Source organism: Seriola dumerili, unplaced genomic scaffold (assembly GCF_002260705.1).
Source record: "Seriola dumerili isolate Sdu_G_001 unplaced genomic scaffold, Sdu_1.0 BDQW01000052.1, whole genome shotgun sequence".
In the NCBI taxonomy this organism is placed as follows: Eukaryota; Metazoa; Chordata; class Actinopteri; order Carangiformes; family Carangidae; genus Seriola; species Seriola dumerili.
In genome coordinates this window covers 16,710,808-16,854,149 of record NW_019174307.1, presented here as the reverse complement: position 1 = coordinate 16,854,149, position 143,342 = coordinate 16,710,808, and the positions used below count along the sequence as shown (strand labels likewise).

The window sequence follows — 143,342 nt, the reverse complement described above, 5'->3', positions numbered from 1 at the left end:
GCTGATGGAGCTCATACCACTTTACATGGCGCAGGCTTTATCGTGGAGCTGGAGGAGCATGACTGAGAGAGCCAGAGATGATGGAGAGAGAGAGAGAGAGAGAGAGAGAGAGAGAGGGAAAAAGGACTATTTACAATAGTAGTGTAAGGCTGATCCAACTGCTACCCACTTAATATTCATTCTGTTTCACGCCAGATAGTACTGTATGTCTTCTGTTTGCAATGAATGGAGGATGAAATGGTTGGGTGGAGACGAGAGGATGGAACAAAAGAGATGGAGGGAATGAAAGACCAGATTAATGGTTAGGTTGTATATGCTGGATGGAGAGGTGAAGGTGGGCGATTGTATACGGGAGAATTGAGAAGTATTTTCTGGCTGTGTAGATAGGTGGGGCTCTAAGTGTCCAATGGGAAGAGGGCTTGGTTGCATGAATGGATGAATGGATGGATGCGGGGAGATGAGGGATGATATGGCCATGATCGTAATTGTAATGGTGCATAATTACAAAATGTGTGTCTAATCAGCTGGTTAAATGTTCTTGTAAAGGTGTTTTTTTCAAGCATTTTGATAACATGTTTTATGACAGGTAATGATTTTAGACATAATTCTCTAAAGATTATATGTTTGAATACATTTAAAGAACTATATAACAGCTGATACCAGGATAACTTAGCTTTTCACATCAGCTTCACCCTTATTTTTACTGAGTAGTGATGAAATACGTCTGTGTTACGCAATTTCTACCATCAGGAAAAATCTAGAAAGGCTGTTTTGGGGTTTTCGGTCCACGAGATCAACTACAATACCCATAAGCACAACCACCTGAACAATGGCATGACAACAACAGTTCTTAGGGTTGAAAAACACAAACATAACTGAACTTGAACAGAACTGAAGTGCTGTTGAACTTTCAGCTAAATGCTCGCTGCTTTTTGTTTTTTGTATAGTTGGAGTACTGGAATGGTCAGTAGTCAAAAGCTTTCATAACAAGACAACACTTGAAATCAGACCAGGTGAAAGTGAACATGCTATAAAAAATAAAGATAAACTATAAATACGAGGCCAAAAAACATGCACATACATAAAATACTCAATAATGTAACATATTACTGACTAACAGAAGGGGTCATGCAACTGAGGCTGTGTGAGAATATCAAGTCTGTGGCATTTGAAAACATTGCAGCATGATTTGGTCGCAAAACATTATCAGACTTCCTCCACTGTCAATCTCCTCTCAGCATCATTTGACATATCTGTGATCCCATTGCCTGGTTGTTTTAAAATCTCCACGATGATGTACAATTGGATAAAAATCACAGACACTTCATCTATGGTTATTCATCATTTGGTCTCGAGTGTAAAACATGAGAATGGTCAATTATAGATTAATGTGATATTACCAATCTGACAAGAAAAATTCTGATTTACGTAATGAGTGGGCTGGCTGGTTAATAGGCGCTTTGAAGGCTCTATGTGTGATGGAACACTAATGTAACATCAGCCGTGAGGCCTGGTGATGATCCTTGTAATGACGTCCTGAGGAGCTCTTTCAAATGAAATCCTCACTGTGTAACTGGTGCCCGAGGAGTCCTGGCATGCGTTGAAGGAAGGCAGGCAGAGAGGAGCGCAAACAAGCTCTTTCAGGGAGGTGGAAGAGGGAGGAGTGTGGATGGAAAAGAGGGGTGGGTTGCGGGGTGGTGGGGGGATACGGAGATCTGCCGGGGAGAGTTTGAAGAGGAGGAAGAATGAGAGAGGATGATGGGAGATGGTCCGAGGGACATGGGGGAGGGGTCACAGCAGGGATGGCTCGGGCGTGTGAAGGGAGGTATCTGAAGGCGGTCGGGTGCTCGAGTCAGGGTTCCCAGCTTCATCCCGTTGCCCCCAGTAGGGCTTATTAAACACCTGAGACACAAACACCTCTCCTAAGGCTACGCCAGCTCCAGACAGGTTGCTAATGCATCACCCTGGGGTGGGAGCAGTTCAAAGACGGCGTGGGTGTCTGGGGGGATCATTTGTGGTGCGGCATAATAAGCTGTAAGACATCAAGAAGAGCATTATCATTACACTCTTCTCCCTTGCATCATCTGACCCAATCTCATCAAATTATTGTAACACCATTCATCATTTAGTCACACACTACAAAATGTCTATGCTGAGGGGGCGAAGCGTTCTTACTGTGCTAAAGGAGCCTGTATTTGACTTAGCAAAAATGAAAAACGTGTGTGTGGGCGCGTGCGCGCGCTCGCGCATGCGTGTGTGTTGTGAAATGCTAGGAGTGAAAGATGTGATGCTCCCCTCCTGTTGTCTCTGGCTGAACTTTAGACTCTGGACTGAAAGAACAGACATGCCAGACGAGGAAGTAGGGAGCAGAGAAGCTAAACACAACCTGTTACTGCACAGTCAGGAGGGAGGGAGGGGGTGAAAACAGCGGAAGAGAAAAACACTCAAGAAATGGAGAATGTTTTGTTGTTGTTGGTTGAGTTAGAGTTACTATCCGTATCTAATAATAGGACACATGTTACACCTTTCCTTTCCCATTAATTCATGTGGCAGATGATTTTATCCAAAGCAACTTACAAGTGAAGCAACTTGGGCTCCAGTGTCTCACCCAAAGATACTTCAGAACGTGGAGAGGAGGAGCTGGGAGTTGAACCACCAACACTGCAATCAGCAGACAACCTGCTTTACCACCTGAGCTGCAGCCACCAAACATACTTTCCTTTTTAGGGAAGGGACACAATGTGGACAATAACTTATGGCTCACTTTCAAATATTTCATAGACTTTAAATGTAATAATAATAAAAGAGTGATAAAAGTGACAGGATATGAATAAAAATAATAAAATATAAAGACCAAAGTGGCTGTAAGAAACCTAAGAGTGAAGAATATACTTGAAACCTTGAAAATATGATGGACAAGAATATATACATTCATCCTGTCAGACAGCCCTGGTTTGTAGGCAATAAAGTGCTCACCTCTGGAGCTTCTCTTTATCCCCTGCAGTCGCTCTCTATTCTCACTGTGAATGCCCAACACAATAGGGCTACGTACATGAAATGAGAAACGCTTGCGCTCAACTTCACAAGTCAAGGTTTTCTGTCCTCCAAAATGAAATATGGAGAAGTACAATGGATGGATTGGCCCCATTTGCCTGAACTGTCATGTACAAACTCTTTGACAATTTCAACAAAACTTTGGTCAGTGATGCATGTTGTGACTGCACTGAAGATTACACTGCTTTTTTTCTCCTGCTGTAGTTTACGCAGTATTTCTGATGGCAGTTGCACTGACAACATTTGGACAGCATACTTTCTTAATTTTGCTGGAATCTGTATCTCATTTTTTACTAAACTTTGAGAAAACCAGAGTAAATGTGGCAACTCACAACTGTATACAATCCTAGTCACAGTTCTTCTATAATTACATAACAAAAAAAACACGGTTTCATGTTTGTTGCTGCCTTGCTCAAACAGGAAGTAACATGTTTACTGTCACATTTTTTCTCACAGCCCATTACAGAAACATTAAAAACATACGACAGGGATATTCAGCAGCCTATATTATCGTTATGCAAGTTTTTTTTCATGTCATTATTGTTTAAAGATTAAGAAAATAGTGTTTGAAAAAAATGTTTGAAATCATTATTTCCACAAAAAATGTTCAATTAACTACTTTAGAAAATTTAATCTATGAATATGCAAGTATTTTTCATAGGAGGTTTATAGTTTTAGATTTAAAGTGAGAACAGAAAACCTTCCTCCTTCAGAGAGCGAATGTGAAAATTGAATTCTTCAAACTCTGCACATACATCATTCTGCACGGTGAAGGTCATATCTGAGTGAAGTCACAACAAGCAAAACACATTTTTGAGCAGAGTGGGACTTTAAAAGACTTTTTGACACAAGGGAAAAAAATGATCAGGGAGTGTCTGTTTTTTGCTTCAGATAATGTCTTAATCTTGCAATTATTTTATATGATTATATTTGTTATTAGTTTGTAGCATAATAATTCTTCATATGTCTGTAAATAGTCCAGATTGTTACCTTCTATACTTAACGTACCTTCATTTCCCTTGCCTTCTTATTAATTCATAACTTCATAACTGCTGTCTAGTTAACAAGAGACACACAGTGTATACGGTACACTATTAGGGAGAATGATGGCCTGTCCTTTCCTTACTGAAAAAGCCATACAAGCTAAATATGTTTTTTTTATTAAATTCAATAAAGGATTTACTTGGTCCTCTTATAGTTTTTGATATACAGTATGTTGTGTTTTGTTCTGTGCTGCAGCTGATTCAGACCACTTCTTACATGACGCAATACCATAGTGACTTTGAAGTAATTCAATGCAATTTGGATGACTTGTTTCAGCAGATTGCTGAATTTCCACAATAAATGATGCCAGCTGAGGGTTTGGACAAGGAGGTGGTTGCAGTGTATATAAATCAACAGTATGCACTCCACCACGTCAGTATGTAGCCGATCTTAGGCTTATCTTAGGTTTATACCTCCACTGGGACCTCCACGACAGATGTATCCGAGCTCCCACATGAATTTGCCTCTCTTAAGTCATACAATATTCTGCTACACGGATGTTATAATAATGATCACTGGTGAAGAGAGCTATATGGATTAAATTATTGATTCATACATGCATTTATACATCTATTTCTTTCTGTTTAGTTAATGACAGATGCACCTTGGACACTGGCTGGTTCATTAAACTGATAGACAGAAATATTTGAAATGATCTTGTGCTTAAAAATAAATAGACACCAGAAAGTAACACTTAAAGGTACTACACCGGTGGCCATTAAATGAACCGCAGTCACAATTCTGTTGCCTGCGTGCATGCTGACACACCAATGGTAGGCACAAGTGAGCATCCATTGACCAAGACGGTGACATCATATATATAAGTCTGAACGTGATCGACTGGTATCATGTTGATAGAGGAGGTATCTAAAGTTACGCTGTTGTTATCAGCAAGTCCTTCAATCCATACTAGCATGTCGGTCGTTTGTTCCTACCCTCATTCACGACCCAGAGGGGTGTTTCCTAATATAGCGCCCCTATGGCGACATGCGTACCGGACCTCGGTTGTCATGGTTACCATAATAAACACGTGACTACCAAAGAGCAGTGTACCAAATGTTGCCGTGGTTACTATAATAATGGTAATGGCTTGGTTAGATTTAGAGACACAAACTACTTGGTTAGGGTTCGGAAAAGATCATGATTTAGGTTAAAATAAGTACTTCCTCAACATCATACGATCTTTGTTGTCATGGTTGCAATAGAAACAAAACACGGTCATGGATCATAGAAACAATATAAGATTCACATAGGAGTCGAACACCAATCTCCTGTGTCATATTCCTATGTTTTGTTGACCCATCCGTCCACCCCCAACCTCCTCCTTATGCAGACTTTGTCACTCTTTATACTATGTCACTGCACTTTCCCTTTGCTCCTGTCATAATAACTACGACCACTACATGTGGCCTAACAACAAAACATAACTATGGGTTTTTCACAGGAGGACAGTCTCTCTGTTATAGTTTGATGATAAACTATATTTTAGACTATAGACTTGGTTTGGCTCAAGTGGCAACCTCCGTGGCTGAAAAATGAAGCCAATATGGAGGAGCCAAAAGCTGAAGTTCTTTGAATGGCCACTTGAGGCTGGCACTAAAAGCGAGTCAATCCCTATAGACTCCCATGTTAAAATGCATAGCATGAATAAACATGTTTACAGCCTGATTACAGTTTTGGTCTCTATAGCTCAGTTCCCCCTTCATGAAAACTGAAGGGGAGGTGAACTTTTATATAACTCACCCATTTGGCACTGCCAAGATGGTGATGGCGAAGCAGCCCTCTCCAAACTTCAAAACCACTCTTCAGAAACCTGTGGGTGACATCATGGAGGCTTCGTCATCACACTATGCTATGTTGACATTAGCAGACTCAATTTCTAAGCTAAAGTCACTGTGAGGGAGCAGAAAAGAGGCATTGAGGCAAGGCACTCAGGAGCGAGCATAAAATTATAAACTCATCATAGCATAAAATTCATCCCTCGTCCTTTACATAGAAATCAGTCCACAAGCTGTTATAAGCAACCGAGAAAGTTGTGGAAGGTCTCAGCTTTTATTACAGGTTACAATCCATTCACACATTGGCAATAAAAAAGCAATTCATACATGTGAATTGCTTCATATTCTTATATATAGCACCTTTAACTAGTAGGTTTTAGCCATGTTTCTTATCATTTCCACCCAGCGCTATTTCACTAAGTGAGGAAGCGTCTACAAGTACAACGCATGCCAGGAATACAGTGAGATCAAATCAAATAATAAAAAGGAGATAGAAGAGAAAATGATAAGCACATCAAATAAAAAGGACAATAAAATAGAAAGAAAAAAAAAATAACCAAGAGGAACCCAGAAGAAAAGGTAACACAGAAAAATTGAGCATTAGGACATCTGCTTGCTCAGGGGGCCTCCCCTGGTCTAGTGGCTATGCATGCAAGCGTGTATGTGTGTGCATGTGTTTGTCCAGGCGTCAGTACACCTGCACAGACTGAGTGGGTTGGCTCAGTGGGCTGGCGTGGAGCTCCGTGGATCCCCCTCCAGGCCAGCTCTCTGTCAGGCCCTGCCAAGGTCAGCCTCCTGCCATGGGGGTGGGGTTGGGCAAGAGGGGGGGTGGGTGGGGGGGGTGGACACTTCAGCACGACCACCAGGGCCTCAGCCTGCTGTGTCTAATAGCAACCGCAAAACTCTTGCACACATATACACTCCTAGAATGAACTTTAACACCAATACAGACACTCACACACACACACACACACACACACACACACAGAGTCACAAACCAGCAAGCTGTGATAGACGTAGGGACACATTCAAGGAAGGGGGTGAGTGTAGCAAGCCTTTTGCATTTTTTACTCTGTAAATAAGATAAGACAGAGGAAGGTACAAAGTGACAGGAATAGTTTGGATTAGTTGACAATGTAACTACAGCTCCTGAGCTTAAGAGGATGAAGGAGCAGCTAGAAAAGTAACAAGGAGACTTGTGTGTTTTAAAACTGCTAGCTCTGTATTGTGTCCATTCCACAGCTATCTGTTACCTAGATCATCTTACTGGGTGGCTAGACCCAGGGTGGAGCCTGCGATACTACAGCCATCCTGAAATACCTTACTCACTTATGCACACACGGGAAGTGCTGCAAGGAATACCATGAAAAGATTGTAATTGAAATATCAGGCAACTGCGTAGCTACCAAGTGAAAATGCAACACCTTGACACTAGTGTGTGGAAGGTTTCCCATGGTGGCCTCAGTGGCAGCGACTTGAATCAGACCTGTTAAGGTGTGACGATGAGATCATGAATCTTATGGCGTGCTCTACAATGCCCAGAGTTTTAACCAGAAGATACAGTGAGCGGTGGCTGTGAGATTAGCCGTCTCATTTGGGCAATGGAGACACCTGAATCTAATGGCAGCACTGAAGCAATTACCCACTGCCACTCCTCCACATCCCCCCACTGCTGTCAAGCCTGTCATCAACACTGGTGTGTGTGTGTGTGTGTGTGTGTGTGTGTGAGGAGCAGGGGCTGATCAGCCACCAGAGCCCTCAGTGTTGCTCTTTTGTTGCTCTTTTCCCAGCCAGCAGCCCTTTGGTTTTGTGGGGAGAGACCTCGTGTTGTTCCCCTTTGGCAGCTCGACCCCTCCCAGACTCTCCCTCCTCACCTCCTTCCTCCACTCACCTCCTTCTCCCTCACCTCCTTCCCTCCCTCTCTCTCTCCCTCCCTCCCTCCCCTCTCCTCCCTCCCAGGCGTTGGGTAGAGAGGGAACAGCCAGTGCTCTCCAAACACAAGGACAGAAGCTGCCAGCGCGTAGCCATGGCAACAGCTTCTCTCTCACCCGCCACTTCCCCGCTCGGTAAAAGGGAGTGTGGAGAATTGCAGGGCCCCTCTCTCCTCTCTACGCTCTCACACAGCCCAAATTAGACGGGTCACAGTGTTTTTCTGGCACCCATTTAAATAATCATAGAGATGGATGTGCGTAGAGAGAGAAGGAGGAAGAAAGAGAGGTGAGGCGGGGGCACGCCAAGGAAGTAGAATGGGGGTGTTAATCAAAAAGACGCAGATTGCTGCACAACAAATGATTTTTTTTTCAGACATAAGACTGTGGTGGGTGGAGACAAGGATGCTTGAGATATTTGTGAGCCATGGTGCAGAACTTATCTCGCTAATGCAAGTGCAGGAGGGAAGACTCAAGTCGCAATAATTTCAATTGCAGCGTCTCTGTGAGAGGATGTGAATGTCTGGGAGACAAATCAATTCCTTGTTCCAAGCTCACTGTTAATGTGATTTTGAAGGTTCATTTCCAAAATCCATCTCCGCAACTTGTAGTTTAGTGTCTGAAACATCGGCACAAAGTACATGAACAAGTGCTTACCCAGACCTCTTCAACTCTCATTTGCTCTTACATTGCCCCTGGCAGATATACTGTACAGCAGGGGTCTTGCACACTTTTTTTGTGGCGCACATGTTTCCCTACACTTCTGCAGTAGGCTGATGTAAAGCGCTTGGCGTCCGTCTGAAAGTTTATATATCTACCAAGAGGTGCTGATATTAAGAACAAGAAATTGTATGATGGAAAACCCAGAAATGTTTTCTTTTCATGAGCTGCAGCCACGGGCCTGCTCTGGCTTAATAGTGTGCTGGCTTTTGAAAATAATTCAGCCCGGCTTATTTTCTACTTGATTTACTCTGTGCAAGCCTTCCCTCATCAGGCCAGGGTTTTGATATTGAGCCAAAATAAATCAGTTTCCCTTTTTATGCGATATGTTGAGCCTGCACCAACAGCAAAAAGAAAACTTTAGGATACAGCCACGGGATTACATCACAGCTAAACAATGTCTATTTTTACCCCGGCGAAAGTTTTTCTTACTTCCAGGAATTTCCAAAACAGGAGAAATCTGAAGGATTGAGCACAGTGCAACAAAAATTGAATTAAACTGCAAGTCATAAAAGCAGGGTCAACACAGGGATTAAACATCGTCCAGTATTAGATCTATGGGGGTTAGAAGTCCTTGTAAAAGTAACTAGTTCAAGGTTTCTATCTCAGAACTTTTTCTCTGATATACACTAACAAACATATCTATCTGAAATATAACTGCATTGATATTGAGTAGGCTTGAGTCACAGTTTACTTTGGTTCTTTATATTATCAAAAACTGCAAGAACCCTTTCAACGAATGCCTTCTCTTTATCACACAAAGTTTTGTTTTATGGAAATGCTTTATGAATGAGTCAAGAAAAGATGAAAAGGATGTTTTCATCCAGTGAACATGATGTTTGCATGTGTCAAACAACAGACGGCTGCACTCTTAATGTATCTGTCCAAGCTGAATGGTGCTAAAGATGAAAGACTGCCATACTACTGGGAGGTGAGTGTTGCATATAAGAGAGTCTGAATGAAAGGTCACTGACATGATGTTCAGGTGCTGCCCTGAATTGCTTGGAGATCAAACAAAGTCATGTCTGATGTGAGTGTGTGTGGGTGTGAATGTGAATGTGTGCACAAGCTTTGCTTGACTTCCCCACATTGATACCAGATGGCCCTTCCCATCATGGCCAATGGAGGAATTCAGCTGGCAGGACCCCTTCTTGCTCATGGTCAGTGTTTGTGTGTGTGAGTGTGAGTATGTGTGTGTGTGTGTGTGTGTGTGTGTGTGTGTGTGTGCGTGAGCGTGTGTGTGTCCCTCTCCGTGCCCCTCCTTTCCCACCACACACTGACCTATTTGTATTCTGGGCAGAGCAGATGAGGCTCCAGGCCCGCTGCCCTGCTCCCCTCTAGCCTGTCCCCCCGGGAGGGCATCTGTGGGTCTGCACTGGGCAGATAGGGCAGACCCATCATGGCAGCACTTTAAAGACCACCTCACTGGTCCGCAGAGAGGGGATGTGTTTGGATTTGGGTGTGTGGGCCTCTGTGTTGGCCTGCTGAGCTGAGATGTCTCTCCTTCCGTATCCTTGTCTCAAGCAGTATTGTTTAATTTTCTGACCATAGTTCTGGTGACAAAAGAAATCACTTGACTCCAGTATGAATCTGAAAAACCCACGGTCAAATGTTAAAGGGGGGGCTCTACCAATTTTACACAAGTCTGTTGACAGTTCTTTAGGCGTACTGCTGCATTCACACACCATCGACAGAGTGGGAGGAACGGGAAAAACATCCTTTATTCCAACATGGGAGTGATTTTTCCAAGGTGGCTAACCCAGCACAGATCTTGTAATCAAACCAGCTCAACAGCCTCAATTAACCACTTTGTATTTGTGTGAAACCGGATACAAACAGACTATGGCTCCTATAATATTAGCTTTTGTTATCAATTGTGTTAGTGTCGATATAGTATTTTATTTTGATGTAACTGCCAGCATTGGTGCATTTGCAGCCATTCTGCCAACTGTCTGTAGCTGTTTTTATTGTCGGCGGTCAAATACATTAATAGGAAACATGATATGGCCACAACACATATTTAATGAAAATATATTATGATATTTATAATATAAACATATTTTTCTAGAAGACAGAGTTGATATTATGGTCCAAGGCTAAATCAGTGGAGTACTCAGTGGCTCACTATTGTTGGTGAAGTGTGATGATGGTTCACTGAATGGTATCTACTGCAACCAAGATCCTTTCTACAACGAAGGAAGATTAAAAAGCCAGTGGAGAATCTCCATCTCACACTCATTAGTCACTCAGAGGGGGCACGTCTCCATCCTCTCTCAGTCGATGCGTGGTCAGCCCATATGTGTTCATGTTCGTGTGAGTGTGTGTATGTGTGTGTGTGTGTATGTGTGTGTGTGTGTGTGTGTGTGTGAGTATCTCAACTCAAACTTAGTTGGGTTCAGTTAGAATGTCCCAGGCATCTCTGATAGACCCCTATTTTTAACCCCCCACCTCCACTCCACATCCATTCACAGTACAAACATTATTTGTTGATTTGCAGTCACACACATACACTCAGAAGCGTGCACACAAAAGTGTGTATGTGTGGAAGTATACACACATACACACACACACACACACACACACACACACAAACAAGCATGCTCGCACACAGACAGAGGGTGCCGAGCCATAAAGGAATGCAGAGCGGTATAATCACAGCATCATCAGCTCCGTCCTCTGAGAGAGCGGGCCAATAATGCCCCTCTAATTGAATAACTTATCCACAGCTATTTCCCAGGGGGCCGAGCTGCAAGGCACAGTCGCTAAGAGAGGGGGGCAGATGGCGCTGAACAGAGCATATCAGCATCCTCCAAGTCCCACAATGAAAGGTGGAGTTAGACAAACACACATAATCACTCAGTGTGGTAAAGCCTCAAAGGCAGCAACTTTTCTGTCCTTTTATTTTAATATTTCCAAACAAATAAAGCGACATTAATAATTATACATGCACTTCAAATCAGAACTCCTGTTTCTATATGATGGATAACAAGCACTGAAACTCCTCTTTCCATTAAAGCACATAGCTCAGTCTTTGTTTCCTTTATTCTTTCTGCATTGTTGAATCCCACTGTGTATGTCGATGAGAGCACGGCTCCTCTTATGTGAGGCTGAAAAGCCCGCTATATCCCCAAGCCTGAGGGTGAGGATAATTCCCCTTAAGACCTCCCAAATTCTGGCTTGTTCTGTCACCCTTGGGCTCACTACAGGGGGTAACTATACATTCTGTTTCCTTTTCTGCCATCAGACATCATACCGCCCTGGGAGAGGACACACACGCTGTACATAATGCACTCTAAGTAAGCATTGCTGCATTTTCGATCACTACCTCCCTCTGATACTCAGCTGCTGTGGGAAGAATATGCATCTCCAGACTGATGGGAAAGTGCACCGGCTGATCGTACAGTACTATAAGCACATACGGTAAAGCAGAGCTCAGTAGGAACCATGCCACATGCCGACGCTTCATGGCACCGGTTTGATTGAACAGCGAATTCGAGTCCTGATGATTCAGTATGTTTTTTTTCCTGGCTAACTAGCTGAACTCCTCTTCTGGTGAGCCGTGCCTCATCAGCACGCATGACATCTACCCAGGTCAATACCTTTATGCCCACAAGCATAGTTGAAGTCAATGGAATTTTTATTAGGAAATAATAATGGTAGGGTGAGTACGAGGTGGAGAAAGAGAGAAAGCGAGGTGTAGGGAGAGGTAGTACATTGATTTACCCTTCATAGTTCGTTGCACTACATTTACCCAGCAGAGTGCTCAAATTAGTGCCCTCCAGCTCTCTCCCAATTAGTTTCCACAGAGACGAGGTGTAAAGCCAGTCACTGGCCTCATTACCTCTACTCTGCCCCCCCACCCACCTCCGAGTCAACCACCCTCCAACTCTCTCTCTGTTTTTTAGTTTTCCCCTCTCCCTCCACTTCAGCCTCTCATCTCCTCCACTTTTTTCCATTTCAGTCCTCCCCAGCTTTTATTTGTGCTCTCTGCGTCTGTCTCTCCATCTCACCATTTGTGTACCCACCCCACCCCCACTCCCCCCCACCCCCAGTTCAAAGTGCCAAGCAGACTGAGGAGAGTGCATGAATCTCCAGGAACATGAAGTGGGGTGGGCTGCCACAGACTGAGCTACCTGATGAAGAATATTATTTTTCACACATATAGTACAATAACAGTGGCACTTAATACTGCACAATGAGTTAGACATAAAATCATAAAATCTGATTATTTCTCGGTATTACAAAATGAAATACCATGTCAACACAGTAAATCAGCACCTAATAGTCTTCATGGAAGGATGCTCACTCTCAAAATAAAACGGTTGCCAGATCTTATAATACTTCTGGGCGGAGCCTGGGTCAGTGTTTTAAAGCTGTCTGAGTTTAAGATGGGACGGAGTTTCAGACATCTAGCATGTAACGTGGAGAACGCTGTAGCCTCAGCATGTTAAGTTGTTATTGGTGTCTCCTGCAGGACTACACCAACACCACACTCGGTTGGTTAGGGATCAATAACCACATTCCACACATATATGAAAAGGTGTTAAATATACCTGTTCAATATGGGGTCAGTTTGGGACTTAACCATGACATTTGACTGAGGCTGGCTGGATGGATGCAGAATCTTAAACTGCAACAAACCATGCATAATACATGTTGATGATGAGTGTACCAATGTGATTCCAGCCCTCCAACTGGGTCCATGTTCAAACAGTCATCTATGCAGGAACTCTGTGGGAGTGTTAGAGAGAAGCGTGTTAGTGTGACATTACTACATTGGCCCTACCTGCAAATATCTAAAGAAATATGACTGTGGGATACTGAAGTCATTCTTTAATTGTTCAAAAGACATAAAGAGTCCTTTGAAGAGGACCTTCACACTTGATCCATCTACTATGCCTTAATTGAAAATATGGGTCAGGGGAAGTGATAAGAGCTTGTTTATGTTTGAGCTGGATTCGAAACTGGGGCCATATCTTTAGAGAACCATGAATTATTGGGTTATTCATCCAATAGCGTTTACTTAAGGTTGTGGGGTGCAAATTAAAGAGCAAAATGACACTGGATCTCTCGAATGCTGCTCCATAAGAGTCCACACTGGAGATTCCATCTCTTTTTGTCTTTCCAAGTATTCTTTCCTTGTTTGAGGTACATTTCTATTCCAAATAAACGTAGATGAAACTGAAATTGTTTGAATTACCTGATAAAGAATATATGATGTTTCTCTTGTTTCGCTCTGGCTTTGTTTAGCGCTATAGTTCAGCACAGTCAAGGATACTGTGTGAATCTTCCTGCTAATACGATCGAGCATTCCTCCCAGTATTTCTTTTAACACACATTCATTCATTTACTGAAAGTACTAAACCATATATTAACTGTTTATGATTTGTGGTCAACAACAAAGCTTCTACATGGTTTCATTAAGTTTATAGATTTGTTGTTGGTGTTGTTCACAGCCTCTTTATCTCTCTGGCTTTCACAGTTTTACAGTTTCTTTTTTGTTCTGTGTTCCCAACTACAGAATAGTTTTTAACACTGACAGTGTTTTACCTACGACATGTGTACTACCGTGATGTCTTTATCCTTGTTGCTTTTCAGGTGGAGTTTAAAAGTAAGCAGGTAACTGCCCTCAGGGCAAAATCCTCCCGGTTCCATGTCTGATAATTACGTTGTAGTAAATTTATTTGGGAGCGTTTACCACTTAAGCACAACATTTGTAACCTATTTTAACCTGAACCTAAAATCTAGTTTTAATGAATTTATTTTTCAGTTTATATTGTGCTCATACGCAGCATATTCCTACTGACTCATTCACTTCTCTCTATATAATATATACTCCAGATTTTACCCTCAGCAGTAAATTGAGATGTTGGACACCTCTTTATTTCCATTGTGGGGATTGTTTGGGACTTTTCCTCTCGTGCCATCAACATGTCAGTTTGTGACTAAACATTTGAATATGGTAAATATCATACATGCTAAACATCAGCATGTCAGCATTGTTGTTGTTGAGTACTGTCTGTTAGTGTGCCGACGTAGTTTTTAGATGTTGTGACAACAGACGATCATTTGTCTTAATTGGAAGTATTTGTGAAATATGGTCTTAAAAATACAAGCTGGGTTGTGGCATTTGCAGTTTGACCTCTCATTATGCAGTCCAGTGTGATGGGTATCAGTTAGACAACTTGACATCTGATTCCTCATACCTAAACATACTTTACATTTTGAAAAAATCTTTGATGTATCTCCAAGCCCACATACACACCGTTGGTTAGAGGGTGAATCATCATTTCATTATATCCGTTGAAAATAGAGAAGCAAAATATTTTTATATGAAAATAAAGCAGGTTATTATTTTTTTAAATCTAAAAATAGATGAATTTTCTCACAAATACAATGGTATGAGTACTCTTGATAATATATCCTTGGCCTTGGAACAGACAAATTTTGCCTGCAGAAAAGCAAACAGCCCCCTCCGATTGCACCCCCAGAAATTTCTCCTCACCTCCCTCCCTCCCTCCCTCCCTCCCCCTGTGTAGAAACCCAGGGAGAATCTGGGTGAGGTGTCAGGCCAATGTACTGCCTGCAAACAAAAGCCGCCCTGTCCACCCCAGACCCAGATGTTCCTTATTGATCCCCCTGTGGATTTGGCTGAATGTAACCGCTTCAAAATCTCTCTCTCTCTCTCTCTCTCTCTCTCTCTCTCTCTCTCTCTCTCTCTGACACGCTCACACTGCTGCGTGCATATATGTGTGTGTTACTCTGTGATTAGGCGTATGGTCATGCATGTCCAGTCATGCATGTCAAGTGAAAACTGGAAGTGCCGTTTCCCCTCTGAAGTTTATACTGCAGCAACCAGCAGTTCGGCCTCGTACACCCCCGCCTCCCCAACCTCCACCCTCCACTCCCCGCACTTCTCTTTCTCACTCTCTCCTTCCTGTCCACGGTCAGCGCCTCTTGGCTTTTTCTGGTTAATAATGTAGCATGCCTCCCTGTCTGATGTTGCATTGGGTTGCTGTGGCATCACAGAGAGGCTGTCTACCTTTCTGGGAGACGCTGCAACTGGTTGCCAAGGAGTTGGTTTCAGGGAGGAGGCGAGGGAGGAGGGGCAGTGTAAAGTAGAGGTCTGGCAGAGACAAGAGCAAGAGAAAACAGTAACGACAAAGAGAGTGAGAGGAAGCAGACTGGGAGTGAGAGGGAGAGAGAAAAAGAGTGAAAGAAAAAAAGCATACAAGCTGGGAAAAAAAAAAGAAAAAAAAAAAGGCAGGCTTTGTAAGACAAGCCACTCAGCCCTATCTCATACGCTGTTCATCACGCTGCACAGATCTTGTTCATAATGATTAAAATAAATAAATAAAAACAGACAAAAGCAGGTGGAATACCTCTGAGAGAAGATTTGGCATAACAGGTACAGAACAGGAATGTTGGTGGTGTCTGTCAAATGTCCTTTGGTGTAATGTGGGTGGTACTGTGAAGTTGTAGCTTCATTGTGTGGATTACACAGATGATACAACGAACGTGACTGAAACCCAGGTAGGGTAAAATGCCCCTTTGAATGTTTGATTTCCATTTCAACTTTCTTTGTACACGGTTGCGTTTTCAGATGAGAGAAGAAACACCATTAAGTATTAAGATGTGAAGTCTCTAGACTGCATCGTGGGTGGAACATGTCATTCACGGGCTCCACAGTGCATATTTATGTCATTACAAGCATAGACATGGTTCCTGAAGGAATTGATGGATTGAGCTGCTTGTCAGGGTTTCGGTTAAAGGTATTTCCCTAGAACCACCAGGTTTATGGCCATGCACACACACATATTCACATACACAGATACACCATAGCTGCCTGATATGTATGTAAAAGCTGACTCTACGCCTTCAAGCCTCAGCACAGTATTTTTGCGGTAGTTAATCTGATTCTGTAGCAAGGGTAACGCAAGCAGGGTTGTGTCAGAGATGTCTCTTTTTACCAGTGAGCTGCTCCTACATCAATGAGATTGTCTTTATCTGCTTGCTTGCAGCTTGGGCTCAGATTCTGCCCTCTATATACGGGCGCTGGGTCGTGGGAGGCATGTGGGCGAAGGTGCGTGGCATCCGGCCTAATGCACAGCCTGAAGAGAAATACTAACACTTCATATTCACTGTGACTTCAACACCGCCACAGTTGAGGCTCTCACATTTGGATAGAGATTTTCAGTGAATGAGTCACAGGTTTGAAAGATATTCCATGGGACATGGTCTTCTAATTTAGTTGTGGTGTGAAATGAAAATAGTCAAATGAAAGCCGATTGCAGGCATCCATGTTTCCTTGTCAGCCGCACAAGAGAATGGAGCGCTGGGTGTCATCTATCTTAATAAAAAAAAAAAAAAGATGCAGTTTATAAAAGTCTTGCCACAAAGTGCTCCTCCTCAGACCCCAGGGCTGCCTTGTGTTTGACTCAGGATATTCCCCGCTGTACCACATTCCACTGTTGCTCCGTTATTCTGGACTGGGTCCCTGCCTCTTCCTGCCAAAACGCTCCCATAAACACACATCCAACCCTGAAGTCCTCGCTCTGCGGGGGGCATTCCAGAAGTGTTAGTTTTTCGAGCCTTCCTCCACATTCGGAGACACACACGCACACATACAGTACATGTAGCCACACTGTGCTGTTACCCTTGCCCTAAAAATATGAGAAAAAAAAAAAAACTCAGTTGTGCTTTTAAGACTAGGATGGACACACAACAGGAATTACCCTCATTTTCATTCATTTTCTACACTTTTCTGCAGCATGATATCAGCAATACCTGATGCTCTATAGCTACATGTTTTTTTCGCTTGGTGATACTCACTTCCAGTGCGCTCACATCTTTTTTGTATCACATAGTATTGAAGAAACTGACCAACAAAGGATTCTATAACATCACTTCTGCCAACAGCTTTTACTTCATCACTTATTTCACTTCATAAATGAAACATGTTTCCTTGACTCGGTTTAGCTACAGTGTGCAGAACCTTTATTGAGAACATTTGTGCGGTGGCTTTTGACTTTTTTCTATCACAATATCATGATGGGGAACTATCGCCTTGTAACTGCCTCATGTTTCTTGGCTGTTTTACCCTGTCAACTCCCATTACCCATGAGGTAATGGGAGGTGCCCCAGCACTTGTTGCTTGGCCCTATCAGTATAGTACACACTTGGTTTCTCTTATCAGTCCAGACAGCGAGAATGATTTACCCCCTTATGATGCTGTTTACATCAATTTATATTGTCATCTGATGCCTGTGCCCATTTGATATTTAGTGTCATTTTGTAATGACTAAATCTCTGTATTTCAGTTTTTATATAAGGTAAGTAATGCTACAGTAATTCTGTCAAATTCCTGCTGTGCAAAAGTTTTAACCCAAACCGCGTCTTAGCATTCTCTCCTTCAAATCTGTACAGGAGCAAGTGCACAAATGGTGGTCAGTGTGTGGTTCAGACAAACTCCTGAGGTGTTCCCGAGTGAACTCCACACATCAATTATTCAGTTCGATCACCGAGCCTCCTTGCTGTCTCTGTCTTCATTCTTGGTGTAGAAAGACCTGCTCTGCCGTACAGGCAGGCACAATCAGGAGGAGGAGGGGTGGGGGGGTGGGGGCGTGGGGGGGGGCAGTCCTGTATATAGCCTGACTGGAGCCAGAAGAGGGCTGGAACAGGAGTATTCATTAAAGTCGCCCCAAGAGCACAGGCACAGGAGAGGATAACAAGACCCCAGGGTGGCTGGTGTGGGTCCTCACTCCTCAAAAACCATAAATGTATTCCCCTTCATCCAGACAAATCCACAGTCTACTGTGTCAGCAAAAATATACAGACACACACACACACACACACACACGCACGCACACACACACACACACACACACACACACACACACACACACACACACACACACACACCTACCTTTGCTGGAACATGGACTCCTCACTTTTTTGTTTTACCTTACACTCTGTCCACAACTTGAAATATAGGATAAGGAAAAGTTCACCACAGGGGGGCCATGTTTTTTAGTTCTGGCTACCAGTCTGATACAGAAACATGTTACTCTATAACTTGACTGATGAGATAAGCCCAAGAAAAAGAGGATCATGTTGATGAATATTGTTATGGACAGAGCCAAGTTTGCTCTTCCACATTTCCAGTCTTTACTGTAGGCTAAGCTAAATGGTTGCTACATACAGTATTTATTGTACAGACCTGAGAATGGCAATAAGGGGAAGAAAGCAAATAAACTTTTTTCTAACTTTGAGTTACTTTCTAAATTTACTTTCTAAAGTGAAAACAACAGTAGACCTTATCTTGCAAAGATACTTCCTGGTTCTTCTTTGACCCCTGTGTACTTTCAAGTAGCCCAACCACAATGTTACACAATGCAGCTGAAGACACATGACAAATATTTTCTGTACATTTCATTTTCACTTCAAATAAGTCTGTCTGTTAACTGGGGTTTTGCTTAATACCTGTCTGGTTTTCTGAACACTCAGAGGCATTGCCACGTCCTGTGTGTCCGTGCAATACAATCTGGTGCATAAAATTTCATTGTAAATGATGGGAATGATAGCAATGGCTGTGAAAACAGACCCAGGTCTCATTTTCTTCCTTATAAGTCCTTTGCCTGAGCAAATTTGAGCTGCAATACCTGAGCAAGGGAACCAAGAAGTGTCCTGTAAAAAAACAAACAGTGGGCGATATGCTCACCTCACTCGAAAGATGCTGATTCCTTAATAGGGTTTTTATCCAGCCATTGACTATTGGCTATCCAATAACGCTCACCTCCATGTATTGAGGAGAGGTTCAGAGAAGCATTTAAAAGAGTCATAACTAACTCAACGACTCCCGGGGGAGGCTGCTCTGACTGACGTATGTGTCTCCGGGGTCTCTCTGAGATCTAAGTGCACAAGGCTGTTGTTCTCCCTTGTCTGCCTGCCTGGCCTGTCGGGCCCCATACCACGGCTTTCCAGAAAGACCCCCAAGCGATGCTGCATTGAGCCAGGCTGAGCAGTAAGCTGAAATTAAAGCTGTTTCACTGCGGTTAGTTAAATAGTTGGACAGTGAGAGCATGGGGTGGCCCCGAGTCAAGGCTAAGGCTGTCTGGGCTAGTGAGTGGAAATCTCAAAAAAAAAAAAAAAAAAAAAGGTTGGGGGGGGGGGGGGGGAACATGCAAAATAAAGGATTAGGGGAAACTCTTAAAGTGACCTGGTTAGAAGGTTTCTGGGGTTTTAGTGAGGGAAAGCAAGGAAAATGGGCGTGGGTGTATTCTGTACTACTGTACTCTATCAAAGCTCCTTTGCATGCTGGTATAGCAGCACGGTGGAGAGGAATGCATTACATAAGATGATAAGATATTCACCCAACAGGACATACACAGAGGCACTGTTGGCATTCCCAGTGGTCATCTGAAAGTGAGGAGACTGAAATAGCTAGATAGGTCACCTAGGAAATATAACTTAAGTCCAATGTCCTTCAGCTCCCATACAAAAACACATCAGCATCCATCATTCAAAATATGTAATAGTTGCTTATTCTTTTCCAGCAGCTCTACAATTAGTTGGTTGTAATACAAATAAAAATGCTGATCTGGTTGTCTGAGTGTTAGACGGCCTGAGGCTGGACTTCAGTTACAGAGTTGGAAATTTTTATTGAATTATATAACTGTTTGGTCTAAATCTTGGCTAAGGAGCAAGGGGTGGATCTACAAGGTCCTTCTACCCCCCATGACTTGCTGGGTTTAACCACAAGTGGAGGCCACATTCTTCAGCCCCTGCTCTTTGCGTTTTGAGGAGATCTGGGCGCTTTTCACGAGCTGTGCTCTAAAGCGGGCTCAGCGCAGAAATGAATCAAACCACACTGAATTTGTCAGCAGCCAGTTCCCTGACAGATGATTTCATCGCTGGGCCCCTGGTCTCTCATCCAGAGCACACACTGAAAGTATCAGGCGTGATCACAATCACAATATTGCTCTTGCTTTTATTTTCTATTTTTATGCATGTTGGGCCCCGTACAAGAGAAACATTTTTCCTTATGTTTCCAGATTGCTGTGAATTGGCCATACATAATGACTGGAATGGTGGAGAGTAAATTCCTAAGCCAAGTTCCTTTAAATCCACAGGGGTTCAGCATATGGATCAGTCTTCCAAGAGGAACAGGAGCCAAGACATCTGTGTGACTAGCAGGGACTGATCCCTTCTACCAGAACACTGGGAATAGGAAAACTAGGATTATCTGGTCACATTGCATATCATGGGCGTATATTCTCTGCATGATATTACATGCCATGCCCTCATTGCTATCAATAAAGTGCTCTGGATCAAATTCATTATGCAGTGTGAATAATACAATGCAATTAGCACGTACTGTTAGATGTGCACACGTATTTGTGAGGTGGTACTCTTTTGTGGACAAGCATTTATAATCATATCTGACATTGTGTAGTAAGGAAAACACTCACTGACAAAGGATCTTTCCCTCCACTAATCTATTCCGTGTGGAGGTTTTCGTTATCCGCTATCCACTGTGTTCCTGTTCAGTGGGGTCTCTGTGCCCAGTTAAGAGTCCCACTAGCCTGAGGGTAAAAGGATGGTGACGGGGATGACGGGAGAGCAGGGCTTAACTATTTCACTGCATTATGTTTTACACTTGCAATAATGCTGTAAAAGTGGAAGATTATTTCATCACCCCGTGATTGTGATATCCACCTTGCTTGTAATTTGACTTTGTACGGTGAGTGAATCAAAGATTTTTTTCGATGGTGGATGGAAACTATGACATCAAGCAGCGCTGTGCTATTGATTTAGGGTTTCACAGAGATTTGTCAGCGGATAAATTCAAAGGTTTCATATATCTATATGAGCAGTATGTACAGTATAGTGTCAATATGACAAGAGTCTGTGTTTGTACATGCAGGGCCATACAGGAATGGAAGCTTGTGTTCTCACATATGTGACCTCCTGTGTCCTAGAATGTTGCCTCCACCCAACCACACCCCCCTGGTACACACTCACACACACACATACACACACCACACACACACACAAACACACACGTATTCCACCCTAGACAGGCCAGGTTGCCAGAGCTACACAAACTCCCACCCATTAGCGGCAGGATTCCAGGATAACCATGGCAACCAGTCTCTCACCCCCGGGGAGACGAGCAGTAGAACTGAAAGGCTCCATTCAATTTCCACATCCCAGTACAGCACACACAAAAGGACACACATGCACACTTTTCACACACTAACACACACTAACTGTCAAGCACACACTTGCACGGATTCACACACATACACACACACACACACACAGACATGGACACGTCCAACGCAACCCACTTGCTCTAACAGCCTCGCAGTCACTCCAGCCTTCCCTGCCTGCCTCCACTGGGGTGAGTGGGAGCTTGTTAGAGAGACCGCACACTACATCCTCTCACCCACGGTCCTCGACTGCACATACACAGCGCACCAGTGAAACATTAATTACACCTCACTCATTGTGATTAGACACACTTTTAGAGGAAGTCGACAGACTCTTTATTTTATGCACAAAGATTATCTCTCTCTTTCTGTCTCCCTCTTTCCCCGGAGGCATGAAGCATCTTATCAACAACGAAGCGCTGTACTGGGTCAGATCGTCTTACTGCATCCACAGTGGCATTATGGCATGTGCATTCTTGTCTACCACTGGTGTTATGTCACATGGCAGGTACAGGGCGGTGAGACTTGTATCATATAGAGTAATTTCTTTGACAACTCTACAGTATCTCCTCTGTGCACAGACCTAAAAATAAAGGTTTGAGAGAAATTGTGTAACATAGAGCAAGGCATGAGGAAATATTGGTATATGATAAAAGAGAGACACGCTGTTTCAGTATCACTTCAGTGGCCAATAAGCATGTAGTTACGATCTCTGGTGAAACCTCCACCCCACTTGTGTGAGCGCAGCGTGCTCCCCAAGTCTCAAACAGCAGAATGTACTCGCTGGGGTTAACCAAGAGGAGAGAGAGCAGGTTAATGACGCACAGTGGGAAATCAACCCTCTAAGTATCACAAATAGTACCAGATGAAATGCATAGGGAGGCACAGGGGTGGGAGAGAATGAGTAGAAAAAATTGTTCATGTTTGGAGTTTCAGTCTGCTCTTGAACCCTTTCATTCATTCAGTCCAGGTGTTTGTGTGCAGATCTTCTGATTCTGCTGTCAATCAAGACCCCCCCCCACCACTCATACCTGCCTATCTTCCCCACCAGTAGAATCACCTGACCTGCTCTTCCTCCACTCTCACCTGGTCCCTCATTAGCTCCCCAGCATATATACTGTTCCATTTCCACTTCCTCTCTGCCAGATTGTCTTAGTGCCATATGCCTTTGCTTTCCAGTGCTCTGTTCTTTGCCTGCCTGTTTTGATCCTCGTCGTGTTTTGGACCTTGCCTGTACTTTTTTTTTTTTTTTTTTTTTTCGGATTTTGCCTCAGCCCGACCCTTTGTACTTTGTTTTCCTGCTTGGATTCTTTTGTATCGTTGTTTATTTTTTCTAAGTAAAGACAAGAAATAGGCTATGTGAGGGGAGCAGATGATAAGATTATGAGGGGGGTGAAAAAATGAAGGGAAGCAGTGAGAAGTATAAGGGAAGACAGAGACAGTCATAGAAATATAAATGACTGACAAACAGAGCTCAGAAATGCAGGGTGTTGATTACCTCCCGCTCACATTAGAGCCCACACAGACCATTAGACGTGAGCCCAGCTTGAATCAATTTGGAAATTATCTATTCAAGAAAATCTTGAGTGGCAAGCCCACAGTACTCATCCTTTTACCAACACAATACTGGTTGTTTTTTTCTTGTCTTGGTGGCAGACAGTGGGGAGGTGAAGATGTGCAAGGATGCAGCATCTTGCTTAAATGGATGGACAGGTGGGTGACGATTGGCAGAAATTAGGCCAGCAAATATTATAAAAGGGTGCGGTGCTGTTTTGGAAACAATGCAGGAGGGAGAGAGGGAGCAAGAGAGATCTGGAACGAGGGGAGGGATGGAGGAAGAGTGGAGCGAGGCTGGCACTAATGACGGGAGCGCCAAGGGCCACACAAGTACAGCTGTCTCCCCTCCCAACTTCAGCAATGTCAGATCAGCATAATAAAACCCAGTGTGTTGGTCTGTGCTCGCAGGAACAGCTGGGTGGCTTGGTGGAAAAAAAGAAAGTGAAGAAGCAAGAGGAGAATTGTGCATCACCAGATCCTATCGTCTCTGCTTTGAGTTTGTAGAGTTTCTTGAACAAATCCCAGCGACACTCAGGGAGACTGTAGTTTAGAAAAGAGCAAGAGCAAGCGGTGGTGGACACTTGAACTTCTGGCAGCTTGGACAAATCACTTTGCTTTCATCGAGTTTCCAGTGGCTGACGTCAGGATGTGTCCAGGGCGCACTGAGTCACACATATGCAGGCTCTGCCCACCACCTTGTCTTTGTGTTTGTGCCCTTAGTGGCCTAGTGAAAGGGACGTACGCACGCACATTGCATGATGTCATAAGAACTTGTCCAACCTCACCTCACATCCAGTGTCCCTGATCGCTGATATCATACACCCTCCAGGGGCTTAACTCTGAACACACAAACAGATAAAGTCAGCTCAAATACTTTCTATACTGTACTTGATCTTTACATATTATTTGCACTTTTATTGGACGGACCTACATGTAGGAGGATATCTGCCTGTCTGACTCACTCCTTGTCTGTCTGACCACCCCCTCCTTCTAGCCTGCCAGCACTCTCTTTGTGTCTCTCGCTGTCTCTTTCTCCTCCTCTCTCGCCTGTGTTTGTCTTAATCATTGCTGAGGTGATGTGGGCCAGGCAGAACCAGTGGATAATGTGATTAGAAGGGGCTCAGGCACAAAGTCTCAACTGATCGCTCCCATCATCTGGGTCTCACATTTGTTGGGGATCTCTGGGTGAAAAGTGGCCTTGATGACATCTTCAGACTTGTTAATTAAGGTGTGTCTTTTTAGCCTTGTTTTTTTTAATGTGTGTGTGTGTGTGTGTGTGTGTGTGTGTGTGTGTGTGTGTGTGTGTGTGTGTGTGTGTGCACCTGCTCTGCGAGCACAGCCACAGAGCACAGAGGCCAAAAAATAGGGGGTTGGGTTTGGGCAGCATGTCTATGGCAGTTTAAAGTGCATGTGTGTGTACATACCTACATATATGTGTGTGTGTGTGTGTGTGTGTGTGTGTGTGTGTGTGCGTGTGACTAAGGATACTGCGTGTGTTTTTCAGGCCTCCAGGGGTTCCACAGATGAATGAAGCACTGGATCAGGTAAGCCGGGCGACAGTCCCCAGCATGTGCTGCAGCTGGCCCCAGGAGATTTTGGGTAGTGTGTCTGCCAGACCGCTGGGGGGGAAGGTTAGGAGAGGAAGAGTGGCTCTCGTCAGGAAAAAGATGAAGAGGGCTTTGACAAGACAAGCGTGTCATTAATCACAAGATTCTCCAGGCAGTGTTCGCAGCTCTTGCTGCTCTTGATGGAGAGAACCAAAGAAATGGACTGGACTAGTCATGGGAATAGGAAGTGAGTGTGTATGTGTGTTTAGTTCTGTGTTTCTTCTGTGGCTTCATTATTGCCCTATTCCCTATTCCTTCTGTCGTCCCTGGCTCTGGCCGTGTACCATCATCCCCTCTGGCAGCTACATCCATGACAGGTACAGAGAGAGAGAGAAAAGCACTCTGCAGGAAGCAAATCTGTCACTGTGCTAACTAAAACATGTCAGTGTGGTAGTGTCTAGGTGCACACGTGTGCGTGCCTGTGCTATCCACACTAGCTGATTGGAATCCAAGGCAGCTAGAGTGAAGAGTTTATTTCACAGCTTTAGACAATGAAGAAACAAGGACAGAGTTCAGCCAGTTTATCTTTAAAGTAGGGGGTCAGGGGGGAAAGATGGGGTTGGTAATCAAGGCATAACTAAACTGTGAGATGCTGTGAAATGTGTGTGTTTGTGTGTTTTCCTGGCCTCAGGGGAGCCAACTCCTCTCTCTGGACTAGGCTGAGCCCACCTGAGTCTCTCTCCCACCCCTCCAGCTGTTTCCCTCGCCACCTCCAAACCTTCCCCCATCGCCCTTACCCCCATCCTCCAAATTCACTCACTCCCAGTCTCTGTCTATGACTACAAGCCTGGTGCCACTCAGATGAGCTCATTAACAGTGCTCATGTATCTCTGCAGTTGTGTAATGTTTGTGTTTTTGCCTCCAAACCACTTTATCGATTTGAATTGCAGATAATCGTGCTGCAAAGTAAAAGTTGAGTTGCTGCAAAGACACTCCATGACCTGTAATACTTTGCACTGACAGCTGTAGCCCAGTGTTTTCTACTGAATCGACTCCAGCTTTTAGACTGCGCCACAAGCGGAGCAGTATGAATTCCCATATAAGGCAGGAGGACCCTTTCTAACCTCCTCCTCCCTCCTCCTCCTCCACTCTCTCTTTTCAACCCCCTCACTCCTTCACTGCAACCAGCTAACACTGTCAGCTCGCTCTTCCCTTTCTGCTGAGACCGTGGTCTAATGCCCTTAAGACACACACACACACACACACACACACACACACACACACACACGGGCAGATATCTAACTGAGGGTTGCCTGAGAACAACAGTCCTGTGTCAAACACTGGTGGTTCTTTCAGTTTGAATGCTGATACTTGTCATTTTCTGTTTTCAGTCCGTCATTCACTGAAATACCTGTCTGGACATCTTCATTGCTGCATCACCGTAGGCTCCACAACACAGTAAATATTATACCAAAACTTCAGACCAAGCCTCACAAACCCAGTGGGAGGGATGAGAAGAGCGGGAAGCGGAGTGGGAGTAAAGATGGATTGAAGGGTGAAGATACTGGAAACAGAGAGAGGGGAGAGAGAGAAAAAAAAAAAAAAAACAGAGCTGATAAGGCCCTCGGCAAAGGAAGTGTCATTCCCAGCCAATCCCCAGTGGACTCCCAGTATCCCACTCTTCCCCTGCTGCAGGATGTGTCCCCGTGTGGGAATACGCAAGGAATGTGGCCCCTTTTGTTTAGTGTGCGATAGGCTCCTGGTTGGCGGTCATTTGTGTGTCTTATGTGTGACAAGCTCCAGGCTTGGCAGAGGCTGATCAGAGCAACATTCAGCAGTCCTTTCTGGGTAAGATCCTCCTAGGGAAACAATGACTGGTCCTATGGCTGCTATCTTTCAAAGCCCCTCCTTGGCTGATGGAGCACTTGCTGGGCTCCCATAGTCTACAGATTAAACAAAGAGCTAAGAAGGCATCTGCATCATCAGTTCCCTACTTTTTTTTGTCAGTAGTAGCCCTAAAGCCCTGTCAGATTAGTGCTCATTTGAACTGAATCTTTTCTAACACCATCATTTATATCAAAGTGGATAATATTGTCAACTTCTTTACAACTGAACTATTCATGTTTAGATGATTTGGTGATGTTTCACACATAAGAATGACAACTGGGTTCAACCTCTGTCTGTACTTTTAATGCAGGATATACTGTATATAACGATTTATCCATTATTTTTGACTTTTCATCTTAGCTAACTATGTCATGTTTATCCATTAGTTTTTGCTATTTCAACCATTAAGAATTTTAGCTTTTTTAAAAAAATCATTTAGCTAATGCTTTTAACAAACAGAAGCCGGTTTCAACCTTTGACACATGGTGACTTTTAGTTCACTATATATAACAATTTATCCATTATTTTTAGTTTCCTCACGATTTACTATGAATTTATGCCATACTTTTTCAACCGTGTAGTCTTTAGCATTCATCCAGCCTTAGCTTTTTCACCATTTAGCTAATGCATTTAATGTTAGCTAGTTCAACTGTGTATCCATTACCTTTAGCTAATTTTTTAAAGAATTCATCCACCGCTAATACCTACATCCATTACTTTTACATAACAAATTTTAGGATTTATCCATTACTTTTAACTCTAAGTCAACCATTTATCCATTTCTTTTAGCTAACTGGTAGACTTGCTAACTTGCATGATAACTAATTTTCATGAACACACTGAATTACAGTAGTCAGGAACCCTTGGTTGGCTATCATTGATCTACATTCAAGTGATTTTATCGAACCAGTGATTTCTTCATTTCATTCAATGGACCAAAACTTTTTTCATCAGACGTCAAGCATTTGGTGACTATTCATTTCATTCACTGTGGCTAAATCAGAAACACTACTAGGTTGAATGTTTCAGATACACTGCAAAGACTACAACTTCACGGTGGATTTTTTTTTTTTCCCCTCTAGAGACCTACTGTTCTCTTTGCCCAAGGCGTGAACAAAAGTACAACTCTTTAAAAGGCCTTTAAATAGACTGTAAAACTGACAAAGCCTACCTTGGCCTTTTACGCAATAATACGTCTACACAGAGAGACCATTTCTGCTTGAGGCAACGTCCTACACTTGGAGTGCTACCTTGTAGAGCAGTAAGGGAACATGATTTCTTTATGAGCGCTTACTGGGCAGGTAAGACATTCGGACATGAGTAGACAGAAAACAAGGCATGGTGAGGTTTATTGAAGAATTCATGACAGTTCCTTTGTGTAGCCCTCATGTTGACAGTTTCTTAAAACACAGTGATACAAGCTCTATTTAGTAGTCAGGACTCAAAGCACCTGATGTAAAATGAAGACCCTTCACTGACTACGACGAAATGCTTTACATTAGATATCGACAAAACGGTCTATCTCCGATTAATGGAGAATAAAGGCCATCATAATGTTTGGCACTACTTAATAAGCTGAGAAGAAATAAACAGTGTGTAATGATGAGTAAACAAGTCGCCAATGGTCTTTTTCTTTAGTGTCAAGTTTTTACCGCCAATATTTGGTATCTTTTCAAGCTTTTATCTTAGTACAAACCTTAAGAATGCTGAGCAGGTGTAGTGACAAAAAGGTTATCACATTTAACAAACATCACAGCATTTTGGGTGAATTCATTCATTTTTGAGAAAAACAACCACATCTTTGGTTCCACGGTCAATTTCTATGCTGCACAAATACACTAAATAAGCAAAATACAGGCAAAAAGAGGCAGGGAAGCTGTCAGCAGCACTGTATCCCACATATCCTTCAACAGATTTCAAGATGAGTTATTTGATATGTTTCACTTGCTGAACTGTCGAGAGAATCCCTGCTGTTCAGAGGCGACCATTTCTCTATTATTTATGAGGAGTTTGGTGCAAACTTTTTCAACGTCACCTCAATTACCACAAGAACATTTCACCCTGACAGGGAACGTCAGGACGGATATATCAACCTATCAAACTTTGTGTGAATTAGCTCCTGTAACTGTAGCAAAAGTAGGCGAGTGCTCTGGGTATATGCAAACATGCAGGACTGCTAAACATAAACATATCGTACTGCATGCCAAAGGACTTAGGTCTGAGAATAAAAGCTTTACACTGAAATAGACATGAATGTGTCACCACAACTTGTCACCAAGGACAGGAAGACCGACAGACACTGTGAGTAAGTGATTTCTGTCTTGACAGACATCACCTTGGTTTAAATGTTGAAGTGTTTTATGAAAGCCCAGGACTGTTTTGCTTTCAATCAGAACTGGCAATGGTGAGTCAGACACGGAGGTGGGATAAAACAAAAACGAGGAGAGAGCCAGGGACACTCTTTGAATTCATGTGAACTGTCTGCCTATGCACTCAGCCAGTTCACTGCACAGCTTGTGTGTATGTGTGTGTGTGTACATACACTGAGTAGCTCAAAAGGAAAATGGAAATGTCTTTACATTCTCATTTCCTTTGCAGTCTCTCTACTCACCTAAACCCTTGATTTTCACTGCAAACTGTACAGAATTGCACATGTCACGAACAACAATACAACTGCTGATATGTGTTGTCTTGAAACCTCGAGCCATGCAACACTGCTGTAGGAGACGCTCCTACTTCTGTCATAACCTTGGGCTGACAAAAAAACAAAGAGTCATACTGACTTTGTCAAACAGAGGCATGTGTGGTACATTCACATCGCTCCTCCACCTTCCTCTGTGAACTCTACCTCAAGTGTCTGAACGTGGTGCTAAAAACAGGGGCGACACCGCGGTCAGTCACACAGGAAACTGAGAAGGCAGACAACCTCACATCCTGCCTGAGCTTTGGAAGAAACACTTCCTCCTTAAAAGCAGCAAGTGCAAGCGCTACAGATCTCTCACGTGAAAGGCAGCGGTGTTGTGCCGAGTGATGAGCAACAAGATAGATAGTATACATCCCCTGATAATCAAAGCCTAATACGGCAGACGTGCACCCACGTGCCTCTTTGGTGAAAAACAGAATATTATCTCGATGATCTTTGGAGGGAAATTACATTCACAAACATTTCAAGTGAATAAAAGGAAATAACAAAGCAATGTGATTAGCCTGAGGCAGCATTTCCATCACAGACACGAGTTCAAAAGCAACAAAAACAATGGGGTCTCAACTCCGGGATTATGCACACTGGTAATGGCTATATGTTGAACCTGAGGTCCAAAGGATTGTTTGCCAGCAGGCACCTTCTGTTCACTGCTTTTTGTGGAGCTACTGAGACTGGTAGTAAATACATCAAGGCAGTGCTCAAAAACATTTGCACAGGCAGACACGTTTCTCACTTGTGTCAATCTAGAAAATATCCCTGTGATTGCTAAGATTTCTGAACAGGGAAGGATGCTGTGCGTCTTGATCTCACCTTCAAACTGGCAGTGACACAGATGAGACAGAACAGCAGCTCTGATCCAGGGATGGAGCAGTCTGTTTGCTAATGTAACTGAAACCATCCTCCCACCACTCTGTTATCTGCTGACAAATACCACGTAGATACTTCCCATACAGTCTGCACATCTCAAGTCCAGACATCACACATTTACAAAGCGCTGCTGCTCTTGTGCAGCAGTACAACAACAATAGCTGTGGAGCTCAGCAGCCTTCCACTAAAGCAGTCTCCATTTGTTCACTTCAGTCTCTGTCTGTGCGTCCGCCCTGAGCAGCCAGCCCCCCCCCCCCCCCCCCCCCCGGTTGCCATCAGGGCTTCTTGGCTGCAGTTTTGGCTTTCCCGTTGGGTCCTGTTTTGATCTGGGTCATCTCCACATCTGTCAGGGTGTCAGGGGGAAGGCACGAGCGCATGCGTTCAATGGTCTTCTGGTAAGCTGCCCTCTCCTGCTCCAGAGAGCGAATCATGTGCTTCATTTTGCTCTCCCGAGAAAGGAAGTTCTCCACGCTCGTCTCCAGCGTCTGAATCTTCTGCCGTGCAGCCTGGAGGACACAGACATTGTACCTCACAAAACACAGGGTATAACACAAAGAAAGAAATTTGGACAGAGGGGAGATTTTTTTTTTTTTTTTTTTTTTTTAAAAAGCTCAGGAGATACAAATACTAAAAAGTCAACTAGAAGTTAACACTAGTGTGACTTTGTTCTGGGATCCCATTTAAAAAGCTCAACAATGAAGTGGAATCAAACATAAATGTAGTTAATACAGAGCCAGTGGCTTGTTTAAATCACTTATTTAAATACTGTAGTAACAGTTATCCAACACCATGATACTGACAGTCCACTGAATGTTCTCGGTCGCATCAGAGATCACAGCAGCTCAAAACTTTCATTAATGTGAGGACCATGAGGTGTGACTTCACCAGATTTGCATACTGTTGATCAGTATACAGTATTTTGACATGTATACAGCTTTCAATTCCTTTGTCTTTTCTATCATTTCCACAGTGTTTTTAATCTTATATTTTAGCGCCATCTATGGGTAGTCTGAGATACTACCATCAGAAACTACCGTGGATGTGTAAACAACACGACAGAGTCCCTCACCACCAGTCCATCCATCCAAAGAGGGAAGTATAAACTGATAACTTAATAACTTCCTAATGTAACTGTTTCCCAAAATCATTTAGACTAATGTTTATCAAAGGTGATGGATGAGGAGATGGTTTCACCATGGAAGTCGGATCCTTCTCTTCCTTACCTGAAGTTTTTCCAGCAGGTCCATGTTCTGTTTCTTCAACTGCACGTTTGTCTTCTCTAGTCTGTCGAGCCGGTCCGAGTCGTCAGGCAACGGTCCGGCATCCAACATCTCATCCTGAAGGACGTGGTACTCCACCTCATAGGCATGCAGCTGCTTGGAGATGTCCATCTCCATTACCTGGCAAACAAAAAAGGTCACACATCAAGACAGTTGCCCTGCAGTAATAAGTTCACTATTTACTCCTGTTAGCATAGTGTCCAGCTGTTTTGGTTAATTATTTAGCCCTTTTCTTATATTAAGGATATATATTTTGTGACCAATTTTAAAAGATTTACATCTTCACTGGGAACAAATGGGTTGGAGGCTGAGAAGCAGGAAACTAACCCCTTGTTGGTTTGGGTTTTTCCATGGGATTTGTTGACAAAAGAAAAATATCTAAACTTACCCTTTAATGTTAATATGCTAGATAATATTTACACAATTAACTGACAATCAAATCTGAAAAACTGACATCTAAAATTGAGTTTTAAAAGTAGACTATTGTAATAAAACTAAATTGGACTTTTGACGACTGTGGATGAATTTGGTATTATCTTAAAGACTGCACAGAGGGAAAGCAATTCTTCCTCTATATGCTGTAAATACGCATTAAATCAAAATGCCATTGATAAAGTTTTATTTGCAATAACTTTGAAAATAAAAATACCACTTTATATATATATATATATATATGTATTTATTGTTTTGATCTGCTCTCCACTCCATATGAGGCCAGGGTGGAGTAAATGAACTGACAGAGCCTACCACAAGAATGATTACAAGAATAATGTTGGTCTTACAATATGCTAAATAAGTAATGTTGAACCTTTTACAGACCTTTAACACATTTTCCACCATCACAAGCACTGAGGAGCTTTTAACCAGTGACCAACCATGCAATATGTATTACGTTTCCATGGCTCACTGGGCTTAATTATTTGGAAACCTGAGACCGTATTTCATTGAACTTCACACTTTGTACCTTGGCAATGGTCTGCTCCATTTGTGTCTGAGTGAGAGTGGGAAGTGTAGTTTTCAGATAGTCCACAATGCTCTCAAAGCTGTCACACTCCACTATCTCCCCCTCATGGCTGCTCAGCAGACAGAGGGCCACTTTAAAGATCACTTCCGTCCCCTGGGCAAATACAAAATCTGAAAAAAAAGAAAGAAGAAAAATAAATAAATAAATAAATAAATTCAAACCACACACACAAGCAAAACACTAATACTTTACACACTTTTACCTTTAAGCTTTAAGCTATTTAAATGCCAGCCTCTTTAGAAAATAGCATTGTGCTGATAAGCATTTGTGTGTGAGCAAACGCAGGGGGCCATTATTCTAAAAATATACCAAAGATGCGAGACACGAAGCCGAGAGGGAACTGCGAAGCGAAGAGGGTGAGGAACCACGGCGCTGCGTAGAGGCTCGGGCAGATCTCGTGCTCCTCGAAGTGATTGTACAACTCGCGGTGGTAGTCGTGTAACAGTCTGGAGAGCTGGTACATCTGAACCTGGGATAACACAGACACACAGCGTGCACAGGCATAAACACTCTCGTATTAAAAACACATATATATATGCACATACAGGTCGAAACAAGCTGTGCCAGAACAAATTGGCGTATCTGGATCTGCAAGGGAGAGAGTATCACAGCGCTAAAAACAATTACCAGCTGTCAAATGAACCTTTACCCAAGCTCCTCTAGTATTGCCAGTGTTGTCTTAGAGACTTGCTCAGACACGCACACGGAGGGCCAAGCATTTGACGAGCAATACTAACTCTCTTGCAACACATTACAATGACCCTGACAAGTGCGCCAGTGGAATGCACGGCAGACAGAAAAGAGAAGCAGAAGTCAGGTCAAACTAAGATTAGCCTGTTATCAGTCTTTAAGTTTCCTGACAGTTACATAAAAACACAAACGGTACCTTTATGTCCTCGCACTAAACCCGCTGCACAGAGGAAGAAACAAACAAACAAAAACGGCACAAATCCCTCTTTTGAAAAACTTTGGGTCGGTCTTGCGGCGTGAGGGAGAACCAGCTCTCGGATAAATGGTTACCTGACACGGATTAAACATTACCACGCCTGCTGACGCTTTCGCCCAGGTGAGGTCAGCTGATGTTTAACTGCAGCTAACAGAGCAGGCACATACAGGCGTGGTTTGAATAAGAGGTGGAGACACTTGACTGCTGTTTGCTCTTGCTGACTAATAAGCCACATAGGTGAGAGGCGAGCTGGGCTTCTTTTACAGCAGGCCATACTGTTCTTAATGGGTTAGACACTTGTACAACAGCATTTAAATTTAAAATGCCACAATGTGTAATGATAGCTCTTTTATTCTTCTGAGCTCAAATGCTCAAATTATTCAGAGCACATGTTTTTGAGAATGAAAAACGGGACGATCCTGTGGTGCAGTACTATGTGTTGCTGTTTAATCCCTGCGCCCTTTGGTCATATCTATGCGTTGCTGTCTATCACGGTGTCTTCTTTGATACTAACAGCGGGTGTGCTTGTTATGTCTGTTGTCGATCCCTAAATGATCTTGCAGGGATGAAATGTAGAGGGTTCTGCTGCTGTGTTGAACTGGTCCTCGCACTCATTCCACTACTCACCTGCAAAGACACCATGTCAGGTCTGTACTGCCGCCTGATGCCGAGGTCATACATCAGGAACTTCAGCATGTCAAAGGCCTGTTCCTCGCTCATGTGCAGGAGCAGCACTCCAGCCACGAAGCTGATACCCTGGCAGTAGCCAACCTGTGTGGCACAAAAATATAAGAGCGCACGCCACGTACAACCAGTTTCATGACATTCGCCACCACGTTGACACGCCAGTGAAGTGATTTACTGCGGGGAAACAGGATTATGGTTCTGTACCTCTGTATCCAGCAGAGAGTAGGCTTTGAGGAGGTTGTAAAGGGAAAGCTGCCCTGCACCCAGCTGGGCTGAGAAGTACTGGTGGGTGGGGAAGGTCCGGCCTGAGGGGGAGGGAGACAGATGATATTTAGCTAACATGACAAGAAGAGGCAGTTCGCCAATGAATAAGTAATAGTAAGGAGAATAACAACCAAACTACTTCTCCTACAACACCTACAAATAATCACAGCTTCTACTCATAGAGCAACTGAGGCTGAAGTTGTCTTAAAACTTCTTCCTTGACATGGATCAGTCTGAATAATTTTTCCCATGTCTGAACTAAATAAAACCCCCTTTTTTTCTTTTTTTTTTGTACAGTCGTGTGCACACCTAGATCCACCAGAATAGCGTGCTGCTGTGCGGTGAGCTGCTTCAGCAGGTCATGGTAGGGGGTGTCCGGGGCATGCTGGCGCTGGGGCAGCCTTTGACGCAGCCGGTGCTGATGGGAAAGGAGCAACCAGACCTCCCCGCGCCTGCTCTTGGGAACACCTGCACACAAAGATGAAGATTATATCTTCACTACCCCTTTCTCTCGCTTTCTTTCGCACACAAAAACTTAGACACACACACACACATCTATCACCTTGGCAGAGTGCGCGGTATATCTCCTCCTTGTCTTGTGGGACTGTCGTTCTGCCTGGGGCGGTCAGTTTTCTCTCCCACAATGCCTGCGCGTCTTTGGAGCACTGGCCCACTTCCTGGTAGTTGAGCTTCATCTTGCGGATGTGCAGCTCATCTCTGCTCGCTGCAGAGCACCCAACAGAATCAAAAAGAGATGACACCGATGAAATGAACACATTCAACATCATTTTATCGATTAAGATTCTCTCCTCGTGGCAGAAAACCAACACCAAAGACCAACGAAGGAGGCTGTACTAGAAAAGTATGAAGCCCTTCTGCGTTTGCTTTGGTAACACAGAATGTACCTGATTAAAAAAAGATGTCAAATCTGAGAGCAGCACCTTTTGCCACCAGTTACCATGGAAAGCCTACCATGTAAACACAAGCCACAATACCCGCATTAACATCAAAACTCCATCTTCACTATGCTGAAGTCATGAGAGGTACAAAGGACAAAAGAGACAAGAACACCATGAAGTATGATCGTCCCTGAACATGCAAGCAAAATAAGCTGAATTGAATGAATATAATAACCAACACCCAAAATCATGCAAACCATCTGCCTTGATCCCAAGGGGCTCCCTTTGTATGGCTTACCTTCTATTGAAAACGGTTATTCACAGTTAGGTCCTCAGACCAGCATTGGTGTCATAGTAACAAACAAAGGGAAAGAGATGTATTGGTATAGTGAATCATTAAAGGCCACACATGGCAGGTGCATCCCAAGGCTAAAACTCTTTCACTCCATCTGTTCCCTGGGAACAACATGTTAATGTGAAATGCTACTACATCATTTACAAGATGGAGTTTATATCATGCAACTTCATTTTAAAGATCTATTTCTGATAATAAAGAAGCTAATTAACGGTCCCAACTGGCCTCTACTTCCTCTTCTCCTCTCTATCCCCCCTCTTGTCTCCTGTTAACTTCCTGTTAAGGGACAAGTGGTTGTGAGGAGAGGAGTGAAAAAAAGGAGGAGTGCTAAAAAAAAAAAAAAAGTCTTTGGAATGCACCCTAAGTAACCTTGGCCATTAGAGGGCGATGTTCTGTCAAAGCTACTGTATATCCTGTTATTTTACTGAACTCTGAACTAATAGTGCTGCTACTGTTGTCTTCTCAAAAAAAAAAAAAAAAAGGAGAATTAGTTTGCATGCTCTTTAACCTACTGAGTCTATGCATGTTTGTGCATCTGCGTTATGTCTGAAACGTGTGTCAGTATGCAGGACCGCAACGTTTAGCTCTAAATATAACTGTGCTCCAGAATCCCAAACCAACACGGCAACGTTTGACCTCTCAAAATAAACAGAAATGAAAGCTTAAAGAGTCGCTTACTTCTGAGCCTTCAATCCCTGTCCACGCTCATAAAGCCTCAGCTGGGAACAACAAGACTCCAAGTGTCAGAGAGTGAAATTTTGATGATAGGTGAGGAAAAGGGACAAGAGTGGAAGCTCCCACTGTGATAAATTTCTTCATAGGCTGATAAATCTTAACAATAAGAGCCAGTGTGAGCAGATTTCAAAAACTACAGCCTCATGACAAATTATAAATACCAGCTGTGTCTGCAGAGAAACTAATGCACTAAACATCAAAGTGAATGATCTGGTCGCAAACAAGACTACAGACATTGTGTTCTTCATTTTTGTCAGTCATGTGACCAAAAGAGGGATTTGTTCAAGGTTGATTATCATTCTTTATATGCATAGTAGTGACTGATACTCACCCTCCAGCCTCTGGTTCTCCTTCTCCATGCGCAGCAGCAGGATCTGCTGGTGGATGGCAGTCTTCCATAGGGACCGGTAGTCAGCCCCCTTCTTCTTAGGCCTCCCCCCAGACAGGGGGTCACCCGTCGGCGACAGCAGACGCCCGAAAGGGTCCAGACTTGAGTCCGAGGAGCGAGGAGAGAGAGGCAGCAGCTCCCTTGCATCAGAGTGATCTAAAGCATCAATTAAAGTACACATGGAAAATAGATTTTTAACTTTTTTTTGTATGAGCAATGAATCTAATAACTGTCTGATATCAGCCAACTCTGCATCACTACAGAGCTTTCCAGCATCTTCTAACTTGTTGTTTGGGTTTGACAGCATATTCGTTGTATGGTTTAATCTACCACTCTCATCAGCCCTGTTTCCTGCAGCAGCAGCAGCCACTGTAACCCATTGTGATGCTAACTGAGCAGCATCAAACAACAAACAGATGTAGTGACTAGCTGGTGAAGCAAGTGGACCATTTAAAGAGCCAGATTTGTTTCTCAGGAGTTGGTGGAGACAAAACCGGGGCTACAGAAAGAGTGCACATATTATCGGCACTGTAAAGCATTTTGGATGAAGGCGTATAAAATGAAAACCTGTATTAGGGATGGGTGAGGATCTGTGCTTAACAACAACAAACACAGGCAATTCAAATACGGCTGCTGAAGTCATGTGACCGGTTTTCTCAGCGCAACACCACTTTTATTCTGATTTGCCTTGATAAGGTGCACCACTGCACTGAAAGCAGCATTTGCAAAATAAAAAAAACAATCACACAAAGCATGACTGACAATTTTGTGATGTTCGTTCCAAGATTCACTGAATCTGAGAATAATCTGCTCGCTACATTTCTTTAAGATTCCCTGAGTGAGCTAGGAAAGACTATTCTAAAGACAAGAACAGGTAGGAGGATTACTGTTGCATTCATCTTACAAGGATGAAGTGGGAAAATACCTCTTTCCTTTCAACCTTTACTGCTTTCCACATGTATTATTGCAATTTTAAAGTCAGATGTTTCGGAAAGGAAATTTCACAAGAATCAATTGTTCCTTCTGCCTCATACTCATTTTCTATGCACTATTCAGACCTTATTCATTGTGCATCATGTTGTGCCTTGCCTGAACTGCTAGAGGGATTTTGTTACCAGACCTGGGTGCTGCATGGATGCGGACGGCTTATTCATCGGCGAAGCGACTCTCAGGAAGATCTTCTGTCTCCAGGAGACCCTGCGTGGGGTCGGAGGGAGACCTCCACTCACTGAGTCACTGCTGCACCCAGACAGGGTCCTCTTCCTGCCTTCCCCATTGCTACGAGAGAGGACAGCAGCGTCACAGACACCCGATAAATCAGTCAGGTGTCATCTGACACCAGCGCTCCTTCAGCACTCTTTTACAAAATGCAGGCACACACGTACTCATCCTTCAGTACATGAGCACAAATACTGATCTCATCTCACACTTAAGAAACCTTATACAAGCTTCTCATCTCAGCTTCTCCGAGCTGATGAGAAACGTTCAAGATTTACCTGAAGCACACGGATGAAAAACATGCGCCGATTCCCGATATCCTTGTTAATAAAGCAGCAGTTCACCATTAGTATGTAAAATGACAACAAACGTCAGCCACACAAACAGCCAAGAAGTTACTTTTTTAGTACAGAAGAAAACTTGAGCTGCTTGGGGTACTATTACTAGTATCTCTATTATTAGTATCACTTTTGGTTCACATTTACATCGAATCATTTGGCAGATGCTTTTATTCAAAGCAACTAAAGAAGTGCACAGCAAGTGCAAGTTAGGCATAGTATTGAGTCATAAATGCAAATCTTTAATTTCACACCTACCAACTCACTAAATGTGGGTAAAAACTAATTATACATTAGTAAAAAAGAAACGCTTGGTCAGTGCTCTGCCAAATCTTAAAGGGCCAATTTTGATGGTGCAAACAGTGTTTCATCATATGTGCAAAAACAGTGAGGGTCTGTGAAGTCCGCCTGCTGTTTGTTCTAACATGCTGCATGTGTGCTTTATGCAGAAGAGTTTGTGGTATATAATAAGTCAAATATCGTGTTTGCACCATGCAACTACCAAACCCTACAGCAACAAAACTATTTTTTTTTTTTTTAAAGTACAATGAGAGCAGCTTTTGGGCAAGGTTGGGTTGCTTATACTGCACACATGACACTTTTCATTATAATGTAATTATCTGAAATATTACAGTAGATGAACCGTGTCATGGTGTTTGTTCTCTGTTGCTCAGTCTCTTCCTCTCTTGACATTTTGCACTGCAGTTCATGAACAGCAGCAAAATTAAATTTACACATTTATTATATTATTTATTTGTACAAATAAATATGTTGAATTGCTGGCCCCGGATCTACTTTATTTACAAATTACAACCATTTTGGGTCATCAACATTCAGAGTACATTATATTAGTTATATGTTAAAATAAAAATGTTCAGTACTCAAGCAATTTCATGAATACCGTGTACTTCAGATTACGTTCTACTTACATTCAAGAAACAAGGTTTTAATATCATTCACTGAGGCTCACTTGAGTTACTGTAGATAATAAGCTTGATCAGCAAGCAAGTGCCTGCCTGATCATGTGGGCAAGGAAAAACAGGAAGTGACCTTGGACTGAGACAAATGTCACAGAGACAAGGATTTTGCTCTTACAGGCTGTTCTGCACATTTAACATCGCCTCTTTCACAGATTCAAATTCCTCACTTGACACATTACCTCCTCTTATGTTTTCCTGTCAGTCAGGTCATGAAGAAATGTCGCAGAAAAAAGTCACCGGGGTAAAGTAAGCTCACAGCGCAGCAGAGACGCAAACCTGGCTGCGAGTATGTTGACATCTTCGGATTTAAATACCCAGCAGGTCGAGACTTCTCGACAAGTCGTCTTTTGAACCTGCTCTTATTCATCATCGCAGGCAGAAAAAGCATGTCTTGCTCCTTTTGCCGCATTATCAATGCAAATGCTCGGGAGATTGGAGCGCTGTCAAAGGAGAAAAACATCCTGTGGATATGACATTTTACAATAGTCGGCTTCCACTGAATCTCATTCATAATGGAAATGTTAACCTTTACGATCTGCCAACCAGACACCTAACCCTGTCAAGGCAGCGCGAGGAGAGAAGATCTAGAGACTGTCAGGCACGTCCACGGCATGTCGCGTTTTCTTGAACATACTATATTAGTTGATTAATTACTGCAGCTGAATATTGACAACAACCTTTCAGAATAAACACATCACTTGACTTGAATCAGCATGATGCTAAGAGTAGCAACCCTAAGGCATTGCGAATACTACTGGTCAGGAGAGGTGGTGGCACAAGTGTGAAATGTTGTTTTATAAAGGCCATAAATCCAGGTTAAATACAGTTTTGCCGTGCAAAAAAATAAAAAAGCTTCAAATTCACATGCAAATGCAACAAGAGAGGGGTGTATCAGCATCCCCTTCAACTTCTGAGTGAAACAGGAAGAGGGCGAGTCCAGCAGCAGAGACGATGGGGAAAAATAAAGAAAGAGCTGGAAAGTATCTTTACTAATAAAAAGTTGCAGTGGATAGACAGGAAAAGAGTACAAAGATACAGGGACAAAAAAAGGCGAGTGTTAAAAGGTTTGACAGCCAACATGTATGCGGCTACTACCATCCCAGCAAAGACCAGTTCGTCCCTCCCACCCATCTCATCCCCTTAATCAAAACCCTGGCCGGTGCGTTTGGCTCTAAGCAGGGGGGTTTTGTCTGAGCACCCCCTCTCACCTCTTGAAACTCCCACTGTCCGCCAGGGAGCCCAGGGAGCCCTGGTAAAAGCTTTTCAGGAAAGTGGGAGCGGAGAAGGAGGAGGGGAGGCTGAAGGAGGACTCGCTCTCCGAAACGCTGCGCTTTCTCAAGACCGCCACGGGACTGGGCGAGCCAAACATGAAATGCCCACAAATGGAAAACAAACATTACACAAAAGAAAAAGCCTTTTGGTCGGAGCACAGAAAAAAAACAAGGAGGAATTCATGAGGGATCAAAACCGTGACAGGAAACGTGTGATGCCATTGTTCAAGGATAGAGGAGCAGGAGGTAGAGAGATTTAGGACTGATCAAAGTGCTGCAAATAGATCACATTGTCTGTGTGCACATCAAAGGTCAGCTAAATATTTAGTTAGTGTGAATCTGATTAAAAGAAAAGCAACATGTTCTGATTTTTTTGAGCACAGTTAGCATTAGCGATATCTTCAAACAAAACAGAAGCTCACCCTTGCAGAAAGAAATTTAGTAGAATTCACTCATCAAAACATCAACTTTTGCATTTTCTGCACTGATCACTCCTTTCTCCCAGAGGTTCAAACTAGCAACGCAGTGACCGACAGGTGAGGTGCGAGTTACCTGCTCTGCAGAAGCTCTGGGTTAACAGACTGCTGTCTGCGCAGCGGTGCCTGTTTGCTGACGCTGGCCGGCTGACCCTCGAAGGAGATGCGTTTCTTCACAGGTGGGTGGCTGAAGGTGTGGGCACGCCGACGGAACTGCAGGCCGCCTTCCGGGTCGTCATCGGGGAAAGCGGGAGGGGAACCCGGAGGGGAGTGACCAGGGGATTCCTCATCCTGCTGAGGAGGGAAAAAAATGTAAGCGGGAGAAAGATGTCAGCGCTTAACTGAAACCCTTCAAGAGTAATTCACATTTATGAGATTCTGATTTTTTTTTTTTTAAATATGGTTGGATTTTCTGATCTATCTGACTCTGACTGAGTGAAAAAAATGGCAGAATAATGACAAGATAAACACATAATACAATCCCAAATTCCACTAAAATATCATGTATCACTATGTAGGTCAATAACCTGGGAATAAGCAAAATGATTCAGATTGAAAATCACTCTAAATGTCTAGTCAAACCACACTAATTCTATTTCAGAGACTCAGCCTGAAGCCAGACGAAACACTCAGTGACTCAAGTTACAGGTCTGCACTCACCTAGCCAATGACACCCCACAGCAAGGCTCAGTCCAGGTTCAACTTTCCTCTCAACACTCTTAGACTTCACTGTTGCTTCATGCCTGGCAGTACAACCCCCACACATCTATTGTATTCTAATGGACAATGTCCTGTGACTCACAGCATCACACACTATTGGCGGGGAGGATCTTTGGCGACGAAACTCCACATGAAAACCCTGCAATCTCCTCCCATCATGCTCTTGGAGACCTCCCTCAAACGCGATATTTGAGTTGCTTTTTTAAATACTTGAAGAGAATTTTTTTTTTTTTTTTTTTAACTTCAAGGTCTAATGGAACGACCTCAAAAGTCCCTGCAATGACAATCACATTGCAGATCACAAAAAGGTCACTTACATCTACCGCACACATGTAAGTCGCACTGAGTAGCGCTGTCAGCTGAATGGCTTAATTGTGATTTGTACATTTGAGGAAACTGATAAGATGAAGTGGCTCAGATCAGACACTCATGCAGCGCGCCGTGTCCTGTGACAGGGCCGAGAAGAGGAAGCCAGGACAGGCATGGCTCAGCAGATGCAAAACAAGCTGGACATCCTGACTTGGATTTCCTGCCTGCCACCGGCATCCTGACACAATCCCCATATGACTACTCACTCGCTTAATGACAGGGCAAACAACATTCTTCTGATTGTTAGAAATAAAACACAAGGGCAGCACCTGAGAGTGAAGAACATCCTTATAAACACTTACTTGGAATTGCTTATGAAACTAACAACAATACCCGCTCTTTATAAGTAGGGTTGTGTGTAAATCTGCAAACACAAAGTTTTGGTGGCTTGGTGGTTTAACATCACAAGCATCACATCCTTAAAGGGCAAACTTCAAAGATTTTACACATCAAAGTCCATTGCGGAGTACTTCTGCATGTGTGTAAAAAGTTATATAAAGCCTTTTGTGGCCTCGGCGGGAGCCGCGTGAAATCTGATGACGAAAAACGACAAGTTAGTTGAGTTAGAAACGCGACCTAGCAGACCTCTGCAGCCCGCTCCTCGTCTCTGCTCGAAGGCTAGAGGCTCGAGATTACATTAGCCGCCGCTAACACCCAAATCCATGACCAAACTGTCAGAGACAGATGCAATGTGGGTAATGTAGGCACTGAGTTTTGACCAGAAAGAAAAATAAACAATATATTTGGTTCTGTTGCATCGATTTTGATCATTTCATCTTTAAAATACATCCTTTGTGCATCTGACAATGTGACAGGAGTGCAATGCTAAATGAGTGGAGTTTTTTTTTTTTGGGGGGGGGGGGCGGGGGGGGGGGGGGGGGGGGGGGTGTCAGTGGGACCACATCACACCCTCACTCCACATTCTGCACAGCAGTGACGCAGTGGAGCCAACAACCCCAAATGGTTCATGGACAGCTCTGTAAACACACTCCCTGCCGCACGAGTCTGTCTTCTGGCCAATGCATCTTCATCATGAAAACTATGTGGCAATAACTAACAGTGCGGAATCGTGTATCCATGTGAGAGGAGCGCTGTTGGCAGCCTCCAACTGCTGACACCGATGAAAGTGAAAGCATGCTTATCTTCCTTTCCTGAGGACAGAGTTGGAATATAACATGCTTTTAAAAGCCACTGAGTAAAAAGTGAGAATTCCCAGAGTCCCCCGAGCGAAGCCCTGGAAACTCTCTGCTTCCTCCACAAGGACACTTACTCTTTCAAAACTGCCAATGCTTCCCATGCTTCCCAGGCGGCCCCGCATTCGGCTGGCACCCTGGTAACAGAGGTGATTACACAATATAAAACAAGTTCTGGAAATACAAATGGAAAAAAAAAAAAAAAACATAAATCATTAACAACGTTTTTACACAGCCATTTTTTCTGTTATTGACAAAAAATAATTGTTGGTATCGTTGGTGATAATAACATTAACAAGTGTTTAGTTTAGTTTCGTCTCTGAGACAATAACAGATGGCAGCAGAGGTGTCAGATTGCCTGGGTCCTTCTACTGAGGAATTATTGTGCTGTCTCACTGGCAGATATGGGTCAATCCAAATCCCTTGTATGGCAGTGGCACAGAAACAACTGAGCAACTGATACAGAGACTGAGCAGGAAGACGCTTGAAGGTACACAGCACAGTGACTATATTCAGTCTGGTGTGGTGGAGGAGTAAGAGGCAGAGACAGGGATAAACTTAGAGAGGGAGAGAAATGGTGAAGATAAAACGAGCAGGAAATTAAATAAAGATGAAATTGGGAGGGGGGGGGCAGAAAAGGAAATGTACTCTCTCTGCTCAGACGCACCCTTGCAAAGATGTTCTCTAGCGAGCTGGTGAGGGAGGTGCGTGCTTTATTCTTCAGAATATCAAGTTTGAAGCGACTGCTGGTGGCGGCGCCGTCTGCTGCTGCCGAGCTGTTTGCTGCATTCTGTCAGACGACAACAAAAGGACAGAGGACAGAGGAAAGATCAACACAGACACGATTAATAAAATGTGACTGCCATGATTAGTAAGTACACAAACTCAGTGTTACCCATACTGTAGCAGACCCACATGGCCAAGGCTGCGGGGAGTAGCCTACGGCTGCTGGTTGCTTCAGTAATAGCGGAACTGTTGTTGGAGCTCTGCCGTTTGAGTGATAATATTTAACATACAGGCCCTCAGGCGAGATCATGGGATAGATGATGGGTAGTGCTCAACTTTACATTTAACATTTGTGGGAAGAGAGCACAGAGGGGTGAGACACTATTCTGAATAAAGTCCTTTTCCCTGTTCCCTGTTTTATTTGATCCATAAGAAGATATATTTGTGGTTTTAAGAACCACAAACCACCTCAATGTAGTTTTACACCCCCTCTCTGGCTTCTCTCTGGAGCTCTAGTGACAAAATGCAGATTTCAGGTAAATGTTCAGAGAAACCAAATCCTGCAAGCCTGGATGGTGGGTCTGGGTGGGTGGGGCTTGGGCCATGGCTGCGAGCGGTGACTGCTTTTGTTGTGACATCACCAGAAGTCTGTAACAGCTCATTTTAAGCCACAGTTTCTCAATACAGACTGTGTGCATTCCCCTGAGCGCGCTTTGACACTTTCACAGTATTAACGTAGCACCTAGACCTGCTTTATAATCAAGAAAGACATGGAAATCTCCATGGAAATTGACTTTTCTGACCATCTCTTTGACCAAGGCTCTTAAAAACCCTTTGGGCATTCACGCTATACATTTTAAAGAAAACGTTGTTTCCGCACTGGAGTGCGAAGCGGCCGGGATGAGTGTCAGCACCTTCAAGTCTGAGGCCATGGTTCTCTGCCACAAAACAGTGGATTGCTCCCTCCAGGTTGGGGGTGAGTTACTGCCCCGGGTGAAGGAGTTTAAGTATCTTGGGATAAAAGCGGTAAGATGGAGCGTGAAATGGACAGGCAGACTCGTGCCAAGTCAGAAATAATTTCCAACATTCCCCCCTATTGTCATGAACTCTAGTAGTGACTAAAAAAAACTGAGATTGCGAACACAAGCAGCTGAAATGAGTTTCCTCCGTAGGGTGTGTGAGCTCAGCCTTAGAGATAGGTAAAGCTGCTGCTCCTTCGAGTCCAAAGGAGCCAGTTGAGGTGGTTTTCAAACATCAGCCCTGCCTACGGGAAAAGTGTTTACCTGAGGGGCTTCTCCAATGTGAAGGTGGGACTTTTGTTTGGTTTCACAAAGGTGTCTCAGATGGAGAATCACCAGCTCGTTCTCCTCTTGGTCTGACTCGGACTTCAGCCTCTGCACACACGGACACACAAACACCCGAAACTCATGATGGAAGGAAAACACTGCTTTGAAGCAGATGCAACATTTGTATAAATACTATATACAACTGTTTCTAGCAACGAATCACCAAAAAACTGTTAATATGTCTCTAGTTTTTCAGGCTTCCTGTAGGCAAAGGCGAACCTCACCTGAACTCGCTCAAAAATCTCCGCCTGCTCATTGTCAGTCAGCTGGGAGAGATATTTTTGGATGGCTAGCTTCGCTCTGGGTGGATAGAGACCTAAAAACAGAAGAGGAAATAAGACTTCTCTTCCATCTTGCTTTAACTCTGAGAAACAGGCCATGCATCAATATATTCATAAGTCAAGGCGGAGAGCAGTGCAGGATGTGTGACTGCGTTCATGTGGCTTACCTTCAATCCGCTCGCAGAGCTTGTGCAGGTCATGCATTGGGCAGGCTTCACATAGCTGGACCTGGGTTTTGTTGCTTTGTAAGGCTGCTGCTGTAGTGAAGGCCTGCTTCAGCGTCAGCATCACCTCATCTACCTGACACACACAGTCAAACGTGGGGAGAAGACACAGACACAGACACACACACACAAAGACAACACAGACATTTTAGGGGAGATTACAATAAAAAAATATTGAGTGAAGATAAAAAGCTGAAGTGATTTTCAGTGATGTTCTGTGCGACTCACCAGGGACTCACTGGCACACTGGAACACGTAGCAACAATACTGACTGGGACCAGGCTCCGATTGGTCCCGACAGATGAAACCAAAATGGTCGGTCTGCTTGATGCCCTGTGTCAAAGTCGAGACAAACAGGAAACTAGAATAAATCTCAGCGAGGGAAGGCCATACTTCTGTATCTGTGTATTCAGTCAAGCCTTACAAATGATAAAATAAAACTGAAACTAAGAACAGCACATGTCACTGACACCATAATGGCTCTCAACATTCTCCATTTCCATTTTCCATTCAATTAGTAAAAGCACCATTTTGCTCTTACGAGACACTGCATTATCTTTATGCAGGACGTCCATTTAAAGGAATGGGATTGCATCGAGCAGTAATAAAAAAAAAAGAAAAAAAAGAAAAAAAGAAAAAAGAAAAAAGGGAACGGATTTCTACATCACTGATAAAGATGTCATTTGCCATCAAATTAAGGATTGAACATAAAAAGCCTGCTGCACTGTAAAGACGGGCACTAATGTATTAGATGTCTCGGAAAGCAATGGATGAAATTAGTCCGACCTTATCCACTGAGTAGGACTGCAGCAGAGACACAAGAGAGAGGCTTTTAGTGTAAATACGACGAGTAAAAATAAACCAACCTGACAGCAGGATGAGATATCTTTGAAGTTCTTCTCCAGCACCACTGTTTTACTGTCTGGACTTATGAGGTTTACTTCAAAACGCCCCACCTGTGACACGCAAAAAGTGTATTTTGGTCAGACACATAAAAAAAACAATAACATGTTCAGGCTGTTTGTAGATCATGAATATAATAAGAGGATAGCAGTGACACGTATCTCATCACAACAACTATGACTATTCTCAGACCTGTTCAATGACATAAACACACTCACACACACACACACACACACACACTCAAAATCAAGGTCAACAAGTCTGCACCAACGATTTTTCCCATAATTGACTGCTAAGTAGAGTATCATATTGAGCGTTGTGTTCTAGTTTTTAAAATTAGCTTCATGAGGAAATGGGCATGGTGTGTGAGGAATGGCAGCTGGCTCACTCAGCAGCCCCGCATGCTTTTCATAAGGCGGCAGCCATACGTTTACACAGGAGTAGCGCCGCGGTCACAAATTCTACTGGGGAGTTACAGCCTCTTTAACTTCAAGCGGCAACACGAGGGCCGAGCTGGTCTGTACTTTATAACTGCCAGCGCACGTGCACATAAAAATGATTTGCAGTAATGAGAAGCTCAGAGGGTGAACTGAGCAAGCACCCAAGCTGCTGTGGCAATCCGCACTTAGGCTAGCAAGCATTTGGTTTTCTGGTGTGACAGGTGGGATCAAGTTCTTCAAGACAAGTTATGACTTGGAACTAATAGAAAAAAAACAAAAAAAAACAAACATCTTCTCACTGACAAAGGAGTATATTTAAAGTTCTGCCCATAAACCTCATAAACACTACAAGTTTGGACTCAGTCCAAAAGAGAATAAAACATCCTTATGACTCAGATCAACTGTAAATTGTATGTTGTCCATCTACACCACAATCACACAGAGTACTCATTCATTTTAGTTAACTGCAAATGACTGTAATTCAAATGTAACAGATCTCTCAGTCCAGGCCGAGCACTTGAAAGCATACTAAGCCATAGGTTTTAACGAGAGGACATTGCTGTGATGATAAATCTTCTCGGTGTCAACGGCCTGACAGTTTGCAGTCAGCCAGTAAGCTGGACTCAGAGATAAGATGCCTCTGAGCCGCTGTGCACATTCTGAAGCCAAGACATCAGCAAAACTGCAGCATCAACATTGCCACTTCGTGGAAATGTTTGTCTTTACCTGGAAGAGCATGGTGCGGTTCTTGTCTGCATCAGACGGCTGAACGTGGTTTGGTGCGCTGGCATGTCTGCGGCGTGTGGGGCCCTTGATGACGCCTTCCCCTGGCTTCTTCTGCAGACTCCCTGCCAGGCTGCTGCAGCGCGTGCGAAATTCCTGAGGCTCCTCAAATCCAGAGTCCTCCAGGATGCACTCGGGGAACGCTCCTCGCAGGCTGCTCTGACTGGCACTATTGGAGAGGCTTTTACCTGTGTATCCGACACAGATACACCCGAGTGTTTATTTAGATTCATGTTGAAATATGATAAAATGAAAGAATTTCGAGCGGTAAATCTGCCACTGGGATAATGTGCCGTGCGAGAATGGTAAGCTTGACAAGCGTAGCGACGGTAGCTAAGGACTGGGAAGCTTCAAGAGCGTGCAACCGAGCGTCGTAAATCTCTGACTAAAGCTACTTGCTGATTCAGCTTTGACCTTTTGTTACTGCCTTTACCTCCACCTCTGGTCACGTCCTCCACTCCAGGAACTTCTGGGTCTTCCATCCTCTCATTCAGAACAGAGGAGAGTGGGTCTGCTTCTTCCCCGATGAGGAACTCTACAGGGGCGTTCTCCGTGGACCCTCGCTGACCGTTCAGCAGGCGCAGGCGCTTGCGCTCCACCTCATGCTGACGAAACTTATCGATGCAATCATCAATGAGGGTGGATGGAGCCTTCTTGTGCCCGACCGTCACCTGGAATCCAACGGCATCCATTCAGTGACCTTGTATAAATGGAAACACACCATATATCTGAAGCGTATGCACAGATTCATACCTTGCCACAGTAAAGCACTTCAAACTTCTGGGAGTTATAGAAGGCCTCGTCAGCTTCCTGTTTGGGCCTGGCATCTTCCTTTAGGGCGGATTTGGACACTTGGCGAATGCTGCTGACCACTTCAGGGACCTGTAAGAAAGGAGAGAAGAGAGAAGGGATATGATGAATAGGAAAACGTTAACAAGGAAAGTCATAACAAAGGAGAAGAGGAAGTGAGGTGGAACCAAATACCAGGGGAGATTTTCTCTGCGGCTCATCCTATCATCCAACTCACCACATTAACATCAACAGCAATAACCCTTATTACCTAGAAAAGTTCAAGTAAAACGCCCAAATAGAATGTCCTCTGCAGCCTACAGTGAACCACCCTTCACATATAAAATAGTGCCATCATATCAGTACAGGTCTAATGTAGACAAACCGAAGTCAACACAAAACATGAAAACTATGTTTATATGGCATTTCCAGTTGGCTCAGGAACTTGATCTGACAGGCAAATTACATGACCTGACGTAATGGCTAAAACCAAATACAGTAAAAGGTTTGGACTAGCATAAGCTAGTCAACAATAGAGACAGACTAAACATTACAATGGAGTCAGAACAGGGCAGCCAGCCAGGGAACACCCACACTCTGTGGGACAGAAGACAAAAGGAAAGAAATCAGAGACTTGAAGGTCACAGAGCCCGTTTCTGCTCCACCGTGTTAGACACTTGCAACTTGTTCAACACCTGCAGGAGCAGCCAGCGTCAAATAGGAAATGTATTTTTTGGTAACTTGCCTCCAACAAGTCAAGACAGAAAATATGAACAAATTCTTCAGCAATACTTGAGAGTGCGAAAGGCAATTCAGTTTTTAGGCACTTTTTGCAATTGAGAGCAAAGGGGAAAGAGAGCAGTGAATTATTGCTTCACTAAAATTTTTGGCAGAGTGCTCCCTGAAAAGCAAGAGTGACCCGAACCAGGGCCACAGCCAAGGTCAGCCAAATACTGTGTTTAAGACAACAAGGAGCGCTAAAGCAAACAGTGGCTGCACACACTGCGCACACCTCCTATGGTATCCGATAAGAGCTGCGTACTGACTGAGCAAACATATTTAAAATGTAGAGTGGGGAGGGAAGTTATGCAACAATATACTTCAGAGGTGTGAGCAGAACTACATGGAAGCGAGAGGGGCAGACAAACAGGAAAGGAAAGACTGTGAAAGAAATAAAACATCCTGAGAAAGTCTGACCCTGCTCCTCACAGAAGCCCGTTCATGTACAAGACACAGAGATGAAGTACTTGTCCGCCATATTGCTGCTGTGGCAACACGAGCTATTTTAAAGCCCCATTTTTCCAAGTCCCTGCCTTCCCAAGGGCTGAGCCGTGCATGGCTGGTGACAGAGGACTGTATTGAGATGAGGAAGAGTGCAGGTGATGGGGGCAGCGGGTTCTTGGTCATACATACTCAAGCCTGTTTTTCACTCAAACACATCTCTGACCTGTGTGAGTCATTTTCTAACTGTTAGCTGCCTTATTTTTCAGGAACCGTCAAAGAGTGTTTTGAGATACTGCAGACCTAAAAGCCGCCAAAACCAATGTCTGCACCAAAATATCAGCACAAAATCACTTAAAACGTGTGCAATTCACCAGGTGTGAAAACACAGTAGCTTTGCGGGGTAAAGGGCAGTTCTGCGTTGGCGAAAGCAAGTGTTGACACTACAAGGTCGAGATAATTCAGAGGCCTTAGCGGCTGAGAATCACAGCTGCACTGTCTGTTCTGTCACACAATTATGTGTCCTGCATCACTTTACCGCAGAGGAAAAAATGACAGCACTTTCTTAACATTTAAAGGAGCTGCTGGATTATACATGAGTAAGATGACGCCACAGTACCATTAATTATTTGTAGTCTACCCAATACAGAGCCAGCAGAGGTGCTCATTCCTTGGGTGGAGGCAAGCACAGACAGGCAGAACGTTGTCAGGGAGTAAAGGCAAAGCATGTGTGTTTCACTGGGAACCTATTCAAACATGTCCTCCCACTCCAATGGTTCTTCATGCTGGTTTTTATGTCTGATTTTCACCTATCATTGCCTGGCTTTATAAAATAATATCAGCAACACTGGTTGTGATCCAAAGCTTGTCTACATAAACCAGCGGCCAAGCACGGCTTTAGAGCTTAGGAGAAAACAAACACAAGGATTGTCCTCTCTGAGCTGGTGGAGTCCTGAGCACTCTGAGCGCACGGCTCATGTAATGTCAAACCTCCCTACAAAAGGCCCTAAGAACATCTGATCAAACAGTCGCTGGCACGGAGTTCTGCTGCCCTTATCGGCACCGTTAGGTCCAACCACAGGGAAGCAGTGATGACCCAACACACTCGCCCGCATGATCTGCGATTAGGCCTCATTAGACACACAGGTTATCACTGTGTCAATAGAAGATAAGGATGAAAACAGACAGAGACAGAGAAATGGAAGTCCGCATTTCAGACCAGCAGCAATACAAGATTACACGCTTTTTAAGTTAAAAGTAATCGATGTAAATTCTTGCGGAATTACTGGAAATACATTTTAAAAATTCAGTTACAGCTAAACTTCCTTCGTACAAAATTCAAACGTCTGATTTCAACAAGTTAAAAAGAATTGAATCAGAAACTATGAAACTATGAAAAGCAACAAAAAAAAAAAAGTTGCTTATTATTAAAACTTCAAAATAAATATTGTTGCTTTAGTACACAAAACTGTGTTTATGTGCCTGGAGCTCCGATTCATTCTGAAAGCACTTCACTGTTGTCACGTTTGTATCCAAACCTCACTACAGCTACTGCCCTGTGTCCTCCCAGTGCTTTTCCATGTGCCTGAGGGAAACCTGCGTGCCTCAGTTTAACAAAGTTTATGTCCCAACTTAAAACAGAGCAAGACAAAGGCTCTTGTGTCACCTAAACATGGGGCGGGAGCTCATATCAGAGCTGGAAATCATTGTGTGTCAAGACAGCAGTGAAACAACCTGGCTTTTCCTTTCAATCCGTGCAGTTTTATTTTCTTTTTCTTTTCTTTTTTTTTTGGGGCGTCAAAAAACACGTGATTTTTCCATGGTGTACATCTGTATTATGTCATTATAAACTGATAAAACACCGCCAGTTCTCTGTTAGTACAAGTTAACTCTCATGATTTGCTGACAATGTAAAAGGAACTTACTTAATCCTGTGATTTGCATGGTCAATGTACAATAAATCTAAACAGAATTAACTGCAAATAATGGAAAGTATTGGCTGTGACAGTGTTTTGTGATAATATGGAAGCTAATGTATCCCTGCTTGGATGTGACATGGAACAATATTCTATTCACTGTTGAGGATGACGGCACTCTGTCAGACTCTATCATGACAACCAGATAACAATCTGTGGTCTTTCATGTCTTGTTTAGCAAGAAATGTGATCATGTTAACAGATAGTGACTGGGCCACATCACCTGCCGTGGCTGACAAAAGGTCAGCACAGGTGTGACAAAGGACAAGCTTGTCAACACCACGCAATGGCGGCAAATGGAAAAAGTCACGTTTGTGCTTTATGATAATACAGATGGATTGAAAAAAAGAAAAAAAAGATATCCATGTGACCTAGTGTAAAAGCTGATAGGCAGACAATAATGACCTTTCATCCCACTTTGGCTTTGAAGCACATGAATGTCTGATGTCATGTGCATCACTCTTGGCCCGACTTGGCTCATGAGCGTGTCCCACTGTCACTACGTGCCACTGAAGGATGAACAGCACTCGCAAGTCAGCAGAGGGTCACCCAGTGAGTGAGGCCACCGTGGTCCAGTTCCAAGTCAGAGCAGAGGTGGAAAAACACACCCAGGGCTTGTGGTTTACACTGTACAGGATCAGACTGTATGTCACTGGCTTGATAATGGCAATACTGAGTCAGGTTGAGTCTGTGTTAAATTTGTGCCTGCTGCCAAGAGGCTGTAAATGAGTGTCCCACACTCTGAGCCACTTCAACGGTTACATTTAACCTCTAAACGACAGTGTTTGTTTAACTCACTGTTTGATATTACACTGGCAAAATCTTATGTCGGGCCTGTTGTCATGGATACCTCAATCAAGAGTCCACTTATGTTTGACTCTTAAAAAGAAAAATGGCCAGACCTTATGCATAACCGATTACAGCTGGATCAAAAACCTTTATAACAGAGACGAGGACTGAAGTTGTTTTTCGAGTTGAGGAAGTCAGACTTGATTGTCAGTGCCCGGCTTTTCAAAACAAAGGAACACACATCCATGTCTACGTACAGACTTGGCTTTTGTTAGCATTTCTTCAAGTTAAACTCCATTTATTTCTATGCACACAAGATATACTAAACTGCAGTTGAGCCAACTTAGCTTCTCTGCCCTTCAAGACATCATGTATGTCATTTTATTTTAACCTTTCACATCATATTGCTACAGGCCAGGCGTCTTTCCTCAGGGTTTGCACAATGTTCCCCTGTCATGTCCACAGCTAATAATAGATTTGAAAACACGCCTGTCGCCCAAAAATAAAGCAATAATTTATCATGTCTTGAAAATCAGCTTGGCTGAATAGAAAATCCACAGTAGCACAATAAGAATGGCTGTATTATAAACAGGAAGTACCTGGCAAATAATCAAATCATCAACAAGGACTTCAGCAGGATGTTGTGTGTGGCAGCAGTGAATAACCCATGCATTCCACATGGTCCACCTTGCACATGTTACTTGCTTGCTGGCTGCCAAACCAGTTTTTGTTGCGTAATAACGCTAGGCGAGGTATGTTCAAGATGCCGTTCTGCCTGTTGCAAACATTTGGGATCCAAGTACAGAGGCCAGACACCTTGAGAGTGTGTCTGCCTTGAACTTGGTGCGTCTTCTCAGTTTTGACTTACAGACACACTGCTTGCTCAGGCGCCTGCACATACCACAGGAAACATTATACAACGCAGGCACATATAAGACTGATGCAAAACATTGTGCATAACACATTATTTCTGTTTGTGAACACCGTCTGTGAAGGTTTCCTGGTTCGTTGCAGAAACAAGAACGACGTGAACAAGTGTTTGACACTTCAGCTTGTGTTACAGTACATTACGAATCACGTAGGCACAACCCCAAACCACATGATTCATGTGTTTACACAAGAAAACACAAGAAAACTTCACTACCACAAACTCTCACTCAAAGCTTGCACATCAGTGCCACTGGGGTGAGCTCTTGAGCATGGTGTCAAACGCGTACAGTATAACCTAAAGTGCATCTCAGCAAAGACGAAAAAGCACAACTGCACATTGATTTTCAAACACTGACTCCCACCTTCCTGATTTTTGACTCTCTCTTTGACCACAATTTGCTTTATTACTCAAGAGTGGCGTGCTGATCAGCATGTAAATGTGCTGACTCGATATTGTGTCTATACAGTTGTGGTTGTTATCACACCATAGGCACCAGGGAGATGTCTGATCCCCTGAAGAGGAAAAGCACAGGGATGGATTAACTTTACCAAAAATCCAGGGTGCTCTGTTCATCATCCTCTCTGACCGCTGGCCTAAATACTTAATACCAGAGCAAACATGTTTTGACTATTGACTAATCTGCTGTGTGTTTGAGATTAAATGACACAGTTGTCACCTCAAGGAGATTTTCAATTCAGGCTCTGCAGGGCATTCCTTTGTTTTGTGTTTACAACAAAAGCAAGATTCAGGTCATCATAGATGGGTGATCATCACTGTAAATCATGAAATAATGTAGATTTATAAATCTCATATAAAAATATATCTTATTTATGAGCTCCATAAATAAGACTTTTAATTTGAAAACCCTTAGGCATTCACTCTAAAAAAAAACCTAGACATTACAACGAAACAAATTGGACATATGAGCAGCATATGAGAGGTCAATGAAACCTCACATTGGGTTTATAATATTGCAGAAATACTGTACAATTCAAAGTGAATTACACCACTGATGCGCTTGTTTTGTCAGTCTGTTGTCCTTGGTATGAGGTGCGCTCCCTTACTGTTCCTGGCACAGCTGTGAGGGTATTTTTGGCACTTGAGCAGGCCTACCTGGTTGGGGTCGCAGGCCTTGAAGACGTGACAGGACATCTCGGACTCGGGGTTGTCAGGCTGACCCCGCAGGAGATAGGCAAAATAGGTAAGGTCATTGCTGTTGTGAATGAAGCGAGAGATGAGCTGTGCTTTGTGCTCGAATATGAAAACTGAAGAGTTGTTGCTGCTGGAGGGGACACATCGGACGAAGTGGGGGTTGAGGACCAGCTGAACTTCCCTCGGCTGCACCGCGGGGCCGCAGTCGCCTTTCTCGCTCCTCCTGCGGATCTCAGCCACCAGCCACGGCAGCATGGGCAGGGTGGTCCGCCTGTCCAGCGAGGACCAGCCGATGTAAGTCAGCGCGAACCTCCTGTCCGACTTCGGGGGGTTGTTCTCCTTCTCATCCTGACTCTCCATGTCGACCCAGCAGACTTTCGGCCGAGGCTCGTTGACAGCTTTTGCGGGACTAAAGACTACTTCAAAAAACAATACCGATGTACCATTCCTTGCAACCAAGGTCGTGCGTAGTTGTGGTTAGTTTGCAACAGTTTCCATGTCCACATCCACAGTGAAAGTTCATACAACGAAGCGATTAGCTACGTGCACAACATGTGCTCGCCCTGTGGATCAGCTACAACACTCCATGTTATCCAAACCTCTCCAGATTCTCTCCACGATGGACTGTTTCCCCTCAAGGATTTCAAGTCAATTTACTTGTATATGGTTGTGTATTTGTAGTTTGCTCCCTTGCTCTGTTCCTCCACTGTTTGCATGGGCAGTGAGTCAAACGCTCAACAGTCCTGTACTGTACTGTCCCAGCCAGGCTTGCTTGCTTGCTAAAACGTGGCTTTGGATGGCTCCTGTGTAAACACAAGTCGCCCAGAGGAATCTGATTTCTTTGACGTTGCTCCTGAGCGCATAACGGGGCGACGCATTTACACAGTCCCAGCCCCAAAATCCCGCCTCACAGAAGCTCAGCTGGCACGGTCGCACTTTTCTTTCTCAGCGGTCTATAAAATACATACATTGATGCTTGTTTATCGCCTTTTAGTGCAACCTCCCGATTGTGGGTGATCCTTTCTTCCACAACGCCTTGGAGGCGGAGCAGCTGTCCGAGTTGATGATCCGCCCAACCATCCCATGTGCTGGGGGAGTGGGCAGGGCAGAGTCGCTGTGCGAAACGTGACATGACGACGCTCCGCCTCTCTGTGTTGGCAGCACAATGATCATATGCAATATTTCATGAAGGCGGTTTACAACTATCTGTTTACACGCAGCCTGTGCTGAATCAGTTTTGGACAGCTGTGATCACATCTGATATGCATCATGCACTAGATTTCCATGTGCCATCTGCCATGAATCTGCCTATCCCAAAAATAGTAGCTTTGCCATATATAACCTCATCACTGGGGCAGTAGCCACCAGAGTTCTGCAACCTACCAATCCCCACACTACTGATGAAGACTATGAATGTTCACGTTTTTACTGTGGAGGAATTTCATACTGCAGGACAGGCCACCAAACATACAAACACTACGCCCCAAAGCCATATTTCATGAAATCCTGTGGTTGTATTTTTGTTTCTTGAATGTTGACATTATATTCAATCAACTGTCTAAAATGCATTGCAGTGGGAATTGAGTCAAATCTAAAATATCATAAACATCAATTTAAAAGAAATCTGCACACTGGATAATTAAAGCATTGGTCAGTATGCTGCAGACCCTCTGGACTCCCTACCAGAACAAAGAGAGATCCTCAGACACCCACATCAGGAACCAGTTAGGATAGGAAGTCTATCCAAAAGTACCTCAGTATTATTTCTCTGTGGATTCTGTCAGATGGTAAACCGTGACACTAATTTACAGATTCAATTGATTTAGTGTATAATTGTTTTTACATCGATTTGCCACGAGATGTGAAGTTGTGGCAAATAACCCCCAAAAGGGTTTAGATTTAATAGTCATTAGTTGTGTCACTGTTGCATCACACACAAGTGATGATGGGACAAAAAAAGGCAAAGGCCAACTCAGAAAACGGAGTAAGCATTTAACAGTTACCATGGAAAACACAAACAGCAAAAGTCTTCAGTCATTAGCAGAAAGCACAAGGACTGTAAAAAAAGTTCACATGCTGCATTTTACTGAGAAGCTTTTCAAACTAATGACTGTGCTGCAAAGTAGTTATGGAAACACTTTCTGAAACTATATGGTGGAGGGGATGTTGTATAGTGATCTTATCACAATCTCTTACCGTAGATAAAAACAAACAGTAATATAAGCAACGGTTGACTCACTGTGGAAATTTATTATAAGATCAAAGCCAGAGAAACAAAATGCAGTTAAACTAAACCATATCAATGTTTGTAACAAATAAACAAATGCAGCACAATTAGAATATTAGTCAGGGTTTTGTAGTATTAGCGGAGTAGTTATACACCAGTAGGGCTGAACAATATGCAAAAAAAATCATATTATGATTATTTTGGCAGATATGCAATACAACTTCAGTTGGACTGGTCATTTTTGAGTTTCATTTTTCACTGAAAAAACTATAAAAATGGTGGATGTGAAAAATTTTGATTTTGAAATTTTTGATGGGGCTTATACCAAACAAGCATGTTCCTTTACATGTGGGGAATATGATTTGTAGGCCAAGGCGTCTCTGTAGCACCACAATGCTTCATTTATGATATGCTGTGACACATTTTGCCTTTATCAAAAAATTGCAGCTCCTGCGATTTGGATATTGCACTTGGGCCATATTGCGATTTGGATTTCAATTAATTGTTCAGCCCTCTATGCTACATGTCCCTAAACTAAAATTCAATATATATGAATAAGTTAAAGGAGGGAGTACACTGAAATTTTGGCATTCAAAGTGACGACAAACATTTTCAGATATTTTACCGGCTGCAGTAAATCGCTTAAAACTGAAGTGCAAAACTGACAAATAACATTTGCAGTAATTCGTATCCACATTCTGAGACAGCCGACAGACAAAAACCTGGCTCGAGCTGTTCTTCCAGTGGTTACATGTAAACTGGGGCATATTTTCTGAAAAGCACTTAGGTGTCCTTGCAGCCATCATACAGTCTCCATAACAGCTGCCATCTCCTTGAACTGCTTGTGAAAGTTCTGCAGAGGACAAAAACAAAAATCAAAATCACGCCAGTCATAAATTACACCAGCAACACTGCATTTACGTCAATAAATACAGACCTGGAACTGGGGAATGGTCATCTCAAAAGACCTCTGACAAATCTGTCCAGAGGGCTCAATGATCTTCAGCAGCAGAGACACATACGGGGAGTTGAGAGATCGGCAGGTGTCGGAACTCACTGCCATGCCGAGCTTCCACTGTATGTCTACTAACTAGACAGAAACAGTAAAATAAACAATAACAACTGTTGTCAGGCCATCAAAAAATATTTGAAAATGAGTGACTGCTTTACTGCGTTAAATGTAGATATACCTGGCCGATGCTTAACATGGCCTGAACCTGTTGCTGAGCATGGACTAATGCACCATGTTCACTCCACAAGTTGTGCAACACCTGAAGGGAAGCTTTGGACCACTTGTTACTGCCTTCTTCCAGCCTCAATACAAGGTCATCTCCGGAGAGGTTGTTCTTCCCAGCCGACCTGGCAATACAAATGTTAACCATCACTGCTTACATTACAACAGTGTGCTTTTTTGTGTATGACTTTTACCTTTTGACGGGCTACATAAGAAATAAATGTGTGCAACATTTATCAAATTAACAAATTGCAATGAGAGGGAAAAAATAGGATAAAAAATACCTGAATGTTATCAAAAGAAATCTGATAGTGTTCTGCAGAGCTTCATGGTCAAGTCTGACTCCAGCTCTCTGAAACCTCTGCCCAGCAGAAAAAAAACAACAAAAACAAGTAATGAAAGAGGAACTTGGGAAGATGGGTTACTATAAGTTAAAAAAAATCTAAGGAAATATTGACTCACATCAGAAATTTCAGCTGAATCTACTCCTCTAGCCTGCCCTTGAAGATAAGTCAGAATGTGCTGACACTGTGGAGATTATAAGATTAGTTATCAGAACTACAGCACAACCTCTATGGCAACAACACCACATCCTGTGCAACTTGTGCAGAGCATGGCTACCAGTAGCCCTTAGATGACACTATTACATTGTATTTAGCATCCAGTTGTTTATCGCACTTAGGGGTTTAGTCCACAAGAACTTCACCTTGCAGCAAATCTTAAAAACTTGACGTGTGAAGAAGCAGGAAGCATGAGTCTCTGTGGTAATCCAACAAATACTAGTGGGCAGTAATAACAACAGGACATGTGACCTGTGTGTTTTTTCTCTTCTAAGCACTTCTATAATGACTCACTAAGCTATAAATGAAAGACTGTGTCGTATACTCAGATGTCTTTTTGTAAAAATGTAACTTGCTTTTGGTACACATGGGGATGTGCAGACAACTTGAGATAAAAGATACTCACTGCTTCCACTAACAGATCTGGAGAAAGCCTACAGATGTTGTCTACAAGTTTGTTGGTGCCTGAAATACAGAAGTGAAGCAATTCATTTATCACAAGGTCTCCCATACATTTCTGCAGCCACAACCACTGGTCTCAAGAAGCTCACTGGTCATGGAGTCATGTGAGTCTGACTATGGTAATTATGGTACCTCCTTGCTCTCTTTACAAGAGAAGGCAAGCAACTGCAACTACAATAGCATTTGTTATTCCCATTATTTATTTATTGTGAAACTATTACAGATACCAGCAAATATACTCAATGTTATCATCTTTGTCCTTGATGAATCTCAATAGAAATCTCTTTTTTTGTCAGAACTTTATTCAGTAAACAGAGGACAGTAAAGAAGGGTAAGGGACAGAGGATAATAAGCAGAGCCAACAAATCAAGCAAAATACAAAAATAAGTAATGACTGATAGAGAAGAGAATAGTTTCTAAATTAAAAATAAAATGACAATTAATACATTTTTTTTTTAATGCATGAAAGAAGGGGTGCAACATACAAATTTCTCCTGTTTCAGATTCAACACAATGCTGACAGTCCGCCGGCTACCAGAGGCCTGTACTACGAAGCAAGTGCATTATTCCCAGGATCTGGGTTAACTGAACCTAACATCGCCGTCCTGACAGGTAACACAAAGGCAACAAGGGAATCAGCTTAAAATATCTTTTGTATCATGCAGCGGAGGGAAAAGTGGTTCTTCCAGGTGGCTAGAAGAGATTCTGAAAAAACTATCGGAAACAGTAGGTTTATAAACGTCCATGTTTTTATGTTTGTTCGTTTTTCATCGCCGGTTAGCTTGGTTTCAGAGCTAACACACGAGAGGCACTAACTGGCGCTAAGGTGATGTTTAGGTGTAGCCACGGGTAACTGGTAGGGGTTAGGGTCAGATTAGCATCCCAGAAGACGACTGGTCGGGTTGTGTGTATCGTTTGGTTAAGATTCAGGTAAGGGGGAAAACACTTGTAGACAGGGAAACGCTCTTCGACAAACTCCCCGGCTAGCTACTGTGTTAAGTTAACGCTAACCCTGTGCGGAGTGCTACCTGAGTGCTACCTTATTAGCCTAACTTATTCGTCTTTCTAGTCGAACTACAACCTGCTGTAAACGCTGTAACGCTATGTGATGCATGTTCAAAATTAAAAACCCACCATGTAAATCCTCTGCTGCTGGCATCTTCTCTCCCAGTCAGGCTGCAGTTGTCACCGCAGTGCCAGTGTAACCAACTCTGCCTAGATTTCTTTCCTCTTTTCTTACCTCTTGAGCGACTTTTTAAAAAAGTAATAGGTTACTGTTATTTTCGAAAAAACCGCGTAGTGACAAATATAGAGAATTTTTGGCCAAACAACTCCTCTCCTTTGCAGAGAGTCGCCAACATTATTTTCCTTGTTTTATTTTAGCGGATTGTAAACCATCGTAAAAGGTGCATACTGCCACCTACTGTAACGGAGTGTCTTCTTCCTCCATCACCATGAACATGAATTTGGACAGACGTTTTGTTACCTGGCTCCCCCTCCCTGCAGGAGATAGAACAGGCCCACAGTGTATAAGGATGACAGCTATATGTATACAGCCATTTATTTACCATTCTTTCCCACTCATTCTTACATTCCCATTTCTTTCTTTCTTTGAAAATCATTCATTCAAAATCATAATTCAAATCAATTTTAAACTTTAAGTGGCTTTGTTTTTTGTAGCTTTGCTACACTCAGGGTGCAATTTTCTGTTTCTCACCTATTTTACTTTTTGGGAGATACACTGAGACATTTACTGATTTCACACAGGAGGAGGATGCACTACTTGAGTCGTTTCTTTGACTTGCCATAAAGTAATTATCCAGCAGAGGGAGCAGGTTCACTTATCTTTAAAATGGAATGAAAGATGTGTTGATATCAAAAACTAATGACCCCAGCATTGATTTTCTCTTTTCACACGCTTTTTGCTCAAGGAATGTTCAAAGAATATTTGTTGATATTTTAAATATGTATGGTGGTTTCACATACAGCAGTCTTTCAACATTGTTTGATGTGGGTGAGGAATATAAGCCCAGCATTATAGATCCCCATCAGTTGTGCAGACAGGAGGCAATGCTTTCATTTCAACAAGCACATGTCCAAAAACCGGAGAGGGAATGGTTTAAAAGATACTCTGGCTCGATTATGTCAGCAGCAAGAGGAAGATAAAAACATTTCAAGATTCTTAACCTCTGCTGGACCTGATGCAATATTAGTGCCAGAGCAGAATATATAATTCATCATACAAAGGTTAAAATTATCATAAGTCATATTCAGTATTAATTCAATACTTAGGATTTGTTGAATGTCTCCTTATTTTCATTATGGATGAGGGATTTCAGTTTTTAAAAGATTCTTACTCACAATAAGTGCGCCAAGCCTCATGAGGCATTTGGGCATGATTCTTGATATGTTTCAATGATATCAAACAGCAGAAAAATTAAACACCCCCTCCTACACATGCCTCATTGGCCATGTCTGAGGGAGATGAAGACCTTAATGTCTGATTAAGATTCCAGAAGTCTGGTTCTATGTTTCAGTCCAGAGGCATCTCCATGAAGAGTGTGGATGAAGTTTGACGCTGCTTCTCTTCTCAAGGTATACATTGTGTTAGACCAGAGAACAAAGACTTGCATTAAGAGCCCCTTGGACAATTGGAGACAGTGGGTTTAAAAGTGTCACAGTACAACACATCTGAACACTAATGGACATTTTACAACTTAAGGTTTAGTAAAACTACTGGTTTACCTGAAATAAAGAACATTGTCTGAAGAAAAGACAAACAAATATCAAAATCAACCTCCACTTCCTGTAGAATGAGACAAAGAACTACTGACTGACGTTAGAGCAAAATGACCTAAGCAAAAAAAAGAAAAAAAATACTTAAGGGTTTCAGTAAAGGTTCCAAGGTGCCAAAGACTATTAACAGATCTATTAATAATAAAATTCTGTAAATTACTGCTTTGACACTTATATTAACAAATTCAACATGAGTCTAAAGAACTTATAATCAGAAGGATCGTAATTACCACCCCACCACCAAAATGCTGCTTTCCATGTTGCTACATTCTGTCTTGATGTTGCATGTTGGCATCAGCTACAGAGTTTGAGGCTGGTGGGATTTAGCCACTTTTGGCTGAGTCCCCCGTTCGCCGCATGCGAGCAATGATCGTTTCCTTTGACACCTTCTTGCGGTCCTTCGCCAAACCCAGGAAGCACATGACATCTATAAAGGCAGTGGAGAGATTGAGCTTCCAGCCAAACTCACTGGCAGCGTAGTCAAAAGGGAATGTGTGATGGTAGTTGTGGAAGCCTTCCCCTGAAAACCAAAGAGAAAAACAGTTTGTTCACATGCATAACTTGAATGAAGATATGAATCTGCTTTATCCTAATTTGGACACATCACTGGATGGAGAAGTGACAAACAGCTATTGGCAGCATGTGACTGATAATTTATTTTGAGACAAAAAACCTTAAAGGTTGACTGTTATGTAATGTAACTTACAAGTTACCAAAACCAGATTTGCTAAAGGAGTCTTTGTAATCATTATGACACTGGTTGGTAACAGCACAGTTGTCTCTAAATAGATTAATCAAGGTTGAATCATCAGACCAAACAATGAGCAGATAAGGTTTAAAAGGAGTCTGGTTCATGAGAGACACAACAGCTTTCTGAGCTAAAATAACCAGGAATCCCATGGAGCATTACAGCAGAAAACATCAAATTAATAAGCTTAACAATCTGTTGCCGATTTATATTGCTGATAAAGTTTCAGCCGGAACTTGATGGATAATTTTAATTTTTTTGGACCTGTTATGCTCCAGTGTTTTGTTCCAGATTGCAATGAGAAAGCATTCTGAATATGCTACAACTTGTCTCCAGACCAAGCGGCTACAGTCTTTACTAATCCATTTACAAAATAATGTGTTTACTGCAGCTGCTTTGGGTGCTTATGGAAAAGGAAGTAACTTGGAAAAACTGTGGTAACCAGTTAAAACAACAGCATTCCTCAAGATGCATTAAATTACACAAAATGCATGGAAGGTGACAGTACAGGGCATTACTGTAGGAAAGATTACCGTAGGCTATAATGAGTAGCAAACATGCAGTTTCTTTACCGACGGCACTGAGAGAAACCAGTGGGTTTTCCGCTGGGTTAATGGTCTTGTCATAAGGCCTGTTGCCCCACAAGTGCGCAGCACTGTTGACCAGCCAGGTGCCATGGAGCATCAGAACGTATCTCAGGACCGCAGGGATGAAGTATGCCACAACCAAGGATTCACCCCAGAAGTACCAGGGCACCAGCGTGGGCATAAGGAAGCAAAGGATCACCACAGACAACTTGTAGTACCTAAAATCAAAGATCAAAATATTCCTCACACAGATCCACTCTCAACTGCCTGTAATTCAGCCTAACCCTAACCCCGAGACTAAATGAAATCAAATTGATTCTTTTCCTCTCACTCCTCTACGACCTCATGCCAGCTCACATCACATAACACCCACCCTCTTGAGATCGACAAGCAGTCAAAACAACAAATGACAACCCTTGACTGTGACACTGGCACTGAATCAAATTTCTGTCCAACAAAAGTCATGTATTTATAATCCCACAACACCCTTTAAATATGTCATCTCACCAAAATCTGTACCCATGTCACAGTGAAAGGCCCCATGGAAGCCACAAATTTAATCTTACGTTTTTATGAGGGAAATTATAAACATATTAACGGACTGATTATGTCCAGACAATTTGACCAAGTGACCAGTCAGTGGATGCGCACAGACACACTGTGGTTCAGTCCCTTCTACAGAAAGCATCTATTATCAAAAGATCTGTCCTGAAGTGTGAACATGGTCACAGTGACCAAGACTACAACATCCTGTACTATCTTGGACCAGAGGGGAATTTAACAAGACACACAGGAATGAACAAACCTAGTACTACTACACTAATACATTTATATGTAATTATTCTGCATTAGAAACACATTCAGTGGCAACATTCAGTGATAATGCAGGAAGTAGATGAACAATGTCCCATCAGGAAAAAAGATTACTTCTGCAACAGTTATGAAGCACCAGAGCTTATGAATCCAGTAAGTCTCAGTAAATAGCCTCAAGTGACTGCAGCTGATTACATATTTAACAAAAAACAGCAGTAACAACAAAGACAAACTCTATTTAGTGTTTGCTCACCTTCTTTGGAACATGACCACTTTATCTGCCTTCAGGTCTGATATATCTATTTTACGGCCATTTTCAATGACACTGGGATGCTTGCGACAGAGCAGCCAGCCAACGTGGGAGAAGAAAAACCCCCGTTTGGCATTGTGGGGGTCTGCATTTGTCTCGGAATACTTGTGATGAACACGGTGGTCCCTCGCCCACTCGTATATGTCATTCTGCACAGACAGAGACAGACAGAAATCAAGAGGATTACGTGACACATCCAAAGACTAATAATTTTGCCAAAATCATTGGCTACACATTTGTTTGAAGATCAAATTGTACCTTTGCCACTATTAATTTTAGTAGTAAATGCTGTAACAAGTAAATGTGATTAATCTAAAGCATAATATATTTTAAAATTAGGTAGAAACTTTCATGGAATAAATGGGAATACAATGCAATTCTTTCATTTTTTCTTGTTTTACCTGAAAGGCCATGGACTGACAGATAGCAAGAAAGACTCGCAAGGGAAAAGAAGCCTTAAAAGATCTGTGGCTCCATAACCTGTGTGCTCCACAAGTCACGCCGAGACCAGTGAGGATGTACAAAAATGCAGCTGGAAGAAAGAGAAATGAAAAAGGACAGATATCTTAGTCACTGCATTATGTCTTTTTGTTACACTTAGGCCCCTCTGTTGCAAGTAAAGTCATGTATGTGTGGAGATAGGAAGGCGGGAGCATGCAGGTCTGCCTTCACAAACCGCTGAGTGTATTTCAAGGGCTTTGGATTGGGACAGAGTATTCTGTCCATGCGAATGGGGATCGTGTAAATAGGCACAATTTCTATTTATTCAGTTTAGCTTCTTCCATTGAAATTCACATATTTCTAATTTGGAGCATACAACACACCCAGTCAAGCTCCCTCAGGCTGTATGTACTGTAGTTTGCAATGATCATACAACATCAGCACACAGTCTGCAGGGATTTACAAAAAGAAAAAAACAAAACAAAAGCTGCAAAGGCTGCTGTATTATTTACTAAATACTTACATAATGCGAGAGTTAAAACTGATGCTGAGGGAATGAGAAACAGTCCATAAAGCGCACCGATATGTAAGAGGGACATCAGTATGACATTTCTCCACACCACCACTATCGGTGGTTGGGAGCCCTCATTATCATTTAAGGTGTTGTCAAAAGCATCATCCACCTCCGATGTTTTTGCCATGGCTTTTCCATTTTCTTGCTTTCCAGTATGATGACTCCGGGTATCCGTTTCAGTCATTTTGCTGTCGGAGAAACAGGGACATGTTGGTCAGTTAAATGGAGAAATTGAATTACATGCAAAAACATGCAGGAAGGTGCAGCAGGTGGCTGCACATGCAGCAGTTAAAGGATAAGTTCACATTATCAAGTCTGAATTAAAACAATAGTCAGGGGCCTATAAGAGGAAGTTTTCAGTCTTGTTCATAGTGGTCCTCAAGAGAAATGATGTGGAAAGTGTTTTAAAATATGTGAAACTTTGTTACTGCGCATGTGCAGTTAGTGAGATAAAGCACAATGCTAATCGAAATAACATGTAGTTTAGAAGAAAGTCATCTGATATATATTAATAAATATATTGCTATATATACGTATTAATTCAGAATTAATATGAATCCTTAAAACGCCTTAAACGCCATATATAGGCCACACTTACACTTAACCATTAGGCTATATTAACATTTCAGGCTTAAGGTGTCATTTATTCAAACAAGGCACAAATGCACCCCAAAAAGCGATTTAGGAAACCAGGTCTATTTTATGGAGAAGTGACAGCTGAGCTGTTCTGTAATGTAATCAATCCAAACATTTATTATTTCTCCCACCAATAGCCTATATAAATACAATATGAACTTTTGAGATAATGTTTGGGCATTCCTCTGACTTTGTATCACCATTTTACTAACAGCAGGAGGACAGTTATAGAATCTTAGGTAAGATTTGAAGATGTTTTACTGCAGACAGCTGCTTCCAACAAGAGTAACAGAATACCTACAGATTTCTTCTCATGCCATATGCCATAGCAGGTAAGTAGGTACCACCTATCTAATACCACTTATAGAAGCGGCATGGGCTGAATTTTGCATTCAATTTCGTGGCTGCTTAAACAAGCTGAATGTACTCACTTAGTGCTCTCCAACCGCTTTTCCCTCCAGAGAAAGGTGTCAAAGCTGCAGGGGATGCTGGCGCTGTGAGATGCAGGTAAAAATGAAAAGTAAAGATTCGTAAGTTAACCCCACTACGTTGGTCCCCGGTTACTTAAGTCCTCTTATTCATCAGTCCGACGTCATTTGAAAGTAATTGGTGGATGAGAAAAGTGATACCTCCGGCTCTGAATATCCCATGGCTGTTAGCTTAGGCCAAGTGATGTTTACCATCATTAATGACAGTAGTTCCGTTTTTTCAAAGTGTTTGAGTTGTAAATGTGCATTTTTTTTAACGCAACATGTTTCGACGGTTTTTCCCAAGGCGCTGGCCTCTAGTTATTTTCTTATTGAAGTGACTCACTGACTGTGGGCTGGTCATTGTTACACAAAGAGTATTTGGCGGCGCTGTTCCAATATGAAGTCCATAAGCGCTTCAAGAGGCCTCAGTGGGTCAAGATGGACATGGCTATTAGCGTAAAGTGCAAATGGAAACTTAATTGAAAATAATCAAATGGTAACAGGAGAGAGAAGCAAAATTTGTACATGCAGTAAATCAAATCATTACAAACATTTCTACAAGGCCTATCCATTATTTTCATTAGCATGCAGTACATCATTATTCAACTCCCCTATACTATTTTTGTTATTTATTTATTTGTTGTATTTCATTTTATTGTTTTCCTGCTTTACTGTCTTTGGTCTTTCTATTTTGTATTTGTTTTCAAAAAGATGCATGCTAATTTCTATTTACAGTGGTAAACATTTAGACACTGTGATGAAATTGCAATAGATTTTGATTAATAAGGTATTTTATTAAGGGAGGACCTAATGAGGAACAACAGGGGCACCGTGAGGCGGCAACATGTTACTACACACTGAGTCCAACCGGTTTCTGGATTTGGGAGAATTATTTCATTATTATTATCATTATTATTATTATATTTTTTAATTATTATATATGCAAAATTAATCGTATCAAAAGGAATAAGCAACCACAGCCGCTGGGAATCTGTCTCTCTGAAACACGCCCATGACCACGGACTGGTCCACTGTTGGGTTGTTAATGTGGGTATTACATTCAAATATCCTTCATTTTGCAGACAAACAACCATGGCAAAAACTATTAAGGATATAAATCAGGACAAATTAATATTCATAACGTGTCTGTTTGTGTTATAAATTTCTGGGTGTGGTGTATTTATGGTTTTTGAAGAAGCGAGTACCCCTGCGTTTCACCTACATGTCAAGGTGCACTTTCCAGACGCGGAAGTGATTTGCAGCTGTCAAACAGATTTTTGTAAATCAGTTTCAGTTTTCTGCTGAAAGGCGACTAACACTTGACGTTACTGCAAAATGGACTGTCCACGCTGGCTGCCTCTGGAGTCGAATCCAGAAGTATGTACTGTTGACGTTTGTACCACGTTTTTATCGAAGTCATTCATTCAGAGAGCATGTGAGGGCCGGCTAACTGATGCTAGCAGAGAGAACAAAGCTGAAGCCGGTGTGGCTGCTTTGATGAACAGCAACAGCAATTTGATTAACATTTGTGTTTTTGTGTTTTCTTGCCAGGTCATGACAAAGGTGAGTATTTTGTTCCGACTGAATTTAACACCAGATGGGCCTGAATAATCGATGGCAAAGCGACGTGCAGACTGAGGCACAAGGCCTACCCGGCAGCGATGCTACGGCCAATGTAACACTGACATTAAAGAATAAACATAGGCTAATGACAGGAGACATGCCTCAAAGAATATTCCATAACCATTAGCAGAATGTATTGCTAGCAATATATTAACAGATTACATGGTTAGATACAGACGGGGACAAATTTAAAGGAAAATCTAAATAAATTAAAGAGTGGAGAAACACAGATGCTTCCACACGGTTTGATGAGTATGGAAATGATGCGAATCATATGCTATGGCCTTCGCAATCACCAGATCTCAACCCAGTTGAACACCTATGGGTGGTTTTTGGATTGACCTGAGACAGCGCTCTCCACCATCCTCATCAAAACAGCAAATGAAGGAAGAATGACATACCATCCCTCCAGTAGGGCTCCAGAGATTTGTAGAGCCAATGCCAACTAGCATAGAGGCTGTTTTGGCATCTTGTGGTGGCCCAACACCTTATTAAGACACTTCATGTTGTTTTTTCCTGTAATTTGACACCCGTCTGTACATTTCATGCAGCTGCCCAGGGTATTTTCTACCTGACAATGTGGCCTCTGGTCAGCAGTAAACATTAACAACTAGTAGAAGCTAGGTTGGCTTTATGTCCTTGCATGCATACAAATTTATTCTAAGCTTTTGTGCAGTTTGTTAATTGTTTGGGTATGAGGCCCACCTGGCAATTTGGAGATGTATATGGATTGGACCCAGAGCTTCTCAGCATGGTGCCAAGACCTGTGTGCGCAGTGCTACTCCTCTTCCCAGTGACAGAGAAGGTATTTTAATTTATTCTTGTTACATGTTTGGTGTATGATGCACCAACTTTTTGTCAGTTAACCATAGTAGATGTCTTCACATCATGCATATTTCAACTTCAGATCCCTGTGCACTTTGGATACACAGGCCTATGTTAATGCTAATGCGAAACAATGTTCAACAAATCTTTCTCTTCTCTCCTCCTGCTGTCCAGTATGAGGCATTCAAGCAAGAAGAGGAAGAGAAACTCAAGGATCAGCGACAGGACGTCTCGCCTGACGTCTACTTCATTAAGCAAACTATCGGAAACGCCTGTGGAACAATAGGGTTAATTCACGCAGTGGCAAACAACCAGGCACATCTGGACTTTGGTGAGTAGTTACTCTATTCACATCATACGGGACGGTAGGAAAAGATTCCTATGTTTACAACTCAATATGGTTGTATGGTTGCAGACTTGATTGTGTGAAGGTTAAATCTACAGTTAAATGACAATATGGCACTATTTGGGTTTTATTTTGAGAAATAATAAGTAGTGTTGATATAACGGCAAAACAGTTAGAGGTATTTATTGGTCACTTTATTGAGCTAGAATAGCTCAGACTTTGTTTTTAGACCAGGAAAAGATTACGTTTATCATAATAACCACAATACCTTACATAATATAATATTCTATCACAACATCTGTGTATTGATATATTATCCAGGTGAAAATCCAAAGCACATGTTCGCTAGCAGACACTTTTGTATTGGTTTTACTGTATGTTCCTCTCTCTCCTTAGAGCCTGATTCTGCTCTTAAGAAGTTTCTTGAACAAACCTCTAAAATGACCCCAGAGGAAAGGGCTGCCTTCCTGGAAAAAGATGAGGTAGGAAAACACCGAAGAGCAAATCTTTGCTCAAGGTTGGCACAATGAAGAGGTCAGAGATAGACACACGAGAAGAAGAATTACGCTTGTGGTTTTGGATTTGTTTGGCCTACTGTTCACAAAAGGGAACGGGGGGGAGTTGTGCTTCTTGGATATTTATCTTCAGTCAGTAAGTGAACAGATGACAAAATGATTTCCCCACACGTCACATGAGTTTAATCAGTATCTCGTAATCCTACTTCGTTGAATGATCTGTTTCCTAGTGACCCCTTTTACAATGTTGCAACACTAGGCCACAGACATTATCTAACAGAAAAATGTGAATATGTAACAGCTGCATAGATTGTTTTTTTGTTTTTTGTTTTTTTTGCCTTCCTAAGAACCCATGCAGCTGTTAAGCAAAAAATCTTAAAACGTTTAGGAGAAAATTACCATGAAGTATAATACAAGAACAACAGTTTTTCCTCCTTTTTGTTTCAGAGTATACGTGTTACACATGAGTCGAGTGCTCAAGAGGGACAGACTGAGGTTTGTATTGAGTTATAAATGATGTGTGTTGTCTGACATTGCAGAGATAACACCACACGTGCTCTCTTGAACTTTTACTGTTTATTACTCAACGTAAAGATGTGTTAACTCAATAGACCTTTGTGTTTATCTCTTGTCTGTTATAGGCTCCCAGCTTAGATGAGAAAGTGAATCTGCATTTTATAGCTTTCGTGAATGTCGGAGGACAGTTATATGAACTGGGTGAGTTAACCACAATTTAAGTATCCTCATATATAGAAAATATTTAGTTGTTATTTGTCATGTTGGTGGTGACAGAGTTTAAATGCCATTGTAATATTAACACATTGAAAACTCCTGATGAAGTGTCTTTTTGTTATACCTAGATGGCCGGAAGCCTTTCCCTATTCTTCACAGAAAAACTTCAGAAGATACTTTCCTCGAGGTACGACGTCACAGAATAAAACCTACATATCACGTCAAGATATCTGCTTAAGTGGAGTTGCAATTCATCATTTTCCTCTTGTGTTCAATTGCACTGCAGGATGCTGTAGAGGTTTGTAAGATCTTCATGGCTCGCGACCCTCAAGAAGTCCGTTTCACCATCATTGCCCTCTCCAAAGATTCATACTGAGGAACCTCCCTTGTGACCTGAGAAAACAAAGAAAAGATTACTGCCAAACATTCTCAAGTGCTGACTTCAGTGGAAAATTAGATTTCTTTTTTCAAAATACCTTAGCAAGTGATGTGGGGAAAATCATAAAATGTCAGGGATGTCATTCTAAAGTAATGTTATACATCACTTGTTACGCGTTAGATGAAATTGCAAGGGAATGCTGCTGTGCAACTAAAAGTAATTCTTGCTAAGATTAAAATCTTCCAGTTCGTCACTGCTGAAACATCTCTAACTATAATACAGATATCAGCTGTACTGCATTGACACTGCACTAAAGTGTTACATGGCGTGTTTGGCTTTCAATTGCGAAGGAAAATTTAACACATTTTTCATGTAACGGAGGGAACTCCTCTCACTTCTTTTTTTTTTTTTTTTTTTTTTTTTTTTTTAATTTTAATTTTTATTCTGGGTTCAGTGATAGATACCGTATGTAGTGATTTGCTTTTGATCATATGTCTAACACATGGTCAAAACCAGCTGAAGAAACATGTTTTGCAAGGCTTTAATTTCAGTCATGGCTTTGAAAAAGCAGATAGGCCTAATGCTATTTTGCGGTATGCAGTAATGGTGTTATAAAAGAGGTTATCAAAAAAGACAAACATGCAGACTTTGTGGAAGGTGCCTACATTTTTGTAATCAGAATTAGAAATTCTGTCAAATAAAATGCAAATTTATTAAACATTTCTTTCATGGATCTTTTCTGTGACACAAACATCTCAAAACTATGATATTGACAGGTTTATGGTCAGAGCTATGTAACTGGAACAGACATACCAGGCCTGTCGGAGCCTGAAGACATTTTTAAAAATATTCTGGTGCACTGGTGTAAGTCCTAAGTGTGCAGCAGGCCTCTCCATTGGGAATACAGCGCAATATTATTGATCTTGAATCATCTATTGGTCCTTTGTGTGTTATTATTTGTTGTGATGTAGTTCATAATTGAGGCAAACCAACAGAAGTTCCCCTGTTGTTAAAGACTGCATTTACAATTTTAAGCCTCAGGAGCACATTGTCCTTTTATTCACATTTACTCATTTGGCAGATGCTTTTATACAAAGTGACTTACAAGTGAGGGACAACACCCAGGCTTCAGTGCAGTGGGAGACCTTGAAGTAAGTACTAAGTATTTGCAACTAAGTCTGTTCAATAAGAGTGCAAGGAAATCATGTAAAGAAGTTCACCGAAAGTGCACAGTAAGTGCTAGTTAGGCAGCGTAGATACTTGACCAGGCAGCTCAAATACTGGGGTTTGTAAACTTCACTCCTTGGACTCCTGCACTTGGAGCAGTTTACTCTTTGTGGACATTTGTGTAGCGGTCAGAACAACAAGACTCCTCCTACTGCACATTGACAGATACTCATTTACCTTTTATGTGTTAAATTTTGTTCTGATGGTGAACTGGTTCTAATTAAGGCTGACGAGGATGTAGTACTCTCAGTTGTTTTTGTCTGCAATCTCATCCCTGTAGTTGTTGGAATAAGGAAGACGTGATGAGAGGGAGAGGACATACCAGTTTCTCCATCACCACCAGCACATGGTGATACATCTCTTTCAAGATGATCTGGCTATTGTATAGTGAAATGCTTATTGATCCAAATTACACTGAATGAAAAACTGAAAATGAGTTACACAACACGCTGAGAAAAAGCTTTTCAGCCAGGTAGACCCATAAACCATGATTTTCTTTTTCATTTTCAGATTATTCACCCCCATCAAACACCAAGAGAAGGGCTGATATTTACAAACTGATCGTGATTTGAGTCTAATCCAAGCCAACCATGTGTGTGCAGCACCAAAGATGGACTCTGTTTAATTAAGTCAAAGTAGAAAGATTAGAAAATATACTCCATTCCAAGAAAATGTCCTAGATTCAAAATTGTACTTGAAGAAGTACAAGTCAGATTGTTGCTCAGGCCCTCCGCTGCGCCCTGACCACCGCTGGGCGGCGCTGCAGGAAAGAGGTTTTGTCTTAAGAGGAGAGACGAACTCCTTCAAGTAGAGGAGTTTGCCCAGAGACTCAGGAACTTCTTGACATTTATCTGTGAAGTTATCATCAGACCGCAGATTCCAATCTGTGTATGTATTACAGTGAGGAGTTGAACTGCAGTCCGAGAATACTGAGTTGCTGCTTATTATTCGGTGTAGAATTTCACTATTGTGCATCTCGCCTACTGTTCGGGGGCAGCAGTGAAAACCTGGACTCAAGCGTTATCTTCCCAGAGAGGAGAAATAACAGTGAACCTCACAGCTTGTGTTCACCTGGAAGCCTCTCAAGGAACCCGTGGGTGGTCCCCGGACTTTACTTCTTTTCTTTTTTCTTTTTTCTTTTTTCTTTTTTTTTTTGGAAAACCCTCCCAACTCAACGCGGCTTAAACTTCATGAAAAAAAAAGAAGAAAGAAATCTCTCTCCTGTCAGTGCCAACCCAGCAGACGAGGTGAGCCCCGGGGTTTTCCCGACTTTGAAGAGTCGTCGCTGCGTAAAGGTGAAGCAGGACGCAGCGGAGAGTGAGAAAAACACAAACCGCAGGTGTGTCGGATGAAAGAACAGGTAAGCGTCGCGCTGCGAGATGATGAGAAAAGGGGGGAATGCGTTGCTGTTACACCTTGCATTCATTCCTTGATGAGCCGATTGAAGTGAACAATAGGGAGGCATATTTCATGAATGAGGAGTATGATTACGAGTTCACCTGCGCTCTACCTGGCCGCTTGACCAGTTTTAAGTGCGTCCCATTGTATGTGTGTGTCTGCTTGTTTGTAAATGGCTCTCATTTGTGTCATCGGGCCATTAGGAACCGATCTGGCCCGACGGTGCAGCTCCGATAATAATACGCTTCTGTGATGGAGTGGCGTGAACAGTCCTGCGTCAGCTGCGACGAAGCCTACTTGGAGGCGCAGAGGTGGATTGAGGTGAGTAAAAAAAAAAAAAAACAGCATAAACAAAAATAAAAAAAAAACTATCTGACGTGATTCTTTACTATTACTAACCACACTGGAAATAATATGCAACTAGTATAGCTGGTGATCACCATATGGCAATTAAGAAAAGTTGTTTTTTGTGCTGCTGTTTCTTTTATTTTTGAAGTTTTTCTTTATCCACATGTATGATGAGTATTTGGCTAATGTGAGTTTACATAAGAAACACTGATGTCAACCCTGAAAAGAGTGGCTGAAGTTGTATGTTTTTTACCTGATTACATCCCCGATTGAGAGGTATGTTACTGAAGTTTATGGCTGAAAGCTGATCAGGTTCCTCAGCTGCTTGCCCCCAAGCGCCAGATAGTAGCAGTCTCTACAAACGGATGTATGGAGGCATGTTTCACCCTTAACCTCACGTCTCAGATAACTGGTGAGATCAATCTTTACTTGTAGACACTAGAAATCTCTTGGCTGCTCCCTCTCTCTCTCTCTCTCTCTCTCCAGAATACAGATAGGCTACATGGCGACGACCCCTGTTCATCATCATTGTTTGCGTGCTCCTTTCATTGTTAGATCTTGCCTAGACCTGCTCTTTTTCTTTTTAAATGTTCCTGAGGCTTTGAGGCTCCAAATATCAGCAAAGCATTTTAGAGAAACTTCTATGAGTGACCTGAGCTGTTGTCCCGCTCACCTGTTGTCAGTACAGATCTACCCTCATCCATAATATGACTGAGTTTCTGGGTTTATACATAGTTTATGACAAATAAATGAATAAAATGTTTGCTGTTTTATACAGTATGTCAGTGATGAATCAAAAGCTAAAAAAGCAGTCACACACTCTGGCACATATGATGTTTTTATTGATAATTTCTGTGAATTTGTGCAAGTGATTCCTGTTCTGAGGCTGAAGTTATTTTTATGGTCATAATGTTCCCCCTTTTCTAATGCAAAAGTCAAAATGCAAAATAGCTACCACCACAGAAAACCCATTACTATCTAACCACCAGCTCTTTCAGTAAGTCTCTTTTTATTTCTAGTATGTCAGATTATCGTATATTTCCATCCAACCTCCAGTCAGACTCTAATTCTTTCTTTTCTCTGTACAATTTTCTTTTCTCTGTAAAATTATGCCTCCTCATCTCGCAAATTCTCTTCCCAGCAGGGTGGTGTGGGGCTGCTGCATGGCTGTAACTAAACAAATATTGTTCTAATTTCATGAGGGGTGAATCTGAATGCTTTCGATGTGACATCAGTGTCTCTCACACTCGCACACTGGCCCATTGTAGTGGCTCAGCTCGTGGACTGTGGTGGGGGCATGATCTCAGGCAGGGGCAGGAAGATTAGGGAGAGTGCGCAGAGAGCTGAACAGGTGAAGGTACAGAATATGGACGTGGAGCTGTCGCATTAACAGTAAACGTATGAGAAGTCTTTGCTACAGAGGAAATACAAGAGCAATCAGAGACCAAGTTCTGGCACGAGGCGAACGGTTTCCCTTCAAAGAGAAAGTTTTGTGGATTCTGCCACTGAATGATTAACAAGCTGCTTGGCTTCACAGCACTTTAAACAGAGGCATGTGTGCATGGCAAGGTTGGCGGTGTTGTTAAAAAACTAGACTAAATGGTCTGGAGCCTGTCACATGGACACATTCCTGCATTAGCTGCCATGGCTGTGAACATAGCCCCCTCGGAGCTGGCCGCTTGTCAGCACAGGGCGCTGCGTCCTACGACTACAGGGCCTGGTGGAATAATAGAGGTCCTTGTTAATTGAATAGAAAGGCTTCAAGTGTGACTGTTATGACAATCAAGAACAAGTGGCAGTGTTTATGCAACTTGCAGGGTCACAAAGATCATGTATATGGCTGTCTGTAAACACAAACACAGTCTGTTATGAATAATAATGAAGTTAGTTTGCAATTAGTTATATAATACGTACTTATTTATTAGATTCTGATAAGTCTGTGACAGTGCTCCATACGGTTTCACTGATGGTATTTCGGGTAACAGTGTCAGACACATCATACCAGTTTTTCTGTTTTGGTTACGATGGGCAAGAATAAGGTGTTGCCCAGAATACTTAGAATACCTCTTAAAACAGGTTTTAGGCAGAGCTGCACTTCAGCCATTGGTCTGGGTGAAGGCCGTGTAACAACACAGGCTGTCGTCTGTATAAGATGTCAGCTCCAGTTTTGATTTTCCTCCCCTGTGTTTGTGTGTCGGCCAGTTGAAAAGGGCGATATTGTGTTCCTCACATATTATGGAACAACGCAGCCAATCACAGGTAACACAATCCTGTGTGTGTCTGTTGTTTGTAACACTGAACCAACTCTGTGATTCCTTCTGGTTTTTTGTGTATCCTGTTCCTGAAACATAATAACATGATACCACATTTAACTGATACTGCACATGTTTGCATTTAGGGCTGCAGGTAACAGTTATGTTCAATATTGATTAATCTATCGATTATTTTCTAAGAATTGTTTTCAGAAAATACAAAAAAAAGCCCATTTTAATATCTCAGACCGAAGTGACATCTTCAAATGGTTTTGTTTTGTTCAACCAGCAGTCCAAAACACAAAGATATTCAATTTACAATGATATAAAACAGAGCAAAGCAACAAGTCTACATCACAAAAAGTTTTTAGAATTTCAAAACATATTTAAATATATGTTCAGTCCTCTGATCTCCACAAATCCCCTTCACCTCCATTGAAGAAAATAATCTCATAGATGAATATCTCAAAACCTCAAAATAAAACTAAAACCATCTGCATGGCTAGACGCCACGAGGGGTAAGCGAGAAAATATACTTTTTTTTGTCACTTCAGTTAAATTTGATTAAAGCTGTAAAAAAACACAAAATGGATATTTCCATCCATGACCAAAGCCTTTTTTTTCCCCCCTTAAATTTCCCTCTCTTCCATTGAGTAACTTGCGGTGGTCCTGCAGCCGTGCCAACAGCACTCATGACGTGCTTTCCCTGACCTATGTTACAGTGTTGTTTTTCATACCAGGAGCTGTGTGCCTGGGCCAATCATTAGTCACCTCACTGTAACACCGTTCAGGGATTTTTTTTGACTGTTTTCATAGAGAGCAATTAGAAACCGGGCCTCATGCATTCGGACATACTCACGGGAAGCAGGACCTCACACAAGAAACCGTTCAGTTACAGTTACATGTCAGTGTAGTTCTATTTTTCCGATACGTTGATGGTGTCGGTACTAATGGCTTCCGTAGTGGTATATTTGTCTTGAGTCAGAACCCTGAAATATTTGGATAATGTCCGCGTTGCCCTCCGATGATTTAGGAACAATTAAATTGGGGGGGGGGGCTGTATCTGCACAAACCTTGAATACTGATTTGCCTCAGTGCCCGGCATGAATAAACAATAGCTGTGGTCATGGACCCAAAGAGACTCCTCAATTCCTCCGATTATTTGTCTTCTACCAAGACCCCATTCTTGGTTCACTGCAATAATAATAATTAATTTCACACATGTACCAGAACACTCTAAGAACCCATAATGAACTCTGGGCACCACCATTAATGTGTGTGTGTGTATGTGTGTGTGTGTGTGTGTGTGGGGGGGGGGAGGTTATCATGAGACTCAGTTCCTCATCACGTTCAGCAGCACATTCTTGAGGGGAGCGAGGGTGGGTTCGCAGGAAGGCAAGCTGTTTTTGAAATCTCTGCTCCTGCCTGCCTTAAATCTCCCTCTTAAATCAGAGCAGCAGTATGTTGCTGCAGATTAGAGTTGTTATCCCACATGGCAGGTTCAACAGGAGAGAGAGAGAGCGAGAGAGAGAGAGAGAGAGAGAGAGAGAAAGGGGGCACAGCAGGCTGGATCTGAGGGGAGTTAATACCTCTAATGTTGAGGATAGAGAGGAGAAAAGTATTCTGTTACAGCCGGCTTAGTGCCAGGGTGGGTCCCAACTTACACACTTGGACAAGGAGATAATATCTTAATTAACCCATTCACTCTGTTTGGCTGACGTCACTTCAATTAGTGTGAAGGAAAAAAAAAAAAAGATGTCAAAGCAACAAATGCCTTTTTCGTAAGAGAGAAACTCATTGTGTCCTGTTCCACCTGTATGGTTTGTTTGCGTGTGTGTGAATCGCAGCTGCTGCCCCCGCGTGCATAGAACAGTAGGGGTCAGGATTTCATATGCCAACTGCAGTGCCTGACTGACAATACACTGTACTGTAAAGCCTGTTTGCTCTGTGTGAGAGTGTGTGTGTGTGTGTGTGTGTGTGTGTGTGTTTGTGCTGAGCTTTGCGTGTCTGTGTGTATTCCTGTTTTGTGTTTTTTCGGTGTCTGGTTATGATTGTATTTTTGGTAAGGAAGGAGGAGTAGGTCAAGATCTTGGTATGTTTTGTAAAGAAAAACAAATATTTCCCAACAATAGCTCGATTACATTGCGCATTGTACCGAAAGACTGACAACTGTTGTGTCAAGGCTTTAATCTTATTCATGTATTACAACATGGTGTAATTCTCTTGGCATGATGGGTATTTGAGGCCGTGCCCATCTCAGGTTACTCAGGGTGTGCTGTGAGGTGTACTTTGAAAATAATGATAGTGTCTTCCCCTCAATCTTTCCTATTGCTCCAGTTTCTCCTGTCCTCTTTAAAAGTGACGGGTTGTACTCAGCTATGTCAGCAATTGTCCCAGCTTTTGTGCCTTTTCCCCTGAAAGGAAAAGGCACAAAAGCCCTGAACCAAGTAGCATTTGACCAATTTGGTTGGCACAACCTGTCCAACTCGTTTTGCTTTGTTTACGTGCATGCGTGCGTGCGTGCGTGCGTGCGTGCGTGCGTGCGTGCGTGCGTGCGTGCGTGCGTGCGTGCGTGCGTGCATGCGTGCATGTGTGTGTGTCTGTGTGTGTTACATATTATCAAATCTCTACTCTACCTTTGTTTTGAGTTTCATCATCTGTTACAGAACTTATTCTGCAACAACAAAAGTCAGGCTGCCAGTGTGATTACAACCTCTGCAGAGGACGTCCCGTTTTCAGCCCAGTTTGTTTGTTTGACTGTTAGTGGATAGTTTAGCAGGATATCTCAAAAACTGATTGACATCAAATATTTTGGGGGAGTCGGGGCTGTGGGCCAAGAGACAAGTCAACAGTGTTTGGTAAAGATCCAGATCCAGGATTTTTTTTAAAAGTTTTCTAGACACTGCAGGATGAGACATTTAGGAACTTTTTTTTTAATATTTACTCATAAACTACTCCACTTACTATGCAGAAATCATGTATGTCCATCCATAATTATCTATAATTATGTATTTTGATGCTCAATCAGATGCACAACTTGTGACATTCCGTAAAATCAGAAATATAAAGGATTGTTCAGAGCTGATAGCAGCACACTGTACTCTAATCGTTGCCTAATGTAGCCATGTGCGCTGGATTCAGTAGCTCAGGCGCTGATTGGTCAAGAAGTTGATGGTGGAAACATTCCAACAAAACACAACAGGAAGCTCTCTTAAGGACGGCCCATCAGCATGAATTTGATATCCCACAACAAAGGTGCAGTTTCACATGAAAACAAAAGACAACCCTATTATTGCCTTTTAGTGGAAATACAGGTTGTATATGTAAATAAACGGATACAGATTGTAGATGTTAAAATGTACAGACAAGTGTTATGTTCACAATCAAAGATATTGTTTAAATTTGTGTGCGCACTGTATATATGTGTGTGTTTAAGTGTGTACAGCTGCACGTCATGCATGCAGTGTTTGTATGTTTGCCTGCATAATGGCTCTTGGTGTTCCTGCAGTGGTGGTTTGAGATCATGGGAAAGGCATGAGGCTATAACACAGCGCTGTGTTCCTCCAGCACTCCAGATGCTACCATAGCCTTGCGGCTTGGGCAGCCTGGCTCCAGCACAGTTTTAGCACAGCCCTCCTGTGTACCAGCGGCTTTTAGCGTTAAAGTGAGAAGAACCCGAAGCCGATCCTGAGGAATACCTGAAGGGTTGTGCTCAACTCTGTTCCAGAGACACCGTAGGAACTCAGGAGGAAATACCTCTTACTTCCTCTTCTACTGTTCTCAACATCCTACCTTTCTTCTCCAGCCTCCCAACCACACCACACGCACACAAACCCCCGCCTCCTCTCCTCACCCAGCCCTCCTTGCCATTTTGCTCACTGTTTTTGTATCCCTTTCTTTCCAGGCAGTAACCAAGAAAAAATTTGGGAACAACGACTTCCGATCAGCGCTGGAGAATGGCGTTCTGCTGTGTGAGTAAGTACCCTGCTTTTCCCAGGCACCTCTCTTAAGCCACTCATTCATACGGAAGCCCTCTGCTCTCCTCCAGGTCTGCGCTCCAATGTAAGTGTCACTGATATTTCCCAGGCAGACCCCCTGCCGGGTCACTGTTTGTTTGTTTCAGCCATACAAAGTGAGCCAGTGTTTCAAGACAGCACAATAGAGGCTGTATTATGTAGCTGTTTTGATATTTCCAGTGTCAGATCTGCCCTCTGTGATCTTGTTTGAGAATATAAAGTGTGATCTATTTCAAGAGGAGTTGTGCTGTCTGTTTGACAGATGTTACAAATCTGTGGACAGGCAGATTACCATCTTCACTTTAATGAGAGCTGTGAAAAACCGTGTAGTGAATGGAAATCTTCCAGCTGAAACCACATCGGAGAGCCAGGGCACCCTGCTTTCTCATTAGCCTGGGTGCATCAAGAGTCTTGATGAGTTAGAGAAACAAATTTATCTTTGCAGCGCTGGCTTTCTCATTGATTCACCAACTGCTCTTCTAAGAGTTGTGGTGTTGTGGCTTTTCTCAGATCAGGGATGTGTGTGTATGTGTGAGAAAGAAGGTTAGCATCATGTCCCTTTATACATTTGTATGTGGGCAGCAGTGTTAGATGGACACAGTGATGTGATTTGCACGAATCAGCAGGAAGCTGTAATTACCAGCAGCCCATGGAGAATCTTCCAAACCTCTATTGGCAATGGTTCAGAGAAGAAGCCCCTCATTCTACTGATTTGAGCCTGACTCCACTCTTTGCTCTCTCTCTCTCTCTCTCTCTTTCTCCATCCCTCTCCCTCTCTCTCTCTCTCTCTCTCTCTTTCTCTCTGAGAACAACAGAGACACTTTCATTCAGAGAGCTGTTCATGTTTTCTCAGCATGAGGAAGAGGAAAACAGAGATTACATCGCTTTCACCTCAACAATCCGCTTCCATTCCCATTGTGTTGTGGTTAACTTATCACAACTATTTGGCAAGGAATTTGGCGTGGGACGCGCACTTGATTATATCCCACTTAGCTTGCAGTGTATATTATATTATGATATTATTACAGCTTTCTGTTGTTTCACTGCTGAATGACTAACTTGAACCCAAATGCCTTTTTGCATTCTTTCTTCACATGTCCTGCTAGCCTGTGCAGTCTTATGTCCTCCACCACCCCCAACCCCCTCCACCCTCCACCCTCTGTCTGCTGAGACAGCTGCACAAAACACTTGCCTTAACAAATTATTTAGCCTCAAAATAAGCAAAGGGTGCTACAGTTGCACTTCTTTTCTACTTGACAGATTATGATTTTTATGTATAAAACATATGTAAAACATATATCAACTTGTACTGTATTTTGCATTGTTATTCAGTAGATTTAACCAGCCAGCGGCACATAAAGTAGTCCCATTACCTCCACCTTGACCAGGTACATCATTACATGTTAGTGCATCTGTAATAGCAACCACATAATATATGTCATAGGTCATAATATAACATGGTGGATGGAGCTAATCAGCATGAGTCATTTTAATGCTTTGAATTAGAGCTGAAAGTCGATGAATCTATTAGTTGATCTACAGAAAATAAATTGGCAGTTATTTTGATAATCAATAAATCAATAATTTTTCAAGCAAAAATTCTTTTGAAAATACATTTGATTGTTTCAGCTTCTGACATGGGAGAAATTGCTACATTATAGTAAATTGAATATCTTTAGGTTTTTGATGGCATCTGGAGCTCTAGAAAATTGAGACTTTTTTTATTTTTATTTTATACTCCAAGAAAATAATCAGCAAATAAATCAATAATAAAACTAAGAATTAGTTGCAGCCTTATACTGAGGCTATTTTGCTGCTAATTCATTTATAATTTTACTTATGAGTGTTATACTTGTACCTGTAGCAGATCATCTTTTTTGGTGTGGTATTACTCTTACTTTAGTAAAAGATCTGTGTCTTTACTTTATTTATTTATTTTTTTGTTTTTGGTATTATTATGGAAATTTAGGATTTTTTTTCTTCTTCGTCCTAAGAATCCCTTTCAATATCCTTCTGAATGAAATCAAAAATGCATTGTCATCTATTAGAAATCATGACATTTTTTCTGAGCATATACAGTATGTGGCGATTCAAGGTTTGTTTGGGGTAGTTTCAGTAGAGGAGGGTGTATTTTAGGAGCAGAGGACTCCGTCTGTTTACATCATGGTGCAGCACTGGCCATTTACTAAACTGAAACCAGGTGGCCACCATTAAACCGAGTCATAAACACACAACACAGAGGCTTTGCAACACTTTTTGTTCGTTCCTTGCTAGTTAGACCTGTCTAGCCAATGACCAAGTGCTTTCACTTACCCCCTTCCTTTCCCTGATGTCCTGTCTCTTTTTTCTGCTCACAGTCTGATCAACAAGATCAAGCCTGGTATTATAAAGAGGGTTAACAGGCTGCCCACACCTATTGCTGGCCTGGTAAGTTGACTTTTTTTTTTTAATTAAGCCTTAATGTCAGACATAGGACATTGCATGTACATGTAGTTTAAAAGGTATCTTAACACATAGCCTCAACAGCTTATCCTAGTTTTCTCTGTGCACAGTTTTCTCTCTTATCACCGTTGCGTTCATGTTCAGGTAACGTCTGTAGTGGAGCAGGTGTGTGAAAGAGCAAGCAGAGAAAGATGCAGCAGTTGAGCTGACGGGTGACAGGTCTGAGACACAGCTGCCAGTGAGAGAGAGGTGTTTGCTTCAGTGGCTTGTCGTGCCTCATATCCATCCACACTAATAAGTTCAGTGAACGTGGAGCGGCTTGAAAGGCCACTGGCGGCATTTGAGCGCACCAGAAATATAATGTCTGCTTTGCTTGAGGCTGCGTTCAATCAAAGGTATTTAGAACAAAAAGTCTTTGTACTGGTATGATAATTAGGTTTCTGATTGAGTGATGGGAAGTCAGAAGAGTTTGGTTGATTTCAATGTTATTGAATCAAGTTTTTTTTTTACCTTTCCATGCCTGGCACTATCTCCAACTTTAAGCAGCTTGTGGCCCAGCCATTTGGGGCCACAGTGACTCAGTTGAAATAAATGTTTTGGGAGTGTCAACATACAAGTTCTCGGGAAGTAAAGGGTTGAAAACCCTACCTTAAACCCATCCCTCACAAAGCTCTCTCTTGTGGGAGTAATTGAGTCCAGCTGTCTGGAGGAATTATAGAGAACCCCAACCCTAACCCAGGGAGTGTGTGTCGGTGGGATCAGTAACACTCAACATGTTTGGAAAGACAATGACAAAGTTGGCGGTAGGAGAAACAGGCTGGCACTTAGGCTATATGTAAACAGTAAACATAGTATTTGCAGTGCAAAACACTGTACCATCATATCTGTGTTATGACATAAATCAAATTTCCTGCCAGTTTGTTTTGGACTGTTGGTAATATAACAGTCTGGGCACCTGCTGAGGTAATGAGGTAAAGTATCTCCTACATCAGTAGCACTGGTGTGGTATTTCCAAGACTTGGACACAAACTTTAAACCACTTGATCATAAATTCTCCCGCAAATGTGAAGGCTCCTGGTTGGCCTGTGGCTATCAGTTTCTGCCAACCACATGGAGAGAAGTGGAGAGCTCTCCAAACAAACCTAGCTCACTCTCGCTGTGCTGTGAGAATAGCTTTTCTCCCAAAGTAGTCAAGTAGTGCTGTTAAGATTGCTCGGTCCTCTGTGTCTCATCTCTATAAATACAGATGACCTGGGGAATGAGGGATTTAGCTGTGTTTTCTGAAACGTAATTCAACCATTTAATGTATATGTTTAGACATTTGTCAGCACATGATGCAGATTACTACATAGGGGCAATCTTATTGTATGCTACTTGTCTGCACTGGGGGTTGTCCGAGAAGAACAGAACTGGAAAAATTCTACTCTCCTAGTATCCGAATTTTCAAAAAGGCACAGGGAAGGAAAATGCAGTGGAGAAAAAAAAAAAGAAAAGCAAAATACAGAATGACTTTAATCACTGCTGAATGAAAGGGTCCTTGCAAACACGGCTCATTAACACTCAGATATGAACATTTTCTCCCTCACCACTGTCGTTTTTGTTTTGCTATCTGAAAGATTTCAGCACTCCAAATCCATACCAGGCTTCAGCTCCAGCAGAATAAAAAGCCCAGTGAGGGAAAAGAGGAAAAAAAAAACGGAAATCTGGTTTTGCGGAATATTTAGCAACATTGGCTCCAGATCCAGGGCCTATTCTTTGGCTTCACTTGTGTCCAAGGGAATGTTTCCCATGTCAGCACACTTCTCTGCCCGTTGTTGATCACTCTGTGAGCTGTGGGTTTCAGTCATGGCAACCTGGTTCGGTCCTGGTTCTGCTTTTAACCAGTGCTGGGCAGGAAGCCGGTACATAAGCTGGAGGGCTACAGTTGAGGCCCACTGGGCTTAAGCCAGAGCGACAGAGTTAAAGGTTACTCCATCTGCCTCTGCCCACTGTAAATACACTGTAATTGAGATGGTGCTGGACGTTCCCACATATACCAACTCCTTGGTGAGTTGAGGTAGCAGTGGGAGGAGATAAATAGCTTCAATGACCCTGAGGAGTCTTTACTCACCTAAATGTCTGTGTAATCATCTGTGCAATGACAGGCATTTTACCATGTTTTGTTACTGTGTTTGTGTTGTATGGGTGCATGTTATGACTGGATCTGACTGTCAGGACGGGAGGGTCCTTTACTGGGCCTGTTTCAGGGGAGGCAACATTTCAAGTATTCCATCTCTTCTCAGTTTATTGTGACAGGATTTGAAAATGTGTAGCCTGATATTTTAACCATAGCTTTGCTTGGTGCTAGGGGTCAGTTGAGGGTAATTGTAGAGTATGCCTATCTTAGACAAAGAATGCGGTGGAAGAAATAGAGTGACCACAATGCGACCAGTAAGAACGAAGATCCTTTTATATCAAATCAGTCACCTTGAGTAAGATGAGTAAGATCTTTCCGCTTCTTGGTGTTAAGTGCTTTAATCGGGGTCCTCAAGTCTGCATGAGAGGATTAGAGACTGCTGGATGGGTACAGCATATTTAGCAGGATTATGTGCAGGCACAAGTCAGCATAACATTCTTTCAACATCATTATCTCTGCATGTTCAGGGACTGACTGTTGGGGGGGCTTTTAGTTAGTTCGTAATGCTCTTTGAGGTGAAATGACATTCATAACCAAGTGATATTAATTATCCTTTTATATTTGGTTTTATTACATTGGCTCAAGGTGAGGTTTTGCTTTACAAGGAGAAACCCAGGGCCTTATGTGGGAAATGCTTCTTGAGATAATCATCTACATATCGTCAACAAAGCTCCACAGTCTTTTATGGATCGCATCTGTTAGAAGATTGAAAGCGTATCTAGATCTGGATCAATGAATCTACCGGGCTGATATATTAGCTGATGTTATCTCATTGCAGATATGTTGGTGTCACCGTATATGTTGGTTGAGCAAGTAGCGAGAACCTACTTTACAAAGATACCAACAATTTCGTATAAAGGAACTATTTGTAAGTTTTGCCATTGCTGCATAGCCAACGTTAGCATTAACAGCTTTTTACTTACCAGTCTAGAAGAAATGTTTAGCATCAAACTTCCTTCATGTACTTGTCAAGTGCTGTCTCCAGCTGTGTTAACTTGTTTTGCTTCTATTTCTATCACTTCTTTTCTTCCACTGAAGTTGGCATGCTAGCCAGCTAGCCCTGGTCCAGCTGGACCATCTTAGCACTTTCCGATACCGAGTCACTGTAGCTTCCAGTCTGCCTTGAAGAAATAGTGCTGCTCAGAGGGCATATTATAACCTCTTGTATTGTAAATGCAACAGTGGCTGAAGCTCTTGGCAAGACTGGTAAGAAAACAGCTGGCTATATAGCAATAGCAAAACTTACAAGTAGTTCCTTTAAAGCAACAATTGCATAGTTTGTCAAGCAGCCGTGTCAGTCTATAATCATATCTAACATGCAGAGTACTTGCACTTAAAGACATGTAATGTTGTTACTGCTGTCTTATTAATTAACTGCCCTCAGCATGTTAATTAATGGTAAGGCCAGGAAGGTAAGATGTCATATAAGCAGCAGTCGTATATACTTTGATATTTCTGACTGTACATGCTGTACTCATTCAATAAGTAGGTCAGAAATTCAGTGTCACTGTAAAATGTAGGCTACACATGAACTATGATGAGAGGGAAGTTCTCACTTTCTTTTAATTTGCAATGTAATTAAGTCAGTTGCTCAGTACTGTTCTGTTTCAGTCTGGAAGAGTACATTATCATTGTTTATTACCAAGACAAAGCACGAGATGAGAAACTCCTTACTGTAATGAATAAACAGCGACCCCCGTTGCCTCCATGTAAAGGAAGGGGTGTTTGATCCTTGACCTGTGGGGGCCCACAGTGACCTGTAGGGCCCTTCAAAGTGCTGTCAAGGGACAAGCAAAGCTGTCAGCAAGAGAAGCCTGCACTGAGAGGTCAGCTCTCTCCTACCATTTGCTAATAAGCATGTTTGCCATTTAAATTTAGAACAAGCTACCCCTTAATCATTCCAGCCCATGTTGAAACCATGTGTCATTACATGAAACCCTCTTAAGCAATGCTGTCCCAATGGGAAGTGCAGACTTATAAACAAGACTGACGGGATTACAACTGGAAAAGTCATAACCCCAGAGAGGAATGGTGCTACTGTGGTTAAGATTTGTTTGAAATGCATGAGATGTGTGTATATTCATAGAGCAACATGTATTTTTGCTATCTTACACTACACTTTCAGATCTGCATGAATCATGTGCACATACAGTATACTGTATATACTGTATATATATATATTTTTTAATCTGATATTAAATAAGGAGGAAGGAGAATGAGAAACCGTCCTTCCACTCCCATGTCCTCGTGAGTTGCCTCCGGGAAATATTTGTCAGTTTCAATCACACGACCTCATGTTTCATAGCAACCAAATGTCTCCAAAATACTCCACCACCCCACAGATTCCACAGGTATTCTCGAGTAAAGGGCTTGGCAGGGAGGGGAGGGGACAGTTTCAGGGTGTGAGAAGAAGAGGACGACAGCAGGCAATGTGCTCCTGTGTGTGTCAGCTTTGCACTCGCATGGCCGGTTGGGTGGAACTTGTGCAAAGCTCTGATGTCATCCTTCCTGGTTTTGGCTTTGTCCCCACCCTTACCCAGCCCACAGGTAGCTTTGCTGCTGTCAGTCAGCTCCTGTCACGCAGCCGCTCCCCCCCTGCATGTGTGTTTGTGTGTGTTCTGCACTGGGTCACTACTGACTTGCTCCACACATGCTCCTCCCCATCCGTCTCTATTCTCTGGTGATATGAACTTTGGAAGCAATGAGTTGTAGGCTGTGTCCTTGCCAGAGAATTCTTCAGTGATTATTCTTTGCCTCTGAAGGTGGACAACCCTCATCCTTGCTCTGTTCTTTGTCCAGGACAACCTTAACGTCTTCCTCAAGGCCTGCGGGAAGCTCGGACTAAAAGAAGCACAGCTCTTTCACCCCGGAGATCTTCAGGATTTATCCACAAGAGTTACAGTCAAGTAAGTATCTTTTGAGCCTTGTAAACTGTTGGTACTAACACTGTGATACCATCCTTGCCGTTCACAGAGATGAGGTCTTCTGACACCAACTCATAACCATCCTCTTAAGTTTCTATTTTAGCTTCCATTCTTTTGCGCAGTAAGGATGAATGTTTCACACTGTTCAGTATTTCAGGGCACATGTCTCCTCATGTCAGGCATGATTCAAGTTAACTGCAGAGGTGTTAAAAGAGGTCGGCACTATTTTCAGGGTGGATGTATGCTCTGAGCACCTGTTGAAGCACGGCACTGCGTGTTTGTAATATGATGGAGGGAACAATGGATGAAACACCACAAGTCAGCAGAGCGAAGGAGGATGTCTAGATTCGCCTACTGCCTGCGCAAGTTTAGCAAATTATCGCCTCAGTCACAAAAACAGCAGTGTTAGCGTTAGCAACGCAGGACAGACATTTCATGATGTGTTGTACACAGTATTTTTCAGTTTTAGATAGTTGGTCTTTTGTTAATTTCATCCCGGGCAGAGAGAAATGCGGTATGTCGAACAACCTGTTCAGTTTTTACACAAGTGTGCCTTCAGGAGGGAGCAGGGTAAGGCAGAGCACAGTCCATCCATAGTACCTGCAGGCTGTTAAACTAGGATTAGATCGGCACTGAATGGCAAATATGTCACAGTTGGTAAAACAATGCAAGGTGATTTCGTGAAGTTGTTGGCTTCTCAAAAACCTGCTCTTTCTCTCAGCTCTGTGTCACTTAGCGTTGTCAGTTTGGAGGTTTTTTTGATATGATGCCATGATCCACCCAAGACTCTGTCATTGATTCCTGTATCACTCTTAACAGTGATGTCGAAACCGCATTTGTCACAAAGACGGAGGCAGATGTACTGTACATGCCCCGGAATATGAACTAAATAAACAAATCTGCCCGTCTTTTATCAAAGACACACCTTCTCATACAGCAGATACAGCAATATTATTCACTGCATGTCTGATTCAGTGTCATAAATACAAAGATAATTCTTTTATGGGCCTTATGCCCTGTGTGTTTTCTTATACCGCAATATTTACAGTAATTGACATGTTTCGAAATGACATTCACAATGCGGGAAAAGGATACTTACAGTTATACGGCACAACCAAAACAAAAGTGAACTAAAACTAACTCTGAGACACAGTGTTATCAACTGACCTGAACTGTATTTCACCCTGTATTTTGAAACAATGTGTTTTCTGTGGATCACAGTCTTTTTTTGCATGAAATCTTTCAAACGTGTAATACTAAACCCCCATGCCCACTTTTCTGAGTATACCACAGCTCAGCTCTTTGACACCATGTCTGCCTGCGTGCGGGGGTTTGGTCAGAGGGGTCTCGCAGTCCTATTTTTAGGACCTGAGGGTGACTTTGACAAGCAGGATTGATTGGAATGGTATCAGGACTCATGGTGGAGGAGCTTTTAATAGTTTGTTGTCTCCGTCTAGTACATTCTCCCCCACCCCACCTAGTTGGTGTGTGTGCATGAGAAAGTTTGAGTGCGGTTATCGGCCGAGGTTGTGGATTTGTCACCATGTCTTATGTGGGGTTTGTGAAGGGATCGGTTCATTCAAAGGAGAAGACAGTGCAGTAAATAGTTTTTAGTGTCTTGGTTTGCTGCCGCAGCATGCTAATGCTCACCTCCTGCAGCTGCTCTCACTGTTGAGTGAGAGCAGCAATGACTCGGTCTTGATGAAATATATGGAGGACATCTTTAAGTCAGTCTTGTTTTTTGTTTTTTTTGAATGCAGCATATTTGCACTGGGCCAAGAGTTCTATTCACTAAAGACTTTGCACAAGATAAAGAAAAAGTAGAGGTATATGTGTTTATGGACACAATTATGTGGTTCCCCAGCTGCAGTATTTATGACTTATGCACAGAGAGAGAGATGGCACACAGAGAGTAACACGAGGAGATAATCCCAAACAAGGCTGCAGGCAACCAATGGAATTATTTCACTGTTGCTTATCAGACACTACGCAAATGAGCACAGCACACCACATGCACACACACAGAGTGAGAGAGAGAGAGCGAGAAAGTTGTTTCTATCAGCTGTCTTTGCCCCTGGTGTGTGTCCAACCATCCACTCCCTTAAACCCAGTCTGACAGGTGCTTTGCTCAGCTTCCCTGTTCTCCGTTTGCAGCAGCAATCAGGTTGTTATTCTGTTGCTTTCCACAACGACTGGTATTTGATTTTCCTGGCAAAACCCACACATACAGTTTCAAGCAATCATCATTTATTTTATGCCATCTCCTTGTCTTTTATGTACTTCTACTTCTACTTCTACTTTATTTGTATCATTTTTATTCAACTGTGATCATATATCTGTGTATGCCGAGCATTTGCTTCCCAAATCGGTTTGTACCTGCACTAACCTGAAGGAATGGTGCAAAACAATGAAAGTGTGACTTATTGATATTTAAAGTCAATCAGTCGTTGGCTGACAGAAAAAGAATCAGCAACTATTTTGATAATCAATTGATTGTTTAAGTCTGGTTCCAGCCTCTCAAATGTGAATATCTGCTTGTCTTCTGATAGTAGCCAAAATATCTTGATGATAGCAAAGGGGCAAATTTTCTGACTTTTTATGGACCAACTAAATGATATATTGATCAATAGAAAATAAATTTTAGCTGCAGCCCAAATGTTTTTAAGAAACTGATCCAACAGTGTTTCAGACTAAATTCAGGACTGCTGAATTTAGAAATGCTGAATTTCACACATTGATAGTTTGTATATTTCCAAGGCCAGTATCTTTCTCTTTGCTCTAAGCTGGAGTCAGATATTGGCTGTAGCAAAGTGTGCTGAGAGGACAGCCTAATTCACACTCGCTTGTGTTGTTCCGACAGCCATAAAAGATTATTGAATGTCTGTTCTGACCTTTGAGCTTTGCAGTCGTCGTTGTATTGGCCTCACCACCATCTGCAGTGCATAGTGCTCTATTGCCTTGTGTGTTGTGAAACCTGCTTTCTGATAAAGACGTTTATCAGCTGCAAACACGTTCAGTATCACATTTGTAATATCAATGACAAACTCTTGTGATAGAGATATACAAAGACTGTAGGTTGCTGGGTGATGTGCTCTAGAAGATTCCCTCACATCAACCATGTGTCAGTGAACTGTAACCAGGTGCAACCACAGTCCAAAAACCCAGAGGTGTAATAACGAGCAGACTGAATCTGATTCATCATCGGAGACTATGATTCACCGGCTACTTTAGACCAACTGTAGCAGCTGCCCAGGAAATGAGGGCACTAGAGTGCTGTGGATGAATCATGGCATCTAAAAATGTTCTATTTAACTTATCCACTTCGTTTAGATCCTCAAACTGCCATTTGGAAATTCAGCAGCGTGGACTCCAGGTTGGAGGACGACTATGACTCTAGAACACGCTAGATTTTCCCTAATGGCGCAAAATGTCAGCGGATTATTTGAGCTCTGCGTGTATTTTAACAAGTGCCATTCGTCACAGAGCTAACTCTTAAACAGGACATCTGGCTTTGCAGGTGGAAATTACAGAGCGTGGGACTAAGGATGCACCCGTCATTATCCTGCGCTGCTACACATTATGCTGTGACATTGTGCTTGCAAGGGAATTCTCATGCTTATTCCGCTTATTTCAGTGTGTGAGCTACATGAACCTCAGCCTTATGTTCCTCCTTACTAAGCATTATAGTAGGTTTAGAAGAATCACAGCAGATCATATCTGCACTCAAGGTATTCACACTTTACTTGAGTATATCCATTTTATACCCCACAACAGACAGATATTGTACATTTTACTCCACAACATTTATATGACAGCTGTAGTTACTTGTTACTTTGCCAGTAACATTTTACATACAAAACAAATCATCATCTTATAAAATATGATTCATGGCTACAACTTAAACAACCCACCACTAGCTATTAAACATTAAAACACTGCTTAAACGTTAATGTCAATTATAACAATCTAATGTACATCATTAGATTGTTACATGAAATCATAACCCTGATACTCAAAACGACTATAATCGATATTTTTCTAAAAACAATTTATCAAATACCAATTGTAAAAACAATGTAACAGTGTGAAAGGGGTCAGTTATTGCAGGTTTTCATTATATTTTATTGATAATACTTCTGTACTTTTACTTGAGTACATTTTGAACATTCATTACTTGTAATGAAGTACTTTTACACTGTAGTTTTACCGTTTTTAAATTTCTAAAGGAAAAAAGAAATCTATATATTTTTTTCTCATTGCACCATTGAGAATGTGTCCAGCGTTTGACCTCCACTAACTGACAGAACAAATCCCCCCACTGAGTTGAGTCCAAAGTCTCACTTGTTCCCGCCGTTTGATTGGGCAAATTATTGACAAGGGTAGACTACTCTCCGAGCTTAAAAAAAGAAACTGCCCGAGATCGGCATGTACATCCAAATTTTATTGTCCTTTAAGGAATGTCAGTGAGTCTTTCTACACAATGGAGAGAGAGGAGTGGCTATGTGGTATGATTACATGATTTGGATTATGCAATGGCATCTCTGGCTGCGGATCAAACCAAATGTTTGAACTTTTCTGAAGGAACAGACAAATTTGGAGAGACCACATGGCTCGTTATCAGAATTTATTCAACACCTACATATATTGTGCGTAACGTCTTGTGCATGTTGTCTGCATTCTCACGAGTTAATGCATGGGAAGACAAATGAAGTGCCCTCGTGTGTTAGTGTTCCGGGTGTGGTTCAGTGAGCTGGCACCGCACACACTGCACCGGTTTCACAGTTTAATATATGGCACCGCCGTCACTTCTTGTTACAGTGTTTTGTGAACTGTGGGCAGATTGTGAAACCAAACGAGCAATGATGATGAACGGCCAATAAAGTTCCTACACCATGGACACGGCCCTGGCTGTAAAAGGCCAATACAAGGGTTATATTTGTGCTCTTTGGATGACTCGGAGAGAGAAATGCCAGCCTCACCCTGTGTCCTCGCTCACAGAGGCTGCAGTGTCTCCGATAAGTACGACACAAGTGATGCCGACACTGTCTCACCCGCAGCTGATTCCTCTATTCACACTCTCTCCCCTTGTCTGAGGACTCCTGAGAGCGTCTGGGTGTGTGTTTGAATCCAAGGTATTTCATGACAATGCAAGAACATAGATGAAGGATGTCACATGTGGTGTTAATGAATGCAGGAGAACAAGTGATCTTCATTCCAAAGGTATGCTTCCAATTGTACATGCGCACCCATTAATTTAAGGCTTTGGTACTGAGTTTGTTTGTCTTTTGGATAAAGGAGCAGAGCTGCCATGGTCTCGTTGGTGGCTGTACATTGTCTGAGTCGCATCCTGTGGTCTCAGTTCTCAGTAGATTTTGTCTCGCTATAGATCTAAACAATTTAGTCTCTGCCATAGCACAGGGAAGTGATTGACATAATTGGAAAAATTGTTTCTTTTGGCTCACGTTGAGAAGGTATTTGTCTAACATTTGAATAGTGGCTTATGTTTCTTCAGTTGTGTGTCTTTCTATTCATCTCTGGTTTGTATTGGCAGAACACAATCTATGACTCCTTCACGATAAACCAAATTAACTTCAAGTTTTGCAAAAAACAGTGTCACGCAATCAGAAACCTGTTATGTGAGAAAATTCTATTTTTACTGTGGGTGTAATGATTAAAGTAATCCTAGTCTTATGCATCTAATTTGGTTGAGCGGCTTGCTGTCTCATATTTTCCACATGTTTGGCATCGTGTGGTTAATGTGTGTAGCGGCGGTGGTGGTCGGCTTTGCAGGAGTACGGTGGTCTGGTGTCTTTGCATTTCCACTGGAAGTCAAAAGGAGAAGGATGTCACTGGCTGATGGGGTCTCTTACCCTTTGACCTCGGCAAGAGTGTGATGATGTGAAAGTCTGTGTAAACATGCAGAGCTTGAGGGTAATGGCTGAAATGAATGTGTTGTGGAAGCGATGAGAGCATCCTGTTAATTTGTCAAGCTGGAGGGTTTCCTGTCAGAGCTCTGTCCACCCACTTTACAACACGTATACATTGTTTGATAGGGATCAGCAGCTTTAATGACCATGAACGGCCTTGTTTTACTTCCTAAACTTTTTTTTTTTTTTTTCCCTGCAGTTCAGGGCCTAAGTGTCTGAACAGATACACATTTTCTGTTCCCTCCGGCTCTGAGCTTCAGCATTAAGCTTGAAATGAAATAATGGACGCTACATTAAAGTGCCGAGTCTCAGCTTTAATTTCAGTAGATTTACACCAGGATAGAAAGAAATGTGTGGCATAAAACAAAAAAAACAAAAAATCACATGATCACATTTTGATATGAATTTGATCCATTTGACATCATATGCATTGAATTTCTAGCTAAATTAAAGTGGGATGTGGTGGTCACGTTTATCAGATCAATTTTCAGTGTCTTTGTTACTTGCATCTGTGCAAGATGCACAAACACAAATGGCTTCCTTCTCCTCTCATCATATCATTTGATTATTTAACTGATAAAACAACTTCACAGAAGCTGTGCTCCCTGTAAAGAACTTTTGTGTATCTCTGGTGACGCTGATTTTTCTCAATCATATGAGCACTCAGCTGGTTCTTACAGGCTACAGCAACGTCCTGAGGCTCTTAAGGCCTGAAAATAGTCCTTTTTATTTTCTCTTCTGTTCAGCTATTACCACTAGCTATAAATGAGCATTACAAGAAGCGATGTGGTGATAGTTTTGGTACACAGCTCATTATTCTCTGGACCTAGCTACCATTGCTATAATCTTAGACTTTGTGATTGTGTTCCAAGCCACAAAAGAGAGGGCATTTTTTTCTTCTGCCGCTTTTATTGGGTCCATAAATTTGCAATATGCCAAACTGGTAAACTTCCATTTCAGTTTTCACCACTGGGGAATTAGAGTGCTGGAAACCCCTGGTGTGACATGACGCATGCTGGTGGGAAAGTTGAGCTGCTTCCCGTCCAGTTAAATGCCGTCAGTGGTGGAAGGGGTGCTCAGATGCTTTACATAAGTAAAAGTACTAGAAAGAACATTGTAAAAAAATACTCTGTCACAAGTAAAGGTTCTGCATTCAAGATTTTACCAAAGTAAAAGTACAGAAGTAGAAGCAAAACATGTTTAAAGGTGCTACAACCAGAGATTTATCACCTGAAATTCCACTATACACCACCTGCTCAGCACCAAACAACAGGCAGACACACTTAGCAACGAGCTGGTGAACCAGGAACAAAGTCCCAAATGATAGTATAATGTTGCTCTGTAACAGCTGCACATGTATATATGCTAACAGATTTACCATAGCAACTTGTTCTTGAATTATGAATGTTTTGTTAACAATTTGTTTCCGCTGCCGCCAAGTGGCAGAGAAAAGTCAGTTATTGCAGGTTCAAAGCTGAGAGTGCTGAAATTAAAAGTAGCCGTCCCTGAGAAAAATGGCCTCTGTGAGTCTGTTACATCATTAGATTGTTTTTAACACTAATGCATTAATGCATAGATAGCATTTCATTGATGTATCTGGTCAAGGACCATTTGACCAGATACATTTGTTGTGCTTTATAAACTGATCTAATGTTTTTAATGTAAAATGTTAAAAAAAAAAAAAAAAAAAGTAACCATAGCTGTCAGATAAATGTAGAGGAGTAAAAATACAAGTATATACGATATATTAAGTACAGTACTTGAGTAAATGTACTTAGTTACTTTTCACCAATGCCTGTCTGCCCTACTTTTATGGAAGTTATGTCCTGAATTAAATCTCCCTGCTTCGTTTCCTCCTCCTAAACCAAGCAACCTATAGGAACTTAAACATGTTTGATTGACAGGCAGTCATATAAGATGGAGCCACCGTACATGCATCACATTCTCAGCAGGTGCCGTGGCGGCATTGCCGGAGGGGAGGAGACCGTAAGAAATCCGAGCGTTCGTGGGTAGAGAGGCGTGTGTGGCTATTGTCTTACCACATGACAGTAGGAATGTGCAGTATGCAGAGAAGGTGTGAATCTGACTATATATCTTCGTCCGTCACCCTTACGGTTGCTGTATGTGCTGTAGCTGTTCATCACTGTGTATAGGCCTCAGTGCTCAGGTACTCAGTGTACACAAGAGAAAGGGAATAGCAGGCTTGCAGGTTGAGACTGAACTTTGTTTGGTTTCATGGGAGCAAGAATGAGCTGACATTTTCCTAAGAAAGTGATTTAGTGACTGCTAGGTCAACTGTCAAACCCCCAGAAATATGACTGCAATCCTGCAGGACCCTGGGTAGCTGTTTAAAGCTTTGTTGCTCCAACAGTGGAGCCTTGTTTGTTTGTTTTTTCAGATGTGAAATCTGCAGTCATTAGTTTTTATCATGAGTCAGAAACAAGAGCTGTTTTTGAGCCCCTAAACTTTAACTAATGCTTTTACAATTACTTGAATTTTGCAATTAGTGTAAAAATACGCACATAACTTGTTCAGTTCCCACACTTTTTAGCTGTGTTGTTTTTTTGTTTTGTTTTTTTTTTTCTATTTCAGAAGTGTGTGTTTGTTTTGCCCTCTGCCTTTCTGTTGTTGTGTGAGAGAGTGAGTGAGTGAAGGGCTGGCAGTCGTCTGGATTGTGCTCTCAGTTTCCAGCTCTTTCACTGCCTAACACATACACCCAACACCCATGCCCTCTGTTCTTTTATTGTCTATTTTCTCTCATACGCATACACCTCTCTTTTTTTTTTGCTCTTTCTCTCACAGGCATCAAGAGACCAACAGGAGGCTGAAAAATGTGAGTGGAAAAAATATAAGCTAAGTCTTGTTTTTTTATTCAGAAATAATAAAACATAAAACCTTATTTAGTGTCAGCTAGAGTCTTCTTCATGTATCATTAGAGAATAGAATCCCTTAGTTTTATCCACTAAAACATTTTGTACCATTGCTACAATAACATTTAATGTACTTTTATGTAATACATATTTATTACCTTTTAGATGTACAACAACAAATATGTGATGGTCATACCTCAATTTAGCTTTTAGTATTTTTGGGACATTTATGCCTAAATTACTTAGGGAATGGTAGAAAAGTGGAAATAAGGGGATGACAGACAACAAAGGTTCCCAGCCACAGTCACACTGTGGGTGGTGCGATTACGTGAGTCTTAAAACCCGAGATCACACGAATGCCTCGTACACTCACGCACTGAATCAAACAGATAAACCTGTTAAAATGAGAACGCGTGATAATTCCAACACGGCCCCTAGATACCATTAGACTGACAGAAAACATGTAACACAAAATTAATTGATTTAGTCTCAACGTTAATCCCTGACTTAGATTTGGTAAATGAGTTCATGAGAGGAAACAGGAGAGTTTTTCCTCTACTGAATTTCAGTTTGATGCTCTGCCTGAAAAAAACAAACAAGGTATTTATATCTCCATAACAATATGAGGAAAAAGGGGGTTAAAAAAACCCCAAAGATTCATTTGATCACTTGGTCATTTTAGTGAAATGAGCCTGGAGACATGGGTTAAGTGTTTTTAAAGTGGGTCATTTTGAGGGGATATTTGTCCCGTACATGTGGCATTAGTCATAAATTTTGTTTCAAAATGTTCAAATGCAAGTGAAGTCATTGCTGAAGACACCTCGTCTCTCATCACAGCGTCATCATGGCTTATCCTCCTATCTTTGTCGGCTGTACACCCCAAATACAACAATAATCTTTTTTTTTTTTTTTTTTTAAATCTTGCATGTCATAAAAAACCAAAGCGCTGACGTGTCAGTTTGAACCGTTTCATGCGTAATAGGGGGACCAGCATCATTGATTTAGAGGCGTTTGTTTGCTTTAGTGCGCTACATCTACCTGTCCAGGCCAATAATGCACACACACACAGACAGCAGCAGAGTATTCTGGATGAGCCTGGAAACAAGAGCATGGCACTGGGTGATATGACCCCTGTGTCAGGGTAGGGCTGCAGCTATCATAACAATCGCCTGCTTTAGCACTGCACAGAACAGTCATCACTGAGGGTAAAGGTGTCGCTTTAATCTGATGTGTGTGTTTGTTTGTTTGTTTGTGTGTGTGTGTTCTGTCTGGTAATCATTCATTTTCATTCACAGGCATGTATGATTTGTGTAGTAAACTGTCTGATTTCCTCTTTCCAGGTATTGATCACCATTTACTGGCTTGGCAGAAGAGCTCAGTGTGACCGTTTCTATGATGGGCCTTACCTGAACTTCAAGGCATTTGAGGGATTATTGGGCACAGCGCTATACAAGGTAAATTTCTCCAAGTGGGTAATGAGCTGCCTTATCCATGCGGTCATGAAACAAAAGCTTAATTTTCTTGTAGAAACCCAGAAAGAGGCGTGAATGAAATCCTCTTTTACAGCCACTGCGCAGTACATTTCCGTATCCTCCGCGGTATGTAGACTATGTGTGGAAGAATGAGTGCGATAGGTGGCGGGGCCCACAGATTGCTGGCCACTAAAACCAAAGCTACGTTAAATCAAAAATGACCTGACCCCCACCCCCCCACCACCCCCCACCCTCCCTTGACTCAGCTATTTTAATCATGTTTACCACACAGCACAAAGTTCGAATATAGTTTGCATGTGAAAATAACTGCCTCTTTTCTTGAAGAAGCACCCCCCCCCACCCCTGCTCATGCCAGTGTTGAATTTGGCACTTTTCTTTCACACAGATTTATAGGTGGTGGTGTGCAAGGCCTCTATAATTCAACCGACTACAGGGATTTTCAGTAATAGCAGTTGGTTGCTGCACGTCTTGTACGTTTAGCCATGATAATCCAAGTTCAGTGGAGCGGGGGGTTAGGCGGGGTTTAGTTTGTGGACTTGTATTGTCTGGGAGGATTCAGTGGATTACAGATCTGAAAATCATTTTCTTTTATTGTGGTTGACAAGTTTTTGCTTGTTTGTAGCCGTTGCTGGTTAAGGTGTGTGTTTATGTGCAATGACATTGTTTTTGTGCAGCAAACCCAGTCATCAAGGGTGTGTGGGTCACGGCTCTGTTTGTTTTGACAGAGATGGCGGCGGATAGAAAACAATGAGGTTATCCCATTTAAATTGCAGCATGCTTTTCCCCTTATAGTCAGTATAGGAGTGGATGTTTACAGTAAGTGAGTCTGAAAGAACGAGAAGTCCAGACAGCTCAGACTTCACGCTCTACCTGGGGGATCTCTCAAGCACGCCACACACAGTGGAGCTAAATATTGCAATTGGCACCCTGTTATCTGACTGCATGTGTTTGTGCGTGTATGAAAGGCTCTGCAGGAGTCGTCCGGTCAGAAAGACGACAACGTCAGAGACAGCGGTTTTGGAGACAGCTGGTACTCGGAGAGAGAGGAGCTCTACCAACTGAGAGGAGGAGTTGGAGGAGGCAGCGGCGGCGGACACAGGAGAGACGACTCCCTGGACAGTTTGGACTCTTTGGGTTCCCGACCTCACAGCATCTCCTCTGACACCACTCTGAAAGGCAGCAGCGAGGGTAGGAGATGCCGTGTCCTTTTTTTGCATCCACATGCAAACTCACATGAACACACTTTTAGACACTTTCATTCTTTGCCTTTTTCTTTTTCTACCCTGCTAAAGCTGAATTTATGGCATTTAAGAGGCCTCGGCATTATTTTATTTTCGAGGCTGACTCTCACACCCAAGCAGCAGATTGTCATTAAAGTGTTCAAACTTTCTCTTATTGTGTCTCTGTATCAATATTTATAATCCAGTTCATTTGTGTAGAACTTCAAATATTTGGACAGGGTAGATATGCGGCATCAGAGCCAGCGAGTTGACTCCCATTTATGAAAACAAATACCTATTGCCATCTAGTGGTGCGCTTTTGAAAGGGGCTATTTTAACCTGGAAGGAGAGGTATGGCGACGCTAAAGCCTGTCTTGTTTCATGACAGAAGTGTAGTACGCTTTAAGAGAGAGAAGTGCTGGCCGGTGATCTCAGAGCAGCCCCCACCCCCACCCCCTCCCACCCCACACCCCCTTTATAATGAGAGGGCAGTGAGACATTCCACAGTCATCCACACTGGCTTGTAAATGAGGAGGCCTCCGCTCCCCACCCTGCACCCCTCTGTTACTCCTTCAAAGTCATGCCAGAACACACAGCTACACCCCCCCCCCAACTCTTTTCTCTATTTCACCCCATTTGTCCTTTTTGCTACTGTCCTTTTCTTCATTTCTCATTTCTCCCATAGCCTGTCTTCACACATGTTTGTCCCCTGCTCTCCTGCCCCCCCCCCCCATCCGTCCGTCCATCCACACTCCAGGTTGTTGCAGTGACACTGAGGCAGACTCTGTCTTCAGGATGGCTGAGAACAAGGACGGTCTCAGTTACCGCCGCTCGGTGGTCATCACACCCAAGGCCAGCACCCAGTTTAACCAGTTTCTGCCCACTAAAGACAAACCCTCAGGCTACGTGCCTGCTCCACTAAGGAAGAAACGGGCCGAACGCAATGAGGACAACCGGCGCAGCTGGGCCAACCCCACATACACAGAGGACGAAGGCACACTCACCAGGTACTGTTAAAACACACACTGATCTGTTTGAAGGTGCTGTTCTAATCTCAGCTAATTAATGAGTTATTATTCTTTTTATTTCCATCTTACAAGCATCAAAACAGAAAGTGATGGGTTCGTACCTAAATGTCTACTTTGTGCTTGAAGTTTACATTGTGGTTGTTTTTTGACTCTGTCCTCTCCCATTGCTGTCGGTGTTTGTGGTGCTGTTGTGTTGTCTGCGAATGGTCGATGGTGTTGTCGTGGAATGACTCAGTGAAACAAGGCTTCCCTCTGACTACTACGGCCACAGTCAGGTATCCCAGAGTGCCTTGCCCGCAGATAATCTACAATGGGCCTTTGACTATGAAAGCGGCAGCGACTCGGACGCAGACCGACCGGACCCGGATCTTGTACTGGACGACCTGGCCAGCCGACGCTTCCACAGCCCCTCCCCAGCTCCCCCCACCAACTTCGCCTTGCCCATCAGTCCCCTGGCAGGGGGAGGGGCCGCTGGGGGCAGAGGGGGCCTCTGGCCCAAGGTCACTATGACTCCCAATGTTCCCCCTCAAGAGAATGTGACCTGCCTCAGGTCAGAGAACATGAAGCTACGTGTGACTTTGATTTGCCTGCCTGATGAGAGCAAACTAGAGCGCTTCTCTTACCTTCAGTTTGCATGGTTCGTTGTAACCATGAGCAACGTCTTTGGTCATAGTGTGCTGCGTCTAACAGTGCTCTGAAGTCTTCAGTTTGTTGGTTTCTGTTTGAATTGTGTTGAATTTTAGCTGCAGCACGTCATTATTTGCTCCTTCTGTGTTTAATGAGCTTTGAGGAGTGATTTGAGTTGGCGACATTATTCCTCAAATCAATTTTTTGCCTCCTTTGCAGTTTGGTTTTGAGCTTGCATTGGTTTGCTAATCCTTGCGTCATCTCATCTGAGGTTGTTGTGCTCGAGGAATGTGCCTCCTCTCTGCGTGACTGGTATGCTTGTACTGCTGCTGAAAAATTCTTTTGACACCTGTGGTTGGCTGTCTCTCTTGAGCAGCAGCAGCATCGTCAGTGGGGAAAAGCAGCCCCCCGAGCACGGCTGCGTGGAGGTGGACCACCGCCGAGCCGTGTCCTCAGCCAGCCTGTTCAGGGAGATTTGCGATGACTCTGAGGATGAGGACGATGAGGTGGGCTATGCTGACCCCGTCCAAGATGATCTCTATACCCGCAAGATGGGTGTCAAACCCCAGCCCGCCGGCAACGTGTCGTACGACAAGTTCTTACCCAAATTCTGGTCGCCCGAAGAAGACGTTCACATACAGAAGATCAAACTGGGCTCTCAGAGGAGACCCTGGTACAAGAAGATGCAAGGCTTCAGGTGTGTGAGGGCATTCAAACACAACACATACATACATGTACAATATAGCCTTCATCCTCTCTACAGACAGACTATACAGACATACATACTTCATGTTTTACAGACCGGTAATATCATAGATAGAATTCACTTGCTTCTTCTTGCAAAATCTTTTCTTACTTTTCTTCCTGACACCCTTGACTCTGCCAATTTAACCTTTTATACTGTAAGATTTAAAATTTGGTTTTCTGTGGTTCGCTGCTCTTCCTGTGTAGATTCTTATTTTTCGTTCTCTTTCCCCCTGCTATCGCCTCATGTCTTTCCCCTTTTCCCCTCTCTCTCTACTTCTGTCCCCTTTTTCCTTCGTCCACCCTGCTGTAGCTATAAGAAGTCGGGTTCTTCGTCAGATGATTCAGACTGTGACATCAGTCCTTGGCTCTCCTCTGCCCCCTCTCCCTGCGGCCCCTCTCCCTCTCACTCCCACACACACGAGGCCCCGGCTCACACCACCCTTGTTGTGGGGAAAAGGTCGATACAGCTGCATGACTGTGACGATGAGGGAATGTTTTAGGAGAAATATGAATCTCTGATGAGCTGCTTTCTAATATACTAATGGTAAAATACATGGACAAGCTACTGGAGGTGCCCTAACACACTTCCTAAAGCAGTTTGCTTGTACTGACCTTAGTAGAAAATAGGCTGTGTCTCAGCAATAACCTATTTTTATTGCAGCCTATTCTAGTGAAGACTTATAGCAACTAGCATCACAGTTTTACTTCATGTCAGTGTGATTGTAGTCCTCATTTGATCAACATCTTTTTGATTCAAATGCCACCACTATGGCTGCTTGTTGTATCTTTTCCTCCTTTTCTTGCTCTGTGATGCGGTTCACATGCATGCACTCATCACCTCTCCTGTCCTTTTTCTCTCCTTTTGCCCACCCTGCAGTCCTCATATCCAACCACACACTCTCCCACAGCTCCCCAAGATACAGTCCCCTCTGTTAATGACTCCCCCTCTGGTGTTCGCCCCAGTGGACCCCACCTCAGGTCCCAAGCTGGTCAAATGTGAGAGGTGGCCTCTCCTGGGGCGCCATGACCCCCGGGAGCCCCCAGACACTTTTGATTATGAGAGCATTGTCCCTGACTTGGAGAATGATGACATGTTTGCCAGGCGGACCCTGGCCTTCCAGTCCAACACGGACCTCGCTATGATGAAGACGCAACTGTCCACCAACCGCCGTCGCTACACATCTGAGCCGCAACTCAATATTGTCACCCAGCGACACGGCCGTGGCAGCCCCGAGGACGACGATTATCCTGACATCGAGCAGGACGATGTGGTGTATCGTAAGGAAAAAACCCAGCAGACTCAGCAACAACGGCCACTCTCGGGAGCCCCTGATAACTATGCCCCCATGCCCATCCCAGAGCCATGGGCTCTGCCTCCTGAGCTGAAAGCCAGACTCCTCTGCCCCCCATGTCCTCTGACCCAGGAAGCAGCGGCAAATAAAGAGAATGAGATTGAGAAGGAGATGCGTCCTAAGACGGATGACATGCTGGTACGGAAGATCGGAGTTTGTTCCAATCAGAGCCAGAGCTCACTTAGAGGCCCATCGGCCAATGGGATGACTCCCTCTGTGCCTTCCTCCTGTAGCGAAGGTGACCTGCAGAGGTGGCAGGCCATCAGGGAAGCCAGTCAGATAAGATATAAGAAGAAGCTTTTGGTGGAGAGGTTAGCTGCTCTGAAGTTGTAGAAATGGATTGATGTAACAATGCCTGTTAGTTTCTCTTTACTTTGTAGATTTATTCTTCCATTTTCCATTTCAGTCTTGAAATATTTTCTGTCTGATGCTGAATTGGTCTTGACAGCATGTTAAACCGACTTTTTAAGGATCGGTTTTAAAGGCCTTCAGAGTTAGAGATGGGGGTTTTACACAGTTAAGCTCGTTTCTGAAAACTAATTTGTGACTTTTTGCGTTCACTGGATCAGTCGTGGGTTTTTTTTAACAGAAACCACAGTGAAGCAAATGCAGAGAAATTCACAACAAAGTTGAACTTTTTCTTGTTTTGAATGTTTGTTGTTACCTCAGACTTGAAAGAGTGTTCATCAATCAATAAAACTGTAATGAAAGGAAGTTCATTATGGTTTTCTGTATAATGGGTATTTGGTATATTTTACCTGACAAACACACGGAATGTAAATGCAGAGTGGATGTCCGGACTGCACATTAAAACTGCGGCTGCTGTGTATTTTGAAGTGTGATTGATGAGCAAAACATAAATACTCTCTCACGTTGTTTGGTTCATGATGACTATTGTTAAACAGACCCAAACTCTGCATTTTATTTTTGGTTTTCTTCCCCTATCAGACCGAGTTTGCCTGTGAAATATTCATGCTTAATAAAGAAAAGAAGACACTTCATGACCTTGTGATGAATTGCGTCGGACTGGCCATTTGTTGACCTCACCTAACATCTACAGAAACATGGATCTGACCAGAGTACAGTGTTGTTTTCCTCAGCAAAGGGAACCTCACTGACATGTGAACGCTCAAAGTGCAGCAGCATGAGAGTGTGGAAAGCCTGAGCAATACGCAAACATAACATAACACTCCTGACTGCGCTGAGCAGCGCAGTTAAATGTAGTCTTGTCTGCAGAGCCGACATGGAAGCCTATAGAAATTCCCCCACAGCTTTGAATGAAGGTGCGACTTGTGGACTCCATAGTAACTTGAACACAAATCTGCGCTGCAGTGTTTGCACATGAACAGACACACACAAGCATTCACAAAGCGACCATTTAACCTAAGTCAAGCCCATCTGGATTTACTTCACATCCACATGTAAAGCCATGTTTCCAGTGACATCATGTTGCAGTCTGCAGAAAGGCAGCATTGTTTGGGGAGAGATACATGTTCACACGCCTCCCCGGTTAAATGTCAGGGAAAGGAAAGGTGATACTGCGCTGTAGACATACTATATACACACACTGTATCTTCTTCAATGTGCAAAGTGAAAACCAGCAGAGTCATGTTTTGGATGAGTTTACACACATATGAAGCCCAGCACCTGGGGATGACCAGGTCTGAGACTCACTAATTGGCCTCTCTGCTCTTAATGAATTAATCCACTTTCCGACTCAGTGTTGAAGGCCAAATCTGCAGAAATGTGATTTTTTTTGTTGTCTGTGGTTCTTTCTGGTTTCCTAGACAGCGCCAAATTGAAGAGAGTATTGACGGGTGAGTTGATACGGGCTCCCAGGAATGTGGCACGTTTGCATTTGCTCTGGCCTCTTACAGTCGCACCCCGCTGCCTCCTGCTTTTGTGCTGCTGTTCTCACTCTCTAGCTGCTAAATGCTGACACACAACAAAGCGTATTGTATGGCACAGGGCCAAGTTCAGGGGGTTGGGGTTGGGGGGTGGGGGGTGTTGCTCCACAAAGCTCTATTGACAAAATAACAAAGGGAAAAAGATGGGCACAATAGCAATACGCTGGGTCATCTACCTAAACTGCGGTGTGTCCCAGCGAGAGTTATGACTGAGCAGTAGGTCTAAACACTGATAGCAGTAAGTGAGGTGTGTGGGTAAACCTTTACAGGTAAGTGAAAACGGAGAGTGCATTTTTCCATAGGCTGTGAGCTTTGAGTGACCTTTGCATGATGGGAAAGGCTGTGATATGTGTTACTAACCCACTCCGCTTACATCACTCCACAGTTTTTTTTTTCATGGTTGGCCAGTGTGCTGTGTTTGCAGGCTAACACTTGGTTGCAGGATAAAGGTTTAATGCAGCCACTTCGAGCATCAGTGCAAAAAAAAAGTGGACAGGAGGTGTAAGCTGGAATATCTTTTGACTATTTGAGTGATGTTTCTTACAGCAAGTAAGAGATGGTGCATGCATCCTTGGAGTGGAATTCGATATGCAAACTAAACCTCACCTCCACCTCCTCACTGAAGATGCTGATTTTCTCCACAGGAGTAAATCAACAAGTGATATCCAGGTCGACCCCACCGTCGTCCGTCAGGCTCGCTACGAAGAGCTCCAGAAGTACCGCGAGCAGATAAAGGACAGTGATGATAAGTGGCAGGATGTGAGTACAACTGATATACAGTATGTGTTGTGCACAGTACCGCTCGGGGATATCTGTTGTTTGACTCCCACCATTCTTGTTACGCAAATCAAGACAAGCCGACGCTGGCAGAAAGATGGGGGAAAAAAAAAAAAAGTTTTGGTTTCCGACACAGATAAGGTTGAAGTGAAAGGTGAGCACATGATCTATGGGATCTGTGCGGCAAATCAGGGGGAGCAGGTGTTGTGATGCAGTAGGTGGCCACAGGGTGAAAGGAGAGGTGTTCAGATAGAAGCCAGAGACGGAGGCAGGCAGCGCTGCCCTGTGGCTACCGACTGTCCTCATTTCCAAATCACTGTGTTTGTGGAGTGAAGCACCAGATACTGTAAATACGAGTAATAGAATTAAGGTGAAAATGTTATGATGTAATGTATGATGTAATGATGATGTAGGATAGACACTGGGATTATTCCTAGAAGGGCAGCAGTGCTCCAAAACAACATAAATGACACATCACAAGTGTTCAAACTTGGGTAGAAAAATTAAGTTTAATAAAGTTATCTGTACGTACATGGCAGCCTGTGACAGTGCTGTGTCTGTCAGCAGTCTGATTGGTGTCATGGCAAAATAATGGAGTCTTAAAGCAGCATTTAGGTCACACAGTCCCCAATACACAGGGGAGGTGAGCCGGGAGGAGCCTAAAGCACACAAATAGAACACCTTCAAATGTAGCCCTTTCTCTTTTTTCTGTCTTTCTCTCTCCTTCTCGACTTCACCGTACCGTTAAGACATGCAACACGACCAGTCTGTTTTATCTAGATCTAAGCGGAATTGTCGGGAAATGATGCGTGAGGTGATGTGGGTTCACTTTTTCCGCAGGACCTGAGCAAATGGAAGAGCCGGCGCCGGAGCGTCAACTCTGACATTGTGAAGAAGAAAGAGGAGCGGGAGAAGATAGAGCAGATTACCTACGGCGGTAACAGAAGGTCCAGGACCTTCAAGGATGTGCAAGAGGATAGGTAAGGGAAAACACACCTGCTCAGGTACTTTTTGATAGTGTCAGAATAATGCAATATGATGTTGGTTGATTTATTGCTATAGAATTTACATTTTTATTTTCTCACCAAAACAAAACAAACAACGCACAGTGAATTTCTTCCTCTCTTACACCCTTTTTACCCTCGGAGGGGAATCCTTTGCTAAGGTAATCTAAGAGAAGCTGTGTATGAGAGGTTTTGCAGAGATTATTTGTTGCAGGAGTGAATGAGGAGACTCGAACTGTGCCTTCAGTCAGTGTGAAAGTGTAATTTAATCATGGCTTACAACCTGCCTCCTTTTTTCTTTTTTTTTTGCCCTACCCTCTTCTTTTCAACCCGTGCTCCTCTTTCTGCTCTCCTCCTCGTCTCTCACTGTCCTCCCCATTTCAACTTCTCTACCCCCAACACTTTGTACTTCATCTTTAATTTCATCCATCACCGTCCACTTTTTCTCTCTTTATCTTATCCCCCTTCTCCTCCCCTGTCGGGTCCACAGAGAAACTAAAGGAAGAAGCAGCATTGGCAGTCGTCTGGGATCTCTCTCTTACCTGGACGACAACGAGGACGTATTTGATAGACCCGTCATTGCCCCTCGTACCCGAACCCTTCCTGCCAGGAGCTACACTGTTGACACTCCTTGCTTTTCGTCTGAACCCTCTGAGCCTTCTCTGAAAGAGAACGAACCCCCCGCCGCTTCCCCGGCTACTGGCAGGGCCGCTTCCCCTCCCGCTTCACGGGAAGTTGACAGTGTGGACAGTCTCGCAGGCAGCGACACCACGACCACCGTCACTCGCAGCTCTCTCCGCAGCTCCCAGCCTCCGGCAGCTGCACCTTCACAGAGGAGTCCGGTCTCAGAGTACACCACAACAGCCAAGACAGAGGAGACCGCAACCATCGTCTCCGCTTCCAGCACCCGACAAAAGGTGCCAGAGCCAAGGCGCCCATTGTCGGGCGCACGGACTGAGGCGGAGGCCCCCTCCTCTGGTTTTCTGCACAAACAACAACCACAGCTCAACTCGATGGAAGCCAAGCCTCCCGGGGTGTCTCGGGTTTCCGCCTCCCTCCCCAGGAGCTACCAGAGATCGGATAGCGCACGTCTAACCTCAGTTGTCGCACCAAGGCCCTTCGGGACCCAGCCCTCCCGCATCACCTCACTTCCCCGGGTCATTTCAGTGAGTACTACTTCATTTTACAACTAAACACAAACTATCAGAGCAGCACTTAAAGGCTGGGAGTAGTAGTAAGAAATGTTTGCCCTGTTGGTCAGGTACAGTACTGTTTGTTTTGAGTACATCAGTGTTACCAAACAGTACGATCTGATTACTGTGTGAATAATGGATGAAGCTAGTGTTTTTATAATGCTAATTCAACCACTAGAGCTGCTATTTTCAGCCTCCTTCACTTTCATTACTGTTAGAGTAAATGCAAAAGAATATATAATGTTTAATTGTGTCAGGGGAAATAATCTACAGGGCTGATTGTGAATTCTTGAAACACTTTCACACACACACACTTGTCACCAGCTGATTTCCTCTCATTTTAAGGTCTTTTACAGATTGAAATAGATGATTTTCTGATCATCAGCCAGATGTTGTTCAAGTTTCTTTTACTCTATCTTATTCTTAAGGCTCAAACATTCTTTGCCGTTCACCCCGTACAGATGGACGACTCTCACAAGCGTGTCAACGGCGAGGTCGACGTTTCTAAGAAGACATCAGTGCCGAGCCGCTATCGCCAGTTCGTGACCTCTGAGGACGATGCTGACTCCAGCTCGGCCCACAGCAGTGAAGATGAGGAGGAGGAGGAGGAGGAGTCGCTGCCGCAAAAGACAGCCGGGAAGAGCGCCACCTCCGCTCAGAGCGTCTCACCTGCCCCTCTTCCGGTCAAGAGTGAACCTCCAGTCAGTCCTGCTCCAGCCAAAGAAACCAGCCAGGTACTTCAAACACCTCCAGATCAGCCCTCTCTGTTGGCTATGTTGAAGGCATTGAAAAATAACATGTCTTTGTTACATCAATTTTATTTAAGACTCACAGCAACATATCGATACTGTCTCTGATAATGAATTAAAGTATTTTAAATTTTGCATTAAAACTCAATCTAATGCATCATTAAGACTGTTATTTGATTCAGCCTCTTTTCTTATGTATAAATTGAAATTAAAGTGTAGCTACAGGTTGGCATTTAATCAATAGACATAAATGATTAATACAAGGCTTTCTTGCCAAAGCAGGCCTGCATACACACAGACACACAACCTGACACTCAATCTGACTCCTTTCCAGAGTGATAGAAAGTCAAGACCAGTGTTGTACACTGAATTCTTCTTTTTTTTATGCTTGTAAAGTTTATTTGCTGTTCATCTCTACTCACCCGTGTTGCTGGGCTTGTTTGCAGGAGAACTACTGTGAGATGCGGATCAACCTGAACCAGAAGCCCAACAGCAGCAGAGACTTTGGCTTCCGGGCAGCCTGGGACTCAACTGGAGCTCGCGTCACGACCATCCAGCCAGGTAACTACAAAGACGTGTGAGAGAAACACCCTCAAACAGAGGGATGGGAATTGTTCTCGGTTGAGCTTTATTCACCTTCAAATGTGATGTGCACAAGTCAGCCAGTCTGGCAACCAGCATTTCCTGCGGTTAAACCCGGTGGAAAAAGATCAGACAGGCAATGGTTATGTATCACTCTCACTAAGCACCAGCTGATGTGTTCAAAGATACAGATACAGGGGTAATACTGGAAACTATTATATTTTACAGCCAGGCTCTGCTGGTTAGTTGTCAGCAGGTTTTCCAGTCCATTTCAGTGGCATTGCCAGACCTATGTAGGGCAACACCTAACTGGGTCAGATCTGCTGGGCCTGAGCCTCTCTTTCTCCTGAGCTTCCACCACCTCCACATTACAGAACGCCATTTCTTTTAGTCACAAACTGTATATGTGACACACACATCCCACAGCGATACGTGAACTCTTAAGTTTGTCACAACAGTTTCGGCCTACGGTGTATTGAAGTGTATTTACCTAGCATTGTTGAGTAATGTCGTGTCAAAACCTCCCTGTGTGTTAACGTTTCACTTCATTTTCATGTCTTTACTTATAAGGACACACTGAATGACATTTCTGTGAACGTGTCAGTGTTAGCCACATGGCAAATGTTAAGCTGCAGCAAGATGTTTTAAAGCCAATGAGGGGACAAGTTAAGAAGTACAAGCATAAGACAGTGAGATGCTGAAATGAGAGCAAACGCAACAAGGTCATCATGCACAAGACAGAGCACAAATATCCATATCCATATGAAAAAATACATCAAAAATCAACAGGAAGAAGCAAAAACACAGATGCAACAGTATAATGACCACATTCACCGTTCAGTACAAGCAGCCAGAGCAGTTTAGAGCAACAGAACATAAATGAGCAGTCGTATTATTTTGCACAAATTAGCCACGCAGATCAATAGATGAAATAAAATTCTAATAAGCATCGCATTGATCTTAATAGAATGTTAATCGTAATATCACGTGTTAAACATGAAAGCCGCGCAACGAAAAACATCATTGTAAAAATATGAATACCATGTTGTTAATAAAATACTAGTCACCATGTAATTAATGCTCTGTCTCGTTCCACTTGAGATGAAGTAGAAGGTGAAGATGTTTGAAGAGACTCTCTGCATTGTTCAGCCTCTTGCACACGAAAATACATTGTGAATATGTGCATACATTTCCAAATTATTTGTTGATATAGTGTTGAATTGCTTCGCTGCAAAGGCTGTTTGTTGAGGATCCTATAAGTAACTTGTAATAGCCGACCATGTCACTGCAGCGGTGGAAATGGCGCACCTTTCATGCTGCTAACGCCCCGTCCCTGTGTCTGGTGCAGGCAGCCCCGCTGAGATGTGCCAGCTCCAGGCCGGAGACGAGGTGCTGACAGTGAACGGGCACCAGGTGGCAGAAATGAGCTACACAGACTGGAAGTCCTGCTTGGAGGAGGCTCTACAGGAGGGCAGCCTGGTCATGGATGTTCGCCGTCATGGCAAGAACAGTGAGTCATCTGAACACTGTGCTGCATCTGAGTGCGTGTGTGCGTGTGTGTGTGTTGTTTTGTTTTGTTTTTTTGTTTGTGTGAAATTGAATTGAACCACTTTAATGGTTGCATTCCTGGACTGACAGTTCTGCTTATGCTGCTTGCGTTGCTAAACAGTTTTGACACTTTAGATTGGTCTGTAAACTATTGTGAAGTGATCCATGAATGATCTCATGACAGCTAAATGGTGAAGGACCTGGGACTTTTTTTTTTTTCTCATCTGATGAGGGCGGACCGCTATTGTGCTGACCTCTGTGGCTTTTATTTCTTCTCTTTTTTTCCCCTGTGTGTTTATCTTGCTCTGTTTTTCCATATTCTTTTCTTCCTTGTATTTCTACTGGTTGTTTCTTCTTTTTACTGCCTTTTCTCTCTCTCAAGCATTCCTCTCTCTGTCCCTGCGGTGTGTTCCTTGTGGAGAACTAACCCAGCTCAGGTCCATGGTCCTATGAGTGTGCTGTTTTTACAGTGTTAGCATAACAGGCTTACTTGTTCCAGTTACGTCAGTCTCACCTTATAAAAGTAATAAACCACTCGGAGTAGCTCACCTGAACTAACACACGGTACTGGTTAATATAGTTTAGTGAAGTCCAGTGGTGGTGAGCCTGTTAGAAACACTGTGTGGGTTTATGAAGGCTTTAATAGGCTGCATGGCTGGGGAAGGTGGTTTCTCTGTCACCCCCTGCTGCTCTCTATAACAACACCATAACGGCAACCTTGTCCCCTGCTTTTTAGTCTTCTTTATGCAAATAGACAATTATAATATATATGTTGGATTTCACATATACAGAACTATTATCAAAATACAGAAAATGCACAAAATCGTGTGGTTTTATGTGCATATACACATCCTATTTTTTGCCACTGCATTATCTGCATGCAGACTGGGACAGAGATCAACCTTCCCTGCCATTTAAAAGCCATAAGACCATCAATCTGACCAGTACAGATCATCCGATACTTCTAGGTTCATCTGACCCAAACACTGCAAAATCCAGTCTGGATTTCACCTCACACATTTCCAAGGAAGCGCTGACATCCAAAGAGGCCCCCGCCAAGCCAGTCATTGTAAGTGACCCAGGATCACTCAGGTTGACTCTTGATCAGTTTTTATCCCTGCATTGTTCCTGTTGTTTTTAATGAGTGGACCCTGCCATGTCTCCCTGTAGGATGTGGCTTCAAACGGAGTTAATGGAAGTTTCCGTGAGGCGTCGGTGACCATGAGGAACAAAGGTAAAGAGCAGAGCACACAGTCAGAAAGGTTATGAAATTGATCTTGATGACTATTTCTGTATTGGACACAAAAACACACCAGTAGGGAGTGTGAGTGTTTGTTGATAGCTGTGGGAGAACAATTTTTGCAAACACATATTAACGGAAAATGATATCTGCAAAACATAATTGATACATTTTTAGCAACGTGTACTGTTTGTGTAATTCATGTATTATAAATATAAGGTTGTATCTCGCTCTGGTTGAAGTTGTTTCTCTCCTCTGCTGTGCCTCACTGTATCTTATTTTCCATTTCTCATGTAGAGTCAGAACCCCTATCTTTGAAAAACTTAAAACGGAGGTCAGAGTTTTTTGAACAAGGTAAAAAAAAAAAAGAAAAAGCACTGACCGAAGAGGGGCGGTGTACTCTTAATGATAATTATGATTTCTCTGTCATCTATCGGCTGGGTTCTCTGTGCTTCTGTGTCACTGAATTCCTCAGATTTCCAAGGGATTTTTGCATGTTTTTTTTTTGTTTGTTTGTTTGTTTGTTTGTTTGTTTTATCAGCTACATCCTCATGTTCAATGGATGAGGAACCTATTATCAATTGATTAATCATGTCAGTATTGAAATAGATTCCTCCCTGGGTCCTTTTTTTGGGGGGGCTATTCCTCTGAGAGTCTTGTCTGGTGCCAAAACTTAACCCTTCTGCTGTGCCCCTTCCCTCCTTCAGGCGGCTCAGGGTCCAGTGTCAGTGCGCTGGTCTACCTCTGTGGTAAACAGGGTTGAATGTGCAGTGACCTCCTCACCTTCGCTTGGTACAGTCTGGGACACTGACATTCTGTTCAAACCAAGACGGCCTAGTGCCATGATTGCCCAACTTCTGGAGAAGTGTCTCCTCAAAAAAAACATCATACCAAGCCAAACAAGCTGTTTTAAATTCATTTTGAATGTAAGAAGAAACCTTCAAAAAATAAGAAAACTGAAAAGACAATGTAAAAAAAAATAGTGTGTGAACATATTTGGCTACAAAGGCTGCACAGAATGTCAGACACAGTGCCAGAGTACCGACCACAAATACAAATCTTAAAATCCTGTTGTGTTTGTGGTGTTTCTGAGTGGTGTCCAGGCTTTACACATGGTTGCACTTTTCACTTTGCTGGGCATGAAGTTAAATGTGTTCCTGTTGCTTTCTTGGCATGTACGTATTGAAGCGTCTGCTAGACTTTTTCAGACTGGCTACGCTGCAATGTTGTGCCTCTTATGCATGATGCTGATGCATGTGTTTTTCTTTCAGTTTGTTGTTCTCGCAATCAGTTTATTGATTTTCCTATTCAGAACTATTGGGCTTGCATCCAATGTGAATGTCAACAAGTGGGTGAACTTGAATTGAGAGAATCAATCAACAAGTCCTAGTGGGTGAAATGTGACCGTTGTTGCTGGAGGCTTGTTGAAAACATCAATTACCATGGTTTAAAATGTCTTGCTCAATGATGAATTGATACTCAACTTAAAAATCAAGTTGATACTTTAATAAGCTGGTCGACTTTGTGTTGATGTGGCGTACGGCCTCAGGGTTAACTTGTATATCTACGTTTTGTCTCACTGTTCTGCCTGTGCATGGCACAAGTATTGACTGCATGGTTTTCTTTCTTTTCAAGGAGGATCAGAGCCTGCAATGCCAGATGTGAGTAGTATTATTATGCACTGAGTGTGTTTGCTCCTCTAGCATCTTTTAAAGCAGATACCCACAGTTAGTACAAAGCTCAGATCAATTATTAAGCATCTCACATGGACCGCATTGCTAGCTCACTTCAGAGGCAGGTTTCCTCTGCTTCTTAAGCCTTTTAGTCTCCCAATTACTCCTCTATTATTGCAGGGAGCCTTCATTTTAATGAATCTTTGAAAATGGAAAGTTAAATTCTCAAGGGTCTAAGGAGAGAGGGTATTGTACGTTGCATAAGTTCGAAAGCCTTCTGAGATAATTTTGTGATACTAGGCTATAGACTGTAGATAAAATTGATTTGACTTGATCAGCTGATGGCTGCAGTGATGCAGTTAACTTATATAACAAATGTGAGAAGAGAGTTACTCCCAAAATGGATGGATGTATATTTGCAGTTTCAAGCTTTACCTTAAAACCAACATCAGAAACGGGTGAAGGTGTCAGGAAAACAGTAGGTAGTAAATACCAGCCGACCGCTGTCACAAGCCTGAGCGGTTTGTAAGCCCAGATGTACAAGCATGTACATTTACTTTATATGTCTGTCTTCTTTGTCTCCAGATACCTGTTCCTTCAATCACTCCCTCCTCCAGCCGCTGGTCTTGGGACCCAGAGGAGGAGCGCAGAAGACAAGAAAAGTGGCAGAAGGAACAGGAGCGCCTCCTACAGGTACATAAAGGCATACTTATGTAGCACTGATGTTATGTTTCAACTCAGTTGCCAGTTTCCCAGATACCCCCGGCTCAGTTTTTGTTGGAAATGTTTCAAAGAGGTGTTGTTTGTGCTGTGGTTATGGTGTATTCTGTTACACTGATTTCTAGACAGTGTACTTTTTAATCCAGACAATAAATTGAACTGTTACAGCATCAAATCACAAATGTTATAAACTGATAAAGACAAGGACCGTATTTTAATTTGTATAGGATATACACAGTATTTTCATGTTCACTCTGCGCTCATTGATATAAACAGGGTGGACAAAATGAAAGAAACACCTTTCAGAATAACACAATACAGTTACAACCTCTAAAATGACCATACAGCTGAATCAGCATCTGTCTGAAACAGTTTCAACTTGTATCAGACTTGTATATTTGTTGTATTAGATTGCAGTCGGTTTAGATAGGTGTACCTAATAAACTGGAAATGGAGTGTATAGTCCAGCAGTAAAAACTGAAAATACCAAACAAAGCAACCACACAATGCACTTGATCTGAAATAGCCATCTGGAAATCTGCTCTGCGTCCCATCTGACAACGAGACGAGGCGCAGAGCTCACATCCAACAGAGTCTGCTCCTAATAGGCTCAAACCAGAAAACTTTAGATGGTGCTCAAGCAGCTGAAGGTAAAGCGTCTGTCCAGTATCCAACTTAAATGTAGTAGAATCCTGTCAAAACATGTTTCTGAGGGTCTATTTTTGGATGGAGATCAAAGGTGTCCAAGAAGAGCTGTAGTGTAGCCGGGAAGCCGCGTTACTCCTCCAGTCTTATTCCCTGTTGGATAAACGGCCTGATTTCATGATGTGCCAGGGAGACTTCCTGCCCAGGGCAAGCTTCTGTAGGTTTATCAACTTTCAGGATGGTTAGGTAACATGTAGGTGAGCTTGGAATTATCTGAAAATAATACAGCTACAACGGGTTTGTATTCTTTATGTTATTACTCAGTCTTCCCGCTGTACTGCGGTACTGCATGGCCGTATAATATACCATCCCTTTAAATAGATCTGTGTAGGTTTGTATGTGTTGTATATTTATTTTTATGTTGTTTTTTTTTTTTCGGTGACCATTCTCAAAACTTAACCTTAACTTGAAAAGCCTGAAAATAATGTACTTAAAATAAAAAAGTTACTGCCCTTTAAAGCCTTGTAGTTACAGTCCTAACCCTGTTCTCCTTTGAAATGTTCTAAATTTTATTTTTTTTAAAAGTCAGAATGAATATAAGAGATACTTAACCAAAGTTACAGAGGCACAACACGGTAGAATTGCAAGTTTGTTTGCCTTGTTTTTTGGCATAAAAAAGGGAATATAAGGCCTGTAGTTTATCTTTGAATGAATTCTGTGTCGACAGCTGTTGCAGTGAGATAAGGATCTTAAAATGCTTTGTACAGATAGAATCAGAAGAGAGCCTGCCACTGTGTGTGTGTGTGTGTGTGTGTGTGTGTGTGTGTCGACGACTTTGTTTCATGCTGCATACTGTTATAGAGAATAAATGTGGAGTTCTGGTGTGACTGGTGTTTTTCAGCATGTCATTAAAGCGGCATGACCTCTGACCTCTCGTCCTATTTTTTTTCACCCCAGGAGAAATATAAGCGTGACCAGGAGAAACTGCAGGAGGAGTGGCTGAAGGCTCAGCAGGAGATTGCCAAGAACGTGGTCCCACAGCAGGTAACAAGGGCATTTTAATGTGTATAAATGATTCCCTACTACCTGAATGAGCTGGAGAGTATTACAAGGTGGCAATAAGTTCTGACTCATAGCACTAAATTGTCTAAATGTATCCAAAGAGCTTTGATAGTGTTGTTGATCAAAATTGCTATAATTTTCCTGCAATTATGTGGCCAGACACTGGTACTTTTTGGCTTTGAAAAAACAGGTCTATTTCACATGAGAGTGAGTAAAAGTGAGAGCAGAACAATGTCCAGTCATGTGGATGATATTCACACAGGGCAGGCAACATGTGTGGCCATCCTTTCAGTAATGACAGACATCTTTTCAGTTCCTAGAGTTACAAAAAAACTCCCCTCTAGTTGGAGTTTCAAAACACTTGCTGGTTTTTCACCACAGGGAATAACATGAGTTTCTTCATTTTTGTTGCAGTTCCTCCTAGGGGTTAATTGGGTCAGATTAGTTAACGCCATCATGTGTTTTAACGCTTCCTCCTTTCTGTTCTTTCGTCTCTCTGGCAGCCTGGGAGCCTGGAGGTGAACAGCCACATCATCAGCCCACAATTGCCCCTCTTTCCATTCAACCAGCCCACTTCTACTCTGTGGGAAGAAGAAGAGAGAGAGAGAAAGAGGAAGGAGGAGCAGGAGCGCCAGAGGCAGGCGGAGGAGAAGAGGAGGAGGGAGGAGGAGGAGCGAGAGTTGCAGCGTCTCCAGGAGGAGAGGAAGAGGAAAGAAAGGCAGGAGGAGGAAGAGAGGAAGAGGAGGGAGGAGGAAGAGCTGAAATGGCAGAGGAGGAGAGAGGAGGAGAGGGAGGAGGAGAGGAGGCAGCAGGAGGCTGCAGAGCAGCAGCGCAGAGAGCGGGAGAGAGCCCTGGAGCTGCAGCGGCAGCAGCGCCAGTGGTCAGTAAAGACGCTGCTCCTCCTGTACTCTCCTTAAACACTTTAACTCACATGTCTTTTGCCTTCCTTCATCTGTCCATCAAGCTGATAATAACACATTCACATGTCAAACATTACCCGCTTTACTGTCTCTGCATTAACATAACTGCAACTAATGAGTTTGCATGTGCTTTGTCGCCCACCTTTGCGCTGTAACCCATCTCCCTCTACACACTGCTCTTCACCAAAGGGCTGGTAGCTCCCATGGCTTTGCCAATGTCCAGCCTCCACTGTCCTTTACAGACAGGTTAGTACAGGAGAGTGTGTATGTGTTTGTAAAACTGCACCTAAAGATAATGTTTCTTTCTATATTGAACTAATCATCCATTGGCACTAATAAACCCTGTTGTTACATCATGTACTTTTTATGCGATACATGTTGTGCTTCTTACCCTGTTTTGATGTGTAATAACAATAACAATAATGCCTTAGAATGATCACAATTTATTACAGTATTTCAGTATAATGACTTGAATAAGTTAAATTGGCATATTTATTATAGGTCCCCAATTTAGCATTTATAAGCAGTACAATATATAAACAATTAGTAAATGGTTTATAACCCACCATAATGTAGTTGTAAGTAGTATATAAGTATATATAACTATTTTTTAATTGTATTCATTAACAACTATAGCACAAAAATATGTATTCATAGGAGAAATTATAATTACCTAACACTTAAAATATCCCTATATGTGCTTACAACTACATTTGAGTGTATTATAAACCATTTATTAAATGTTTGTATACTGCCTGTAAATGTTGAATAGGGGAACAAGTAAAGTGTCATTGGTTGTATTTAATGAATGTTGCTTTCACTTTATCTTCTCCACGTTTTCAGCCCCAAATTCACCTTTCTCTGAATTCTTAGCATAATTCTCAGCATCAGGAATTATCTTGGCAACACAGTTTGTTCTTGCCTGAATTGTACCGATTACCGAACCTGCCAAAGCAGTGTCTCACAAGCATATAATCCTGCCAAAACATCAATGCCAGATTTTAACAAACAAGAAGAATTTATCACTTATGTGTCATTGCAACCTAAAAATACTAACACCGGATAGCATTACAGTAGATGCAAAATTTAACATCATGTATGTATGTGAAGTAGTAAGTCATGTTTTTCCTTTCCAATACGTTTCCTTTACTAAAATAAAATTGTCACATCTTCACCGAATAGTTGACGTGTCCAGGTACTCTTACTGGACACATTTGAACCGACTCATTCAAACAAAGTCATTTTTTAATTGCATCTGTCTTCGTTTCATTTGACAGGGCAAAATCCAAATCATCTCCCCAGCTTGATGAAGAAGAAAAGCCTCAGAAGAAAGGTCAGTTTTCTTGATTTAGCTGAAGTCATGTCAACTGTGACCTGTGTTTCTCTTCCTATTGGCGGTTTTATAAATGACTCCATGTACGAATGTTGTTGCACATATATGTGGGTTGTACCCTACCGTAGGTGTGTATGTTCAGCCGGGAGGCATGGCTCACTGGCTGCTGGAAGAGCAGTTGAGGAATGCGTGTGACAAGCAGGCCCGCAGTGAGAGGGCTGCGTCAGAGCTGGAGATGGAGAGGAGAAACATCCTCAATGCCATGAGATACAGAGAGCCGGAGAGAGGTGGGCTCGGCCCCTGAAGCTCCGCCTCGCGGTTTTAATCTGAAAGCCGGTCAATCAGCTCTTATTTTGACCTCTTTGATTCAGCCGATCAATCAATTATGACATTGCACCAATTCTAAACTTTTACAGCTGTTTGATTAACAGTGGAGGCACCAGAGAATTTCATGCGACAAAAACAATTAAGTGATTGATTGCAGTATGATTTCTCTGGGGTGGATAGAGCTAATGCATGCTAATCTAGTGCATTTTTTATGCCATGACGTAACTAAAAGGAGTTTAAAAGGAACTGTCTAATCATTGGCTGCAGCAGATTACTTCATAATAAAACTTGGGAAACGTATCTACATCATCACAATCTCATTCTGTTCATCCCATTTTTCCCTTGTGTTTCTGTGCCCGTCGCCATTTGTGATCTATTTTTGACCTCCAAGAAACTTTTCATTTTACCTAGCATAATGTTTCGTTTATCTCTCCCCTCTGGGTGCAGTGACGGGCGGTGGAGTGGGTCAGCAGTCCCTGTCGCATGCTGAGCAGGAGAGGCAGCAGATCCTGAACGAGATGAAGAAGAAAACTCCACTCCTGACGGACAGCAGCTGGATTCGCCAGCGTTCCTCCAACACCGCCACCAGCCAGGAGAGTGACATACCATCCATGCGCCGGTACGGTCACTCTAGCATATACAAGAGTAAAAAATGTAATCTCTTTTGTGTGACAACGGTGGTTGGCTTTATAAACCTACTAAAATTCTGTTCACTTGAAATGAAAACATTTATCACTCTGGCTACCACTCTGACTTTGCTTTGGCAAAATGGGCTGTACCATAAATGTCAAACAAAAACAACTGCCACAGGTACAGTTGGTAGCCAGACGGTTTAAATGTCTTTACTAACCAGTTAACGTGGGCGTGGCATGGGTTGGCTTTGCAGAGGCGAGTCTCTTGACAACTTGGATGCCTCCTACAACTCCTGGCGCTCATCATGGACACCCAAAAGCAACTCTTATGTCCAAAACTACACCCGGCCTCACTCAGCCCTCTCCGGCAGCACTTCCTTTTACAGTGGCGGGTCTGCGGCCCAGCGGCCTGCTTCCTCCACTCTGCCCTCCTCCTACTCCATGAGCTCCCTCCGTGGCGGGGCGGGAACTCCCTCGGCCCCCTGGTCCCGGCAGACACCTTCCCCGTCACTCTCCTCTCCATCACCCACCACCTCTCCAGAGCCAACGTCTGAGGCTGGTGGCCCTCAGCAGCAGAGCAGGTAAAGTCAGTAATGCTGCTTCGCTTAACACTCCCAACAAGCTGCCTCTAACCTATCACTGGTGTACTGGGTTGTAGAGACATAGTCAAAATGGTGGTGGTGTTGTTAAACCATAACTATGAATGGTGGTAAAGGGAATCTTGAAACTTTTTCTTTCTTTTAATATTTTTGAATGTACTGTAATATGCTGTTGCAGTTGATATTGACATGCCCCATACATTCACCCTCCATTCCAGATCCAACAGGTTATATAAGCATACAGTCTATTTACATCTGGTCCTTTTGTACAGGTCCCCTGTTTAATTTCATTGTTACACTTGTGTGTTTGTGCATCATGAAGCAACAGCCTAGCATTGTTGTTTGTCTGTCAAAATTAGAAATGATCATTGTTTGCTCTGAATTTCATTTTTTTCAGGCATAAAAAAACTTTACTAAATACTTTATACATAACACAAAAATCTTCAATTTAAACAAATTATTTAAAGGAGCTATTTGTAAGTTTTGCTCTCGCTGTATAACTAACCTTAGCATTAGCGGCTTTTTACTTACCAGTCTAGCAGAAACATTTCAGTTCAGCATCAAACTTCAGTCCTTTACTCACCAAGAGCTGTCCCTAGTAATGCTTCTATTTCCATCACTTCTTTTCTTCTACTGAAGTTAGCATGCTAACCAGCTAGCCCGGTCCAGTTGGACCGTCTCGTCACTTTCCGATACCGAGTCACAGAAGTGTAGGGTCTGCCCTGAAGAGGTAGCGCTTCTCAGAGACAATCATATAAATAGAAACAACTGAGTGAACAAACAATTAATTAGTTTAACCCCACTGTATACCAGTGTGAACATGTGCTTTGTGTGTGTGTGTGTGTGTTGTGGTGTGTGTGTGTGTGTGTGTGTGTCTGTCTGTCTGTCTGTCTGTGTGTGTGTGTGTGTGTGTGTGTCTGTGTCTGTGTCTGTGTTCATACATGCTTCATGCATCTGTGCTCGGCTCTCAAATCACAGCTGTACATTCTGTAATCCAGGTCAGTGAGTGGCAAGAAAATCTGTACGTTCTGTGACACCCCGCTGGGAAAGGGAGCGGCCATGATCATCGAGTCCCTTGGGCTCTGTTATCATTTGGGCTGTTTTAAGGTGAGAGTTGGGCTCCCGTCGGCATCGGAGCACATCTGCAGCACGACTCAGCCAATCCTCAAATCTAACTTGATCCCTCCAGACTGTTTTTCTCTTATTACTAACCTGGTAAATCCTGGTGAATCTCAAGGTCCTGATCCCTCTACAGCTGAGCAAAGTTTTTCTGTGCCAAAACCTGAGTGCCAAACTAATCAACCCCTCACTTTGATTCTTTCTTCCTACAATTAACTCTGATTGTCGATCCTGGAATTTTGGTCTTGAGTTTGGTGTCATGCATCTGAATGGTTACCTTCCCTGCTAGTTTTTGTCTTTTGACTTTCATTCCTCTTCTTCCTTCATTTTTCTCCTTCTGTATCTACAATCAAAGGCTTTCGGTCTGTCTTTCCTCATCACTCCACCTGTGGTCCTCAGTGTAGTTCTAATCAGTTGAGTGGCTCTTTAACTCTTCCCTTTCCTAAACTTCCTCAGTGTATTGACTGTAAGTCTGACCTCGGAGGAACGGAAGCAGGGGCTGAAGTCAGAATACGAAACAAACAGCTCTTCTGTAACTCCTGCTACATGCGATTCAAAAGTAAGTGCGTGATCAATCCGATCAGTATTAGGACGTGTTGGTTTTGGCTTTCCTTAAGTGTAATGTTGCTGTTCTTTTCCTTTTAGCTGGCCAGCCAACCGCTATGTGATGTGGCTGTACTCCAGCAGATTGATGAAGAGACTACTTGTGACAACAACCCATGAACATTGAAAGTGAACAGTGAAGCCATGGGCAGATAGCTGGGAGAACTTGGCTCGGACGTAGTTCCATTTATGACACTAGAAAACCCAGTTTGACTCATTGATGAGAATTATGTTTGTGTTTTTACAGTGTGTGATTGAGAGGGTAAGCTTGCAAAGAAGTTATCTAGTTTAATGTGTTTATATCGTATTAAGTATTACAGCTGTATAAAGAGTAAGGGTTCTGCATGCACCAGAGATTTTAAGTGTTTTAGCCATGAAACTAGTCAAGCAGTAAACTGACTATAAGATTACAGAGGCAGAGCTTTCTTATGACCTTCACTGAGACAGATTTTAGAGATACTGAGGGAGAACTCTGCAGGATCTTCTCCTCATTTTCATGCTTGTTTTTCTGCTGAATCTTGTGGTGTTAACATGTTTGTTGACCAAGGTGTTCTTGTCAAGCGTATGTGCCTTTTCATTTGTAACAGGGAGAAGTAATTATTAGAGTTCTTTCAAAATATATTTAAAAATAAAGATCTGTCTGCTTGGATAGCACTTGTCTGGAGTTATCACTGATAGATGGAGGATTGTACACAGAAGCAGGTTCCCATGTGGAGAATATATATCCTACTGAATGGTATTGAGGAAAACAGCAACATTTGTAAATAAAACGACTAAATGCTCATCTTCTGTGTTTTTGTTTACTTTTTTTTTTAAAGTGAAATTGCATAATTTTTAGTAATGATATTCAAGGATGTGATGCAAGGTTTTTCCTGCCTCTGTTATCAGACATCATTATACTCATCTTTCTCTGTCTGTCCCTCTTATTTTCTGTTTCTCTGTAGTGCCACAGTCATAATGAAAGGAATTTCAATGAGCTCTTGTGCAAAGGTTCAGAGGACCTGCCTGCTCTGTATTCTCCAAAGCCAATTTGTCATGCATATTTCATTCAGTGTGCATGCATTACATTTGATTACACATTGATAGGCTATTCTCTAAATGTATTCTGTAATTCTGGATGTTTCACGGAATCATATCTGCATAAACATATATTGCATATTCATACCAGTAGGAACGATCATGATTGTTCAGTTTTGCAGCTCCCAACTGCATTTGAACAGCGAGGTAACAAAATCGTCCTCATTTCCCATAAATGGATGTAAGCTCAACTGAAGCACTATATGGAAATAAGTTGGACGAAGCATAAATTGGCTCTGTATTTTTGAGGTGAAGCACAAACAGCCCCTGGAGGCAGACATCTCAAATTCTTAGATTCCTTTTTTAGATTTTTCTTGGCGCTGTCATGGGAGAGAGAGATTTTAATCCTAATGCTTAGAAAACAAGCACGGCCTGAATGGCGCCGAGCAGAGTCGAGTGGCTGAGAAATATAAAACCTTTCGGGATAAGGATCCCATCTTTTTCCTCCAAAGCCAAGGCCACAACCAGCCTTTATGGACGGCTTTGACGTGGAGAATCGAATAGTTTGTGTGTGTGTGTGTGTGCGCGCACTGGGGCTTACTGAGAAACTGTATGGTTGGCTGCTCAGAAGAAAACGGTCTGTAAAAAGATGGAACACAGATGGAAGAGCTTAGATATGCTTGCGCTACCCTCCATCACAATGTCATGCCTAACTCTTAACAGCTCACTGTCTGCCTCTTTTTAATGCTCGCCCACAGAGAGGAAAGATTCCCCATTTTTCAGGAGCTTTCCAGGCAGCCCCATGTGGATGATGTTTCATCCTACAATCAGCACACTAGAGCGAGTCCAATAATCATGCTCCATTTCCACACCATAGTCCTTTTTGAGGCTCAAGTGTAGCTTGGACTGGCCAGAAGGGGGCACTGTGATCTAGGATTTACATCAAGAAAGACTGAAACGATCTTTCAGCTGGAGCTGGATGACAACTGCGTTGCTTGCACTACTAAGCATGTCATTTAACATTACATACTTTATAAAAAAAGATGTGTCCTTGGAATTTTGCTACAGTAATTTAAAAGCATAATGCCTTATGTAATATGTCGTTAGATTTTGTGGTTTAGTTTGCAACTTCATTGTAAGTGACACAGAATTTTGGCTTTGAGCATTATCAGTAGCTTGGCTGTCAGATGGGGACAATCTGTTCTTTCTTTTTAATTAACTTTAATTTCTCAGTATAAACCACATATTTAACTCACTTTTGACCTGCAGGTCGACAGTGTTTGGTTTAAAGATATCTGAGACAAGCCGCCCCTCCTGCCATTTGCCACTTAGAAGGGTTGCTTTTCACACTTCAGAGAAGCCATCAGGCTCTAATTCACCTGCAGTTTGATCTGATGCTATAATTAGTCATGTAATTGCAGACACTGTCTCACCAGACCTGTTGCCATGGCTTGCAGGCACCATGCATACAGCTCAAAGCTCAGTCATGACTTCAATTAACTACAGGGATTAAAGGAAATGGACTTTAAGTAAACCTGTAAATTCCCAACACTCCAAGATGAATCTGTGAGGCTTCACGGTGGCGTAGGTTTTGATTCTCCGTGGAGAATCTTTTCACTGATTATTGAAAATCAATGAAAATGTGAACAGGCAGTGGTTTCACAGCTATAGAGACATCACATGACAGTGAAATCTTTACAGTAGTTGTAATGTATTCACGTAAGCTGTGATTAATTTGCCAATTACACCTCTGCAGGCTGAAAGATGACTGTGCTGGATTGATTTAATTACAATATATATCTGCAGCTATTGGAAATAATTTGAAAATGTTAATAGGTGAAGCTGAATATGGCAGGAACATAATTCATAGTAAACGTCCAATATCTTGCAAGGCCAAAGAGTGTGAAGAAGTGAATGGATTTTTGCTCAGCAGCATGTAATGCATATACTGTACATACCTTATGCACTCTCACGGTTTAATCTATTTTTTAATTCATTATTTTGAAGCAGGTCTTTCAACAGATTCTGCAAATGATTCCCATTTAAAATCGTATTATGTTTGAGGGTGTCTTGTTTTAAGCATGTGCATGTAAGTGGTCACAGTCAGCAGTTGCATTTCTGCTGGGGCAACCTGTAATTAATAAGTGAAATATAAGTCTTGATGGTATGTGCCAGTTACAGTAAGTGTCCCTCATGGGTGGTACAGGTGGATATTAATTGATGATCTATAACAGATAATCACCTGCCCCCTGCAGATATGAAAACATTTTAAAACTTGTATAGATATTGATCTGTGACCTTTTTTTCCCTACTTGTCCTCATTACGAATGCTGACTCTAATCTCTGACTCACAAAACCACAAAAGGGACTCAACCAGAAAAGAGATGTGTTGCTTTTTTTGTTGTTGTTTTTTGTTTTTTGTTTTTTTTATTCATTTGGGGATTTGACAGCTTTAAATATGACACATTCACCTGAGCAGGTTGATTTTTCTCATTAAACATGACTCATCATGAGCAATGCTGTCCCCTTCTCCTCGACTGCAGCGTTACCGTTCTGATAAAGAAAGACATTTTTATCCAATGTTTTCTAAAGAACAGTGTCTCTGCAGGCGAAACAGTCCAACAACCAAAAGAATTATTCATCCAAATGCACAAAAAAAAGTTTTTTTTTTTTTTTTATCTGTCTTCTTCTGCTTGCAAGAAACCTCTATGCAGCTGTGTTACAATCAGGAACAGGAACACATGTGATTTCTCTTCCTGACCTTAAAGAGCACTCTGATTTATTTCCGTTCCCCTGCTTAGTGGCTGCGGAAGGAAAAGTATCACTGGCAACAAGATGCATTGGAGTTGATTTTCTAGTTAGCGAGGAAGAGAAACGGAGTGTAGAAAGTGTTACATGGCTCTGAAATGATAAGACTGCATGGTCACAGCTGGGGCACCCTGATATGCTTGAGACTGCATTATGCCTGGGGTGACAGGGGACCAACTTTTCTGTCTTCATATTAATTCATCGTGCTTCAGTACTATGGCTGAGCCTGAAATGGAATACTGATTCTCAGTTAAGCATTCCCCACTCTTTATCTGGTGTTTTTGTGTGTTTACAGCAGGGGAAGATGAATAGAGAAGAGCAATGATTTGCTGAGACAGAATAATATCAAAATTATCCATGTGCCTGATATTATTCTCCATTCACATTTTCTATTTGGAGCCTGGATGCTGTAGCAGGAGGCATAAAAGCAGCACACTACCTTGCAGTCTGCTCCATCCGTTCATGTCGTCCTCCCAAAAGGAAGACAGATGTGTGACAGTAGTTGATGCAGTAATATTTGGTTGCTTGTCACCTTTCCAACTCAGTCACACCGAGCGAAGTAGGGATTTACTTAAAGAGTTGCAGCAGCATCCATTCTGGTTGACTTGGAAAGAGTCCACAGATGGGCAAGCGCAATGCTTGTCTGTCACAATCTGACAGAGACGTCATATCACCGTTCATCAGAGACAGACCCTACCTCGTCTTTTACCATGTTACCCTTGTCTCTGTTCCCCACCCCTTGTCCTCAGTTGTCACCCAGGATTGAAGTTAATTAGAATTTCATCAGAGGCAAACTTTAAAGAGAAGATGACACGTTCTCAAATCTGCCCTTCATTTGATATCAGGGGATTCATTTTGACGTTTGCACTGCACATATCACTACACATCACTACAAAGACAGACGTCATGATGGAGGTCCTGTTTGTACTTGCCACCCACAACGTCCAACCCGCCTCAAAGTAGCTGACACAGTAATGTCTTTTACTGCCTAAATGTTCTTGTCAGTTTGGCAATTTATTACACCAGGTGCACTGAAAACTTAGAATCAGAAGTGACACAAACAAAACAAAAAGCAGATCACTGCCATGCAGCCTAACTATCCCCACATGACAATTCAACTTACCTCAAAGTAGTCCTGCCCCTCACCCCCAATATCATAATATACCTAGTAGTGTAGTATAACTGAATAATAACAAAGTCTACATGAATTTGTGGTCAACAATTAAACAGTAACACAATGACAACATTTTGCTGGCTTCAAAGGAGCTATTTGTAAGTTTTGCTATTGCTACATAGTCAACATTAGCATTAACAGCTGTTAACTTACCAGTCTTGAGGAAATGTTGCAAGTTCAGCATCAAACTTTCATTCCTTTACACACCAAGAGCTGTCTCCAGCGGTGGAAAGCAACGCCAATGTTAACTCTTGTCTCTAGCTATACGTCTTTTCTTCTATTGAAGTTTAGCACGCAAACCAGCTAGCCCCGCCTGCCTCGTCATTGTCCGATAGCGACTCACTGTAGCCTCCAGTCTGCCCTGAAGACATAGCGCCGCTCAGAGGACGTATTATAAACCTCTTGTCTTGTAAACACAATGATGGCCGAAGCTCTTGTCAAGCGACAATCACCAACACCCACTCCTGGCAAGAAACCACGTTTGGCTGGAGAGAAAACTTTCAGATAGCCCCTTCAAAGTAGCATCCAGGTTTTCAAGATGTCCGAAAGATGTCCTAGCTTTCAAAGGAGAGTTCTCTCTCTTATACTGTATAATACTAATACTATCCGTTATATTCCTTTCCCAAAAACCCTGACTTTGCTTTGAAGGGTATAATTAGAATATTGTGCAAACTATAATATCATATGGTGTTTCACAACAGGGTATATTAGACAAAGACCCATTTGGGATTTTCTGTATGTATACAGTATGACATTTCTTTCTCATCATACTATGCTACCAGAGCTAACTAACTGGAATTTAAGAACTGCTGCTCCTTTATTTCCATGTCTTTCACCTGGATCGTGTACTGGTGAGGACATTAACCTCTTGCCTGAGACAAAGTTTAACTTCTAGCCATCAAATGTAAATATAATACCCTTTTCTAGGTTTTTTATTTTGGATAAAAAAATACACAATTTCGCCAATTAAAAATGTGAAGCCTGATTTTTGTTCATTTCTGTCCTAAATCAAGAGCCTTTTTTTTCAAATAGCATGAATTCCAAGTGATAAATCTGCCAGTTATCATCATAAATGCAGTAATGTAGAGATACACAGGAAAGTTTGAGAGACAAAACTAAGAAGTTGTGGTATAATGAAGGGTAATTTTATTTGGCACAGGCTAGCTTAGCTTAGTATATGCATTTAAAGATTACTAGTTAACATGTTACATTTTAATCTTCTCATTTAACTCTTGTAATGAAAGCAAATAAGCGTACTTTCCAAAATGTCAATATATTCCTGTAAAAGCACTTTTCAATTACTGAGACTGATTTCACTTCTTGTCAGGCTGAAGCAGAGCGGCTGTGCTTAGAATTATGTGACATTGACCAATAACAAAAATAACAGTGGTGAAGCTAAAGTAACGAGCAAGATGTCAGTCAAGCCAGGTTTACACACCCACACAGTCCTGAGAATTATCTAATGGTGTAGCATAAGTGAAAACACCTGTGTGGATGGAGTATAGGTACATAAGGGCCTTAAATAAATCTCACATGCTGGATACCTTAATGTACAAATTTGAAATTCCTCAGTTTTTTTGTGTTTCATTATAATTAATAGAGGAATGAAACCTGCTGTTCTTCTATCATTCCAAACCTTTATCAAAGCTAAAGAAGGAAATTGAATAAATGAAAGAGAAAGAGACTGAGTGAAACCTTGAATTTTTTTAATTAAACTTTTTAATAATGACAACCACACAGCAGCCAGAAGAATATGGTACAATTGTGAATATGGGAAATAGGGTCTATAAATCAAAATGTTCTCTCAAGTGTTTAGAAACTGTGCAGGCCAAGGCTGTTTATATTGTCTTGTAGTGGGTACACGTCTTTTTTTTTAGACCACTGGCAGAGAGGAAAGTTTGCCTGACTAACTTTCCATTTTGACATTTCTGGTGTGTTGTTGTTATATTATAGATATGAGGGAAATGTATAGTCTGTCAAACGATTTGTTATTGAGCTGTGGTTGGATAGTGAGCCACATTCACAAGGCGATGCAAAGTGAGGTGAGATTGAGAGTGAGTGTGTGTGTGTGTGTGTGTGTGTGTGTGTGTGTATGTCTTTTTATATTTGTGTGCCCAAACTTTAGCACAAAATCATCATAGTGAGGACATTTCTATATATGTGTGTGTGTGTGTGTGTGTGTGTGTGTGTGTGTGTGTGTGTGTGTGTGTGTGTGTGTGTGTGTGTGTGTGTGTGTGTGTGTGTATGCGCGCAGTTATGCAGAAGAGCAGCACTGACAAAAGAGAAGCAGAGCTGTTAAATTCATCTCTGGCAGGACACTGTCACACTCTACGTGCCTTAGGGAGCTGTGGAGAGTGTTTGTGACTGTGCATGAGTGCTGCTCATTCACCACTGGATGTAGTAATGCCAGGACCCAGCTTTGTTCCACTCTCTCTCTCTGTCTCTGAGTAGCCATATGGGCAACTCAGTAATCCTCTGAATAGTCTGAAGCCAACCTGAGGCTGAAACAGCTCGATTAACACAGACTCGCAGCAAATCCAGTTAGTGTCTTTGTTTCAAATTGTTATATAACTCATTAAAATGAATCATGGCAGATACTATGTAATGGTTTTCTCATTTAGAATGTGTTCTATATTTAAGGATATGGACTTTTTGCAACCTGTTAAGAGATTCTGAATACCTAAAAAAAAATGTGCTCCAAACAGTTCATTTGTGGATTCATCTGCTTTGTTCTAATCCTTGCTTTTATTTGGCTTAAAATAGCATCTTTTTTTGTGGAACTCCAACCACTTTAGGCAGAACAGTCTGTTATGCAGATTATGTAATGGCAGTTCAGTGTAACAGACAATTTGGTTGCCAGGTTTTGACAGTCCAGATAATACAGCAGATCATGTTTTACCCCTTTCATACAGATATATAATTATTAAAAGATCTGCAGACATGGCTAATGTTTTTATGAGAGAGGCTGAGAGCCTGCTCTTTAAGATCCACACCTTAAAGTTGCTATAATCAATACTTTTACAAACATTGTATCAAATGACAATGTGAAAATAAAGTCGGAGTGTGAAAGGTGTTGATCGTATTGATAAGCCCACAGTGAATTATCACCTGAAATTGCACCTCCCCTCAGCTTTACAGAGCGTTACAGCAAGTTTCAGCTCTTGTTTAGCTCCCTGGCCCATAACTCTCCTGTCATGGTTCACGTTCACCCAGAGCCGGCCTGAGGCATAAACAAACTAAGCAGCTGCTTATGGCCTTATAGCCACCAGCCCCCCCCCCAAAAAAAATAAACTGAAAATGTAAACTCTCCTTAGGTTTTTGTTCATTTAAGTCATAATTTAAACATTTAAAGCTCCACTAATCAATATTTCGACATTAACTATGGATGATAGTTGAATGAATGAATGAACCTGCCTAACATGCTCGTGTGGACGAACCCACAGAGAATCACCACTCCACAATTTTCACTCCACCAACGCAATAACTGGGTAAGTATAATCTTTTATTTCTAAATCCCTATTTGTTCATGGCCTTTAATAATATGTATATCCTGTGCAATTCTGAATGTCATACACACATGGTTTTGTACAACTAAAATTAAAATTGTGAGTTTTAAGGTAAAATTTGAGCTTGTTGTGTCTAAGAAAGGTTAAAAAAAAACAAAAGAACAACCCATATAACCAACGAGCAGCACTATGGACAATGTCTTTAAGGGTGGGTCCAGGATGCACATTCACTAACCTTATATAGACTGTGAGAACTCAACCTCGCTCCAGTCTGTTATTTTCCTGTGGACATTTCTTCACCTCAATTTGCACCACCCTTTGAATTTGCATCCACTTGTGTCTTTGCACTGACTTTATATCTAAATGCATCCAAAATCTGTGAATAATAGTCAGTTGTTGTTTTGTATACTTGGAGTGGGAAGTGTAAGCAGATCCTGCTTAGGAACCCCAAAAGCCCTGGTCTCACCAATCCTAACTGTGTTTTTGGCTGCAGCAGGAAAGCTGTTTCCAGCAAAAAAACTCTAAAAACCTACTGTACACTACCAGCAAACGACAGACGGACACAGTTTGTGATTACTCAGTGGACATAGTGGAGCATTTAGCAGCTAAAGAGCCAGATATTTCCCTCAAGTCTTGGTAGATACCAAAAACAGAGCAAAAATGAGTGAATATTAGACTTAAATTCACCAGAAGTGCAACTCCAAATGATCATAATGTTTACTCTGTAACTGCTGGATGTGTGAATAAGCAACTGTTGGGTAATAAATTCACCATATCAACTTAAAGGTTATCATACGTCAGTGTTTCCACGGCCCCCAAAGAGGCCAACAACCCAACCTTCACCTCTAAATGACTCCATTTTTTACTCTCTTAGTAAAAGAATATTAAGAGGAGTTAGACTTGCCCTCAGGATTATCCCGGCAGCTACGGTCAGTGAAAGATAATGCAGTACGAAGAATGCCATAAAGCAAAATAGAGGGATTTTTTGGATTTGCTGTTAAAGCAGGAGATAGATCTAATTGTGTTTCTTCCTTTCTCTGGCCTGAAAAGCTCTTAAACCACAGTAACATAATTGCATCAGTATAATCAAGTTGTTCCATGTCAGAATTGAAAGGGTTTTTTTTTTGGTTTTTTTTTGCTGTTTTTTAATCTTCTGGTTCTTGTGTTCCTTTGACGATTTGTAAAGACCAAAGTGATGACACATCAGTTTGAAGCAAACATTAGTCAGTGCATCTTTTCAGAGCTGTAGACGTCACTTTGTGTAAGTGACAGTGACTTTGCTGCCTGACAATAATTCCACGACGTGTATGTTTTTTTTTTCTCCATTACATCTGTGTGCTACACAGAGTATGTCATGATTAAACTTTGACTGATATCTGGCTTCCGCCCTCTCATATCAGACATTTGTAACACATATTGATGATCTCAAAGGGTATGTTTTGACCTATTACCCTTTGGAGCTTTAGTATATGTTGCTGCTGCCCTGGGGCAAAGAGAACTCAAAGAAACAACTGTTGCTTTTTTTGGCTGTTGATCTTGTGGGGAGATCCAACCACCGAAACAGGAAATTTGTAAATTAAATTCTCGTAAAAAGCAATTTGTTTATCTATAGTGTCCTCTTGAGACTGGCCTTGACAAGTTTAGGTGTAATGGAAGTCAATCTTATTGTAAAAAAATTAAGAGGGAGAGTGTCATATGTCATATGATGAAAACATGTTGCATAAACAATAACTGAATTCAGTAAAAATAGATACAAAGAGAAAGATTCTTCCTTATCCTATGTTTCATTCTGCAACAGCAGTTCAAACAATCTCCTGACTGGCTGAATCTACCTCTCATTGCACGACTTTGTGTCTCCATGAAGGAACAGGAGACTGTGGAGTGAATAGATCCCTGAAAAAGCAGCAGGCCAGTCGAGATGGGACTTAACTGTTGCCGCTGCAGCAAGCGAGCAATATCTTATCTGAAAAGCACCACTAGAACGTGAAGCTGTCAGTCCAGTCTTTTGTTTGTGGTCCATTCAACATCATTATCTCCCTTACAGAGCTGTAATTACTGTATGGTGAATAGCTTTCCAGAACCCATCATTTCCTGCACTGTAAGCTTCTTGTTTTGTTCCTGCTACAACAGAGGAGCTCAGCTATTGTCAATATATTGATATTAAGAATTTTGACGGCAGCACTGGAGAAGGTTTTGTGCCTGTGCCATGTATACACAAAGAATGAAAATGGACATCAATGAGAACTTTGGGGATGAAATAGTCCTGACAGTCTCTGACATATCGAATAATTGACCTCAGCTGCACTTATTGTGGAGAAAAAAGGATTGTAAAGAGAGGTGATGTCAGCAGCCTGCTATTCACCCATGGGGTTTGACGTAAGCCTTAACACTTGGTTCATTTGAAAGAACTTATTCTTTCTTCTCTATTCTGTCAGACGTCAAGTAATTTAATTTGGACTTCAAGGCTGCAAATGGGTGAGTTCAACTTTCTAGGGCTTTTGCCCTGAAGTCCCAGGCGTATGGGACATAGATACGCCAGCTGCTATCTTCTTCATACTTGACTGCAGGTCTGGGGGGAATGAAGCTGGAGCTGGAACAGGGCGCCCCTTAGGGATTCCTCTAGAGCCCATGCTCCTAAATCACTGTTAAACAATTTGTTTGTTTTGGATGAATGCTCATAATTCATATTCACATTATGAAGGCTCTCCATGGAGGAGCAAATGAAATGTCAATAATTTTCCTTCTCATATCCTTGTTAATTCAGTAGAAATACAAAAGCTTTGCTATCACTCGAGTGTACACAAAGCTGAATAAAAGACTTTCCACCCTAGAGGCAAAGGCAAATCCTGTGCACTCTGTTGTATTTTATTAATCACCATGCCCTTTCTTATTTTCCTCCCAATTAAAGTTTCTCTCTCTATTCATATTCTATTATAATCTGAATTAACATCCACCTCAGATCACGCTGTCTTAACTAAACCAGGTTCCCTCAATATGCTTTCCTGTTGATAGATTTTACCACAAATTCCACGGTTGGAAAACAAAGTGATATACTCAAACCACCGGTTGCCCCATGGTTATATCCTCCTCCTCCTTTATTGTCTGTTTGCACATCAGGCCATTACCTCTGTTCATCATTAAACCTTGTAAGTGTTCCAGATTCGTACACAAAGCAAAGAGAAAAGCTGAGCTTATTAAGAGTGTTTGGCTTGTTAACTTACTAATGGCCTGGGTGTTTGCTCTAGGTCATCATGAAAACATCGCTTACGTCCGTTTGTCTCTAAACTCAATTTCATGCTCTCCTGAGCTAATACTTTATGTCCTTAGGAGGAGGAGATATGAAGCGGTTTGAGCAGAGTGGATCATTCCTGTGTCACGCACCCTGCATGCGCTGTAGTGAGTCTGTGTAGGACAAAACACGTTCAGGAAAAAAAAACTCGGCCAATGGAAATGTCACTGTCAGGGTTTTAAAACCTTTGGATCCTACAAATTTCATTTCTTCCACTTGTATCCTTAACAGCTCAAACTGAATATAGTGGCATGCTATATCTAGAAAAGATGGCCGAGTTGTGCGCATCATGTACTGTGCTTACTACCTCTTGCCCACTTATATGAATGGAAAGTTTGAAGATGAGAGTTTACTCTTGTTTATATATATTTCATTAACCTCTATTAATGAGCTGGCCTACCAATAGAAGCCCAGTTAGAAATATGAACACATTTATTTATGAAAAAGACAAACTTTTGTTTACATGTGAGAGATGGAAAAGAAGTTTCCTCTACATGCTTGCATTTTCATACTGAAGAATTTAGAAATAGCTAAAACTTTTCATCTACAATTTTGCTCATATACTCTACATAAACTTTATAATTCAAAAGCAAAAGTTTTACAAAAATATGATACGACCTCTGCATTGAGTTTATCCACATTACAATTGACATGATTTGCCCTTTACTTGACACACTCTTCATTATGAAATGTGATGTCAACATGTCTTTTATTTCTGACACCGAGTGGCTTTTGCTTTTCTCCTCATTACTATGTGTATCTATGGGGCTTCAAACCTCATTTCCACTGCATTAAATCTTTATAGTCCTCAAAGCCTCCTCGCTGTTGCTGTGGTTACCATAGATGCAATGTTTCAGTCCTCAGAGCCTCTTTGATTTTCTGTCTTTAGTCAGTTATTAACAGGTTTTCCTGCCAGCCCCCCCNCACCTTGGGGCCTCTCCCCCCCTTTCTCTCTCTCCTCCTTCGCTCTCTTTCTCCCCTTCTCTTTCTCTCTCACGGGAATTTACGCGGTTTCCCCCCCCCCCCCCCCCCCCCACAACGTCTCTCCACTAACACCATCTACAGTATTCACAACCTCAGCTGTCTGACAATCAGAAAACCGAAAAATCTTCCAGCTACAACTGAATTTTCTTCTTCCTTGGTATTAGTTTCTACAGTGTGACATTCCCTTGGCTCTGTTCAAATTATTTTGGAGAATAATCCCTTTTCTTAATTAACAACACCACTAAGCCGGGCAGTTTTTGATAAACACTTGCTTCTTATTATAATAGAAGCCACTTGAGGATGTTAGTCTGAGCATGTTTCTCAAAACCACTGATTGATTTCCAAGGGCTTTGGCTCTTTATGGCTTCACATGAATCACAGTGGCTATTTCAAGCTTCCAAATCTCAGTAGTGTTGGAAATACCTTGAGTTATATTTCAATGAAGCAAGCCTCTCTTAATTTTAAAACACAAAAAGACCAAAGACCAAACTCTTCTTCACAGAACACAAGTATTTTTTCTGCTTTAGCAACTTTTGAGTCCTTTTAAAGGCATATGACAGCTCTTGGTGAGTAAAGGAATGAAACTGGCACCGTTTAGACTTCAGTTTATGTCACGTTTTCAGTTACTATTAAGCAATGTAATATATAAATTTTCTCCATTAAAAACGTCTGAATAATTTGTAGCAAAGCAGGGAACACTAAAGGTGGATCAGCTGGTATTGTGTTGTGTTGTCACATGTTGTTTCATCTCACATCTTTCTTTTTTGTGCTCATTAATCCTCCCCTGCCCTTTAGTAATCTCTCCCAGCCAGCCTGATTTCCTGACTGAGGAGTGGCAGCTGTTGACATATACTATGAGATAGCTTTAACTCTGAAATGAGAGGGTTGATTTTTTTTCTTTTAACTCTAGGTCACGCCAAAGCAGCTATCTGCTGATTCACCAGCTGGAGCACAGCCGCTGTAGGCTGCATTTCCTCAAAAACACCACCCTCGGTCTTCCTGACTAACCCTTCCCAATCTAATAAGTAATCAATAGCACTAATATGCTATCCCATCTGGCCTTATCCTGTCTACAGAATTTCTTGCTTTGGGTCAATGGCTTCTCAGGTAGGGGGAGATTAGCTGGCTAAGTGAGCAGGATGAAGCAGAAGATCCACCCTGGGTGAGGTTGGTTGCTTACCTCAATCCTGTACAGTTTGGGCTGGTGGGAGGCTGATGGGAAAAATCTGCTGCCCTGCTCTCCTTCTACCCCTGGAGATCAGAGCACAGCTGGGGTGTGAGGGTACTCTCAAGCAAGAATGAAAAAGAAGGAACAAATTACATGGATAAAATGTATATATTACTAAACTGTACTATAACTGCTCTTTGGCACTAATGAGAGTATCAGTTACTTTCCTCGTTTGCTGGCATTATCATTACGCCATTACATAATTTCTTTATTATATAATTGTTCGTGTTCCCTAATGGCATTACAGGAGAAGGAGCCACGCTGACAGACAAGCATCAGTCAGTTTTTATTATAGTACCTGTAATTTAAATCTGCATAAATAACCATCGATCGATGATCTATCGAAAAAGGTTGACTGCAGAACACATGATATGATTGTATATTGCTGATAATCATGTTGCTGCAGCAGGATTTGGCTCTGGATGACTCACTGTAATGAATCTTAACCCACCTCTGCATTTCAAAGTCTGTGACTTATCACCCCACTGTTCTTAATCAATATTTCAGGTCTGAATGTATGAAGGATCAGGACTTTCTCTAGCTGAAACGATTCCTTGTAACTACCAAAGGATATCCTGGGAGACATGTTCAAATAGAAGACAAGCAATTTTTCTCTTCCATGATAAAATTACTCTTACATTAGAAAATAGCTGAGTTTCATGAGGCAAAAAAGGCATGTGCAGGACAGCTAGACTGACTTTAAAATGATAGCAACAATGTTAAGAAAACATGGCTGATGGAAAATCTGTTATAATGCCAACAGTAATATTTTAGGGCAGTAATATGACCTGAATGTGGTCATTTGGAAAAACACACACAAAAAAAAAGGAAATGAAACAACATAACTGCCTACAACAATCTGAGAGAATTGTACTAGGAAACAGAGGCCGGTCATTAGGTCTCTGTAAATTCAATTGACTTCCACACCAATTTGAGCATGCATTAATTGTAAGGGTTGAACTACACAGCACGTGGGTCAGTCCTTTAGAAAGGGATATTACTTTAGGTTGAATCACCAACTGTCTCCTCTTGTCTTGTTGAGTTGTTGTTAGCATTTAAACAGTGACAGACAGTGGCTCAAACACTACCTCATACTAAGGACAGCTATTCCTCCAGGAGCTTCATACTCATTCTAGTGCCAGACAAACAACAGCAAGGGAGGTTGACCAGAGAGTGTGCAGCATCAAAGCAGGTTTGGTTGGCACCACACACCACTCCTGGATACAAACACTCACAAAAATTCAATGGCATGAATGCAGCACAATGTGTATGTTAATAATAGTCAGGCACACAAGAGACACCACAAGAGAATGCCATGATGGTAGGCTACATAAACAAACAGAGATACACACATGGAAATATTCACTTATGTGGACTTGTTTTTTCTGGATTCAGTTTTCACAGTTTTTCTTTCATAAAAAAAATAGTTTAACGTTTTTGAAAATGTGCTTACCTGCTTTCTTGGTTTCTTGAGAGTTATATGAGAATATCCATACTACTCTTGTGACTATGTATTAGATATGAAAATACGGCCAGGAGGTGCTTAGCTTAATTTACCATAAAGAGTGGGAGTAAGGGAAATCAGCCTGGCTCTATCCAAAAGGTAAAAACAAAAAACAAAAAAACAAGCACTGCAGATTGAATAAACAAGGTACAGTATGTTAATTAGTGACCTTTATGGGTGCTGGATTTTACTGCTAATATTAAAAGTTGGCTTTCGTATTAGCTAGCTACCTAAAGTGAAAGTTGGCCAGACAGGAAGAAGAATGTTTTAAGCACAGAACTAGCAAAAAAGTTTCAATTGTATTGTGATTTTCTCGCACGTGAGCTAATTAAAACGTTAGTTTTTCATTTGTTTTGGACTCGACAGATACAGTAATATTCCCTGTCCATCTTGACAGTGGAGCAATAAATTGTATTTAGCACTTGAGACCTCTGTTAGCAGGGATTCGACCAATGGAATTCCCATGTTCCTACAGTTCCCATAATGCTCTCGGGGGACGTAAACAGGTGGATTCGTGAAGTTACACCGTGGGCTACAACTTGAGCCACGTTTTGTTTTATCCTATATTTGTTTCCTTTTTTGACAAATTAGCACCGTTAAAGTATGCCGAAGTAGCTATTAGCGGCTAATGTTTGAATTGTATCCAAGGATAAACAGAGGAATATCTCATTATTACCTCTGTATTGAAGAAAAGTTAAAACGTGGTGATTCAAAGGCAACTTTCTGTAGTTCTAAGGATCGTCTTTTTTCCATGATTTGTAAGCAGATCGCGACGTATGTCAGAGATAATGATATCTTCGGAATATGTAAGTCACTTCAAATCTAAATACATGTGTATCATGTCTGTGTCTTCACATGTGTCTAAGTTATGACCCCGAAAAGGGACATGATGTTGAGGCAAACCGCAGCAGTGGGGCTCTAAGGGTTTTAAACTAGCCTAATTGCCTTCATGAGCTGTGTACCCCAACTGCTGCTTTGAATATCACTACTCTAAATAATTTACAAACCTCGAGTTATTATTGGGACTATTTCCGTGGTGGAACATCCCAAAGAAATGGAGTAAACCAAAAGTATCTGCAGAGCAAGCTATATATATAGACAGAGGCTGAAAATAGCTTTTCGTGATTTGGGGTAAACTGATCCTTATAGAGATGCAGCCACAGGGTGTCGGTGCTTAAAAATTCACTTTATGAATACTGTCTCATACAGCAGCAAGATCAAAGTGTTTCCGAGGTGAACAGATATCTCCAACTGGCCACATCTGTGTCTGTTGCGGAGTATAAAATGTACAGTAAGTGAATGATTCCTGTAATTACATGCATGCTGATGATGCACACTGTTTACTTCTGAATCCACATGAGCGCTGTCTGTATCCCTCCCACAGGATGATGATGATGCTTTTCCCCATGAGCTGTCAGGGTGGTTCCCAGAAGTCAGTGGACCTTTGTGATCGTCTGTTCGACTGGTGCTTTTGATCAGAGAGTGAAATCACACCCTTCAAGGCCCACTTGGGTGAGTAGAGAACAACAAAGTCAAGAACAGAGGCCATATATAAGTGATGACGAAAAGAAGCCAGTGGTGTCTCAGCAGTAGACGGCTGTATGGTGTAGAATATGAAAACCCCGTCCATGGGGTCTTTCTATAGATATAATGGACCTGAAAACAGTGACAGCTGACAGATGAAAGTGATTCCCAGTAGAGGTAAAAGAAAGCAGCACAGAGAGAAAAACTGGTCTATCACTGTGGTTTTCAACCTTTCTGGTTTGTGACATTTTAAAATAAAGCTGTACATGTCCACTTATAACCCATTGTCACAGGTTGCATATTATGGAGCCCCAGAAACTAACAAAAGGCAATAAAAGGTTATCAGATAACAACGATAACCAAACACATCTGTAATTCATATAGAGAGTTGAATACTGAAAGTGTAGCATAAAAAGATATAGGTTCTCCAGTGAGTTAAATAAAATAAAATGTACCCGTAAGTTGTCCTATTTTTGGGATATTGGCAAACTTTAATCGGTTATCTATTCCCTATGTTTTCCCGCAGTGTGTCCAGTTTTCCCTGTGTCTATGTGATAGTGAGATGGTTAAACAGACAGTTATTGAGAGGATTGTGTGGCAAACTAGCTGAGCTGAAAACACTGTTAGCTAAACATTTTGAGCACTAGCCTTTTCAGTGAGATATCTAGCTGCAGCTCATTTACTGTGTACTTTTAAAGTCACACTAAACTCCTATTACAGTGGCCAAAGTATTTAGCTGGCTACAGTATTTAGCATTGAAAATGTTTTGCGACCGCTCAGATTTACTGTATGTTGCAACTCTGTAAGGTCTCCTGACCCCTAGGCTGAACCACTGGTCTAGTAAATGATTTAGAGCATGAAAAGAAAGAAAAGTTAACAACTACGTTTCAGTCCTATTGTAATTAGCAGGATATTTGAAAGTGATTTAACCATATTTCCAAAACAATCAGTTAGATTACCCCCCCCCCCCCGAAAGAAAAAACAAGCAGGTGGAATAGTTGGTATTTTGTGCCATCCTGGCATCATGTGACCTTTACATTTCCAGAAAAATCTCCCTGAACCACTGCGGTGTCATTTAAATGTCACCTGTCTCTGTGTGATCAGTGCGGTAAAAAAGGAAAGTACTGACTGGAACTTCTCAGACCACCTGTCGTATCATCATCACCATCAATGCAATCTGTGTGCGTCAGTGAGAAACAGTTATTTACAGCTAGGCAACATCTTCATGGGTCATTTAAAGCTCATTAAACCTGGATTCAAGAAAATGAATGCACTGAGAGAGAAAAAAGATTACTAAACAAGACAAAGCACAACAAGCACATTAATAAATCCAAGAATTTATCATGGCTCTGGGCACAGCAGCCCCTCAAATACAAAGCGAAAGCCAAACTGCCAACATTTTCCCAATGCTCTTAAATCTTTCCCCCCCCCCCCCTCATCTCATCTAATCCACCACTTGAATTTGATCCAGGTGAAAAGATGAAGGAGACGCCACCTTATCACACTCAACCCTCTAAACTGCACATTTCCACCAAGGTGTTTTTCCACAATCTCATATAAGATTTCCTACCTGCTCCCACTTTACATATTAATGAGCCAAGGTTAGAGTTATGACACTACCGTTCCAGCAGCTGGTAAAAGACGTGTTTATTGGAGATGACTTCAGAATGGCTTTAAATGTAGTGATTAGTGTTATAACATCACTTCATCATAGTCAGGCAGTTCACTGGTTTCTCCACCAGCCATATGACTGTGTGACAGAGCCAAGCGAGTTTTCTAATGCTCTGTGGGGGATCCAAGTGAGAGACCTTTTGTAAACAGGAGAAAATACACTATCAGAGTCAATACACGAGTGGTATTTGACTGCAGACTGCTGAGCTCTCTGAATTAATGGCCAAGATTGACGCACAGTTAAAGGTTTCTCTTTGAGAGTCAGGTCAGTGCTGTCTAAGAATAATATGCACCTCGTCGTCTGCTGGGTGACTCAGGACACCCTCTGAAGTCTTGAAGTCTTTCTTACAGTATGATAGGAAGGCCTTGGCAGTTGAATTATATTCCAAATGTAATGATTTTTCATATTTTTCATTTAGTATAATTAGATTATTAAATAAGAATAAAAAAGTTTAAAAAACAAGGCTAGGACCAAAGGTGTTCAGTCTACTCAATGAAGATGATTCACAGGCATTTTTCTGTTTTGTTTTTTTTCATTCGTTTTTATAAGAACATATGCCGACAACATCTACAGTAACAGTAAATCAATTTAGACCAAATGATCCAACAAACAGAACAAATTGGGTATGTAAAAAGTAGCTTGTCAATAAAATAAAACAAATGTATAAATATTAAGAAAATGGGGCATCACATTCTTCCTGTAACAATAGCAGAAATATTTCCTTCATATTACTTTATATTTTTTTGTATACATTGTTCAAAAGAGACTATACTACGTATAAATTCATAATATAATATTAAAATGTTAAAGCAACACTGTCAATCATTAAAGAATAAGGCTGGTGTTTTTCTGTATTTTTCTTATTGTCAACAAATTACTCTCACTACTCTCTGGCTGAGTCCCAAGTCCGCTGATTCTGACTGAAAATATAAATCTTTAAAACTGATCATAAATATATTATTTTATTTAAAAAAAAAACAGCTTGAAAATATTTTCAGATGCTGATTAATACAGAGCAGTGAGTATTTACCAATAAACTAAAATGCCTTTGTTCATCATAATGAACGATAATGTTACCCACAACAGTTTGGCACATTTGTTTTTACAATAATGGAGCTCTATGGCAAAAGGAGCAAACCATATCAGGCAGTAGCTATACATATATTGTGATAATTTTATTGTTGGTTGAATTTTCTTAACACCAGTGTATCCTAGTATTCAGCTAAATCAGGCTTTGATGGACTCTTCGAGAAACAATCTTTGACATGCTATTTGTTGTGTTATACCTTAACTAATGAGCTTGAAGAATTGTATTTGAGAAGAGAGAGATTATTAAATGTTGAAACTGAAGAGGTGGAAATGCACGCGGGCATGCCTTTTGCAGGATTGTGGCAGCCGTTAGATGTAAAATACCATCCAAATATATTTTAAAAAGTTGTTCTCTGGTGTGAAGCTTTTCTAGCATCAAAATAACTCCACTGGTGCTTGCCAGAACATGCAGTCTAAGCTTTGCCTCAAGCTCCGGTGGCAGAACATTTGATTTGGATCTTCTGTGAAACAGAAACTCGTCTCTCTGCGTCTCCACCTAAAACCACAACACTGATAAGTTGATATATTCACATTTTTTCGTAAGTGTGGCTTTGACAAAATTTTAAGCGCAGATTAGAGGCTTTTACATCTTCATCTGTGTCCTTGGTAATTTATATATGTTAATTTCCAGAACAAAAGAAGACTCTTATGTGTCCTTGCATATTTGAAAATTAAAATCTGTCTGCTGTGAAGGAAGCTCATACGACCTAGTTACCCAATCAAGCCATAACCTGTAAACAAGTCCAGCAGAGGAGGCGGACATCTGTCAGAAAAGAGTCAAGCAGATGTTAGATGCATGGCTTCTGCAAAGATAGTATTTCTATGGCTCTGCAAGCTGCATCATTTCTGCATTGTTCTTGTTCTGTGATCACACACATATTACACCACAGACTTCCTGTATAGCTCATGCTTTAGTTCTGTACTACTGACTACATTTCCCTCTTTTAACGCTGGTATTGATGGATATCTCCTACCTGTCTGTTAGTCTGTTAGCCTGATGTAACTCCTCAGAGAGAACTAGATGTAAATGCCAAAATTAAAGGAAAAAAAACTACCCAGAAGAAGCTTTTGTGGATCATTTTGTGTCCCTGTCGGCTGGTATTGATTTAGCCTGGGTTACGCAATATCTGTAGGGGCTTCCATCAACTCCTCCAGTGTTTATTCTCCTGCTAAAAATTGAGGATTGTCAGACAGCCAGTGTGCAGATGAGCAATGCAGCAAAGCTCAAAGCAAGCTGGATGAAATCACCTGTGAAATTCTGTGTACAGAATGTTTTTTTTCCACCTGTTCTTGCTTGGAATCTGATATGACAGATACAGACATTTATTCCTTTTTATCTGAACACCACAGCTGTCTTGGTGGTTGAATCAGCCTCTGAGAGTGCTGTTTGTGATTTGTAGCCTTGCGTCCTACACTATATCCTCTTAATGTTTCCTAATTTCTATCTAATATAGTTTGCAATAACACACAATACCTGTATGTTCTTGTGTTTGACTTTAAGTAATGCAAATAGATGATGATGATGTTAGGAGTTAAGGAAAAGACATTGATGAGATGTTCCTAATTGATTGAGCCCTGCACCTTT

General features: G+C 42.2%; 6 protein-coding genes across 17 annotated transcripts; 3 read left to right on the top strand and 3 right to left on the bottom strand.

The window, feature by feature from the left end:
• Window positions 1-30,548: 30,548 nt before the first annotated feature.
• On the bottom strand, window positions 30,549-56,056 carry tbc1d4 (TBC1 domain family member 4). Of its 4 annotated transcripts, XM_022740404.1 has the most exons (23): window positions 54,966-56,056; window positions 48,900-49,028; window positions 48,580-48,817; window positions 48,090-48,334; window positions 46,887-46,976; window positions 46,249-46,353; window positions 45,964-46,096; window positions 45,740-45,831; window positions 45,453-45,563; window positions 44,111-44,233; window positions 43,521-43,580; window positions 41,238-41,455; window positions 40,623-40,766; window positions 37,999-38,156; window positions 36,822-37,034; window positions 35,064-35,225; window positions 34,811-34,969; window positions 34,442-34,542; window positions 34,178-34,321; window positions 32,914-33,073; window positions 32,545-32,714; window positions 31,524-31,700; window positions 30,549-30,806 (listed from the first exon to the last, which is right to left on the bottom strand). In XM_022740404.1, exons 1-23 carry the CDS (start codon window positions 55,362-55,364, stop codon window positions 30,576-30,578), a joined length of 3,762 nt encoding a protein of 1,253 aa, XP_022596125.1. In that variant the 5' UTR covers window positions 55,365-56,056; the 3' UTR covers window positions 30,549-30,575. The 4 variants fall into 4 exon arrangements, with proteins under 4 accessions (XP_022596125.1, XP_022596127.1, XP_022596128.1 ...); XM_022740406.1 differs by lacking the exon at window positions 40,623-40,766; XM_022740407.1 differs by lacking the exons at window positions 34,178-34,321; window positions 34,442-34,542; window positions 34,811-34,969; ... (14 more) ...; window positions 48,900-49,028; window positions 54,966-56,056 and adding an exon at window positions 33,491-33,564.
• Window positions 56,057-57,672: 1,616 nt separating this feature from the next.
• Window positions 57,673-60,865, bottom strand: commd6 (COMM domain containing 6). 2 transcript variants are annotated; one of them, XM_022740480.1, is made up of 7 exons: window positions 60,622-60,865; window positions 59,432-59,490; window positions 58,928-58,993; window positions 58,750-58,826; window positions 58,422-58,590; window positions 58,169-58,321; window positions 57,673-58,084 (listed from the first exon to the last, which is right to left on the bottom strand). In XM_022740480.1, exons 1-7 carry the CDS (start codon window positions 60,644-60,646, stop codon window positions 58,034-58,036), a joined length of 600 nt encoding a protein of 199 aa, XP_022596201.1. In that variant the 5' UTR covers window positions 60,647-60,865; the 3' UTR covers window positions 57,673-58,033. The 2 variants fall into 2 exon arrangements, with proteins under 2 accessions (XP_022596201.1, XP_022596202.1); XM_022740481.1 differs by lacking the exon at window positions 58,928-58,993.
• A 1,373-nt stretch (window positions 60,866-62,238) lies between these two features.
• LOC111218263 (acyl-CoA desaturase-like) lies at window positions 62,239-68,982 on the bottom strand. Its single transcript, XM_022740478.1, has 7 exons — window positions 68,887-68,982; window positions 66,824-66,886; window positions 65,706-65,944; window positions 65,143-65,273; window positions 64,685-64,890; window positions 63,604-63,836; window positions 62,239-62,803 (listed from the first exon to the last, which is right to left on the bottom strand). Exons 3-7 carry the CDS (start codon window positions 65,938-65,940, stop codon window positions 62,607-62,609), a joined length of 1,002 nt encoding a protein of 333 aa, XP_022596199.1. The 5' UTR covers window positions 65,941-65,944; window positions 66,824-66,886; window positions 68,887-68,982; the 3' UTR covers window positions 62,239-62,606.
• uchl3 (ubiquitin C-terminal hydrolase L3) lies at window positions 68,105-72,015 on the top strand. The gene is made up of 9 exons (XM_022740479.1): window positions 68,105-68,239; window positions 68,414-68,425; window positions 69,162-69,290; window positions 69,485-69,641; window positions 70,053-70,138; window positions 70,619-70,666; window positions 70,813-70,888; window positions 71,032-71,090; window positions 71,190-72,015. The coding sequence occupies exons 1-9, from the start codon at window positions 68,198-68,200 to the stop codon at window positions 71,277-71,279; spliced, it is 699 nt and encodes a 232-aa protein (XP_022596200.1). The 5' UTR covers window positions 68,105-68,197; the 3' UTR covers window positions 71,280-72,015.
• Window positions 72,016-74,119: 2,104 nt separating this feature from the next.
• Window positions 74,120-122,730, top strand: lmo7 (LIM domain 7). 8 transcript variants are annotated; one of them, XM_022740785.1, is made up of 30 exons: window positions 74,120-74,228; window positions 80,412-80,482; window positions 82,881-82,950; window positions 87,941-88,047; window positions 96,795-96,825; window positions 98,203-98,316; window positions 99,321-99,543; window positions 100,333-100,582; window positions 105,117-105,146; window positions 105,881-105,995; window positions 106,854-106,993; window positions 107,508-108,183; window positions 108,672-108,944; window positions 109,406-109,520; window positions 110,890-111,051; window positions 112,058-112,158; window positions 112,260-112,323; window positions 112,627-112,683; window positions 113,037-113,078; window positions 113,965-113,990; window positions 114,588-114,695; window positions 116,325-116,411; window positions 116,933-117,309; window positions 117,539-117,595; window positions 118,627-118,682; window positions 119,457-119,628; window positions 119,896-120,222; window positions 121,239-121,347; window positions 121,816-121,918; window positions 122,005-122,730. In XM_022740785.1, the coding sequence occupies exons 1-30, from the start codon at window positions 74,160-74,162 to the stop codon at window positions 122,025-122,027; spliced, it is 4,155 nt and encodes a 1,384-aa protein (XP_022596506.1). In that variant the 5' UTR covers window positions 74,120-74,159; the 3' UTR covers window positions 122,028-122,730. The 8 variants fall into 8 exon arrangements, with proteins under 8 accessions (XP_022596506.1, XP_022596501.1, XP_022596502.1 ...); XM_022740780.1 differs by having other exon boundaries at window positions 111,974-112,158; XM_022740781.1 differs by lacking the exon at window positions 105,117-105,146 and having other exon boundaries at window positions 111,974-112,158.
• Window positions 102,614-104,285, top strand: LOC111218463 (LIM domain only protein 7-like). Its single transcript, XM_022740788.1, has one exon. The coding sequence runs from the start codon at window positions 102,799-102,801 to the stop codon at window positions 103,660-103,662; it is 864 nt and encodes a 287-aa protein (XP_022596509.1). The 5' UTR covers window positions 102,614-102,798; the 3' UTR covers window positions 103,663-104,285.
• Window positions 122,731-143,342: the final 20,612 nt, after the last annotated feature.

What these genes read in the sequence shown, in the direction of transcription:
- tbc1d4 (XM_022740404.1), bottom strand. Translation starts at nt 55,364, where the DNA reads ATGGAGAGTCAGGATGAGAAGGAGAACAACCCCCCGAAGTCGGACAGG. An exon ending in CCAGAGCTTCTGCAGAGCAG is followed by an intron (nt 40,767 to 41,237) that starts GTAACTCGCACC and finishes TGGCTCGCCCAG; the next exon opens with TCCCGTGGCGGTCTTGAGAA. An exon ending in TGGAGCAGACCATTGCCAAG is followed by an intron (nt 31,701 to 32,544) that starts GTACAAAGTGTG and finishes TTTGTTTGCCAG; the next exon opens with GTAATGGAGATGGACATCTC.
- commd6 (XM_022740480.1), bottom strand. Translation starts at nt 60,646, where the DNA reads ATGCCAGCAGCAGAGGATTTACATG. An exon ending in AGCAGCAGAGGATTTACATG is followed by an intron (nt 59,491 to 60,621) that starts GTGGGTTTTTAA and finishes TCTGTATTTCAG; the next exon opens with GCACCAACAAACTTGTAGAC. An exon ending in CAGATCTGTTAGTGGAAGCA is followed by an intron (nt 58,994 to 59,431) that starts GTGAGTATCTTT and finishes TAATCTCCACAG; the next exon opens with TGTCAGCACATTCTGACTTA.
- LOC111218263 (XM_022740478.1), bottom strand. Translation starts at nt 65,940, where the DNA reads ATGACTGAAACGGATACCCGGAGTCATCATACTGGAAAGCAAGAAAAT. An exon ending in AGTTTTAACTCTCGCATTAT is followed by an intron (nt 65,274 to 65,705) that starts GTAAGTATTTAG and finishes TCTTTCTTCCAG; the next exon opens with CTGCATTTTTGTACATCCTC. An exon ending in GTCAGTCCATGGCCTTTCAG is followed by an intron (nt 64,891 to 65,142) that starts GTAAAACAAGAA and finishes CTGTCTGTGCAG; the next exon opens with AATGACATATACGAGTGGGC.
- uchl3 (XM_022740479.1), top strand. Translation starts at nt 68,198, where the DNA reads ATGGACTGTCCACGCTGGCTGCCTCTGGAGTCGAATCCAGAA. An exon ending in CCTTCCTGGAAAAAGATGAG is followed by an intron (nt 70,139 to 70,618) that starts GTAGGAAAACAC and finishes TTTTTGTTTCAG; the next exon opens with AGTATACGTGTTACACATGA. An exon ending in CTCAAGAGGGACAGACTGAG is followed by an intron (nt 70,667 to 70,812) that starts GTTTGTATTGAG and finishes TGTCTGTTATAG; the next exon opens with GCTCCCAGCTTAGATGAGAA.
- lmo7 (XM_022740780.1), top strand. Translation starts at nt 74,160, where the DNA reads ATGGAGTGGCGTGAACAGTCCTGCGTCAGCTGCGACGAAGCCTACTTG. An exon ending in CCACACCTATTGCTGGCCTG is followed by an intron (nt 82,951 to 87,940) that starts GTAAGTTGACTT and finishes TTCTTTGTCCAG; the next exon opens with GACAACCTTAACGTCTTCCT. An exon ending in CCAACAGGAGGCTGAAAAAT is followed by an intron (nt 96,826 to 98,202) that starts GTGAGTGGAAAA and finishes TCCTCTTTCCAG; the next exon opens with GTATTGATCACCATTTACTG.
- LOC111218463 (XM_022740788.1), top strand. Translation starts at nt 102,799, where the DNA reads ATGCATGCACTCATCACCTCTCCTGTCCTTTTTCTCTCCTTTTGCCCA.